Here is a 106,099-nt window from a genome sequence, read left to right on the forward strand (position 1 = left end):
AAAGGAAATCCTCCTTGAGTGGGCGTGTCCAATCATTTGACTGGTACTGTATATAAAACCTTATAAAATTCTTGTTTTTGGACTTTGTTAAACATGCATCAGAATGATTTAAAATAGTAATTAATGTAAAACAGTTATTAGATCAATTAAAAAATATGGAATCACTTAATGCTGAGGAAAACATTTTTAAATTATTAACAGAAACAACACACAATCAATACATTGTTGTTGCATGTGCTATTTGAGGCATGGACTTCACTAATGTAAAATGAGATTTTACATCAAGCTGGCTCCAACTTTCTCCAGCTTTGCAGGATGGGACATGCAACAGTGAACCAAGATATATATTTTTTATATTTTCCTTCCTCGGAGACACAGGGTAACATGATCCTTCATTCAGGCAAAACAAAATTCTGAGATTTTTGCAATACCTCTTTGAATGAGTTTTAAAACCCCCTCGGTTCTCTGTTGTTGGGGCCATGTTTTCTTTCATTTAGCTAAATCTGACAGCTTGTCTGTAACCTCTCCCTTTAACTGAAGGCTAATTTTCATTTTCGACTTGTGCTGGTATTTGTTTTATAACTGCAACATTCAGTGGGATTCTATTCATATTTCAATTACATCAAGTGAGTCCATATTTGTACTTTATTTGATTTTGGAAATAATGCAAATAATTCAAATCATTTAGTGTCTTTTTCTTGTGTTATGTCTTCCAAAACCAGATTGTTCAGATACAAAGTAAAAAAGCTCCACTCCAGGAACAAGGTTGGAAACCTCTACCAATACACAGCAAGAGTAAATATAGTAGTTTGACAGTGGTGTGAGAGAGTGTGCGCTTGTGTAGTGCTGGTGAGAATGACCTCAGGTCCACTGGGTTTTATGAAGCAGTTAAAAGGCTGTGCTCTCAGTCAGAGCCGTGACTTGATTCACCCATAATGAAGCACTTGCATGTGTCTGGACACGTGAGCTCGATTGATGCCAAAGAGTGAGAACAAGATGGAAGATGTTCAGAGAAAAAAAGATTATAAGTGCAGGTCATGATATTTATTCTTACTATGAAATTTGGCAAAAAAAAGACTAGCATCCACTTCCTGAATAAAAAGCTGCACAGGAACAGTGAATGTAGTTCGCTGGAACAAATCCACTAGTATCAATCTTATCTCTATCAGCCACATCTACATCAAGCATCACTTTACAAAGGAAAATTATTTTACACAGTACAAATACAGCAAAATGGCAAAACACAGTATATAATAAAAACATGGACAACATTTTTTTCTGAAATCAAGGATATTACTATGGTCTGGGTCCATTTCTGCAGAAACTACCTTTTATTTTCTCCGAAACCTTACACTAGATATTAGAACATTACTGTGGGAATGGGACTATATTCAGCCACAAGAGAACTAGGGATGTCAGATACTGATGTTTGATGAGTCCAATTCATCCCAAACATCCGCTCCAAATCCATCAGTCCACAAGAAGCAGTTCTCCACACTCCAATTCTTCTGAGTTTTTTATATCTCTAGCTGATGCTTGGCATTGTGCTTGTTTATCTCACAGCTCCTACAGAGCATCCAATTTTATTGGCAATGCTTTCTATCAGGAGTGTGAAGGTTGTGAATGAGCAGTTTAACAGTCAAACTCACAAATCAGAAAGACTGTACACAAATCTTCAGACATACAATATATATAATCATGATTCTGAAATACGAATGCAAAGCATGACTGGTGTAAAATTTAAGCAGCATATTTTAAAAAAAATTCAGACCAGAAAACATAAAAAAATTTCTAAATTATTTGCATTGGTAAAAAAATAGTCATATGTCCAGGTGCCTCTCTTAAGGAAAAAGACAGGAAAAGCCATTCACTCTTGCTTTTATATAAAAAAAAAAGCTAATGTGCAGATTGTTCAGGACCCACAGAAGTGATTGGAATCAGATGCAGAAGACAGAGATGACAGATGCTGGAATATTCTTTTAATAAAGCTCCTTCACCTCGTTTTACTTGCCATTAGCACATAAAACCTAAGGGTACAGCTCGAACATCCTCAGTACTGCACTGCCCATCCCCGCTGCAGCTCTGTGACGTAGCATAGCGTGCATGTGTGTGTGTGTGTGTTAGGGAAAGAGAGGGAGAAAGAGTAAGTGAGAGTGTTATGTAACACTGTGAGAGCGCCACGTGCTGTTTCACGCTTGCTGTTGAGAGCTGGTTGGCTCTGTGTCAGCTATGTACAGTATTTTGATTCAGGACCTACAGACAGATCCTTACACTATTAACATCAGGGCATAAAGAGCAAGGAAAACTAGGTATCTTGTCATCTTGTCAGGACTCACATCCAATCAACAGTGCAATTCCTCTTCAGCTTAATTTGCCCTGACATGTATCATTGCAGTATCAGTATGGGTACAGGGTACAATACATAGAAATAAAATATAATTAAAGGTTTAAGCTTTAAAATAAAACACTTAAAAATTCTGTATTGCATTTAAACTGAAGAAGTGTCAATAATAGGGGATTCCTTACATTTTCTGAATCAAATGTGATGCAAAAGTGCTGTTTGTCTGATGGCGAGACTTTTTGTGGTCTGCTAGAACTTGATAGTTGTTGGGATTCCCATTTTCTGTTTATTAATTATATTAAGATTTTTTGAAATCCAGCTCGGGGAGAAGACTGTTTTATCAGTCATTTTCCTTCGACTTGACTCTTCTTTATGTAAGTGGTTTAACTTAACTTTTTCATCAATATATCTTTCAAAAAATGTATATCATGCATTGTTTAGATTTGACATAAAATAAAAGGACAGTAAGGTATGCTGTAAAAACTAAAAAAAAAAGTTTTTGTTGACTGAATCTTATGTACATTTTTGCTCGTATTTCTAAATAACAGTATACAATAAAGTCTTCACACACAGCACTAAAAAGGTTAATGATGCAAAAAGTTGCAGCATGGATCATCTCTGCAAGAGTACGGAAAGAGGTTTAATCATAGGTTTGCTCAAATAGTCTTGAAGCCAATTGAAAAGCTCTTCATCCATTCTGAAGGTTTCTTCTGAGATATCCGTAGAACAGCTGTTGTGGGTGGGAGAGGTAAGCTCTAGTTGATGATGCAAAGCTATCATTAGTGTCACACTAAAATCACATGCTGATGGCACTGCAATGTCAAGTGGATCTCTGCCCACCTATTACTCACCAGAAACATCCCAGCAACTGCTGCAGAGAACCATTAATGATGTGCATATACATATACACCATGCTCATCCCGATCTATCTCACTGTTTTCTACCTACGTCTCAAAACAATTTTGCAGATGCTCATGCCTAAACAGCAAATTGCATCAGTGGAGAAATTAGGACATATGGATATGATGTTTGAATCAAATACTGTTGGCCATGTAGTATTGCACTGACAAGTTTCTGTACCTCCATGTTCACTTGGCATGCTTAATTGTATTTGCCGCTGCTTAGCCTATTTCTTGTGAATGCATATATTGAAAATTTGATGATAATAATGAGTATTAAACAGTGTAAATTGGCCTCTAGATTATGAAACATTAAATGTGACTTTCACGCACTCCATTAAAAACACTTTATACATTTCTGATTTCTAGTTCTCCAATTGGTTTGTGTGCTTGAAACTGGTATAATGTGTTTGCAAAGACATAGGTAAGAATATAGGTATATAGCTAAGAAAATAAAGAGTCTTGGTTTGGTATGCTAAAATGATGGTTCTACAAAGGTTCTTTAGTAAACAAAACGGTTCTATATAGAACCCTGAACACTTGAAGAGAACCTTTTGCATGATTAAAGGGTTCTTCGCATCATGAAAGGGTTCTATTATAACAAGCTTGATATTGTAACAATAGAGGAACTGTTTTTGGAGCCATACAGAACCCTTTTTCAAAATGATGCTATATAGAACCATCTATAGTACATTCTCCATAACAAACGAGCATAAACAAACCATGAAGAAGAGTGCTTCCCCACAATCGTAGACGTTCCTTTTAATGGGTAGTTTCCCAGACAGGGAAAGCTAATGTAAAAACTGAGCTGATTACTGAGCCATTATCCAGTTCCCTGACTGATAGGCCCATTCTCTTGGCCCGGGACGAGAAGAGGCATGATTTATTATTCAAGAAAATTGGGCTCTCATAAAAGGCGACACTGACCCGAATTCATTAGACTGCTTAAAAATTAAAGACCATCTACTGTTGCCTGCTCCACAGCAATGCACCTAGAACAGAAGAGAAAGCAGCCAGTTCATACCGAGACGGACCAGCCACAAACAATATGAAGTTGGTCTGATTGCAGAGTGCACTCACATTTTGATACCAACAAACTAAACGCACTGTACAAAGTGTACAGGGCTGTACAGATTCAGCCCTATGCTGTGTATTGCTTTATCGCCTCCATTTATTTTTTCTTACCCTGAGTTGCAAAACTGTTAACCTGCATAGCTCCAACAGTGCCTCCAAACTTCAATACTGCCTTTTAATTATCAATATCTGCCTCTAATTAAAAACACTACACTGACACACAGTGCAATTCTCTCCTCCAGTCTGGTGGTCAACCAGGGGTATGATGCTACAAATCATAGCAGCATCCAATCTATCTGCAGGAAGGCACAGCTAATGTCTGTCCCCACTGGATCCAAATCAAACACGCTGCTTAAGTGTGCAGACTTAATTGTCTGGTTGCTGGTTTTTGACAGATTTTAATGCCCATGAAACTACAGTTATCGAATTAGGGCTGTTTTAAGGCAGGTCAACCACAGAAAAGAAAAAAGCTTTAATCCACGTGGCAGAGCCTGCTCAGCTAGAAATAAGAAAACAACGGTAGCAGTTGAAAGTCCTTTATACATAACCTTCTGTGCTATGTCCCCTGCGTAGAAGAGCAACCTGGAAAGACTGGAAAGTGAAGCACACATCACCCAAACATTGCTCTCCTATAAATAGGTATAATTTTGTTTTGATGTTCTATAATTCTTGGCATGGATTGCCATTATTTTTTCATTATTCTTGGTCTGTTTAATTCCTTTTACACCTTTCTTTGTTCACCTTAATTGGAACATGTCTACAACACACATAATAAACCAGCCTAGTCAGATTTTTATGTGCTACCTAAGTCACCTAAGTATTAAAACAAGCCTTTTTGATTTTGCTTTCATTATTAGGTAGTAACTGGAATCATGTGGATTCATTAGAATTGTACTGTTCCCTTATCTGAGTATCTCAGAGTATCTGACTGTCTCAGATCAAAGCTTGTAACAGGCCTTTAATTAAGATCCCAGAGGACTGTGTTAACTTATAAAAAAATTAGTATAATATTCATTCATTCAGTCATTGTCTGTAACCGCTTATCAAGGGTCGCGTTGGGTACACACCTTGGAGGGGGTGCCAGTCCTTAACAGTCCAACACACTCTCACACATTCACAACTACGGACAATTCTGAGTCACCAATCCACCTACCCACGCAGACACAGGGAGAACACAAAAAACTCCCTAGAGCTGTGTGACTGCGACACGATGTGCTGCGCCACTGTGCTGCCCATGGGTATAAAAGGTCTCAGGAACTGTAAGGATCTTTAGTAAAATGTTTTCTTAATAAAGCTTGGCCCTAATAGCAAACAAGAGTTTATCACTGATATCGTGTTAATAGTATGGAGGGAGTGACGTTTCGTACAAAATAAAATTATAAACCTCAAAGAGCTATGATTCATTAAAAACATTATAGATGCCGTTAACCAAATAGTAGAGTGTATTTAAGCATCAAAAAATAATTAGTAAATAAATGTAAAGCTCTAAAGTAGAACTGAATTGAAAGCAGTTTACTCTCCCTATTAATATATTTGTGTTTAAACTGAAGCTTTGTGATTTAAAAATATCCAGTAAAGTACAATTCAATCAAAACTGTACCTTAATACATCTAAATTAATAATAAAATCTAAATAATCTTCATAATACTTAAGCTGACACTGCATACATTACATACAAAATGACATGTAAACATAATAAATAAAAATACATAAAATGTATAACAAAAAACATCCAAGATCAATCATTCATTGTAAGAAGGATTTTAGAATGAATATCCCATCACTATTGGACCGCCAGGGGTGCGGTTGCCATGGCGAATGCTGAGAGGATCACTCAGAGATAGCAGAGCTGTGTAATGACAGCTGGTGTGATAAAGCACTGTCAAACACCTGCTTCATTATCACCACTCACAACCACCTATCACATACGGTGATATCCCCCACACACACACTTTAATCAAGGTAATGCTATGGTTGCTATGACTCGAGCATGACTCGTCACACCAGATTGACTGCAGGTGGATCATGTGTTCAGTTCAGTCCATTGTTAGCCAGCAGAGCTGAGGTGGAAGAGAATTGCAGAGACACAAAAATCAGGGACACCAGGTTGACTCAGCCATATTGAATCTCAGGAGAAAGGACACACACACTGCTCATCAAAGGTTTGGGGGCACCCAGCCTGCTTAAATGTTCGTAAAGGGGCACTTCTGTAAAAAAATAAAATATATATATATATATTTATATATCTATTTCAAACATGCTTACTACTGCAGTGGTGTTACAGGAGTTACAGAGGCCAAAAGATGCCATACTGCATTAAATAATATTGTGTAAGATGCCAAAACACATGCTAGTTTAATATTTTCATTCAATTTCCATTAAATTGACAAAGGTGGTCCTGAAATCTTTGGACAGGCCAAATCTCCTTTGAAACCCGCAGACAAGGCACTGCAAAACCAATATAAAGCCTTGGTTGATCCTGTTTCCAGCATCTAATCAAAACCCCCTGTACCCTCTGCTGAGACAGAGCTGTGCATCACTGATCTGAAATGACAGCATGGTTGCAAGCAGTGTGCCATAGTCCAAACATAACCTACATACGCCAGAAGTGAGAGGTACAGTCATAATGATTTTATCTTGCTTTTAGAGTAGCAACAAGGGTCAGAGTGTTTTCAAGAGTGCCATTTCTCTAAACATGCAGTGCTTCCTTGTTTCTCTTGGCTTTCTAGCCAGTGTAATTACAGCTGATTTCACTTTTCATCAGGGACTTCTAATTACTGAAGAGGGGTGCACACCAAGGATTAAAACGATTACAAAAATGACATATAGCACACAATTAAGCATTTCAATATTCCATATAATAAAAATGTACTTGTCTATTTGCATTGAAAAACAGTACAAATATGTAAACAGCATCAAAGTTCCAAAACCTACCATTCACTTATTAATTTCTACCATCAAAAATATGTACTTGCGTGTATATTCTTAAAGTAATTGACCCTATCCATCCATCCATTATCTGTAACCGCTTATCCAATTTAGGGTCGCGGGGGGTCCAGAGCCTACCTGGAATCATCGGGCGCAAGGCGGGAATACACCCTGGAGGGGACGCCAGTCCTTCACAGGGCAACACAGACACACACACATTCACTCACACCTACGGACACTTTCGAGTCGCCAATCCACCTGCAACGTGTGTTTTTGGACTGTGGGAGGAAACCGGAGCACCCGGAGGAAACCCACACGGACACAGGGAGAACACACCAACTCCTCACAGACAGTCACCCGGAGCAGGAGCAATTGACCCTATATTTAAGTTAAAGTTAGTGTGTCAGGCCAGACTGCATGGCCCTCTAACATCAGAGACATTTAAAATGTACCCCAATACATAACACTTTTTACAGAGGTTAATAATTGTCCAGCTACACATTTTATGATGGGGTGGATTGTGTCTTAGTTTCTACATATTAGAAATGTCTATGTTTTTGTAACTGCAGCTATGTATACATGTAAATTATCAGATATTGGTAGTTCACGCATTATGTTTAAGCTGGAGAAAACATCAATGGAGACTTAAATACAACACTCTACAAAAATGAAACACCATCAGGATTTAAACAAGTCACTAAACCAGGAAGTTGGTAAATAACACTAAGGTTTTTGCTCAGGCAGAAGACTTGGGTTTTTAGAGCATAAAAAATCTCAGAAAATTCAGGTCCACATTATATCTAAAATGCTTTCTCACCAGTGATGACAACACAGTTAGGCAGGAAATGGGTTTTCCATAGAAGTGGTGGCAGCAGTGTCCTCCTCCTGCTGGAAAATGACAAAGGTATCCCAAACTGTGACTATGTGTTTATTCCCTCTTCCTAAATTAGGAGAGACATACACAACTGCCAGTATGATTTTATATGCTTTGACGATCCATATTTGTGCAAGTGTTATTGGGAAGGCCTTGTTTGGGAAAGATATATCACACATATCTTGTTGTTGTTGACTACATTAGTTATTCCTTTAGTGTGCATCTTCCTGTGCAAAACAAAAAAAGTCAAGGGCAGAGCATTCGCACAGAACCCCTCGCACACTCACACACTCGATTTTGCAACATACTCACAAAAATTGCATCAGCATTCAATCCACACTCACACTCTTCCTGTCACCTCAGTCAAATCTGAGCTGCGGCTGTCTGAGCTGCCCTTCCAGTCAGACGGAGAAACATTTAGTCAGCGATGTTACCATTACAAACTGTTGCCTAAGCACAAGAGCACAGTTCCTTGGGGGCTGCATTGTGGCTCTTCTTCTAAAACAACTATCTTGGTCCTTGGTCTAAAAAACAGTTATCATAAAAGTACATCTTAAGCCTGAGGATTCAGTGCTACTTGCAGTTGTTGAGGGAGTATGGTTCTTTGGCTCTGCCAGTGTTGCTCAAATATCTGCAGCACAGCATGCATGGGAAAAGGAGTGCAAAAAAAGGCCACAAGGTTTCAACGAAGACATATAAAACCTTTGTTTACATTTGAAAAAGCTTTTTTTACTACTGACATGCACTGTATACATACATCTTTGATGTAATTTGGCCGATGTTACATTAGTGGGGTTAAGTACTGATGTGATCAGTTTTGGATCAAACATCATCCCATCACCTCCGGGGTATGTGGCTCCAGTGCGGCTGGGCTTTATACCTCCCTGATGATTGCCTTTGGGCATGTGATATACAGGGGTTAGACAATGACACTGAAACACCTGTCATTTTAGTGTGGGAGGTTTCATGGCTAAATTGGAGCAGCCTGGTGGCCAATCTTCATTAATTGCACATTGCACCAGTAAGAGCATGCGCATCCAATGGTTCAAACATTGTATCCTGAAGGTGGTGCCGTGTATCAGGACGACAATGCACCAATACACACAGCAAGACTGGTGAAAGATTGGTTTGATGAACATGAAAGTGAAGTTGAACATCTCCCATGGCCTGCACAGTCACCAGATCTAAATATTATTGAGCCACTTTGGGGTGTTTTGGAGGAGCGAGTCAGGAAACGTTTCCCTCCACCAGCATCACGTAGTGACCTGGCCACTATCCTGCAAGAAGAATGGCTTAAAATCCCTCTGACCACTGTGCAGGACTTGTATATGTCATACCCAAGACGAACTGACGCTGTATTTGCCGCAAAAGGGGGCCCTACAACATACTAATAAATTATTGTGGTCTAAAACCAGGTGTTTCAGTTTCATTGTCCAACCCCTGTAAGTCTCACTCTAATACTAATGTATTTTTATTGAGGCTATATAAGCTGAAAGTGTGCAACTACGTTGGTGTCAGCAACAGACACACCCTAAATTTGCTCCCAAGCACATAAACATGGACAGTTTATGTTGGAACATACAGTACCAGTCAAAAGTTTGGACTTCTCATTCAAAGTTTTTTTTTGTTTGTTTGTTTTTTTACTTTTTAATAAAAATGTTTTTAATTACTTTCTACGTTGTAAATGAACATGGAAGACATTAAAGCTATGAAGGAACACATTTGGAATTATGTTGTAAACCAGAATATGTTTTATATTTTTGATTCTTCAAAGTAGCCACCTTTTGGTTTGATGACAGCTTTACACACTCTTGGCGCTCTCTCAATCAGCTTCATGAGGTCATCACCTGGAATAGTTTTCAGTGAACAGCTGTGGCCTGGTGAAGAGTTCATTTGTAGAACTGCTCGCATAATGTGTTTGAGACTGTAACTTGGGTTGTGCAAAGGTAGGGCTAGTACACAGTGAATAGCCACCAATTACTTATGAGAAGGAGTGTCCAAACTTTTGACTGGTACTGTATATTGGATGACATATCAAAACCTAATATCCATTCTTTGAAGAGAGACGCTAATTACTTCCTTTAAGTCAGTCATACACTGTGAGCTCATTATGTTCAACCACTTGACCAAAAAAAGCTGCATCTTGAGGGTAGCTAAGCAGAACTTCATCCTAAATGTGGGCCACTAACAAAAGCATGATTGTCTAAATTATGTCGTCATAGCAATGAACTCCCTCCGTACAAATATATACCAACACTTTAGTTTAGTTTTAGTCAAAAGCCTACTTTTCTGGATAGTACCAACCTACAAATTAATTTTAGAAATAACATGAAGTCTCTGGACTGATTGTCCATCAAAAATGCTACAAGGACATGGCTCTACAATATTGTTACAGATGTCTATTCTGCTGGCTGGCCTCATGTTCTGCACTTCTTCCACGTGCAATGACAAATCCACTTGTTTCTAGTTCACTAAATCTGTTTACACTGCACCAGTTCCTTCTTTAGCCTAAGCACTACCAGCCCATATTAGGAAGATAAAACTATCCTTCCCTTTTCCCACCAGGGTCAGCGTAAGTCTGAGGGTGTACCAGGTTTAATTGTACCGTGCCAGAGCATAGTTGTTCCCGCTCTCTACTCCCCTGCTGGCCTGCACTCACAGTTTTTAATGTTCAGGGCCCAAGCATGCTTTTATCAACAGGCTGTGGCTTTTATTTTGAATGGGATTATACTTTGTGACATATTTGGAGTGGAACAGTCACCAGTGACTCTCTGCACTTTCACATTCTTTATATATTTATTGATTATGTGGCACTGGGATTAATTAGGCAAATAGTCACAAATTTCATAAAATCTGTGTACCTAATCGATTCATTCATTCATTCATTATCTGTAACCACTTATCCAATTCAGGGTCGCGGTGGATCCAGAGCCTACCTGGAATCATTGGGCGCAAGGCAGGAATACACCCTGGAGGGGGCGCCAGTCCTTCACAGGGCAACACACACACACACACACACACACTCATACCTATGGGCACTTTTGAGTCGCCAATCCACCTACCAACGTGTGTTTTTGGACTGTGAGAGGAAACTGGAGCACCCGGAGGAAACCCACACGGACACGGGGAGAACACACCAACTCCTTACCTAATCAATGTGTGTGTTTATAGTATTGCAGCACTGACATCACCTGTATATGTCATGAAAATGTTACCCTCTGCCAAATCCCTTCCATCTTCTGAAGTATGAGCTATTGAATTTATTCTTCTTCTCAAGTCCTTGAACCACATTTTTTTTCATATACTTTCCAGTGGTGGGCAGAAGCAATGGCTCTGTCTGTGGCTTTGAGGTCCTCTGCTGTGCAGGTCTCATTGAGGAAAGGACAAATCAAGAAACTTTCCATGGTCTGTCTTTCTCTGCAGACACAAATGTAGCTGTCACCAGAGGACCTTACTCTGTTATGTTGGCTCTGGGACTGCCAGTCCTAATTTGCAAATGTTTGAGGCTTTTCCACCTTGTCCAGTCTAGGTCACTGCCCGAGGGAAGATCAGCTGTAGGTGTTGAATCGAGGGGTTTCTCAGATTTCAGGAGCTCTGGGGGTTAGTATGGCCATGTGTGTGGTCCTTTAGTTGTGTCAGTTTTTTCCTACTTACTTGCTATTTTTCTTATTGTGTCTGGTGGGGCATGTAGAGCCTGTTGATAGCTGTAGGCATCCCATGATGTTTGGGCAGCTCTCATTGAGAACTGGTTCAGGTATGCACTGGGCATGCATATTCTGCTGCAGAGGGTGAGTGCAGTGGAGGGTAGTGTTACTGGGTTGGCGTTTTTGCTATTTATCAAATATCAAAATTGGACCTAGAAATCAAGGTCTTCTTGTGGGTGACTTTGAGATACACAGGGTTCACAAGTGGTGTACTATTGTCATGCCATTCCAGACTATGCATTGTTCCCTTTTTGCTTCTTGGTGACATAGCTGCTGTAGCAAGTTGAAAGAGCTGATGTAATGTCTCTCACTGTAGTGGTAAAATCTTTCTTCTTTGCTGAGGCGGAGCTTGTCATTATAAGAAACTCCAGCATTTAGAGTGAATGGGCTGCTCGTTCATGCATTTGTTGAAATTGGTCAGTGCTAGCAAATGTCCCTGATGAAGGTCATTCCATTGCTGCCTTCAGTGGTAGTTGTGTGCCATATGGTAGGTTTTTAAAATGAGCGTCCTGTGATTCACAGAATCGTAAGTTGCTGAGAGGCCTACAAATAGCGCACTGTTTTTTAAAAGCACCTTCTCTGTATTGGGTGATATTAAGTATCTGTCCACTTTAACCATTCATTCATTCATTGTCTGTAATCGCGTATCCAGTCCAGGGTCATGGTAGGTCTGGAGCCTACCCGGAATCACTGGGCGCAAGGCAGGAACACACCCTAGAGGGGGAACCAATTCTTTGCAGGATGACACACACTCACACATTCACTCATACCTATGGACACCGGAGCACCCAGAGGAAACCCACACGAACACAGGGAGAACACATCAAACTCCTCGCAGACAGTCACCCGGAGCAGGACTTGAACCCACAACCTCCAGGTCCCTGGAGCTGTGTGACTGCGCCACCGCGCTTCCCCCACTTAAACCAAATAGCTATGAATTAATAAGACAATGCCTAAAGTCACCGAATGCCACCTTTATGTTAAGAACAAACACAAATCTTGCTGTGAACATAGCACTGTTAAGGGTTGCCTGAAGTGAATCTTGTTTACATGCAGAAGTGGCTGCTTTGTCAAAGTGTAAACGGCCTTCAGGGACACTCAAGGACTTTTAATTGTCAGCAAGGTCCTCTGAAGAATGCCCAGTAGTGTCATATAAATAAACAACAAGACCTAAAGCAAAGATCTTACCAAAACACTCATGGGAGTAACTTATCTGAGGAGCTAGAATATCAGAGCTAGTGGACATGCAATATATAACATGCATAAGGTCTTTGTTTTGAGCAAGACAGTCTGACTGCTCATTAATTCATTTGCAGATAATGACTGATGCATAATTAAAGGGATTAATGAATGAATGAAATCTGCTGAGGATACAATTTCTGTTCATTTTTAAAGTGTGATTAAGTAACAGAAAAATAGAAGACTTACACAAAGCCAAAATGCTAAAGGCACCATGTCCTGCACATTTTGGTGGTTTCCCTGCTGTAAACCACCCACTGCAACTCAGAAAACACATGTTTATTAACTGATTGGTTTTATCAGATGTGTTGGGAGAAGGGAAAGCAATACATGTTCAGGGCAGGGTGCCTCCAGGACCAGCGTTGAGAAACACTGCTCTAAGCCATAAAAACAAATACCTTTACTACCAATAATTTGTAGCATTATCGTTCTTTTTACTCTTAAAATGATCTTTTTATGTTCTGTGTACTATTGTATGTTAATATTTACCTTTGAGATATTTACATACGAATGACGAGGCTAGTGGCCATTGCCCGTTGTTCTCCAAACAACGAGTTTTATCACAGTGATCAGTTTGTGATCGAGAAACATAACGGTCCAGTCACCACAAAACAGAGACAGTTAAAATAATGTCAGTGCTCATTGTCTGTGTGTTGTGTAGCCGTTAGCCATGTCTCTCCATCACAGGGCTGTCAAGGATACAGTCACGTGACCCGCGCGCGCTCTCGCCGGTTGCAGCTGGCCGCGCGCATACACATATACACCCCCGGTCCAATAGAATGAATGGACTCAAATAGCAGCCAATCAGAAAGGAGCTCAAGAGGCGTATAAAAACAGCGCAAAGCGGCTTAGTGCCGGACACCATTATCAGAGGCGGTGTGTTCTCCAAGACTGAAGGAGGCAGAACTGTCATTCTCCCAAAGAAACTTCACTAAAGGTAGGACAGCTGCTCGCTCACTCCTCTGCGCCGCGATAAAGGATGAGCACATTTAACACGAGAATATACACATCCAAGTCTTGTTTCTGAAGGTTAATATCGCCATAAATCACATTTGAAATCTTTCTGGAGCAGGAAAAGCTGCAGTGGGCTCTGCTGGGAAACTGGAGACTGCATTGTTTTGTTTCTGTGTAATCTGTTGATGGCTGAATTAAACGCATCTAACCGGATTAAATCTTCTCAGTGGCTCCACAACAGACACTCACTCCTAAACTGGCGCAGACTGGCAGCTTTTCTCCCAAACCATCAGCAACGACCTTGCGGTGTCTTCCGTTTATCTGCAAGGTCTTCCAGGCGTTTTTTCAGGCGCTGCGCATTACGTGTGCGTGCGCGCGCGCCCGCGTCTGTGCGCGCTCAGGGGGCGTCCAACCCCATTTCTTTGTTTATATCCAGAATGACTTGATAAGCATTTGATTTGCAACTAATAGCTATGTTGCCTGTGAGCTGAAGTATTTTGCTGTAGACCTCGCGCCACGTTTGCGCCTCAGTCTTCGCCTATAATCCTCGTCAAAAGTGGTGCAAACTCCTAATTAAAGCCCCGATGTGTTTAATTGCAGCCTCATCACAAACACACATCCACTATACACAGCAAATCCACCAATGTTAAATACTAGTTAACTGGTGTTAATTTTTTTTAATTTGACAGTCATCAACACTTATTTAACACTAATGGTGTACTGGGGAATTTGTTGAATACCGTGACCATACGTTTAGTGCCCTTTCTTCTGGATTGTGACCCAGTCTGTCTTTACTGGGGTCTCTATCTGAAGGGTTCATTAGTATGCAGATCAGGCCAAGAGTTAGTGACGCAATGGAAAGGAAAAATGCTTTGTAATGGGGCCGCACAATGGAATCTGTACGGGCTGGATGACGTGTTCAATACTGATTATTGTCTCCAATGCAGGACCTAGGGTGTTAAGTGTGACTTGTAGTTAAGTCTGGCTTGTAGTCGTTGGTCCTCATGATTGAGTCTCGGCGGTTGACGCTGCGCTGGGGTCGATAGGGGAGAAATGAGCGGCGGATTCCGGCGTCGTTGGGTAAAATATGCGCTTTAATTCCGTTACGTCAGAGCTAATGCGGCTGAAGGGGCGGCTTTGTCCGTGTCTGAGAGACACTGTCTCAAAAGGAATAGGATTTTGATGTAGCCCTTTTTTTTTTTCGCGTTTTACCTCCAGACTCGACGCAACCATGCCTTTCGGCAACACCCACAACAAGCTGAAGATGAACTACACGGCGGAGGAAGAGTACCCCGACCTCAGCCAACATAACAACCACATGGCCAAGGTGCTCACTCCGGAGATGTACGCCAGCCTGCGGGACAAAGAGACCCCCAGCGGCTTCACATTGGACGACGTCATTCAGACTGGGGTTGACAACCCAGGTAAAAGCGCTCAGCTGCCCTTTAATCCTCTTGGGTCCATCTACTGGACACACAGGACCCCATCAATAAACCTCTCCCATATCAGGGCTCTAGTATCACTTTAAATCAGCTGGAGAAATCAATAGCTGTAGACACCAGTCCTGGTGTTGTGTAAAGATTTGCAGGGTGGCAGGCCATTGCATTTAAACATACCCTGAGCATGATTTGCATTGTTCCTCACTAAGTGAGGGGGATTTTGCAGAATACATTAAGCTTTCAAAGTCAGAATAAATATGGTAGAAAATGAGCACTCTTTAAAGTTGATACAATCACCATTCTCAATTCAGCCATACCTTCTGCTTGCTGATGGATGTTTACGTACATGTGTATATACATTTCTCTTGCAGTCTGTGCAGCAGCTATCATGGATTTTTTCTCATAATGTTATTTTTCTGAGCACTGAAGCAGAACAAGTGGCTTTACTCTGTTAACTGACAGGATTTCCTGCCTGTGAATGACTGATCTGTCCCTAGTCTGAACATAGCAAATTTAGTTGTGCAAGGCCCTGGCACTTATAACATGATTTCACTTGTTCTTTCTCATATCCCCTCCCCCATCAGGCCATCCTTTTATCATGACTGTGGGTTGTGTTGCTGGAGATGAGGAAACATACGAGGTGTTCAAGGATCTCTTGGACCCAGTCATTGAAGACCGCCATGGAGGCTACAAGCCCACAGATATACACAAGACTGACCTAAACCCAGACAACCTTCAGGTACAGATCAATAATCCTGTGTCCAGTCTGCTCTCAGTTTATTATTGGACTGTGAAGTCATTTAACCAATTTGCCTCAGGGTGGAGATGACCTTGACCCCAACTATGTTCTGAGCTCCAGAGTGCGAACTGGCAGGAGCATCCGCGGCTTCTGTCTGCCCCCCCACTGCAGCCGTGGAGAGAGACGTGCTGTTGAAAATCTTTCCTGCGAGGGTAGGCAAAACCACATCTAAGCCATGAAATCATTACCAAATGATAACATTTCATTGTGGTTAGGGAGACTGGGGTGAAGAGGTGAAGCAGATATTTGACTTCCAAAAAACACCTGGATGCACATGCATGTTGCTAATGGAATTTGGGCAATAATGCTCTTGCCTTACAGCTCTAGGTACTCTGGAGGGTGAACTTAAAGGAAAGTACTATGCTCTGAAGAACATGACAGAGGAGGAGCAGCAGCAGCTGATTGATGACCACTTCCTCTTTGACAAGCCTGTGTCCCCACTGCTGTTAGCCTCTGGGATGGCTCGTGATTGGCCTGATGCAAGGGGGATCTGGTGAGTTGGCTGTAGGTACCTTGGCATTGACTGGGTGGGAGTCATTTATCACTTGGATGTTAACTAAAGTTCTTACTACTTAATATTTCAATTCAAGGCACAATGACAATAAGACCTTCCTTGTCTGGGTCAATGAAGAGGACCACCTCCGTGTCATCTCCATGCAGAAAGGAGGAAACATGAGGGAAGTCTTCAGTCGCTTCTGCACAGGCCTCACAAAGGTTGGTGCCACTGCAGCTGTGTAACCTTGGAGGCACATAAAGCAGATTCTTAAATGTGAGAATAACAAATGCTCTTGAATTTGCCTTGCAGATTGAGGGACTCTTCAAAGAAAAGGGTCATGAATTCATGTGGAATGAGCACCTGGGCTACGTCCTCACTTGCCCCTCTAACCTGGGCACAGGGCTGCGTGCTGGTGTTCACGTAAAGTTGCCCAACCTCAGCAAAAATGAAAAGTTTGGGGAGATCCTCAAGAAACTGAGGCTTCAGAAGCGTGGAACAGGTAAATTTAAAACACCTCTGCATTTAGGTTTAAACAATGCAAACAGGCCATTATATAACCTGTCTATTCCCCTGTCCAGGTGGAGTAGACACTGCTGCAGTGGGAGGCGTCTTTGACATCTCCAACGCAGATCGACTGGGCTTCTCCGAGGTGGAGCTGGTGCAGATGGTGGTGGATGGAGTCAACCTACTTGTAGAAATGGAGAAGCGTCTAGAGAGTGGCCAGTCGATTGATGACATCATGCCTGAGCAGAAGTGAACACTTTCATGACCTAATACCAACTTGACTCCCTCCCTGCCTCCACCAGTTCTCCCTTTGGAAACCAATAACCACATCAAGGAGCACACTCCGCCCAAACATTAGTGGCACTAAAGTTAATGAGTCTTCCATCAGTCTGAAGGATTTTGTATCTGCAATGTCTTGAGGATGGCTCTATAACACCTGAAATAAAGTTTCTTTGGCCCATGGAATGTTGTGATGTCTCCCTGTTTCCCATTTGGGTTTCAATGGCACAAAACACCACATGAGTGCTGTCTCATCTAGAGGATTCAGTGAGCCTACGACAGGTTTGACTCTGGCACTTGCTTATGGTTTCCCACTCATTTACACAATAACCAGCTAATGGGTTTGTGGAACTAAAGACAACTGGAACTGTTATCAAGACATACGGGTCATTTTAGTCAGCAAATATGCAGTTTTTTATTGCCCATGATCTAATTAAATGTATAGGTAGCCATGAAAATACAGATGGTAAGTTCTGTTCCATTTGGTGCTATGCTAACCAGGTAGTGTGGTGTTAAGCTAAATCTCAGATGACTCATTAATTTCCCATAATGCACTACATTTCCAATAAGCAGATGTGTGAACAACAATCCCAAATGACAGTTGGTTAAATGTTTACTGTTTTGTTGGAGGAGCTATGGGATTGAACTGTTTAGTGGTTTGTGATTCCATTTGAGATTCAGCCTTATTCAAGTTATGTATGTTCCTGGGGCAAAAATCATCGTAATGTTAAGGAAATACATTTTGTTTTGACTGAGTTCCTGGATTGTGAGGACAAAATAGATCACCTTAGTTTGATCTTGCTCCTGGCTACATTTAATAATGAAACTAGGTCATAGACATAATTAGAACTGGACAGACGATGGGTCACTAACTTTCCACAGTTAAAGGTTTAATTTATTTCCTTCCCACACTCAATACGGACATGATCAAATACACTGGTCTACTGAAATATCCGTATTGTTGCTGAACAGTGCACTTTTTTTTCAAAGGTTCTACTCTTACGCTATACTGCACTCTGGTGGTTGTCTCAGCTTTTTCCATGGAGTTCAGATCAGAGCCCATAGACCACTATTTCAGAATTGTCCAGTGTTTTGTTTTGCCATTTTGAAGTGCTTTTTGGGGTCATTATCCTGTTGGAGGTCCCACGACTTGCGACTGAGACAACTTCGACTTGACAGTCTTGAGATTTCGTTGTGTTCTCAAATTCCAAACACAACCGAGCTTCCATGTTTCACAGTACGGTGTTGTATACAACATTGAAAGCGTATTTTTCCCCCCTGTGTGAACATAGAGATAAAATTGCTTTATCTCTTTAATCTTACTACAAAAAACTCAGAAGTGACGGTTGGCTTCAGAGATAGATCTTGACATTTGGGTTTGGCTTTCATTTTTTGAGGTTTTCCTTAGTCCGTTGTCTACCACTTACACTCTTCTTCTGTTCAATGTGGGGTCAGTTTTTCCATGTCCAGTAGGTTAGCTACAGTGCCATGGACCTTACAATTTCTACAAATACGTGTAACTGTATTGCTAGGTTAGAGTGGACTTGTAAAAAAAAAATATATATCCAGGAATGAGTAGATATTCAGTGATGAATCTGCATCACAGCCATCGTCTTGTCATTTTTTCAATAATAGCAGCTTCAGGGAAGTATTTCATCCGTTTTACAGTGTGACAAGGTAGCACAGTCTTAGACACGTTCACAGGGGAGGAATTGCAAGTTGTTGAAGGAGGTTTTGATTAGTGCTCACCTTGGCATGTAGCTGTATAAGAGTCCAAAGTCCTTCTAACTCTTCCTCAAACTTAACTTATTCATAATCTTTGGGTTCTGTATTCCTCTTGTTTGATGACACAATGTTTCCCATCCCACCCATGCTCCTCAGCAAAGGATAGTATAGCCGTTTGATTTATTCATTTCTAATGAGAGGTATGTGACTGAAGTGGGCAGGACCTTACTAATTTAGTGCTGAACTGGTGAGCAATTTCAGCTGTTGCATTGAAGCAGTTCCACATTGTTTCTGTGTCATCCCATTCTCTCAAAGTTGATCACTATTTTTTAGATCTTGGATAAATTAGTGTTATTGAAAAGTTTCATTCTTCTAGAAATCTCTCTCGGTATATCCAACTTCTCTTGCAGTGACTGAAAGGGTCATTCCTTCAGACTTCACCTGAACAACCAACTTGTTATATTAGGGTGACCAGATCTGAGATAGTGAAAAAGAGGGTGATGAGGTCACGCCTCTCGCTGCCGTTGTATGCTAAGGTTAACCTATGTGTGCTTTTTAGGTCCTTTACACCTTTATTTGCTACACAAACCATGGGAATTTCTTTTTTTAATTCATCCGAGAACTTACATTTACGTTTCGGCATAGCTGCTCGAGATGAGGGTAGGTACATGAGCTTTGCCTCTGACGTAAACAAGGACTACTGACGTGCAGACTGACCAATTAAAATGTTTACAGAGAAGGTTATCGACCAATAACGGTAGCTCTACAGTCAGACCGTCCAATCAGATGTTTTTAGGCTACTTAACTACTCCCCATTCTCACTCAAGCGAACCAATCGGAGTAGGGGAGGGCGGGACTAGTTTGTGAACGTAACTTCTCGAAATTCTATGTAAACTCTAGAAAAACAAATTTGTGAAATTCCGCCCGGACATTATTTTAAGTCTAAAAAAAAGAGCACATGTCCGGGTAAAAGAGGATAATTTAAAGGTCACCCTATAAATTATATTCACTAATTTTAATATCCTCCTCCTTGGATCACCACCTTAACGTGGTGGAGGGGTTTGCGTGCCTGCGTGAGCCTAGGAGCTATGTTGTCGGGGGCAATAGCCCCTGGTAGGGTCTCCCAAGGCAAATTGGTCCTAGGTGATGGGCCAGACAAAGAGTGATCCATAAAGACACAGATGAAAAAGACAACGAGGACACAGCCTCCCTTGCCCGGAGCAGGGTTACCGGGGCCTCACCCTGGAGCCAGGCCTGGGGGAGGGGCTCCTTGGCGAGCGCCTGGTGGCCGGACTTTCACCTATGGAGTCCGGCCGGGCTTAGCCCGAAGGGGATACATGGGTCCACTCTCCCATGGGCCCACCACCTGTGGGAGAGGTAGTAATCCGGGTCTGGTGCATTGTGGATCGGGTGGTGGTCGGGGTCGGGGGCCCTGGCATTCTGATCCTCGGTTACTGAAACTGGCTTTTGGAACATGGAACGTAACCTCTCTGGTGGGAAAAGAGCCTGAGCTGGTGCGCGAGGTTGAGAGGTACCGACTAGATATAGTTGGGCTCACCTCGACACACAGTATGGGCTCTGGAACCAATCTCCTCGAGAGGGGCTGGATGCTCTTTCACTCTGGAGTTGCCCAGGGTGAGAGGCGTAAGGCAGGTGTGGGCTTACTCATAGCCCCCCGGCTTAGCGCCTGTACGTTGGGGTTTACCCCAGTGGACGAGAGGGTAATTTCCCTGCGCCTTCGGGTTGGGGAAAGGGCTCTGACTGTTGTTTGTGCTTATGCACCGAACAGCAGTTCAGAGTACCATGTCTTCTTGGGGACCCTAGAGGGAGTGCTGGAGAACACTCATTCTGGGGACTCCATTGTTCTGCTGGGGGACTTCAATGCTCACGTGGGTAATGACAGTGAGACCTGGAGGGGCGTGATTGGGAGGAACGGCCCCGCTGATCTGAACCCGAGTGGTGTTCAGTTATTGGATTTCTGTGCTCGTCACAGTTTGTCCATTACGAACACCATGTTCGAACATAAGGGTGTCCACAAGTACACCTGGCATCAGGACACCCTAGGCCGCATTTCGATGATCGATTTTATAGTCGTATCATCTGACCTGCGGCCATATGTTCTGGACACTCGGGTGAAGAGAGGCGCTGAGCTGTCAACTGATCACTACCTTGTGGTGTGTTGGATCAGATGGCGGGGGAGGATGCCGGACAGACCTGGCAGGCCCAAACGTGTGTTGAGGGTTTGCTGGGAACGTTTGGCAGAGGAACCTGTCAGAAAGATCTTCAACTCCCACATCCGGCAGAGCTTCGACTGCATCCCGGGGGAGGCTGGTAACATTGAGTCTGAGTGGGCCATGTTCCGGACCTCCATTGTTGAGGCGGCTGAACGGAGCTGTGGCTGCAAGGTTGTCGGTGCCTGTCGGGGTGGCAATCCCCGCACTCGGTGGTGGACACCCCGGGTGAGGGGGGCTGTCAAGCTGAAGAAAGAGTCCTATCGAGCCTGGTTGGCTCAGGGGACTCCGGAGGCAGCCGACAGATACCGAGGAGCCAAGCGGCTTGCAGCCTCGGCGGTCGCTGAGGCAAAAACTCGGGTGTGGGAGGAGTTCGGTGAGAACATGGAAAAAGACTTTCGGTCGGCTCCGAGAAGTTTCTGGCAAACCGTCAGGCGACTCAGGAGGGGAAAGCAGTTTTCCACCAACACTGTATATGGTGGGGGTGGGGAACTGTTGACCTCGACTGGGGACGTCACCAGACGGTGGAAGGAATACTTCGAGGATCTTCTCAATCCCACCGGCACGTCTTCCGCAGAGGAAGCAGAGCTTGGGGACCCCGGGGGGGGCTCGTCTATCACTGGGGCTGAAGTGGCCAAGGTGGTAGGGAAACTCCTTGGCGGTAGGGCCCCGGGGGTGGATGAGGTTCACCCCGGGTTCCTCAAGGCTCTGGATGTTGTGGGGCTGTCCTGGTTGACACGTCTTTGCAACATCGCGTGGACATCGGGGGCAGTGCCTCTGGACTGGCAGACTGGGGTGGTGGTTCCCCTTTTTAAAAAGGGGGATCGGAGGGTGTGTTCCAACTATAGGGGGATCACACTCCTCAGCCTCCCCGGTAAGGTCTATGCGGGGGTACTGGAGAAGAGAGTCCGACCGATAGTTGAACCTCGGATCCAGGAGGATCAATGCGGATTCCGCCCCGGTCGTGGAACACAGGACCAGCTCTTTACCCTCGCTAGGATCCTGGAGGGTGCATGGGAGTTTGCTCAACCAGTCTACATGTGTTTTGTGGATCTGGAGAAGGCATTCGACCGTGTCCCTCGGGGTATTCTGTGGGGGGTGCTCAGGGAGTATGGGGTACTGGGCTCTTTGTTACAAGCTATCCAGTCCCTGTACAAACAGAGCAGGAGTCTGGTTCGTATGGCTGGCAGTAAGTTCGACTGGTTTCCAGTCGGAGTTGGACTCCGTCAGGGCTGCCCGTTGTCACCGGTTCTGTTCACAATTTTTATGGACAGAATTTCTCGGCGTAGCCAAGTGGCGGAGGGTGTCCGGTTTGGTGGTCTCAGGATCCCATGTCTGCTTTTTGCAGATGATGTGGTCTTGTTGGCTTCATCGAGCCGGGAACTCCAGCTCTTGCTGGACCAGTTTGCAGCCGAGTGTGAAGCGGTAGGGATGAGGATCAGTACCTCCAAGTCCGAGTCCATGGTACTCAGTCGGAAAAGGGTGGAGTGCTCTCTCCAGGTTGGAAGTGAGATCTTGCCTCAAGTGGAGGAGTTTAAATACCTCGGGGTCTTGTTCACGAGTGAGGGAAAGATGGAGCGTGAGATTGACAGGCGGATCGGTGCAGCGTCAGCAGTAATGCGGGCTTTGTACCGGTCCGTTGTGGTGAAGAAAGAGCTGAGCAGAAAAGCAAAGCTCTCGATTTACCGGTCAATCTACGTCCCAACCCTCACCTATGGTCACGAGCTTTGGGTAGTGACCGAAAGAACGAGATCGCGGGTACAAGCGGCTGAAATGAGTTTTCTCCGCAGGATGTCTGGACTCTTCCTTAGAGACAGGGTTAGGAGCTCGGACATCCGGGAGAGACTCGGAGTGGAGCCGCTGCTCCTCCACGTCGAGAGGAGCCAGTTGAGATGGTTCGGGCATCTGGTTCGGATGCCTCCTGGACGCCTTCCTGGAGAGGTGTTCCGGGCATGTCCAACGGGGAGGAGGCCCCGGGGCAGACCAAGAACACGCTGGAGAGACTATATGTCTCGACTGGCCTGGGAACGCCTCGGTATACCCCCGGAGGAGCTGGCGTCGGTGGCTGGGGAGAGGGAGGTCTGGGTTTCTTTGCTCCGACTGCTTCCCCCGCGACCCGGACCCGGATAAGCGGTGGATAATGGATGGATGGAATGGATGGAATTTTAATATCTACTGAAGCAGTTTCCAAAATTACAAACAGAATACGGCTCTGGATACTAAAATAATTAGGACTATTATCCTCCTGTTTTCCTCTTGGACACATACGAATTGAGGCTTACATTATCTGGCTAGAAACGAAATCCTGCTTTTGGGAACAACCCTGGCCTTACAATTGTCATACAACACGTGCCAGTGTTTTCCCAGCTCTTACCTGTTTTAACGTACGCAGGAGGCTCACAGGGACACCAGGAAATTTGAGAGAGAAAGCAACTACATTTTTGAAATATAACTTGTGTTTTGAAATTATGAACAAGTTTGGAACTAAAAGTCTAAAGAGTGAAAATTATTATATATTTTTTAATATGATAATTTTATGCCATTTTGAAACATTCCACTTTAAGCAGGTGAATTGGTAACAGGTGAATAATCATGATTGGCTACAAAACCAAATGCTCAAGCTTTGCAAGCAAAAACAGTTCAACTTTCTGGTAAATGTCCCCAAATCACAGATTCCTGTTTTATGGAATTTTACAAAAATCCCTTCTCTTGATTGAAACGTCAAATGATTCTAGTTATACAATGTTTGTATTTTCCCACAATAGTAATTTTAAAGCAATTCATGAGTGTCGGCGAGAGAAAATTAAGAGACTGCAACGTGTTCCAGATCTTGTATCACTTTATTTGTGCACAAGTAGGAAACAGGAGGTGCGAGTTTGTCATATCAGAATGCCATACAGATGTCTGCACAAGCAGCTAAGTCTTTCAGTATAGAAACCAACATGTCTCATCCTCTAAGCTTAATCATAGTATTTACAGGTGAGCTTCATGGTAAAGCTCATTACTGCTTCATAGGCAGGGCACAAAGATCAGCTCACAAGACTTTGAAATTGATTCGGAATGCGGGAAATGGACTAGGGAATGTAATGTAATGATTAAAAAAGTAGTGTAAAATAAACTATGTAAATAAGCATTTAGACCATACCTTTGTTCCACTAGTGTAGGAGGGCTTTCGGCCAGCAAGGCTTCAAACCAATGCAATGTATTTGGCAATGCTGTAGACCATCATCATCATCATCACAGCATGTATTGTTCACTTGGACCTCACACTGTCAGTTTTATTAATATTAAAACAGTACTGCAACACCTGTAGGGAGACCAGGCTTCTTGAACATATACATAGCCATTCTCACCACGCAATCGTTAAAATTTCTCTTGTATAATGTGATAAAAAAATCTCTCACCCTTTCACACATTTCATACTCCACTCACTTAATAGAGTATAGACCATTCACTCATAACACTGCGCATTTCTTCTTGCTTAAATGCACACTATGAGAACCACACTTTCTCTATAATAAAATGTTCCAGTTACTATGTGTGTATATATATATATATATATATATATACACACACACACACACACGCACACTAATATCTGTTCTTCTCATATATTTGTTCTTGCACACAAGCTCTCCTTGCATTTCATATTCATTCCTCATATTTTTGCACACCATAAAAAGCTTTCATAACTTATATCCAGTTTTCTCCCCACTCAGTTATAGACATAATAGATGGGAAATTTAATACAAATGCTTTCTATCCATAGCATAGAAGATTCCCCCCTTTGAACCAATGCTCACAAGAGGAAGAAAATGCAGCTGTGCTTCAGCTAAACCAGTCTGCACAGTACCAGCATCTATAAACAGCTAGAAATCTCCAGATAAAAATGCAAACAGAAACAATGATATAAAACAAAAGCTATAAAACCAAATAGGTAGTGCTTTGATCTCCATGGAGAAATGTGCAGCGGCTATGATACATGTCACATGAAACTCAGCAAAAGCCAAGTCTTGAGGAGTGGTAGCAGTAGGGGGATGAGGGGTGTCGGAGGGTAACAGGGACCAGATTTTAGGACCTGAGGCTTCTAGTTTGGCCTTTACTATTTTGTGTGTGTGTGTGTTTGTGTGTGTGTAGTAGTTGTAGTGTTGGTTGGGTCCCATAGTCTGGGAACATGGTTTAGCAGCTTCACTCCAGCAGCAGGAGCAGAAAGAGGGTACACGAGGGCCCCAAGACATCAGTCCCGTCACGCAGGAGAGAAACAGTCAGCTATGCCAGAGATCTTTGACGTGGCTTTATTCTTGGATACAGCTGCAGACACACACACGGAAACATGCTTCATATGTTAAATTGTATTATTCAAATTCACTTTCACACTTGCAATCATAAATTTAATTTACAAAGTTTTTTTTCTTTACCATAAATATAGCCAAGATGTGTTTTATGTCACAAGTTCCTTGTTTGTTTTGAACTGGAGCCAAAAATTTAAATGTAGCCGAGTAATGGAAACTTATAACTAACCAATAACCACAGTGCAAACTGCCTGCGTAAATCATCGCAGCATTTTCTCTTAAGCTATGATATTTTATTTGATACAGACTTGCTTATGTGACTAGACAGTTTAGGCATGTTTCAGAATGTTTGCCACCAAGTCGGTGTAGACTTACAAATAAGTATGTGACTGTACTTTATGAATGGAGAATGAATATGAATATAGAATTCAGCTCTACTGAAAAATGAAAGACACTAACTTCGGAGAACAAATTTAAGTTGTTTAAGTTGAATGACTTTAGTAGGGATATTAAAACCTCAGTGTAAGTTAGATATTGACATGACGTTTCCTTATTCAGAATGCAAGTAAATGAATTTTCAGTTCATAAACCTGAGGAGTTGAAAAACAAAAGAATTAGGCAGAGCTTTCATAGAAAATCTTAATTATTAAGTACTCACCCCAAGCAGGTTGCGAGGCACATAGCCTTCCTTGTCATTAAGCCTGGCCCACCACCAGTCGGTCTCAGTATCATCTTTTCTGCGCAGAATGGTGATGGCATCTCCCTCCTGGAAGGAAAGCTCATCTGCACTTTGAGCCTCATATTCCCATAGAGCATACACAACTCCCTTATTCATTACTCCCAGCTTCTCCTGCACACCTACAAACACATTAGTGCAAAAGCATTAGTATTTCATTTTTACATACAATTGGAAATGGCGGAAAATATATTCTAGTATGTTAAAAGACCAAGTAAGCAAACAAAAAAGAGACTGTTTTATTAAACAGATCAATTGTTATTCAGTACCTCACAGGTTCCTGAAATCTTACCATTACCCTACTAAGAAACTACTACTAAATACCACCACCACCAATAAAAACAATTGCATCTGTGCTCATGCTCAAAGCTTATGAACTGCTGACATTCTCACAGTAGAATGTTGAGGAAGGTTTCAAAATGTCCACATAAATCTGTAATGCAAATACAACTGATAAGTAACAAAGAGCCTGAGTTACACTATTTAAAATAGTGCTTTGTGTCGTCCCACAAAATATGTTTGGTTCCCTAGCCTCTTTAAACCAAATGATCTTGAATTGGTTCGGTTAAGAATTCTTAGTTTATTGGTGCCATCAACTGAACTACATAGTAATCTCTGGATCCAGGTGGGAAAATAATCATTTTCAGGTTCCACAACCAATTTATTATTTGTGTAAATGTGTCAAATTATTCAAAAGTATGTCAAAAATTTAATATTTTTTATATTATCAAAAATATAAAAAAAAGGTTCATTTTTGGTGTCATAAAATAATTTTTTTCACTCCTAAATAACATTTCAAAGACTTGTTCTTTAGAAAAATGTTTTGTAATAAATATTTGTAAAGATTGAAGTGCTACAAAAAAAGTAAAGGTTCTGTTGAGAACTCTTAAATTGGTAAAAATCCCTTTATTTTAAGAATATTGATTTTTTTTTTTGAAAGTCAGAAACTGTTACCATAGAGGAACTGAGAGCACTGGATGTAGCCTTCTTCCATCTCTTCACACTTGTCTGCTGCAGTCTCCACATCACTAATGGTGGTAGCAAAAATTGCTGCACCAGACTCTACCAACAGCTTGCAGAGGTGAACACTGTTACAGGAGGCAGCACAGTGCAGAGGTGTCCTGAAAACACACACCACATCTCCCATTACATTTCCATGTACCTTTCAGCAACCGCTTTGATATTCATCAATTTGGCATCATGTCTGTTAATAATGTCAAAAATTCCTAAAATTATGGTATTTTAAAATGTAGACTTTCAGTAAAGATGTGCTGTTCAGTAAAATACTTTCTGTCAGCAAATTTTTGTACTATACTTTTCAACTGCACTGGAAATATACACCATTTCAGTTTGGGCGTCGAACATTGAACACTCACAGCAATGAATGTTACATTCACACTGATCATGTTACTGGGAAGGCAAAACAGGGCAGCTCAGTTCTTTGGGAAGCCTTTAAATTAAAACCTATTTGGACAGTATTAAGTTTATATCGTCCAATTAAAAACATGTATGTCCCAAAATAGTAACTTCACAGGAGAAGGAAATAACTTAATTAAATTTAAATGGACATTAATGTAAAAAGATCTTATTTCAAATAATTCCGGAGCATTTCTCTTGGTCCATTCATCATAAAATTTTACCAAAATGTGAAAGATGCTGTGTTCAACTGATGTAATAACCTAAAAATAGTTAAAAACAGAGACATATGTTTGATTGGACAGCAACAAGTTTTTAAACACCATGCCCAAATCGTTGCTGTTAGTTCACCTTGTAGATGTAAAGTCAAACACAGTAGCTCATCTGTTGCTGCAGAGTGTAAATCATCCTCTAGTCCTTCAACAGTGGACACCAGACACTGCCCACAAGATGCTGTTGGCTGGTGGGCTATTCTCAATTCAGCAGTGACACTGAGGTGTATAAAATCTCCTGCAGCACTGCTGTGTCTGACCCAATTGTACCAGAACACCACACAGTGACACCACCACCACCCCACATCAGTGTCAGTGCACTGCTAAGAACCCAAATAATGCCTGCTTAACGGTGGCATTATAAAGGTTCTGATTGAAGACTTGGGTGAAATGGCGCTAAATGGGGCAAACAGTGGCTACCGATATTACTGTGTCCATCAAAGTGAGTGGATCAGATTAAATGCACAATGTATATAGAAACAAGGATTTTTTTAAAATCGTTTAATTGTGACTACTCATGTTTAATTAATTGACCCTCCTGTTTTTTTCTTTATTTATTTGCCCGTGTATAAAGTCATATTTCAATGACCTAACATCGGTGCAAACACCTAGGAACTAGTTGGAGTTGCAGAAGTTACTGTATTAAAATTGATGAATTCAGACAAAGTCTGAGAGTATGTAGTTATTGCTGTGCCCAAAACAAGGACACGTGATCACAGTGAAAGTATTTGTTTCACTAAGAATGGAATACATTTGTGAATATATGTAAATTAAGCTCTTCTGGTTATTTGTTAAAATCGAGGGGAAAAAACCCCAACAAACAAATGTACTCACCAGCCATCACTATCTGCTGCATTGACATTAACTCCAAAGTCCAGCAGAAACTTCACAATATGGTGATGTCCAGCACACACTGCATTGTGTAGGGGTGTGATCCCCTCATCATTAGGAGTGCTTGGATTGTCCACCTGTGAGCGGTCCATTTATTACAAGATTAACAATCAGTAACTGAGACTCTGTGGTAAGTTATAGCAATGAGAGTAATGATTAAGCTCTGTTTATTATTTGGGGAGGTATTAATGGCTATACAAGAGTAAACATTGCAGAAAACACACTTGATCTTACTGAATGATTATAAAAGAAATTATTGGGGTGGAAAAAATTAAATAAAACAATTAAATAAAAACAGTATTTAGCTACATATCGTTGATGCATGTGTACCTCGTAAATGATCCTCTGTACCAAGTCAAACTCGCCTTCCAGCGAGGCATCCAGGAGCAGAGCCAATGGATTAAACTTCACCCTGTATCCATGGCCTGTCCGCTCAGAGTTAGGTTTCTTCAAGTTAGTGCGCTTTTCCTATAAGCAAGAGATGCAACACTATAATCACACACCAATTTCAATGTCAGTATCAATAACTACCAGGGTACAAGAAAATTAGCAGACTTTTCTGCCAAATGTGACTGTCTCAATGTGCAAAGGGGGAGGGTGGGGTATAGCATATATGGTTATATATGGTTAACTATCAAATCAACTTTGTGTGTGTGAAATAATTGCTCACTGTGTGTATTAGCTACTACAGATGGATTAAATGCAAAGAGATAATATTCACTACTGAATACACACATATTCTACTACTGCTGCATAATGCTACTATTCGCACTTCTGGTAGATGCAAACAGCATTCATTGCCCCGTTGTACTAAGTAATGACAAAGCTGAATTTATCAATTTATCTGTCTATATCCATGTTGGCATAGACACATCAAAATGCAATTTAGACTGTGCACACCCCTCTATAACTGGATAAAGCTGATGAGAATAATTAAAAAATTGACACAACATATATTTGCTGGGGCAATACAAGTGATAAACATAAACATAGAAGTGATAATGCATCAGAGGAGAATATATATTGGTTTGTGTGTGTTTTATGATACTCACTGTAGGCTGAGAAGATGGTGAGGTTGTTGCTTCTTGTGGAGAGCTGGCCTCAGGCACAGGACTGGGCAGGGGAGCAGAAGACCCTGCAGGATTGTTGTTGTTGTCATCATCCTCTGATGTCTCCAGTGCTGGTGTGGCTAGTGTTTCAGTAGCTGGCTGCAGGGGCTGGTTATCGTTCGCATCGCCCTGAGGCAGAGCATCTGAGGGTGCCCCCTCTGTTCCAGTGAGGGGTGCAGCTGGTGTTTCTGAGGGAGGATTTCCATTATCAGCGTCGGATAGTGCCTCACCTGTTGCTCCTGTTGGCTGGAAAAATGGAGTCACTCCACCAACTCCTCCCTCAATTCCACCTGCCAGGGTGTTAAACCTCTGGTAAAGAAGCTTCTGGATGTTGGGTCCACTAGGACCCTCAGGCTCTGTGATAGAGCTGCGCTTTTTAAGTGGTCGTGGAGCATTGGCCAACTTCTTGCGTAGAACCTCCAGCTCGGCATCACTTTGGTAGCGCATGGGAGAGTGGACCATGGGAGTGAGCTTGGTTGGGCTAAGTGGTCGTGGGATATGGTCAACATTGGGTGGAGGTCCCTCTGGGAGGTCTACCATATGACTCTCAGGGTCAAAGTCACCATCTACCATGTCCCCTGCAGCACCCTGTAGCACTGGGAATGCCCCACAGCCTGTGAAAGGCAGGGGAGAGGGGGGAGTAGAACTGGGAGGCAAGACCGGTTTTCCATACACTGTAGACCAGAAGAAAGTACAAATCATTTACTCCTCGTTAGAAAAATGCCTATTCACCATCTGTTTGTCTGTACCCAACTTAGCAATGTAATTTTTAGTTATAACTTTATTTTATTTTCTGTACTTTTTGTTTAGCAATCCTGTAGCATGTCTTTTCCTGGACTCTACTTACCAGCTTTAACAGCAGGCTTGTTGCCAAAGGGGTAGTTCTTGGGCACCCCCTGTAGGTACATGTGATAAATGGAACTGGAGTTCATGGTGGCTGGACCTTTCCTAGGTGACTGTGGTCTTGAACCCTTGTCTGGGATAAAAGGGCGGACAGCTACAGCCAGAAGAGGATCAGGCCTTTCTCCTGGAGGGAAAAGGGGCGAGTTGGGCTGATAGGTGGGACTTGGGGGTACTGAAATGCGTTGCTGAATCTGTTGGGAGGAGGATCCAGTGGAGGGGCCCACACGAGGCCAAGCTGGTGGGGGTGGAGGATTAGTATTTGGCAGATTGTTTGAGTGGCCTGGTGCAGGGCGCAGAGGGATATCCTTGCGGCGATCCAAAGAGCTGGTGGAGCCAGAGTTAGCGGAAGAGAGTGGGTGGGAACTGGTGTGTGCTCCATAAGGAGGTGGTTGAGGCTTACAAGGAGGAGGAGCAGAGCCCAGTTTATTTGCCTCTGGAATCTATTAAAAATGGCAAATATTTCAATTAGGTTAGATTATGCTAAGCAAGACACAACATTCATACCAAGACTCTACAATAAGTAGAGTAAAAAAAGTATGGAAAAATAAAAATAAGTGTTTGTCCAACCTTATCAGCTGGGGTACCAGCAGGAGAGGCCGTTTTGCTGGATGGGTCTCCTATAGACTCTTTCCAGTCCGGGGGCTTGAGCGATGTATTGCCTTTGCTGAGGGTGGGCCAACCTGCATCATTAGCTGCACAGAGAAAGAGAAGGCATCAGCATCAGTCACATAATGTGACATGTCACAAAAACTCATTACTTATTAGGCTTGAGAATTAAACTATGTAGCTGCTGGTAAATTAGTTCAAGCGCACATCCAGTTATGTACTTCAGACTATTCCTGAAAACTGCAATCACATTTTAAGGGACATTAAGCATTTTGAGCATTCATTAGCAGGGTAGCGTACATGGCAGAAAAAACATTTTAATGAACTGTGTTCCAATAACTAATTGAGACCAGTATTTAGCCTAAACGGTGAGTAGATTTTTCTATAAAAAATCAAAGACACTTCTCTCCATGGGATGAAACCAAAACAAGTAGCAACATAACTGCATGGAGTAAGATGAATAACCAAGTTTGCAAAATCAATCGAATATAAATACAGTCCTTGGGTCTTGATTTTAGCATTTCCACCAAATGAACATCATCACAGATGTTGACAGTCAACCTACTGTGTGAGTGCTCTTTAAGTTGCAACATAGGATAAGGTCATAAACCGGATGAACCAAGGACCTTGTTAGGGCCGATGATGGAAATCTGATTCTGCCATGTATTTTATATATGTTATGAGTAGCTAGTTAAATTAACAAATCCTATATTATAATAAAATGGTATAAAATGAAAACAAAAGTTACAGAGATAACATTGCTGAGGTAAACTGAATGCTTTATTGATCTTTACTGATCAGGAGGCTGAGAGGACCTTGTGAACCTTATCAGGGTAGAGGTTCAAACATACAGCATGCAGATACACAACCAGGATAGATGATCTATCATTCTCATTCACGCAAACACATCCACACATTCACAATTACACACAGGATCAGCAGTGTACTGCTACTGAAAACCTTTCACCGAGGTCAGTATAATTTCAATGTGTGAAGAGTGAAGCATTCAGCACTTCAAAGAAAAAAATGTGAGTGCTGAGTGTTCGGATCTCATGAAAAAACATTCCAGCCTCTTGGAATTCACAAGCCTGGAATATTTTAAAGAATCTCAGAGAGTCCAAAATTTCTACTACCACCGCAGCTAAGGTTTATTGTTATAAGTACTTTTCCAACTGATAAATTCATATAATGATTATGTTCCTGTTCCGTTTTATCAGTATATTTTTGTTCAATTTATTTCTCAGTGGATATAAATTAGTTGTCTGAAATGGAAATGAGTTGTCTGAAGTATATGTAAGTTAAATTACAAAGTTGTAAATTAAAAAGGGGATTTTTTTTTGTCTCCACAATTTTTTTTTCATCTCCATGTTGAGTAATTGACATAGCCCTGGATTTTTTTTAGATCTGTTAAATCTATTAAAAATTTTATTGGTGCCAGTTAAGACCTGAATGAGGCTGAATGTAATGGGTGTAAAAAACACACGTTCGTCTTTCTATAATACACAATGTATTTGGACTTGTAAATTAAAAAAAGAAACACAGTTAATGTAGGACTGCTATGATCCTGTCCAATACTCTGAATAAGGTTCAGAGGCCGTCCTTCCAACTCTCCATTTGACACCTTCCCACTCACGAGAGGCTCCGTCAGGCCCCGCTGTGGATGAGGAGGAAGAGGTGGCAGGGGCCCCAGGGCCCGGGCCAGACTCTGGAGAAGACGGCAGGAGTGGATCCACTATGATGTCTAAATCAGAGACCTTCCAGGGGCCAGGGGGCTTTCTCACGCCTTCTGATCATTGCCCCCACCCCAACAGCCCATACAGAGGCACATGAGCACAGTACAGACAGATACAGTCAAGAGAAGAGAAAGAGAAACACAAAGGCACATAGTAAAGATCACAAGAGGTTAGAAAAGAAGAGAAAGAATTTAAAATTAAACTATATACAAAGAATGGAAAGACACAGATTTGGGAGTGAGGGGACACGTGCCAAGGTAAAAAAAAAAGAAAAAAAAAAAAAGACTGTTCTCTGTCTTTTTACTGAAGATTCATTGCACTAAGAAATATATTTAACAATTACTCAATGTCTCCCTCTTCTGGATTTTTAAACATACAGCTTGATTTAACAACTGTGGGTGGCTTGAGCAATTTGTACCTCATAAACCTGCTCTAACAACTAAGCCTCAAACAATTAAATGCTTTTACATTACTGTGTGATTTAGAAGTCTTGCATATACAGATGACCACATGAATGGGGAAAATAGGAACACTGTGCTAAAGACAAAGTAGTATTGCAGTTTCAAAGATGTAAGCTAATACCAACCTGATTTTGACCGAGCATGGTTGGCTGGTGTGTTCACGCCTAGGGTTTGAGGTTTGAGAGGGTCTGGGGGCACCATGTAGCCACTCTCTGGGCGCGATGGCACAGGCACCTGAATGTAGGGACCAACTGCTGCCACTCTGCCTGTACTTCCTGGAGCTGGCTGGGGAGAGGGAGGACCACTTGCTCGGTTTAGCTGTAAGAGAGAGAGAGAGAGAGAGAGAGAGAGAGAGAGAGAGGGAGAGGGAAAGAGAAAACAAGATTGAAAGGAATAACAGGAGAAATAAAAAAAAAAAAAGAAAAAGCCAAAGCAAAAAGGGGAAAGAGGGGAAGAAAGTTTATAAAGGAAAGAACAGAGTAAAAACAAAAAAGGAATATCAAACATTAACTTTTCACTGCGTTTATAAAAACAATGCAAAATAATGCATCTAAAACTGTCTTTTCAAGTCCTTCATTCAGATGTGTATTATTAAGTGTATTATTTTTAAGTTCTCAAACAAAAATGTGTGTGTGTATTCCTTTCCTGGCCTTACAGGTAGGTTCTCTTTTTGACGTGCCTCAGCTTTTTTCTTATAGAGGCGTTCCCGGAGCTCACTGATTCGTTTGTCCATCAGCGTCACCTCCATGTTGCGCTTGTTCAGCAGCTCCTTCTGTTGCTGCAGCTTACTGTTCTGCTCTTGGTTCAACTTGTTACGAATCTGACATAAACACAAAAAACACCAGAATCAGCAATAACAATGACATGCACATTAACAACAGTTATTATAAACAATAACCTTGGCTTGTGTTATCCTTCACAATATTTCTTTAAAAGGAAAACACTGACACCTTCAGATAATTTTTTTTATTTTCATGAGTGCATTAACAGACCTGCAGTTCCTGGTAGAGTTTGCGAAGCTCCAAGGCAGCAGTGCCAGTGACATGCCCCCCCAGTGTTTGAAGGCCATTCAGTTTGCCTCGCCGCAGGTCCTCCAACTGCTGGCTTAGCTGGTCCACCCTCAACACAGCTGCCTGCAGCTCTGCTTGCTTCTCCTGGAACAGCCCACTGATGTGCTCAATCTCTGCAGCTAGCGTCAAAACATAGAAAGCCATTTAAACACACTTACACCCAGAGATTATCTCTGCTCTAAACTCTCAACAGCTTGGAATTTCTTGAAAATGGCATGCACAACTTGCATACATGAAAAGACTACATTTTTTCTGCACTCAAATTTCTGCCTAAGTTCCAGATTATGAAGCGGAAGTTAACTAATGCTAATAATAATAATAATTTGATTATTCACCAAACCATTCCTTTAATTTAATGGTTAAATGCAGTTATGTAGGCAGATGCACTCTGGTGTAAACAACCCAAAGAGCAAGGGGAAAAAATCTGCATTGCTGATGACTTAAAATCATGACATTTGCTCATCTAGCTAAACGATAGTTAATCAAGGCTGCTGGTGACCTATTTTGCCATTGCTGTAAAGATGATTATGATTTAGAGCATTTCTTATGTCGACACGTTTCACCACTGAGCTTTGGCCTGAGCACTGAAGACCCATATGGAGCAGAGTGTGTGGGAGAGTCTCCCCATCTGTGACTGTTGTTATTCAGTAGACTAATCCTAACATTGAGATCATCCAGTAATCACTTAAAGAATATTTTGAGGATGTTGCTTATGTGTGCAATACATATGTAGGTGCATTAACAAAAGTTTCAATGTGTTTTTCAAAAAAAAAAAAAAAAATACTCTAATGCTACATACAGAGGTTGCCATTGATAACTTTGCTGTAGTCCACTTGGCCCCTCATGGCACGGATCTTTTTCAGTTTAGCTTCCTGATTCTCCACTCTCTCCTTTAGCCTCTGTAGCTTCTCTGTCTCAGAAACAGCTTGCTGCTGCCGTCTTTCCTGCTGCTTTAGGTAACGCAAGCGCTGTTCCTGCACATGCACACAGGGAAAGAAATCAAACAGTTACATGTCTAGCGCTCAGGGGACATTCTAAATTTTGCTTGTAACGTCTTCTACCCATTATGTTTTTAAGAACATGTGGTACATGTCCTAAACTTGTGTGTGTGTGTGTGTGTGTGTGTGTGTTTAAGTCTTAAAACATTTTTGTAATGTTTATGTAGTAAACCAAACCATTATTTAAAAAATTTAAAAATTAAAAAAGCAAGCTTAGTTTGATATGGGTCCTGATAAGTAGAGGTGGGTAATACCGGGAATTTTGCTATCGATCCGATACCACATGACGGTGCAACAACAAAAGATAGGGGGCGCTACTCTTCGCAACGTGACAGAGTAGAGTTTGATGAATCCGCATGCGTAGCAGCGGGAGAGATAAAAGCTTGAGTACCAATCTTTTTACACAAGTATTATTCAATACCAATACCAGCGTTGGTATCGATATTACCGATATTTGGATCAATCCACCCACCTCTACTGATAAGGGTCCTTTAACATAAGAACTTGTACGAGAACTTGTATATACACAAAGATACAACACAGCCTCCTAACATGCCCATCATTCTCCCAATCCATCCACCTACAATGAACATTTCTCATTTGGGGACATATAAAAGAGTGTTAAGCCTTCACTGGGCTCTTATCTGCATGATAAGCAAGTGGGGCACAGGATCTTTAAGCCTGAGGCAGCTTTAATGCTGTCACGGAACAGGGTGCACTCAGGACACAGCGTCATTGTCTCACATTGCATGTCAGCACAGTTACTACGAGAAGCAGCTTGATGACTTCTGCTGTGGAGCAAGGGAAACGTAAGCTATTCGATTGAGATATACAAAAATATCAATGAAGAAAAGTAATGTACTGAAAGATCACAGAAGCAAGAAGTTATGTCTTAGACATAAGATAAAAGCTTATATAGGCGTGTTAACACCTCCATATTCTAACTTCAACATGCATCCATACACACATACATTTTATACATAGACACATGAGATTCAGACCAGTGTGCTTGAAGTGAGTGCAAGTGGTGGAGCTAAATATAGCTCTGCAGCAGTGGCCTCTTAGCTCCGTGCCATCACAGCCCTTCAAACCACTGACTATATGCTCTCAGCTCTCTATTATCCCTTTTCTGCAAAACAGCCACTCTCCATCTGCAGCTGTTCCAACGACAGATCTCTTTCCTCTTCCTAATGCTCCAGCAGGGAATGAACTGATCCAGAATCAGAACCTGTGAGCAATCAGCATGGATTGAGTAGCACTGGATTCCTCAATACAGTCCTTGTTCTGAATGAGAAAACAAGTGCTTAGGAGCTGTTTGGCTTAAGCCAGTGAGAAATGCCTGTTGAGACATACTGGACATACTGATTGTGCTTGCTACATTACTGACATTGTATGGTCTCTCTGGCTTGGACTCCTGCGCTACACTGCAGTTCTCACCGCTAACATAACCACAGTAGTAAACAGATGAGCTCATCACCTCAGCACATACTGCTGTAAACACTCACTTAGGAGCAATAATGAAAGCCCATAGTTGACCTCATGCGCTTAAAATATATTCTGTACACATAAGCCCAATTGCCTGTTTTAAAGCTCTGCAGACACCTGTAATGTCTTTGCCTGTTGTAGAAATGAAACACTTGAAAACAACTTAAGTACAGTGAGGAGGCATGCAAACCCTGTAATGCTCAACCATAAACTAAAGTCAATATCAAGACTGGGGAAATTAAGACACACCTTTTAAAAAGAAAACATACTGAATTTAAACAAACTGACTATAGAAAAAATAGAAGCAAGGACTTCATAATATGAACATAAAATATTATTTACAAATTAAGCTGTTCACAATCACAATGAGAAAAGATATTTTAAAAAACAAAAAAAAAATTTAAAAATCATCATTCATTATGGTGCAAGATTAAATATATTTTTGTGCTTTTTAAGACAGACAAATTAAACACTGCATAAATTAGCTATGGGGTTAAAAATAAAATAAAATAAAAATTTTGTTATGTTAATGTTAATGCCTAAATATGAATAAATATATATAATTCTTTAAAATGTCCCTTGTAGTAATGCAGTTTTGCTGTGACAGCAGCAGCTTTGTAGCACATGAACATTCGTGAGGTCAGAAGTACTTTTACAGTTTAACAGAGCCCAATCCAGCATTTTGTTTTAATCTGTGCAGAAATCAATCTTGGTGTTTAGTAAAACTATTTTACTTTTAGTTTAGCTAACAATGCACTTTTTCCACAAGTAGGTTATAAGCCCAGCACAAAGCAGCTCTTATAGAATAACACTTTGAATGAATCATATAACACACAGGGTTGAGTGATTATGTGGCAAGAACGATGTTTAATTTCAGAAACAAATATCATAATAACCTTAAAAAATCGAATTAATCGTGCAGTCATAACAGAAACCTAAGCATGCAATATTTAATCCAGTCAAATGTTTGTTCTTAAATATTGTAAAAAAAAAAAAAATAGAAAATGGCAATAGTGAACAAGAAAATCTTGTTGATATTTGGGACTACTCTCAGAACAAGAACTTTATGCAGAAAAACCTTTTCTAAAATGTCTAAGCCTGTAGCTCTTTCCAATATCCACAAAGCATGCACTTGCTGCATTAGTGCCTAGTCTTTATAGCAAATAAAAGCATGCTGCCCAATACAATACAATACAAAAAAAAAAAAAAACCCACAGCAAGGCAAAAAAAAAGCAAAACACATCTCAGAGGGTTACCTTAGCCACAAGCATCTGTTGCTGAGCCTCGATTTGCTGCTGCTGCCGTGTTGCCATCTCCTGCAACTCTGAGAGAGTGAGCTCCACACGAGGGTTCCCCACCTGCAGAGAGGGTGGCATAACAGGCAGTGACAGAGGAGGAGGGATGGGTAATCAGGAAACCAGGAAAAGGGAAAAGAGGGTGAAAAGAGAGTTAATTTTAGAAACCAAAACAAAACAACCAATTAAGATGATTAGTACTATGGTCTAATCACAGATGCCTTGACACCACCTAATCCAGACCAACAGAAGTAACTGCAACAGCTCTGACTAGGCATGCCTTGCTTCGACATATTAGTGTTGACCCTGTGAGAAAGGGACAGATACTAGAAAAGTCTACAGAGGTTAAAAAGAAGGGGAAGACACACACAGGGAGACAGAAATAAGAGATGGTGAGAGAGTAGGAAAAAAAAACAGTAGTGAGAAAGAGAATAAAATAAAAAAGGGGATGAGAAAAAAATAGAAAAAAATTATTTGTATAAAAATTAGTGATCAAGGACAAGGGAAATAAAGTGAGGCTAGAAAGAGGGCAGGAAAAGAAGTAACAAAAAGGAGGGTGCCCTTGGAAGCGCTCGGTGTAGTGAGAACAGGGTGTGAAATGACCTGTGGCTGCGTAAACACTCACAGCTTAATTATAGGCAGAGTGCTAATGCTAGCATAGGCCTGCTCTGCTTTACTTCGCTCTGTGCTAAGCTCATCAGGGACAGGGAATGGCTCTTTCTTAGCTGAGAGTGTGTAAACAGGTCCGTGCAAGACACAGAGAGCAGGCCCACACACTGTCACTCTGCATTCTGCCCGATAAGAGCAAGCTGTCCATCACTGTGCCTATTGCTGCGCTGTCGTCATGGCAGCAGAGCAGAACTGTGCAGTGGAGAGAAAAAAAAAAACCCAAACACTAACAAGCTAATTCAGAGAGCACATGATTACTGCCATGGACTGCAATTTAGACTGAAGTAGCTGAAGCAGCATTTAAGACTCAGGAGCTGTAGAGCAGTTCAAGGCCAATGATAGTAGCAAAACAAGCTGGACTCTCAAAGTATGAGAAAAATGAAGCAGATCTTCCTTGGACATTGTCCATGTCTCTCCAGCAGCTTGGACACCCTTGGCACAGAAAGTAATTGATGAGCCAGGAGGTTCTGGAGGCTGACTAGTTGAAGTGCAATGGGCTGAGCTGATAGGTGATCAATTGTTTCTCTGCTTTTGGAAACCAGTAATGCTGCAAATTCACAGTGAAAGCATAGAAGTGAAAGGAAATTCTCCACCCCACTACATGCTAAGGGTTAGTCTGGATAACACTAAAAGTGCCATACACCGTGATTCTCTTACTATAAAATCCTGAAGCCACCAAGTTATTATCACCAAAATGTCCGTGAAGTGACAAAGTAATAATGGAAAAAGCCAACAATCAGCTGACTAGAGAGCTAATACAAATGGAACGTTTAAGTGCCTTCAGATAGTGAGAAAGGGAAGTTGGGCAAAGTGGGTTGTTTGCAGAAGGGTCAGTACACAGGTCAAACAAGTTTAGCCATAATGTCAATATGTTAACTATGCTGAAAGATGAGGTGAATGCACTGCATGTCCTCCAGCTTCAGCTATTAAAGAGTACTAGTGATGGCAGATGATATCAGTCATATTAGTATTAATAGGTAACAGGTATAAAAAAAATTACTTTAATCTCATATCACCAAAATTACAGGACAAACATTAAGCTCCTTTTCAGGAGCTAATCTAAATGTTTAATGTTTTTCATGCATCAGAAAATACAGTATTGTAAAAATGTGTCTTATGTTGATAACATTCCAGAATTTAATATCAGTGCATTCTTTCTGACTACTGTATCAGCAGTATATACTACTGCATGAGAAATAAAACTGCAGAAAGACCTCAGAGAGAAGAACAACAACTTATGCATAAAAACAGGAAGGAGATTTCTTTCCCCAGACACTCCAGTTCTCATGCTGTAATAAATACTGATATGGTCAAAGTCATCAGGTTATGCAACCCTATAGAATCTGCTCATTAATCATGCAATTGTTTGTATTGAAGTAACATAACACACAGTGTCAAGGTAGTAATCGATCAAAATGCAACTCTCACACAAATGTTGGCACAGTAGTTATGTTGGGTCACCTACAGCCTGTGGCTATATCTATTCTCTGCCAAACTGATAACCTAATCATCTTTGCAGATAATTCATTGATCTGATTATTTTCCAATATGTCATAATGAAACAGTCAGAATGTCAGTGTCCAATAATGTGGTGCTTATATCTTAAGTTCACTACATACTCCCTTTTGATTTCTCCATTTATAACACAGATGAACTCAAAGCCTAGCCAAGTTAAAGTTCAAATGTGTGTGCTGTGCATGCTGGCATAGCTGATCAACAGTAAATATAAATAAATAAAACTAATTATTAATAAATAAATAAATAAATAAATAAATAAATAAATAAATATTTCAGTGCAATTACTGGCTTGTGTGCAAAAAAACCCCAATATTAAGGCTAAAAAAATCTGTCCCTCATTAAATATTACAGAGCTGAAAGATAACATCACATTCACATCTACAATAAGTAACTGAATCTAGATAAAGCTAAATCCTTTATAAACCCTGGATATTTTAAGAATTTATCATAAATAAATAAATTTAAAAATCTGTTTTAAGTCCGTGCAGCACATGCACTGGACAGAAAAAAAGCTGTACCTGCTGAGCATTTCCCCATGTTATTCTGCAAGAGCGCACTTTTATTTTGCTGCATTGTCCTGCGGCTGTTAATTCTTGCACTGCCTCCACATGTTTCAATTCCATGTCGCTGCCGTACATCCTCAAATGTTAAGTCTTCCAAACGTGTTTTCAAACACACCGTAAATTAAGGCAGCAAAGCATGAGCGAGTCTCTGTGTGGTAAAGCGGCACCTCTCTCTCGCTCTCTCTCACATCGACTCGTACAGAATCTGTGACTACCCCCTCCCCTTGCTACTCTATTCTCAACAACACTAAACAGCCCTCACTAACGATAAGCATTCACTGGAAAAAAGTCAGTGGATTTGGCCACAGAGGCAAAAGTGACTTATGCCCAGATCCAACAGTGTGTCATTTTAAATCATGATGGATGGAACTTGTCACTTTCAGGGTGGCATTACCTGTAGATAGCATTTTGCCAGTGATTTTTTGCTTCATTAATGAAAAATGCTTCTACTAGACTTCTACTGTGAATGAGGCGTTCAAGAACAAATCTCAACCCACAAGCACTCTTAAGCTTGTAATCTGACTGTAAACCTAATCAGTGCCCCTGGCAACTGTCATCCATTATTCTCTCATATCGTATGGAAATGCTGTGAAGCACACTCCAAATAGCCCTTTAAGAAAGTTGTTCTTGTAATCAAAGAACAACTTTATATAAAATTCAGATGATGTTTCCTCACCATGTGCCAGCTCTCCAGTCTGTTTGTGTGCTGAAAAACAGTCTAATGTGTTCTTGAAGCCCAGTGTGTGTAAATTAACTAACCGTCTCTGTCCAGAATTCTAGGCTTTCTCTCTCTCTCTGCTCATGGGAGAGAAAAGGCATCTGTTTTTTTAAACAATGCAGAGAACTCCAAACCTTCAAGGGCACAAACCTAGATGAGGACATTGCTCTGCTACATAGGTGGGTAATACTGACTTATTTTTGCTGTTTCTGATCATTTACGGTGGAAATGTCTCCAAATTCAGAGACCGTTAACTGCACTGCAACATCACAAAACAAATCGAGTGTTTCTGTTGTAATTCAAAGAGTGAACACACACTTACAGTTGTTTTTCTTCTCAAACCTACTGTTCCAACTTAAAAGACGTGGAGATCCTGAACGTAAACAACCCAGAGAGAATTGCATTTCCCCACAATCGTAGAGGTCCTCTTTTAGCCAAGTACATATACAGGTCTAGTATTTAGATTTACCCAAGCTTTAAAATCTCCATAATAACCAAACAATAACCACAATTTGTATTGGCATATATTTCAATGGTCATTATATCCCAAGCCAATTCAAGTCTTTACATTGGTTTTAGGCTTACCCTTCATCTAAGTAACATAAATAGCTAATGAATAACATCTGCTTGAGCTGAATCAAAATTTCACATAATTGTCTTCCAAGGCCTATAGTTAAGATATACATTTACAGAATCAGAACTGTCCACAGGATGTTGATAAGAACCAGATATCTGAAGAGTGTAATGCCTCTGAAGATTACCTCACAAAATGTATGTTTGGTCATGAATATGCTGCTTAATGCCTGAGACTGTATTTTATATAAATACCATTCATGTAAGAGAGGTAATACGCAAAAAACAAATTTACCACTAATTTATCATCATCAGTCTTTCAAATCTCATAAGACACAAGTAGGCCAAGAGGGACTTCTGGATAGTAAGTTAACAACCATTTTTGAGCCATAGACATTGTGAGCACGGATTGGTATTCATTTAATTGTTTATTATACTCATCCTAATGCTGAAAATCCCACTGCTTTACCCAGTACACTGCTTTATCAAAGTTCATGCTTTGCATTATCTGTGTTCATAATCAATAATGACACACTGCATTCTCTGCAGTTCTCTTGATGATGAGCTCCATGGCAAGCTTCCAAATTTCATTACCACAAAAATGACTTGACTCAATATCCATGGGGAGTGCTTCGTAGCTTAAAGGGCAACTATGTCACTGCGTGTTTGCACACACAGCCGACTCTGTTGATTTCAGCGTCATGCGAGCTGCAAATATGAACGTCTCCATGGCAATGCTGCACAAGAAACAGCATACATACCAGGAGGGTTGAATTATCTGTATGTCCTGAGGCCGGCGCTGGAAGTAAAAATCCTCCAGGTTTTGTTTCTCAATAGACTCAGTGGAATCAGGCTGAGGTCTTGATCTGGCTTGACATTTTGCTCACTTTAGCTACTTTATTTGATGCAGTTGTGTAAATACTGCTGGGTATCTCTGAGGATTTGTAGCAGGTCATAAAATGCTTAGGACTGCAGGTGTGATTACAGGAATGAAACCCTATCTTTGTTTAAAAAATAATCAAATGGTAACTGAATACAGCTACAGCTGACATTCATTTAAAGAGCAAACAGCATCCACACCTGCAGCAGAGACAGAAGATCCTGAGTTTATAACTGAAAGGCACTGCCATTTAGTGCAGCTTGGGGGTGCTTTATATGGGCTTTTTATGAGGAAGAGGTCAAGCACATAAGCCTGAGGGATGCACTCTGCTCCTTCTCCACATAAGCAAATAGTAATAAAATGCCAAAAGAAGCAGGTCAGTGGGTAGAGCCTGTTAGAAGCATCTTGCTCTCTCTCTCTCCAGCTAATGGCCACATTCTGCAATAAATATGGCACTGGAATATTCACTTCATTAAGAGGAGCTGTCACATGCTTTCTTATTTGATAAATAGCTATGGTCATACAGACCTACAAAATGAAATTTAGAGTAAGCATTCCTTGCACTGAAAATACAGCAAAGCAAGACCACCTACACAAGTAAATGTTTTCCACCTAATAATCATAGTAAGATGCAAAACACTGCAAAGCTCTGCCATTAAAAGCAGTTTACACTGATGATTTTCAAATTAAAATAGAAAGGAATAGTATGAAATATAATTTATAGAGAAATGTCAGCAAGGCTATTTAGCTGACTGAGCAGAGGGCTGCTGACTAACCCACAAATCTGCTGTATTCTGTAAAAATTATACCCTACACACCAGTTCAGTGCATACCCAAAACTCAAGCAACCCACACCAAGCTGTAAATACTGCAGGACATCACTTTTAGATCAGCACAAAATAAAGTGGACATATTCCACTATATTCCTATATTCCATAGGCTACAACTGATGCAAACAAATGCTTTAAAACGTCATATTTTACAAATATACAAAGATATCTTGGGTATTGAAACCTTATAATCCAGTCTCTACAATCAGTGCAGTTTCTGGTAAAGCATCAAAAGATATACAGACATTCATAGAGTATAGGTAGTTTTCCCCCCATAAAGAGAATTTAACAACACAAGAACTGTGGACAAAATTAGTATTTCCAGAGAAATAATGGATTAGACAAATAAAACTGATAATATTCTAAAAAAAAAAGCCATAAACAAACACGCAATAAACAATATTATGATTAAATTATGTTTTTGCATAGTACGCTTTACAAGTTTGAACATGCTAAAAGAGATCTGCGGCATATTGTAGGAAAAATAAAAGAAAGCGAAGACTAGAAAATGTAATTCCTGCAGAGAAGCTGCCCACACAGACAGAACTACAGCTTCAACTCTGTCAAAGTTACACTGCCCACACAGTGCAGAGTTCTGCAGCTCCACAGTATCGCTTTTGATGGTTTGCATGTTTCACGTGAGCACCTGCCCTGGTTGGTACTTGCAAATCTAAAGCAACCCAATAGCACATGTCCACCTCCCACAGATCCAGAACAGCACCAATTTACACAATGTAAAACAAATGCAAACATTTATAACCTAACTGCAATTGTCCAAAGTTGGAAACTTCTATAGAGGAACACAGCCACATTCGTTTTCTGCAGATCCAAAGCAGCCTTACCTCACGGCATGCAAAAACAACAAATCCTGCCTGTGTGGGTGTCAGGTCTGGTGAGCCGACTCTGAAGATGGAGAGATAGATAAAGCAAGGAGTGACGGGAAGTGGGAAGAGGAGAGAAAAAATAAAAAGGAGGGGATGGGGGCTGACTCAAGCCGGGCTAGACAAGATCAACTCAGAGCCCCCGGCTCACACAACTATGCTCCAGTGCATCCAGGCCACTGACAAGGCCCATGGGGGTGGGGATAGTAACAGAGCAGGAGAATAAGAGTGGAATGCAATGAAAGAGACCACCCACAAGCACATGGTTACCAGAGGACAGGTAACTCCCTTACTCAAACAAAAATAACTGTTTTAAATCACATATAGAGACCTTGGGTCATAAGCAGATTGAAAAATAAAGTGCCTAAAATCCCCACTTTCAGAAAGAGTAGGAGTGTAGGAGTAGGGGTTCTGGCATCTTCATACAATGTTGTGTCTGGGCAAGGAGTGAGAGCAGAGAATAGACCTGCTCCAGCAAAGCTGTGGGGATAACAAGGACACTGATCCTCTTAAAGGTTGTTATGTCATGAAACTGTTGTAATCCCTGAAATTATAAAGGAGCAACAGGACAACAAAACAAAACAGGGTCTGTCTGTTATGAGGCTAACCTGCGCACAAAAAAAAAACCTGGCTGAACAAAATAACTTTTGAAACTTCACAGAGCCAACAGTGCTGTTTGGAAGGCAGTTAAATTTAGGCTTGAGTTTTGCATTAGGGAGGTATTACTTTAAGTATAGGTGTGTGCTAAACTGAGCTTAAATGGTGTTTACTGGAGGGGTAGAAAAACTACAGCAAGGCTCTGGGAGTTGACCAACAAGTAAATCGTCATCCAATTTAAAAGTCCAAACAAATATAGCAGCCTTGAAGAATAGACCACTGTCTCTGTCTGTGTGTAAGACTCAATCCTATAAGCCCATTTCAGACATGCATAGTAACTATTATGGAAATATTCCAGACATTACCCAGAAAAGCAATATATACTAGTCATAGCCCATGTGTGAACAGATTAGGTAGTTTACCAAAGAATTCAGTGAATACATGTCTATTTATCATATAAAGGGGTCAGAGGTGAACATAATTTTGTGCAAATGCTGCTGTATAAGAGATCCAACTCATCTGTCACATACTAATCTACATTAACTATAAATTATTTGCAAGGGACAAGGGTCCAACCAGTGGAACATTAGTGGAGGGGAACAGATGGAAAAAAAACATGGAGTCATCTGACAATTAATATGACCATTAATTCAGCTAACCAATAGGAACAGAGTATCAGATTCATATTTCTAAATATGCAGACGGTTTTTAAAAATTAGCAAGAATTTGTAAATTTCAGATTGTTGTGAAGATTTGATAAACAATTATATCACATTAGCTAATAGACATTCACTTTAGCTAGCAGCGACTGGCGGAGAGGACATGTGAATGAACAACACTAGAACGAAATCAGGCAATACAGAGTGAAAAACTCTGAGCAGGTAGGCAGGTAAATATATATAATCCTAAGTAGGCCTGTCTGAGACAACACTGCATACTAAAAAACAGCAAGGTGGGTGTCCAAGCCTGAATGGCTGCAGCATGTTTATTTTCACTAATCATTTCCCTTGCTTACCACCTCAAGCAGAGCTAGCAAAGTGTGTCTTCTGTGGTCTGTCATTCCTTTCCTAAAGACACTGTGATATCAGAGGTGCCCACAGAGGCAATAATGGAAAAAGGAGTGGGGGTGGTGGTGGTAACATTAGTGCATGCTGTATAAATTTCAGAGGCTTTTAAAGAGACTCATATCTCCTGCTATGCTTGTGTGTAACCCGGCACATCTGTCCCTTAAGGTAAAATTAGTTCCACTTCCTGGAGCATGGCTTTTCCCCTGCTGGAATCTGGGCCAGATGGTTGGAGGGAAAGTTTTGCTGAAGGATGCTCTTATAATCAAGTGGAGAATAAAAGAAAAACAGTTTCCATGAAAGAGAGCATATGCAGCTCTCCTGGAAAGCAGTATATAAAAGTGCAGTGCACTGAGGAAATTAATTGTACTGGCTATTGTTAGGAGACAACAGCATGGGCAACTGCAAATGACTTAAACTAAAAAACTCCAACAGTAAACAGGGCCATTTCCTCCATCGTTTACAGAGTGGAACTACATGAAAGAACATATATGGTGTCATGGTTTATATAAAAAACATTTGCATATACTTGGTTAATAATGTCTAAATTAGCACATAAACATTAAATTGTTCAAAGTCACATGCATTTAATGAACATTAACGATTCAAAGAGAAGAATTTTTTTTAGGTGTAGAGCAGTAGTTAAAGTCAGTTCATTATATACCAGTGAACCTGATTCAAATACACTGGGCATTGCTCCAAGAACTCATGGCCAAGTACACACGCGCACAGAGATATAAACTTACCCCATTTTCATTGTGCTTTTCCGAGCTGCTTCCAGTCCTTCTGTTAGACTGCTCCTGAGACTGTTGACTTCCTGTAAACACAAATAAATAAGTCATTCTAAGGTCTGTGCATCATTATTTATCCCCAGGACCTCCACAGAGCAGGTGTGATTTGGGTGGTGGAACCCTTAAAAATACATCATTGCCCATTTTATTAGCTCCACTCACCATATAGGTGCAATTTTTTGTTTTAAAACTGCAGACCATGTCTGCATATTTTGCTGTCCCTTTTCACCATGTTTGTCACTGGTCAAAATTTACAGGACCACCACATGTAATATTTAGGTGATGGATAATCAGCAGTGCAGTTACACAGATGTGATGGAGGTGGGATAGTGTGTGTTACCATGCTAGTTGTAGAACAGATCGCTGTCAGCTGAAGTTTTTAAACAACTCAGTGTCAATTTTGGGCTGATAACAGCCACTAACCAAAATTATCCAGCAAACAGTGCCCTTCGACAACTGATGAAGGGCTAGAGGATGACCAACACAAACTGTGCAACACATGAGATGCTGTCTGTGCTTTTACATCAACAAAAAGGTGGGCCAAAAAAGCATGTCTAACAGACTGGACAGTAAATAGGCAGGGTTTTAAAACTCCAGCAGCACTGCTATAATCTGATTCACTACACAATAACAAAACACCAAGTCAGAGCCCCTGCAGCACAGAGAGAAATTTAACACACAACTAATACTGGCTTTGTGGTAGTCTTGAGGGTGTCTTAACCACTGCAAAACAGGATGAAAGGGGGCTTTAACTGCAGAATTACCAAGTGCACCTAAACAGTAAGTGGAGTTGATTAAAAAAAAAAAAACTAAGCGTAAAAAAATGGATTGTAATTTTAAGGTTTTTGGCTGAAAAGTGTATATTGTATAAGATTTATTTTACACATTACTTTCCAACAGGCTCTGTTCAGTAATTTGCTGCAGATATTCATGTTACTAATGATGAAAGCATTACTGAAGAGTTTAGCATAGCATAGCAGCAGCTTGAAATGCCTTATAATGAGAGCTATCAGCGGAAATTGCCAAATCAAAATCTAATTTTGATTAAACCTGTATTTGAATTGGAAAACTTAGATCATGGAATCAAAGTAAGAGTGCGCTGGGTTTCAGGCTAAATGCTTTGAAGCTTTGTTAAATTTATTCTAATATTGCCATGATGTGGTATTGTTTTATTATCATGAAATTATTAATGTGTTAATTTTGACATCACAAATATTTACAAAGACAGAGAGCAAACCCATTACTGCACAAACCACTACACCTGGGTAGTCCATGGAAATTGTAACACTGTGAGAAAGAAATGTAATATGTAGACATAAGAAGCCAAAGAAAAAAGAAAGACAGTGTAGTGAATGGAGTGTGACAGCAGGCTGAGCAGTGGAGGGCAATGCCTGTTTTTCACTCTCCACTGGAGACAATGTCTTCCAGCCCAATGGAGCCAAACTCCAAAAACTTTGCTCCATTATGCACACAACCCATATATACAAATGGCAGCTAGAGGAGTAGTCACAGGGGAAGAAACCCCATGCCTCGTTTTGATCAATAAACATTTTTTTTTACACATGCTAATAACACAACGTAGAAGAATGTTCAGCTCAGTCAGACCCAGCATAGACATTACAATTAGTCTCTTTTGATTAATTTCATCTAGATGTCATATTTGTGCTGTCCAATGAAAAACATTTATCTCCATTTTTACTTTTACGACATCATTTGAACACAGCATCTCTCCTTGTTTTGTAAATATTTTAATGAATGAATGGACTAAGAGAAATGCTCAAATTACTTGGAATAATATCTTTTTACATTGACTTCCATTGATATTTAAGAAGGTTTTTTCCTTCTCCTATAAAGCTACTATTTTTTTTGGTTATTCATATTTTATATTATACTGTTTAGCATTTTACAAGTAATACATATGTGTATTTACCAAAGAACACCCATGCATGTGTAACACATGTTGTGAAGTTACTTGATTCTGATGCTGTAAATAGGCTGGACACCATCATGTGGTCATTAAGCACTGAGTGTGTAGACAACTTCACACATGCCTATAAAGCCTGTGTGTCTCAAGTGAGTCAGACCAATGTATCTGAGCTAGTGTAGGTGAACCTGCGTAGAAAGGACATGAGGGGTTACAGACACAGTCCAATTACATAGCAAGCTGCTTAGTTACGTAACCACCACTTAACCGGTTTTCTGTCCCCTGCAGTAGCAGCAGGGCTGGCAGTGACCTGCATTACACGCCATTAGGCTGGAAGCCCTGTACATTCACACTGGGTAAAGGTCTGTTTCATGATATCACAAAAAAGCTGGACCTGAACCCAGAGGTACCCCACATAATCTAAAAGAACTATACTCTATATAAAATGATGTAATATTTATGTGATCCTTAACATTCAAGGTGAAAACAGCAAAGCACTGAAAAACACTAATTCTGAAACGCAGGGATTTCTACCAGTGGAGCCAATTGAAGGAGAGGATTAGTTATCACACAACATGCACAAGCAGCACACTAGTGCCTTGCAGAATGGCATGACATTTATAGTAGAGCTACAGAGTAGCCAAAACTGATGAAAATCAGTGTGAGAGTGTAAGAGTGGGGGGAGGGGAAAAAAGAAAGAAAGAAAAAGGGGAGTTATTATTTTACTACACAAAAACGTATCAGAAAAAAACTTGCTTTGTGTACCATTTGACCGGGCAAACACTAGGTGTGGACAGGCAAAGTGCGTAAACTGTAGTAGTCATGCTGCTACATTACCCATATCAACCATTATGTGCTAAACCAGCCCTTAGGAGAAATGAGTGAGTGTATGGATACAGTCATTCAGCTTTTTCTATCCTAAGAACAGTAGTTTCATGTCTGGTCCTCCCACAAATTGTCCAAATCTTGCACTATGTATTTTGAACCAGTCTCCAAGATAAAATGACATGGTCAACATTCCTGAATGAATATGGCTAAGAAAACTTATCAAATGTGATCAGAGATCAATGTTAGCCCTGATACCAATATATTCAATATATATATGTCAATATATCATAGTGTCAGGGCCTGGAGAGAAACAGGACTCACCTTGGTCACTGCTTTCTGTGGGTGATTCCTCATGCCGCAAAAAGAACTTCACTTCTTGTTTCCTGGGGCCCCATTTTTGCAGGTGTTCATACATCATGTGGTCTAGGGGGATTGCCCTTTCTGTGAGGAAGACAGACTATACTGTTAGAAGACGCAGTCAGATATTATCAGGACAAAACTCCACCTAAAAACATCTCCAATATCCATAGAGATCAAAAGCAAACAGATGTGAGGGTGAGGCAAAAAAAATGGGGTTGAAGAACAGGACAGAGAGCTTTATATCAAAGACAGGCATCCTTCCATGACCTTCTGAAAAGAATTAAGGAGTGGAACAGAGCCACACCCAAGAGGGTAACAAGAATACACATGGATAAATGACTGGATCAAATTTGGCTTCCTACCAGGGGGGGTGTAGAGGGGCTCGTAAGTTAAAGGGAGAAAGGAAGGGAGAGAAGAAGACAGTTAAAACATGTTTTAGCCTCTGTGAGAAGGTGGATAACATCTGGAGTTAAACCAGCAACCCAGACAGAGGGAGGCCAGACAGACGGAAAAAAAGGAGTTATTAAATGGAAGGGGAAGAGATTCTAACAACATATAAATGGGACAATGTCAGCCATCTTAAGTATAGAGTATGTGCATTTTACACGGCACACTTAAAAAACAGTAGGCTACAGTATTGTAGAATTCACCAATGTTGCATAAAGGGCACCTATGTGTGATAATGCATAAATGTGAAGGTAGCAAGTCTAAATGATCAAATCAAAAGCTGATTTATGTACTAAAATAACAGTAAGCAAATGGTTTTGATTAAAAAAAAAGTTATATTATATGGCAATATTAATATAACAGGACTGGCGCCCCCTCCAGGGTGTGTTCCCGCCTTGGCCCAGTGATTCTGGGTAGGCTCTGGACCCACTGCGACCCTGAACTGGATAAGCGGTTACAGACAATGATGAATGAATGAGTTTCAAAGTAAATGCTTAGTTTCAGTATAAGCCCAGCTGGTGTTATTGACATGATTTTCCTTCAAGATTTCGCTCACGTACAACTATCTTGACTAACTAACTTGAGGATGCACAGGTATCACAAAATAACAAGAACAATTGTTTTGCAGTCCAGAAAATAAGGAAAAACACACTATTTGGAGTTGCAGCCATCAGCAAATATGTGCCAATGGAGGCTTAGCATACACCTGGATAGATTTTGATTTGACAGGTGACATGCTCCCAGAGCTTGTCTGCTGCCTAGGTTGGATTGGCTTATGGCAAATACATACTTAGATTGTGTGTGTTTTTGACCCCACATCTGCTTGCTATCAGCTTCTGTTAAAATCCACAGTATTCTTTAGTCAAGGATAAGGATGAATAGATCAAAATAAATTTTGGCTACTCCTCACCCATTGGAGCGGGGCAGATGTGATGCAGGAAGAGACAAGCACTTATCCACAAAAGGAGATCAGTGATAAACACAGTAATAAGATGGTAGACTGGGCACAGATGGACAGCACAAACAGAGAATAAAACTGACAGGACTACAAAGAAAAACTGGAAAAATCAAGACCAGATGGTTGACAGATGAAAACAAAAAGTAGACACATAATGCTTTAAGAAACCAGACACATTTAAGGGTTTTTGGTCTTCATTTGTCTAAATAATTTCTGCCAGTACAAGAACTAGGGATCACAAATGACTTAAAGAAGCAATCTGTAGGATATTTAATGTACTTAGTCATAAAATGTTGAGGGTGTGTGGTCATAGATTAAGGAAACATTCATTCATTCATTCATTATCTGTAACCGCTTATCCAGTTCAGGGTCACGCTCCTTGAAAGTGCATAGTCCGGAGTGGCGCTCCTATGATCCTGCCCTCCGAGGTCCTGCCTCTGTCCAATCATTTTACAGTCCACCGTGTGGCCAGGTCTACAAACAGTGGCTCACAGCCATGAAATGACCTAGTAAACATAGTTAATGTTATATTTTACTGGACCCAAAAAGCCCCACTGCCCTTCTAAAAATATCCATGACCAGAGACGATGTAAAATGAGAGGAAATATTGGCCCTGTGTTTGAAAAGTGGAGGCAGTTTACAAGTAACAACACTACAGAACAGAGCCAGAGCTGGCTAATTTCCTCCTGAACAGGTTACAGCAAATAATTTCTGAACAAATATAGAAGTACAAACACCTATGAATAGATTAAAAGGAGTAAATGCCATAGGTTGTGTGTTTTATATAAAAAAGTGAGACATAGCAACGTTTAAAAGGTTTCAGGACTGTGTTTTGAGAGTTTTATACGAAGTAGTTAAATAACATGATGGAAAAGAGTAAATACTATTGTTTGTTTTAAAGAACTTGATGCAGATTCATGTTTGCTTCTCAGTGGTGTTTGTGTTTTAAACAAATTAAGGAGCAAGATTTGTGTTTAAAAAAAAGCCTCAGTCACCTATTTAAGGCGGAACGGAGAAATCAAGCTTGGTAGTGCACAGCAAATAAGCGTTTTACTAGTAGGTAAATGTTTTAGTGATATGAGGTACACTTGGTTGTGTGTTTTAAATGGATAAAATAGGAAATAAGTGTTTCAAAATTTGTTTCAAAGTTTTTATTTTATAAATCCTAGGGCTAGCTTTAGCTTCACATTGTTTTGGTGGAAATGAGTATTCAATAAGAAGCTAGAGAACAAAGCAAATAAGACTCTTAAACACTAGTAAGACCCATAAGGTAGTACTAAATGCTTGAACTATGAAAATTGTGAATAATTGGTTTTTGTATGTAAAATGTATAAAGTGGAATAACAGCTGCTTCAAGAAGTTTCAAAAGCTATAGTGCTCTTAAGGTGGAACAGAGAATTCAAGAATCTGGAGCCAATAAGACTCGTATACGGACACATGTAATGGTGGAAAGAAATGTTTGACTGTGAAAATTGTGGATAAGATCCACCTCCTGAATGGCATTTCAGGTGGATTTGGACAGTAAAGGCTTGTAATTACAGAGAAATAGCAGCCAGATGTTCACTTTTTTGCGTAGATAGATGTTTCAGTGAAATGATGAACACCTTTCTGTGCAAATATTTTGATTATGGCACATTCTTCTTAGCTATTACGGCCCAAGTTCTTAAACTCGTCTTGTTCATTCGGTTTTCCTCAAACTGGCAACCAGCTCAAGCTTCACATCTGTCGGGGAGGGAGACTGCTCTCTCCACTGTTTTGAAACTGTATTATAGTTCCAATTTCAAACGTTGGTGTCAATATTACAGATTGCTCCATTAATTACGAAAATGAAAAATGAAATTAAAGGCATGGTGAGTTAGAACAGATTTATATAACTTTAATTGTGGCCATATATTTTGACAAGATGACTTTAAATGGAGACAAATGGTGTGATGCGTGCAATCACCATCACTCATGCTCCACTAATGAGAGTTATGGGCAATAGACTGCTTAGCTTAAAAAAATCTGTTGTGATAGACATTTTGGAAGACAAGTATTGATGTTTTGCTGACCAGGATGATGAGCCAGAGGAAGAACTGTGTGAGTTTTGGCCAGTGGCTTCATGTAAAGTCTACAAAAAAAAGTGTATTGTTTTGTCAGACAGTCCTAAGCAGAGTAGCACATGTCATTAAAGTATTTTGAAGCTGTAAAGGTAAAAATATTGTGTGTTCCTTCTATAACCCAACGTATAGATGGTGTAATTTCTACAACAATTCACCTAAAACGAAAAAAAACGAACTCATACCATTGCCACGCCAGACTTCAGCCAGGTGGCAGCCACTTTCCCCCGGCTCCTTGCAGAACTCCACCACATCACGACATGATGTCTCTGGAGTGATGGGCACCTCTGTCAGTGCCTGCTCACCATCACTCAGATACACTGTCAGAATCATCTGAGAGCAAGGGAAGAAGAAAAAGGGAGAGATATATCACATTAATAAAACAGAATTTACACCATGCTCAAATCCAGTTAGGACAATCTATTGGCCTGATGAGTTTGATGGCAACAAAGCAGGCTCTAAAATGCAGAAGCTTTAAAAGGTGTTGATCAGATAGAGAGTTTAGTTCAGATTGTAATGTAACAAGCTTGATCTACCACAGTAGCTCACTAGGCCCAGACCCAAAACAGGTCACCTGCATCAAGAGAGGGGGAGGGGGAGGAAGGGAAAAATCTGCTTCAGAATGCAGAAATTTTCCAATTGTAAAACTGCAGTTATTGCTAAAGTCAGCAATAACAGTTTTTTTTTAAAATTATTCAATAACACCTTTAAAAGAGGCAAAAAATACTATTGGTAAAACTCAAGGCCCATCCATGTTCTCACATTTAAAACATTAGAAGGAGTTTGAGGCTGTGGCCTGCAGATTTTCATGGTTACAATGCCTTGGCAGCATCACAGCTTACTACATATCACTGAAAGTTGCTGTTTTACTTTTGAAAGATAAAGTACCCTCGGAGAAGAGGACATTAAAGTCCAGTCTTTCCAAGGCCATAAGGAATTCTTATTAAAGTGGAAGAGCAGCCAAGGTGTGTCAGACTGAGTGACAGGTGGTTAGTGAAGTTTCAAGGGTAAGATTAACACAGGGGAGACAGATATGCTGCAGTACAGGAGAAGAGCTGGCAACACTTTTACTTATCAGACAACTCCAAGGGGACTCAAAGGTCTGGACCAAAGAATGCCTCTACAACTATCAATAGAAAAGGGCTAGTCTGTTTCCTTCAATGAAGTTAGTGCTGATCTACATTATAATGAAAGTGTATCTATTCCACAAGCACACAAAAATAAAAATATGCAGAAATATGTGCACAAAGACCCTTGATGTACTGAGCAGGGTGTCAGCACTTAGCAAGAGACAAATGAACACCAATGAGTTCCATTAACGGGTTGTTTAGCTTTGTTAAGTACAAAAGCTCAATAATGTGTCATTCCAAATTTTTTACATACAAAATAAACCACTAGAATGTTTTAGACATGAGGTGAATCCCATTTCACCCCTTGCCCTTACAACTTAGCCCTTTCCCTCTATTTTCTCTAGTTGCACGGTGTCTCAATTTTTGTTGTTATATAAAGATAGGGTGTAGTTTTAGGGATATACGGGTTTCCAGTTCCACCTTAAATTGTGAAGCAATTACTTTCTGGCACACACAGCTATTGCAACATTTAAGGCGGATGTTTTGAACAAAATAAATGCAGAATAAGAGAATTAGGCTTCAAATAAAAGAACAGTTAAGAATTATTGTTTACTATACAACTGTCGAATGCTTGTGAGGCTACTTGATGCTCCAAATTTAACTCAGCAAAAGTCCAGCACTATACACTGCTCTAATATTACTGCAGGCTGACAGTACCAGGCTCTTGAAAGACTGTCACATTACCCAGAAGGTTTAAATTATTACACCTTATAACTCAGTTCCAACTGGAAAGACAAAAAAATTAAGGGTAGATGTAAAAATAAGAAATGGGATTGGGGCTTAGGTTACCATATTCTAACAAAGGCATGAATTTTCAGCAATAATTTACAAAACAAACTAGGCTCAGTGTGTTTTTAAGAAAGATTGATCTGTACTGGATGAGAGTGAGAAAATTTGGACCTGCCCATACTGTCATGTGAAGAAATTAATAGCGCTCATTTGTGCAGAATGGTTAATTACTGCACATCCCAACCATATTATGCTAAGTCGACTTGACTTGTTTCCTTGACTGACAGGCATTAAGAAACCAATTCTACACAATAAATGCACAATAGGCTAAGAAAGATCACAACTCAAACCAAGGCAGACAAAGTCTGCTTTTAGAATTAAATATGCTAAATATTACAAAAGTACTGGAAGAGGTATTTATATATGAGAAACATAAAAGCTAAAGAAGTGACTGCCAAATCAATGAATAATACTTGAGCCCAGAGCTGTGTAGCAGAAGCAAAAGATGAATGAAAAGCGCACCTTGCACAATGACAACATAGTGGGCCTCAGTCATCTGCTGAAAAGCTGGATAATCTGAGAAAAGCCCCTCAGAGGAGATTTTGTGAGACTTTGGAGGGAATCAGAGGCTAACACACACACACACACGTGACAGCTATTAGCTCATACACAGCAGACTTACTATTAAAATCACATCATCTTTGAACTAAGACCAGAGCTTATCTGAATAGACCCAAGTAGAGGACTAAAATTAAATTAAATATATAAACAAAACTATTCATTAATACATAGTCCTAATCTCCTGATGCAGTTAGAAATGTCATGATTAATAAACATTCAGAAAATCACCACTTAGAACATTTAGTGTTCATCCAGGTCACAAATGTGTAGATTAGCCTACCTTTCCCTCTATTTAGTTTGATTAATATTAAAAAATTTTTGCATGCAATATAAAGCTCGTCAAAACTTCTCATAGAAAACACTGAAAATTAGTACCGATCATGTACATAACAAAACAAAACCCATTATATTGCTGGTGTCTTTTCCTGAATAATATTTCAGCTGAAAACCTTTCCCTCCAGAGAATTCACTTCAAATCATGAAAACTTTGTTCACTCAGGCCCTTTAGATCATTAGCATCAACTTGCAAATCAATCTATTACTCAATGACCTTGCTCCAGTTACAGTAATGCTTTGCATGATTTGTGACCGACTGTGAATGACTTGCAGCTCCTCAGACCCAATGACCACATCAGCAGGAATTGTTGTAGTAGTTATCATCTGATGAAAAAATCTGATTTCACCTTCATCTGTGCAAGTTTTTTGTCCTGTTCTGAATGATGCCAAATTACTCTGCTCATCAAGCTGGGTAAGTTATGCTTAAATAATACAATCAAACAGAAAAGTACCAGAAAGAAAGGGGGGAAAAACCCAACTAAATAATAAAAATCTATAACAATCTTTGAGAGTGACTTCTGTTTGAGCTGGACAGCTAAAAACTAATAATCCTATTTGAATATTTAGCTCCTTAAAAAGTATAAGCCACACCTTAATTATAGGACAGGACTTTGCCTCAGATCACTTAAGCTTCTTCCTAAAATGTACCCCAGGAGCACAGGCTCTGTCAACATTATCCAGGCAAAGAACATTCCATGACACAGCAAGCAAACAGACAGCACTGCACCACAGCAGCATCGTCCAAAATCTGAACACATCTTTCCCTCTGCCAGAAGTCTCTTCCATCCAAAGGACTAAATTAATATAAAATGTCAAATGCCAAAAACCTTTAAAAATATGCACTACTGTCATTTTCCTCTGCAGTGTGAGAAGCAGCATGCATAATTCAGACATCCAAGTGGTAAGGAAGCAGCGGCAGCCATCCATCTTTGATGAGATTAATCGGAACAATGGGGATAAAAAGATTACGACTGCCAACAAGGATAAGAGCACACGGTTCTTACTGAGTGCTCCCTTCACCATCCTCCTTCCAACTTTAATATATCAGATCTACACCATTATCAAAGTAACAAGCAAGACATGATGATAATCTTGCTGACTATAGTAATTTCCTCTTGAGCTGGGGGAACCCTTTTGTGTATAAAACACATGTTACTATTTGAGAAAACATTTATTTTAAAACATATAAACTTTCTGGCTCAGTGCCGATAGCTGACATTGCATACAAGGGCCTTTGATAAAATGTTATGTATGCTATGTATAAATGCCAGAAGCGTGGCACGTCAACTCACTAATAGGAAATAACCCATTATATTTTCATTAAATACCATACAAACTTGAACACATGACCAACATCAACTGATATGTTGACAGGACAATGTCTGTTTATACTAATGGCAACATTACTATGCATGTTAAATTAATCATCAAAAAGAAGGAGCTAAATAATGTCATTTGTTCTATTATCTGAAAGTTATTTAGTAACATCAAAATTGAAACCTCAAAAACGTATTCATGATTGATATAAAAGAATTGCTGGGTTAATAATTTGCATAATAATTTGTTATTATGCTTTTGCCTAATGGCATGATTCAGACCTACCCATACAGGTATGTAGCTTTACTAGGCCCCTCCCACCTTGTAGGCCAAGCAAGAGCATCACCTTACTCAACTTGGATGCAGTGCGTCCTCTCCTGTTCTCTCTCTTCAGATGTTGTGCATGTTCCTTTCCCCAGGGCACATCCTTAGACAGGCTGACCAGGCCACGTAGAAAAATGGTTACAAATTTCTTCATCCCTCAGGTATTAACTAAGACAGCAGGATTCTAGAAACACCCCTACAGACATAAACCTCTGTCTCTTGCTACCCACATCACCCAAACACCATCAAAGAAGTAAGCAAACAGCCTTGTGCAGGGAATCCCTGCAGAGAGGAGTCTTAAAGAGTCACACACACTGTGACTGCTGAGAGAGAGGGAGAGCGAGCGAGAGCGAGAGAGAGAAAATATAATAAAAACAGAAAAGATACTGAGGAAGGGGCACTTTGCATCAAGGGAGTATATTATTTTATATATATATTAATTGTTTGAGTATGAATTAGATGCGTGTGTATATTTTATATAAAAACATAAAATAATATTCAAACAATGAACACTGTAGAGAATGCCATTCCATTCAAAACTCAAATCAACACACACACACACACACACACACACACACAGACAGTGAGAAATGGTAGCCAAACTCGCACAGCATACTCTCAAGCTGAAATGACCGTATAACTGGAGGACTGCATCAAGCACTAGGGGGTTCATCCAGGATGGAGTGACCATCCATATCTGGGTACACTCACATACAGTTGACTAACCACAATTAATGCACTATTTTTGAAAAATCAATGGATTTGTTTGCCCATTATGTTTTTCCTGTAGTAAACATAAAAATGTAATCCATAATATGCAACTTAAAGTTGAGCTCATCAGCAAAATTGACCCTTACATTCTTAACACATTTTTTGGGCTTCTGTTGTTTAAATAAGTCTGAATATCATGTCTATGTGCTTCACCTCCAATAACAAGCACATGTCTTCCATTTATTCAATAACATCATAAAGGAAATGTGAATACTACAGTGGCTTGAAAGAGTATTCATACCCCTTTAAAGTTTTTCACATTTTGTCACCTTACAACCACAAACTTAAATGTAATCTGAGTTTTGTTTTTGATGATACATGGTTTTCAAAATTTTTATCAAATAAAAAAGTCTCAACCCTAATCATGTTTACTGATGTAATTCAGCAGACAATATTCATTTGTTTAATTTTACATAATTATATGAAATAAACTATATAATGTATGTCATTTATTAAAGAATAAACGTTTTCAGATATTTATAAAAAAGTATATTTAACTTTTATTGGGGTGAAATCTCTGAAGCAATTAGAGTCCTGAAAACCTGGACCAAGCAAAACATTTGCAGACACCATTTGCCCAAAACGTTTTATGCCTGGCTAGAAGCTTTGCAACCTGAAAAGAACTGAAAATTACTCACAGCAGTTAGACTGCAGTGCCAATGACTGGAGCTGTTTGGCCATACTAATGCTCTGAATTGGCACAGAGTCCCCATAATGTCCTGCCAAGAGTTATACCACAAGCTGCCATTGCTAGTAAGCCTTAGCTACTGTGACATAGTCTATGTTAAAGAAAGAGTCTATGCCCATTGCCCTACTTTTTTCTCTTATGTTCACCTTTGAGGTTATAAGGTTCACTTAAGTTTGTGGGTTTATGACCTAAAAGCAATAATATTGAATCATTTTCCAAGCTCTGAGTATCTCTTAGAACTAAACACATATTTCTTAAGAGCCTTATCTCTCAATTTTCCTAAAGAGGCTATGCATAACATTCTAAATTTTTTATTAGTGAAAATGAATTGAATAAACTTTGTCGTCTTTAAAGCATTGTGCCATGTAGCATTCTGTAAGCCATCAGTTTCAGAATGCTTCCTTGGTTTCATCATTCACAATACTGTATCTGTTTTGTTTAGCCTCCCATCACAGAGCCATCTTATTACCATTTCATTACAGCAATGAGTTCACAATATAAAATATATTTAAAATATATTTATATTTTTCAGTAGTTCATTGTATGTCAGAAATGGGAAAATGCTAATATCTATTTAACTGTAGCCAACAGGGAACTCCCAGAAACTACTGTAGCATTATTTTAGGAAGCAAGTAAGCATGTTAATAGATGTAGGAAATTAGGGATGCACAAAGTTTGGGCAATCAAAATGCACCTTTTTTCTAATTAAAAAGAAAAAAGGGGGGGTTTATGTTTTCTAATCATGGAATTACAGCAGAAAACCAATTATTAAATTGGCCTCGAAAAAGGAGATATTAATTCTGGTTTTACATACAGACTTTGTAAGCTTATTTAAATGTTGTTTTTGATCCAAGTGATAGTTCTTCATTGCAAAACATCCAAAAATAAACATCCAATCAACCATGAAACAATCTGCAGTACCATTTAATACAGAATTTTATTCAAAATATCGAAAGAAAAAAAAAAGGCCAGATGTAATTTGCTCCTTCCTTTAGGGTGGCAAGGAAAATTTTAAATATCTTAGTTTTGTAGGATAAACCCAAGGTCTACTAAATCAAAAACAAATAAAAAAGATAGCTTTTTATAGTACATTTGTCTAAGTACATACCCATTTATTTATTAACTTTTATTTAACTAAAAGCCAGCATTCATATTTGAAAAGCTCATGAATTCCAAAGTCGCCAATTCAGAGATATATTAAGAAATGTATTTGTAATAAGGCCTGCAAAGGGGAATGGAGATAAAAATAATTTTGAGTAATTGTTAAGACTATTAACATTAATTATTATTACTATAAGGCTGCATATCTGAGGCTGGAATCTGCACAAAATATTTTGTAAAAACTTTGATGCACCAAGTGCTCATCTCACTCAGCTCTTCACCTTAATGGAATCTCAGTTTGTGACAGAGACTTAATCCAGTGTGAAGTTCAAACAACTCTCTTTAAGGCCTGTTACATAATCAAATGAGTACCTTTCATGCACATATTAAGGTAATTCCAGTCGAAACCTTTTAATAAAACACAGTTTTTAATTACAAAATTAGTTTATGAGTTTTTTTAAATAAACATTACCAAGCTGATGGTTGTAATAGGCAACACAAACATACAATAAGTACAGCCTTAACGAAAGTATTTCAACATAAATTGTGTCTTGGCAAAGTCCTGATAAGTTATCTGCAAATGGTGAGCATGCTTTTGCCAAAGTCCCCCAACAACAGTGCATTAGCCAGCGCACTCTTTCCTCAGCTTTCTATTGGTTGGCTGAGTGACACGCGACCAGATGAGACGAACGGAAAGGGGCATGCTCTTCAGCTGACTGGCTGTGTGACACTGATGGCACTGTAGAGCTGCAGGGCATGAACCACAGCACCATACCATGCACTCTGAATATTCTGACAGCCCGGTCATGTGGCCTTAACTGAAGCTTATTGGTTGTTTAGTGTGTTTCTGCAAACTTCAGTGGCTGCTCAGAGGTCAAGAGAAAATATCATCAGATCGACACAGATAAGACAGGAAGGCAAAGCTTTCCAGACAGATAGTGCATCTGAACTCAAAAACAAAAATCAGACAGATCCATCATCTAAACAGACTCCAAGACATGACACAGCATAAGTATGCACACAACATACAATGTCAGAGTAAAGAGATTCTAGGGTGTCTCAGGCCTAAAATTGATATCACCAGTAAGGTGTACGCCTGTCACAAATCTTTAATCCTCAGGGACCAAAAATTAAATAAAATATAAATAAATCAATTTAAAAAATAGAAAAAGACTACCCTACCTCACAAAATGCACATACTCCTCAGATGATAATGTACAATAACAGATATATTTCTAATTTGAGACAATAACTGACCCATAACTGTAATTATTAACTGCAAGTGAGGGCACCAATGTGCCACAATATACTGAAAATGTTCAGGTTTTCTCTGGGGTGGACAGTGACTGAGCTGTGATTCATAAGATATCTATGCAGCATGGAGAATCACAGCCTCTATTACAATGACTGTTACATAAAACAGACACCTCCTGCAAGACACTGCCATCTCAGATGCGATAATCAACACACAGAAAATACAAATATGCAGTAAAAATATGTAAAAAGAGGCATAAACACAACACAAAACTTTAAAATCCTACTACAAAACAAAAGCATAGTTGAGTAAATGTAAGAAAGTGTATTCCGCTGTAGTAGGGGTTATTCCAAATTTTGGACTGCAAATTTTTTAAGATTTATGCTCCCTACCCTCCCTAGTGTGTGTGGCTACATGATTTGTGTGACCTGCCTGATATTTAGTAACTTTAGTCAAACTAAAAACTATCTAAACTGACCACACTTGAAAGGAACACTATGTAGTATTTTTACCTAAAATTGACAGCTTCAAAAAGATTACTCCTCCAAGGAACTTTGCATCAGTGGAATCCAAGTTTTGTTGACAACAAAGTGTTAGAATCTGGTTTTGGGAGTTTCTGATGAACGAGGGTCAGTGCTACCGCCTGCTATCTTTAGCCGGGTTAGCTCACTTTTTTAGCATTTTAGAGTCTGGTAATAAGTGCTTTTCTTTCGGTTGCTATGTGGTTAACAGGGCTAGAGTAATACCAAAGTTGCACTTTATGGGTTTTAATAACATGGTCCAGTGTATATTATGAGAGATATATGGGTTTTTTCATGCAGTCAATATTTTATTCGATTACACACATTCCCCCGGCTCAACTTTGAGGTAATGTGTGTGTATCACTAGAAGCCTCAATTGTGTTTATCAGCTGAAGCCTCGAGAGCTGTTCATGACCAATGTGTGGGAGAGAGAGGGGGGGGGGAGAGAGAGAGAGAGAGAGAGGGGGAGAGAGAGAGAGAGAGAGAGGGGGAGAATGTGCACGTGTTTGTCTGGGGGGGCTTGTTTGCACAACAGTACTGTAAACATAAATTACAGTGATGCGTGTGGGGGCGGGGGGCGCTCCTAATTCTGAACTTGCATTTAAACACTTAGACAACTCAGCGAGCTTTTGTTCTAGAAACATAATAAACATACTCCCAGTAACCTTGAAGGGTCTTCTTTTCAAATATATGAAGGTTGAAAAGAAATTTATTTTTACCTGGTTGTTAGAGAATGATAAGTTACACGTCTCTAGGCACGTCTCTCTCCGAGACTCATACCACGACCACCAGTTCTTATTAATATGATAATAGCATGCTAATTCGGCCACTCTTACTGGAGGATTACGACGTGTGAAATCGCTCATTTTAGTCACATAAACAAATGCACCTCTAAAATGGCACAGTCACTGAGGAGGAACAGCTTCATTTTGTGATGAGTATGTGAAATGTATTTGACTCATTTTTTGAAGCATGTTTGGTGCTGGCTAGCTTCGAAGCTATGCTATTACAGTGATGGAATTTGTTAAGCTGACGGTAGAGTTCAGCTGATAGGGAAAGAGAGAAAAAAAACAGCTTGTAATACAGTTTGGGTGCTCTCTGTTGCTTTCAGTTGGTCTCACTGATGTGGTGGAGATTTCTCACCTGTGTTTCACACTTATATGATGAATAGTCAACCTGTGAGCCACAGGTATAGAAAAATACAGTGTTACATCAGATTCATAGCAAAGTAGAAGAAAAAACTAAATAAAATATAGGAAAGCCGTAAACACCAGTGTGTAGGCAACACCCACGTCTCCACAGTTCAGAACTCTAAAGAAAACTTAAATGTTAAATGTTCACAATGTGTTTTTCACTAATATATATATATATATATATATATATATAAAATAGCACCTTTGAAAATAGGTGTTTTGGGAAGTCCATGTTTAGAGTTAATTTAAACAAAACAAACAACAGGTGGATGACATACGTACTTCTCTCACATAAATGTTGCTGGGTTTGTGCTGAATATTAACATGTGTAGCTTTTTGGGAAAAAACTTTTTAGGTGAAATTTGTTAAAATATCAAGGCATGTCAAATCACCTTGGACACCTTAATCCTTAAGGCTCATTCATACTTCCTCTGCGTATGGAAATGTATGTGTGCACTTCAAGCGATATAAGTGACACTGCCCACATACTTCCTTGCGTCAGCTCCAAAGACATGTTTGTTGAGCAACACACCCAGTAGAGAGCAGTTCTACTGGACGGAGAATTTTATTCACTTGATCTACCGAATGAGAGAAACTGATGACGAACATAATTTCCAATACTTTCAGATGTCCACAACGGCATTCGATAACTTGCTTTGCCAGGTAGCCACACACATCAGGCATAAGAACTCACACTGTGTCTCGACTGCTCCATCCCAGCTGCATCCATTAGCTTTCAGAAAACGTGCAGATTACGTACGAAATGAACGCAGAGTACGGACAGAAGGCTCTGTCCACAGCCGTATTTAACGTTGAGCATAAATGAGCTTTAAATAATCAAAAAAAGGTGTTCAGAGCATGGTGCTTCATTTTAGATCACCGTACTTCACATGACATAGAAGTCAAAAGTTTGGCATCATAAGAATTCTAGTTGGTCAGTGATTTGAGTGGCACCATCGGGACCCTTTACTGATCTACAAAATTAAAGCTTAAGTAACCACTGCTTCAGTTGGTCCTAGCAGCAATCTGTCAAAGATGTTCTGGGAAATTCCACAGCATCTGTGGGACAGATATCTCCCATGTTAGCTTTTTAGGGAATCACTGCAAGAATGTACACAGGTATGTGTGATAATTATCTGTAAAATTCTTTTAGGCCAAAAGTGAAAAACTTAAAAGTATATATTTAAAATAATTTACAAGTTGTATCTTGTATAGAAAGTGGCAGGAACATACCAGCAGATTGTGTGGTACAGTCAATGCATGCTTAATTCTCCTTTCACCCAGCCAACAGCTCTCAATGTTCCTGTCATTATTTTTCTGCCACAAACCGGGCTGCGTGTGATCACAGCTGATAAAACCAAACAGTTTATGCCATCTCTTCTGGGTCTTGAATGATAGAATATCAATGTCTTTTGCTGTCCACAAACTGATGAGGTTATAGCCCTGCTGTCAAATCCATAATGGGTCAGTAGAGTTGGTGTAACATGTATCAATTCACTTTTCTGACCTTTGAGGCTAAATTAAAAACAGAAAACTGGGGGTAAAACTTAAATTTCATCTGGTAAATGGTTTGGTCTCTATTATTTGTTTTTACTTGGTATTTTTGTAATTTCTGCTTCTCAATTCTAAATTTCAGAAAAGACACAGAGCAGCAATGTCAACATTTACACAGCCCCAGCGGTCATGCCATCTGAATGCCCCAAACATTTAGTCACCCCATCTACACTAAGATGTCTATGTGCATGTCTACATAGAGGTTTATGGTAGAACATGTATGAGTATATAGAGACACATGCTTCTCGCAGAAAAGTGCTGGTTTTTAAATCACAAAACAAACCTGACTGGAATGAAAGTTTTCTAACCCTTAAACAGAACAGCAAGGTCCATAACATGAAAAAAAAATTCATTTCTGTTTTCTTAAAAGTAGGTTAAACTGCTACAATAACACTCCAATACAGTCTTGAATGTGTAGTAGTAGAAACACAACAAAATGATCATTTATATGTTTTCTACTCTAGCAATGACAGGATTTAACTCCATAATAGTTTAAAATCAAAATGATCTCAAAATTCCAACACAATCTTAAATAACATGTCCCCAAGTACATAGTAAAAGATTTACACCCAATTTCCTGTTTTCGGATTAAGCCTCAAATTGTCAAACATTTGATCTGATACACGGTACAGGGATTCTAAGACAAGGTGCGGTAAATAAGTTTGTTGCCTGTGGTTTGAAAAGTTCTTCATTTTTTGACTTAACATTTAATATAGTGTGTTTAATTCTGCAGTTCAAATTAGTACACATGCATGCTAATACACTTTGAAACTTGTATGTATGCACTTTTTCCTAGAGAAATAGCTTCATACAGCCTGTAGGTATTTCCCATGATGCACGTCTGTGATCCCAGCACGAGACAGCAATGTAGGTCATGCTGGATGTCTGCTGTGATGAAGCCTTCTAGTCTGAACTAGAAAGTCCTATAATGTGTAGGGCACCTGATTGTGTGAAAGCAGCCACTGGGCTAAACACATTAGTTCATTAAGGCACTTGTCCATAATAAGTAGCGTCTTATCCAACAGCCTATAAAAAAACACCACAAGCGATATCACCTTCATCGCTTAAGCTGGAGTTACACTACACGACTTCTAACCTGATTTTAACACTGATCTCCAGTCGGGCCGAGTCTGTGCTAATTGGCTCTGTGCTAATTGGTCTGCAGATTCTGGTGCAGTCTTGCAGTGTGAAAGGGGCTCAGTCGAAGCATATCAAATGTTTGATTTTTTTCATCCTGACTTTGGATGTGGTTGCATAGTGTAAACTCTCCAACAATTCAATTCTGAAAGAGTTCCATCAACAGCCAGTGAGAACCAAGCACAGTCATTAAACACAGGCACATGAAGTAAAACTATGGAAAACTACAAGACATAGCATAGTGCTACATGCACATGTCCTTATATAATGAGTTTAAACGGTAATGGAAACACTGGACACAGCACTGTTGCGCTCACTACTGCTACCGCTAATTTTTCTGGACCATTTAAGAGGGAATATAGACTCAAGTATGTGCTATAAAGACCACACAGACAGAGTCTCCACATCCACCACCCAAGGACATTATTACATTTTTTTTATTTTGTGGATCTACACAAATAGCTGCACAAACAACAACAACAGTGAGTTGTACGTCCATGTTTATCTGTGTCTCCTATGAAACACATGTGTAGGGTTAAGTTTGGGAGTTTGGGGTTGTGTAGTCTATTATCCCTATTCATATAGTGTGTGCCAGACAGTTGTCAAGTCTCTGTAAAAATCAGCAAAAAACCAAATGTGTAGTATGAGATTCCCAGCACGTTTATAACTGCTCTGACTTTAAAAGTCATGTGGTGTCACCAAAATTACATGGTAACTGCATTGATTGCGAGAATTTCTGCAGGAAAGTAGGACTGTCACGATCATGAAATTTTAACTGACGTTTATTTGTCATACAAGTAATTGCAATTAACAATTTAATTGTCTGTTTTTACACCTCTAGTATTTTAATAGGCCTTTATGCTTAATGATAACATAATAATGTGCATACACTATTATGGTAAAGAGCGTCAGTTTACCGAACAGTTTATTCATAAATATCCATTCCATCCATCCATTATCTGTAACCGCTTATCCAATTTAGGGTCGCGGGGGATCCAGAGCCTACCTGGAATCATCGGGCGCAAGGCGGGAATACACCCTGGAGGGGACGCCAGTCCTTCACAGGGCAACACAGACACACACACACATTCACACCTACGGACACTTTCGAGTCGCCAATCCACCTACAATGTGTGTTTTTGGACTGTTTTTCTTTAGAGTGAAAGAAAAAACAGTTCATGTTTTAATATTCAATAGAGTCTTTAATTAATATTAATTTTTAACAAAGAACTCATTTGGAATAAAAAAGGGGAGGTTTTACACAGCGCTGCAGTCCAGTCCCATTCCTTCATTTAAAAAACGAAAGTGCTTTGTATGAAACAGACGGACATTTCCTTCTGGTCAGCAGATGAAGAATCGTTCTTTGTGCGTGCGACTCAGTTTAAAAAAATCTGATTAGGTCACAAAATAATTTTACCTGTTGTGTGAATGTAGCCTAATATACTCTCCTGAGAGCCTCCAGAATGGTCAACTGCCGGGAAGAATCTGTTGATGCCGTTGTCTTCCCAAGTTCAGCGAAATGCGGTGGTGTATCCACAGATGATTTTTCAGGTTTGTTTTATTGGCACTTTTTAGAGCCACCGTTTAATAGCACCATTTGTTTAGAAATACACGTAATTGATATTCAGTTTGTTGGGATTGAAATAAAATATAATATGATCGCAGTCAGCACAAATCTTCGCAGTTAGCTCAAATAATTGCGATCATGTGATTATGTAATAATTGTGAAAGGGTCTACAGTACAGTGGTTAAGAGTAGGGTTGTGCCATATCGTAATACGTGCATTAATATCGCAAAACGTTTTCAAACAATAAAATGTCAATATTGTGATATTTTGACATGAAGTTATATGTAACATGGCATACATTTATTACGTGAATCATTTAAGCAAAGCAACATGTACGGTGTAAATTTGCTCTGTGTTCAAAGAGTTTGCTCCAAAAGACTAGTGACTTCAGTCGTATGGAGGTGGTTTGGATATAAAATAGCAATATTCTATATAGATTTTATACAATGTCAGAATCTTGGTAGGTTACGGTTGTTTGCAAAATAAGCAAATGCTTACACATTTATTTGTTGCTACTTCTGAATGCTTGAACTTGTAAGATTCGTACAAAAATACAATGTTATATATAATAATTTAAATAAGATATTAAATATATTATTAATTGAATCTAATTCATAATATCATTTATCTTTATTGCAATAGCGTGTTCTGGAAGTTTAAAGTTTTTTTCAGTGTTTTTTTGCCAAGAATATTACCAAGAATATTACCATAAAAACCTGAAATATCATGATAATATTTTAGGGCCATATCATCCACACATAAGAGTACCCTACTCCACTGTCATGAGAATAGTACATTGTACCAAAAAAACATTTCCACATTAGTATTACATGGTTTGCATGGACCCACACTCATAAGTTTTCAGAGAGTGCCATTAAATAAGTGAAGGGATCATATGGCATGACAGTTGCAGTGAAAAAGAAGAACCTTAACCAGCTACACTCTGTTAATGTTATCAATCTCTCACCAGTTTTTTTGTTGTTGCTGTTGTTGTTTTAGAAAATTTTACCTTCATTAATTTACAACATATTTATAGAAATGAGTTATTTAGATATAAATTTAGATTATAACAATAATCATAAATCGCAACAATATGCAACTCCCAGCAATCATACCATAGATATGTTAGCTCGACATCATTTGCAGTAAGTGTTTGTTTGGTCCACGTCCGGTCAAACCCAATGTGTGGTACCGCTTCTGGTTCAGAATTTCCCCTATCGGTTTTCACCATACTCAACAACTCCACTTATATTTGCACTCCGTTTCATGCATGCTTAGCTTAGCAATGCAGCAATGAAAAACATCCCCTGTGAAACCAATGTACCACCGTGCTGCATTCTACACATGGTTAGGTTTTAAACCTGTGTGGCTAGTAAATTAAAAATTCATATCATAACAAAAATAAAAAAAACGGTTTTAGGTATATCGCCCAGCAGTAGTACACGGTTCAGGTTTTTTTAAAAAAAAATAATAATAATAAATAAATAAATAATTATGTAATATTTTTACTTTAAAATGAGAGCTTTGAATTCATTGTGATGCTCCTTTGACCTGTAATAGGAAGAACAGTTCCCCTCTCACTGCTCTGCTTCTCTTAAAAAATATTCTATACAATTTCAGAATCACAGGGTGAAGAAGACTTGAGAGGACCGTGTAACACTTTACGTCACATATCTCAAGGGTTTTTTGGGACGATAAAATAACCGATAATTAGCACCTTGGAGTAGCTGATACCGATGATTTTATATGTTTTTGTAATTAAAAAAATTCACATTGGATTAAAAAATTATTGTTGTCATGGGACAAGCCTTTGTATATTTCTGTACTTTTTATCCCTTACTAATGATTTGATCCTCTCCCAAAAAAAAAAAACCCAGATCAACGTCTGTCAACATCTTATTAACCTAGTGGTGCAGAAAGAGTTAAATCATGTTCTCTACTCAAGTCCTATCTCCCCAGTAACACACACAACCAATGTGACTGGCTGTGCCTTTCCCTGTTATCACAAGACTCTGTAGCTATGTTTGGTTGTTAGCAGCGAAAAGAAGGTGGTGGACATAAGGAGAAATGTGGACATTAACTGCACAAAAAACTCCCAATTGTCAGTTGTCTTACATTGTCATTTTATCACGTAGCCAAAAAGGCTCCTGCACTGTGGTTTGGTGTTTGAAAGTATCTTACTGTCATTTAACCTGCTGTGTGTGTGTGTGTGTGTGTGTGTCACTCATATTTTAAATTAGTTTTCACCACTGAGAAATTTAGTCTCTGCAGAAACTGAAAAACAACCACACGTCAGACAATTTACGTCCGTGCATATGCGCAAGCACAAAAAGTTGCCAATATCAGTTGTTAAATCGGCTAAAATTCCAATAAAAAAAATCCACATATTGGCAAATAATATATTGGCCACCGATATATCGTGCGTCACTATTCTTTAGCTTGCTACAATAACTTGTTTATTTCTCCCCTGGTACAGACATTATGGCAGAGGCTGTGACAAGACCAGGTTTTCAGAGGGAGAAAAACGAGAAAGGGGTGGGATTAAGAGCGACAGACTTTACTCAGTGGAGGAAGGTGAGAAAGACATGACGACACAACAGACAAATGCCTTTTTCTTGCTGGATTACTAAGTAATAACATGTAGTTGCACTTTGTTGCCCTGTTAACATATGTTAACATATAACATGTGTTGCCATGTTAGTGATAGGTTTTGTTGACAAAAGTGTTAGAATGTGGTTTTCCAGAGTTACTGAGCAGTGAGCCAAGGGCTTGCAGCTGCTAACTTTAGCCGGATTAGTGAACTTTTTAGTGTTTGACATCAATTCTGGTAATAAGTGTTTTTCTATAGTTGCTGTGTGGTTGTAGTGGCCAGATTTTCATGCTGTGTCGATGGAACTCAAGCTTTGTTGAAGACCATGTTATAATCAGGTTTTTGAGAGTTACTGATGAACAAGGTCTGGTGATATCACCTGCTAACCTTAGACAGATTAGCTCACTTTTTAAGCACTGGACATTGATTCTGGTACTAGAGTACTACCAAAGAAAACATGTGTAATAACATGATCCAGTGTATATTATGGCTGATATATAGCTTCTATCACGTAGTCAACATAATTTTATTCAATTACACACATTGCCCAGGCTCAACATTAAGTGCGTGTGCGAGAGTGTGTTTAGCGCTACAAGCCCTGAGAGCCCGTTTCGACTGATGTGAACATCCTTCGGCTCAGAAGGTGCACAGAATTTTCTCCTCACTCACTTTGGCTTTCCTGATTACTTGGTGGTGCAAACAAGTAAACAAGAGTGTCAGAAAGAGCTGATGTGTATGTGGCAGCACAGGACTGACTGTTAATTTACTGATGGAAACTTTATTTGGTTCAAATTTTGAAAGTTAAGTCATGTTTGCTGGGAACCTGGTTCCTGTCTCTGGCAACCTCAGGAATAAATAAATCTAAATTTAAATATCACATTTAAATTCTTTAATGGAAGTGTCTTGGAATAATGCCTACAATCATGAGCATTGCCATCAATGTTACACACTTAACCAAACTGTTTTACTAAATATACTGTATATAATGAACACAATTAATAACATGAGTAGATTAAAAAAAAGTCCAAAGAACAGTCCACAGCATAACCCTATTTGTTTTGTACACAATAAGTTAATTCAGTTGTCTTAGGGCATGTGGAATGTTTGTATGCACTCACATCTGTATGTTTTCCAGTCAGACCTGCTCTCACAGCAGGAGGTTGTAACACAAAAGCCTTTACTGACCTAAATTTGAACCTAGACACACTACAACTTTCTCCTTTCACCCAATGTGTGTCCCACCTAATGACAAGCCAGACTAAGAAAACGTTGTCACTGTAACTGGCCCTATTCACACTCCCATATTGCACACGGTGGTAGTCCTAGTGGGTAAGCCATTACAGCAATGTTTACAAATTAGAATGCAAAGGACCAAAAACTTTAACCACAGATTTTTTTTTCATTTTCAGAGAGCAAAAATTAAAAGGAGCGATGTGGTTTCATGGTTCTTTTTATACCTCTTTGGGTGAATTTAGGTAATTTATAGGTTCTCCAAGGAAGCCTTCCTGAAAATGATTGCTTTTGGCTACCATGCACTTTAGGCTAAATGCACTTTAAAGTAGCTTAAGTCTAAATAGAAAACATATCTGGACACCTTTGGACATGCAATGCACACTCTTAAAGCTAAAAGTAATGGCAGCCTTTTTTGGGGGTTGAACTAAATTTCCATGAATGGAGAGAGCAGCCTACCAATCAAACACCTCAAACTTTATTTAAGTGGGTAATGACCACTAAAGAAAACAGACTGAACTTTCTGCATTTATTGAATAAGAAATATTTTAAAAGGTATTGTGTCTCAAGATTTTTGTTTTATACCTTAAATTACTGTTTTCCCTTAATTAGGCAGACAGGAGACAAACCAAACATTTCATGGTGCCTCACTCGAGGCTATAAAGATTAGATTAGATAACCATTTCAGGACTAGGCACGGATTATTCTAGTCGGGTCAGTCCATGCCAATTAAGCCTACTCTACAGTGCTGGAGGTAAATCATCCCTTTCATTTATATCCTTTAAGCAGGTTATAAGAACGGATTTAAAGTCTAGATTAGGGTCACAAATCCACTCTCACTAAGAGCATAAAAGTGCTGAATGTTTTCACCAAGGTTAATGTTTAAAAGGAAAAAGGAATCTGATAGTATTAGAGTATATGTATGACCTCACACTAATTTACCTGCCTGCATTTCTATTAAGGCAGTATAATACTTTATGATTTGCTCATATAACACATTTCTGAAGTCTTTCCTGCATCACAATACAAATATATATGTTTTCATTAAAATATACAATATCATAAAAAAAGATCTGCACTGAATTTTCCTATCTGTCCATGTATCATATTAGTGGGACACAATCGTCTTTGAAAGACAAGATTTTCTTTCCCTTAATCTCTTTATGAAAGGAGAAACCAAAGAGGAGGATAATACACCTCTGAGCCCTGAAGCCAAGGCTCCCTTTGAGTCTCAGGTATGCATTAGCAAAAGCAAACGTATGAAACAATTTTATTTGAGCTATTCTGCATAAAAGTGAACAATGCTCTGAGTATTTAAAGAGATTATCCTACTGCATCCCAACCCAGTCTACCAGTTTAAGAAACAAATGTAGGTAAATAAGAGATTAGACTTACTGGCATCATTTTGTTCCAGGTGTCAGAGTAACATCAGGGCTTTTGATGGATTATAAAAATGCCTTGCTTTATTCTACTGTTCCTCTTTATGCTCTCTCAAACCACTGGCTGATAAGCACTCCAACCAGAGCTCAACAGCATTCCTCTGGAAAACAGGAAGAAACAAACTTCAGAATTCATGCATTTGTAATATTAAATTTAAAAAGGCTTATAACATATTAATGATTATATAATTAAACTATAGTCAAAACTCATTTTAATAAGACACCTTCCACATATATTTGTTAATTAAATGCATTGTTTTCATTACTGTACATTTTAGAAAGATATACACTAATCACCCATAACATTACTGGCATCTCCTATCTCCTACTATACTTAGCCAAATTCATTAAGCGTGTATCATGTAGTATGCCATTCCAAATACAGCCCTTGTTTCTATTTCACTGCTCATTTTACCAACTCCACTTCCTACACAGGTGCACACATACAATTAGAGATTGGGGTCCATCTGTGGTTCATCTTTTGAACCAAGAAGTCAACCAACCAAAAATATCCATAGCATCCCATGGGCAGCCTCCAGAGACCACTGATGAAGGATTAGAGACCAATACAAACTAACAATCAATGATCTGCTATCTCTGACTTGGAATCTAAAACATGGACCAACAAGGTAGGTGTGTCCAACAGATCAGACAGCGAGTGGTCACAGTGTTTCAAAACAGACTGATCCACTTGTACTAGCACAACACAATGTCAGTGTCACTACAGTGCTGAAAATGACCCTGCCCTGTGGTGGTGACCACTAAAGAGCAGGATAAAAGGAGGTTAACATAGTACGCATATCAGATGGACTGACTATATTACTACAAAGTGCTCCTGTATGGTCAGTACACATGATAAATCAGACAATGAATGTGGATACAATGAGGTCATTTTAATGCTATGTCAGTGTATAAAGAGAGCTAAACTGCTTTACACGTTTTAATTGTCAGATATATGCAGTGGTTTTGGGACATCACAAAAACAAACAGTACATTCAGAACGAGCAGTTTTGAAGCTTAATGCCAAGTACGGACTGTAAGGAATGTAAGGTAACCTGTGTATTTTAAAACTTTATCAATATATTCATATAAATATACACACATATATACATATCGAACAGCGAAGGAGGCTGTTACTATGCAAAGTGGGCCACTGGTTAATTTGGACATTAGGAGGTTTTCCAGCTCTCAAACCACACACACGCAGCTTACAAAAACAGTGTGTTGTCTTCAGAATGATCACAGTGAGTTAAAGATGATTTAAAACTACAAAAGGTTGTAAAGTAACTAACGTTTCTCGCTACATCACTAAGCGTTACCGATCTAGCGCTGTGTGGCCCTGTTCCCTATCGAGATATTAGCTTTCTGGTTCAGATTTGACAGGCAACATTGACTTATTAACAAAAACACTCACATTATAACAATGATTTTGGACCATTTAAAAACAAACTGCACGGTTTATATATTCGAGGTAGCTCAACAGACCACAAACCCGAGTTTGGCTTCTTTTCGAATTTTACGTTCCACCTTAAGTGGCACAGTAATAAAACTATCGTTCCTGAGTGTCAGTAGGTAACAGCTGCACAGTTTAAGGTGGAACGGGAAATTAGAACAGCAGCCAAACTCGGCATCGGCCGCGGAGCTTTTTAGCTAATGTTAGCTAGCGTAGAGGTTAGTGTATGTTACTATAACCTTAAACACAGCTAGCTGTGGATGTGTTAAAAACAAATTAACATAAAATATGTCAATTTACGTCTCTGGTAGTACTTACAAGTCACATGGAGACACCCGAGAACTCCTCTGAGCTGAAACACTCCTATCGTTGATTCGTTTAGCTGCAGAAACAGATTTATTTCTCAGATTGACAACAGGGTTAATGATAGCAGCACAGCGCGCTAGCCCGGAGCACCAAAACGGAATACTCTCTCGGTGCCTTCAGTTTGCTGAGAGAATTACCGCCTCAGAAACGGCGAAGCGACATAAACAAGCAAAATTTCCAGCACAATCTCGCGAAACAGCGCTTCAGAAGCAAACACAGTCCTCCGCTGTTTGTTAGTGTAGTAAATGATGTCACGACACGTCTGCCTGGAATGGCAGGAATGCGTGGAGCTCCGGATTAAAGGCTCCTAGGTATTAAAGGGCCCATATCATTGAATATGGACATTTCATTACTTTTTCTACATAAAAGATTTCGATGTGGTTTGTAAACAGTTAACATTTGTAAACATTCTCGTCAATTTCTTCGTACATGATGGAAACGCCAAAACTACATTTCCTTAGCTAATTTGTTTTTCTGACTCTCCAGTACCCAGCGTCTTATCTCCGCCCATCACACTTAATTTATAAGGTGTGGAGTCACCGACACAGGGCAGCCAATCAGGACAGAGATCAAGGATTGTAAATTTATGTAAATATGTATTATTTTATTATTGGAGTTGCCACGGGATATTCCACATTAGGTGAAATCAAGTGGCAAATGGAGGTTAGCCCATCAAAATGGAGTGAGGTTGAAGATGTGCGTCATGCAAAGGCAGGTTCTTTTCCAGGGCCTAATGGTGGGCCAAATCGGGTATACAAGTATCCTCCTGAGCAGTGGCGGATGCTGGTCTTTCAAGGAGGGGAAGCTCAATTTTGGCCTACATCATAAAATGTGTCTGTTTATTAATACGTAAATTCTACCCTCAGTTCCTTTTCAAGAAAATGATCTGTGACCCTGTCGTACCAACAAGGCGTCTTTACCAGGGACTTGACTAGTGTCCTTTCAATGGCCAGCAGAGCTAGGCTGCTTAAACGGCTTTGGCCCATGTGAAGAGTGTCCGCCTGTGAGTGTTTTGTGACAGTGGAGGGGCTCAGCAGCACCCGCTGGACAGAAACTGCGATAGAAGTCAGAAAGAGAGATAGAAGTCATTCTCCAAACACAAGCAGCTACAAAAAACCCACCAGAAATAGAAGCTCTATTTGTCGCTAGTCGTTTTTAACAAAGAAAATGCTGCTAAGGGGATTAATAACGTCTCCGGTTCAACTCAGAACAGAATGAAAATTTAATGCTCCCACGGATCTTTACACCAAAGGATCGCTGATTCGCTCATTTCGCTGTCAATCAAAAAGGGATTCAGCCTCAGACAGATCATCCAATCATCATGTAGAAGCTGCGCGTCCGGGCCAGCCGAGGCCAGCCCACTGCCCCATAGACCCCCAGAGACACTGAGCGTCCGATGGGGGGGACAAAGCCCAGCATTTATCCAATCGTCTCGTTTCGCTGCACTTCGCTATTGTACTCTGGACGCTCAGCGTCCACACTGTTTAAAGCACTGTAAAGCTGCGGGAATGATTGAGAGGAAAGCTGCGTCTTTACCAGTGATAAGAAGCTGATTCTGAACAAAAGTTGAGTGTGTTGTAGTGCATATTTATTCAATGACATGTACACACAACAGTATATATTTGATCACTTATTTTTTTTTTACATTTTAGGGGAAACTGAGCTTCCCTTGCAGTCTTAGAGCAATCGCCTCTGCTCCTGAGGTCCTGAAGTTTTTCTGGAGGTTGATGGTTTTTGTCTGAAAGAAAGTAATCATTCCAAAAGAGTGGAGAAAAGCAGGCGGCATTCTTATCCCTAAAGAGAAATATGCAGTGTCTTCTAAATGTAGAGGGTTAGATTGTCTTTAGTGTAACAGCACAGAGACTTGCTGCTTATTTGAAAGCAAACGAATTGATAAATCAGTACAAAAGGCAGTGGTTTCTGGTTTAACAAAATGTTTGGAACATAGCAGCAGGCTGAAAGCAGCTGTCGAGGATAAAAGTTAAACAAAGCAAGTCTAAAAGTCTGTCAATTGTCAAAGGAAAATATGTGCAAGAAAAAAAAATTTGAATGAAGGAGAAATGATCCCTACAGTACTGCAGAGACCAGTGAAGAATTTTGGTAGGTGGTATAGTGCAGCACTAAACAATACAGAACAAGTTGTGGGACCACTGACAGTTTATGATGTTTCAATCACAGAAGTAGAGAGGATGGAAAGGATTATTAACAAGGCCATAAGGAAGTTGCTAGGGGTGCAGCAGCATTTAAGTAGTGTGGCATGGTATGGGAGAGGGGTACTGGAGCTACCACTCACAAGTTTAGTTGAGGAATTTAAATGTGCAATGGTGAGTCATGAGATGATTTTGTCAGGATCAAAAGATACAGTGGTAAAGCAGCAGTACCAATCACAAAAACAGGAAGGAATTGAAATCCGAAAGTGGCCGTGCAGGTAGCCAGGAGCTCATTAGAAATGAGGGATGTGATTTGCCAAGTACACTGTGGAAGAGCAGGCCTTGGGTCAGGTGATTAGTGGAAAGCTTTTAGTCAGGCCACATCACCAGAGAGAAGGCAAACAATGACTAGTTTTATTCGGGAGCAGGAGGAGGAGGCATGGTGTGCAACAGCAGTGTCACAGGCAAAACGAGGCCAGAGGCTTCTATGGGAAAATCTAGAGAAGCAGAAGATTTTCTGGCAAGAGCTGTGGGCGATGGAGGCAAGTCGGTACAGCCTTAATCACCAGCGAGGCCCGTGTGAATTTACAGTTGTTGATACTTAAGAGTAAGTTAGGACTATAAAGCTAGCTTGGAGGGGGATGGGTCTGGGACGCCTGTTGACTGTTGAGCCTTCTGGGGATGTTATGGGCTTAATTCAGCAAAACACCAACGAGAGGAGGTGCCTGCCTGATGACCCTGTGAAGAGCTAGTGATACAGTGGCTGGTTTGTGTACTCATGGACTCGGAGTGGAGCCACTGCTCCTCCATGTGGAGAGGAGCCAGTTGAGGTGGTTCGGGCATCTGGTCCGGATGACTCCTGGACACCTTCCTGGTGTTCCGGGCATGTCCAATGGGAAGGAGGCACAGAGGACAACCCAGAACACACTGGAGAGACTACATGTCTCGACTGGCCTGGGAACCCCCCCTCGGTATACCCACAGAGGAGCTGGAAGCAGTGGCTGGGGAGAGGGAGATCTGAGTTTCTTTACTCTGACTGCTTCCCCCGCGACCCGTACTCGAATAAGCGTTGGATAATGGATGGACAGAAATGTTGGCCTACTGAAAAGTATGTACAGTATATGCCCTCCATACTTGATCAGGACTCTTTTTGCATGAATCACTGCATTAATATGGCATGGCATGGAGGCGATAAGCCTGTGGCACAGCTTACGTGTTATGGAAGCCCAGGTTGCTTTGACAGCGGCTTTAAGCTCATCTGCACTGTTGTATCTGGTGTCTTTCATCTTCCACTTAACAATAACAATAGATTCTCTATGGGGTTTAGGTCAGGCAAGTATACTGGCCAATCAAGCACAGTGATACTGTGGTTTTTAAACCAGGTATTGGTACTTTTGGCAGTGTGAATAGGTGCCAATTCCTACTGGAAAATGGAATCCACATCTCCATAAAGCTTATCAGCAGAAAGAAGCATGAAGTGCTCTAAAATTTCCTGGTAGATGGCTGTGCTGACTTTGGACTAGATATAACACAGTGGACCAACAGCAGCAGATGTCATCACTCCCCAAATCATCACTGAATGTGGAAACTTCACACTAGACTCGAGCAGCTTGGATTGTGTGCCTCTCCACTCTTCCTCCAGACTCTGGGACTTTGATTTCCAAATGAAATGCAAAATGTACTTTCATCTGACAACAAGACTTTGGACACTGAGCAACAGTCCAGTCCTTTTTCTCCTTGGCCCAGGTGAGACGCTTCTTGCGTTGTCTCTAGGTCATAACTGGCTTGACACAAGGAATGCGACAGTTGTAGTCCATGTCCTACAGTGGCTCTTGAAGCACTGACTCCAGCAGCAGTCCACTCCTTGTGAATCTCCCCCAAATGGCCTTTTCTTCAATCCTTTCAAGGCTGTGGTTATCCCTGTTGCTTGTGCACCTTTTTCTACTACACTTTTTCCTTCCACTCAACTTTCCATTAATATGCTTGGATACAGGAGGAGGGTGTCCATGACTGCCTTCTGGACATCTGCCAAGTCAGCAGTCTTCCCTGTGATTGTGTAGAGTTCTAAACCAGATTAAGGGATCGTTTTAAAGCCTTAGGAAACATTTGCAGGTGTTTTGTGTTGATTATTCTAGTTTTCTGAGATAATGACATTTGGGTTTTCATTGGCTGTAAGCCATAATCATCAACATTAAAAGAAATAAACACTTGAAATAGATCACTCTGTTTGTAATGAATCCTTATGAGTTTCACTTTTTGAGTTTAATTACTGAATACAATTTTGACAGACATATTTTCCTCAATTTTTTAAATTTTATTTTTCCACTGATGAGAGGGGCTAATTTGATAGACCAGAAACACTGGTACACTGTTCATACATTCATAGTCTGGTACTGCTTATCCAGTTCAGGGTCACTGTGGGTCCAGAGCCTACCTGGAATCACTGGGCACAAAGTGGTAACACATCCTGCTGGGTGTGCCTGTCCTTTGCATGGTGACACTTTTGAATCGCCAGTCCACCAACCAACATGTGTTTTTGGATTGTGGGAAGAAACCGGAGCAAGGGAACCCCAGGTCCCTGGAGCTGTATAACGGCGTCACTACCTGTTGCGACACCTGTTATAAATAAGTGCTTAACACAAGAACTTGCTTTAACCTAGTGAACGAAGAGCACCTGTTTTGCTGTTGTATCCACTTTGAGGCAGCGTTCCCTTATACATTGGAACATATATGTGGGATTTGGGACATTTCAGCACAAAGCCTGTCTATGCTTTCTCAAATAAACACACAGGCAGGGAGGATAACGTCTATGTTCTGAATCCAGGTTGCAGCACAAAATCAGGTTGAGGGTTGGTAGAAACTCCAGATCCATGTATTGAGCTAATGCGCTATTTTTCTTTCATACTATCCCCATTAAGATTTCTCACCACAGAAAACATCCCCAGACCTTTATTCATCAAATTGGTGGGCAGATATTCTTCTGGAATCTGTCAAAAACAATCTGTCCGTCATGCTCCCAGATGACGTGTGATCTCTCCACAGAATGTTTAGATGAATTTGGAGAAGCAAACTTTGACACCATAACCTCTGAGGTTTTTGTGTGCAAAACTAAAACCAATTCAATAGTTTTCAAATAATTTTAGTGTCTGTATTCTCTAGCGTCACTGGAACAGATATCTACAAATCTCAAATATTGTAACTTTACTCCAGGAAAATGTAAAATGAGATTTGCCAGTGGTGTATTACGAAGGCTTACCTCTAGTAGGTACTGAGTCAGTTAATCCTGACAGGTGAATTCACAATGAGCCATACATTATCCATGCAAACACAACTTAAATAAAAATCAGCATACTGGAAAGGTGTTCATCCGATATCTACAAAACATATATAATTTGTACTGTGTTACAGCTAATGAATTTCAGACTGCTTTTATAACAGTTCAGCAGGAATAATTCTCCAACACTCATGCAAGAACCCACATTTTATTTCCTGAACCAAAAAATGAACACTCCTTTGTTTCAAAAGATCACTGATCTAGACCCCACCAAAGCCTCTACCCCAAAAAAAGAACAATTATTACAGGAGTCTTTATGCTAAAATGAAGAGACCATGAACAGTGACTTGTCCATTAGATGATCCAAATTGAGTATTTTATTAATTTCACAGAAACATACACAAACATCCTGGTGCCAGTGAAGCTCCTCTGGGACAGATTTACACAGGGATGGGGCATTGGCGACATCTTGTGGTAGCCTGATCAATGTGCAGGTTCTGTGGGAATTACAGATTATTTTTATTTTCTTTAGCCTTTTCCTAAAATGTCCAGAGTCTAAACCATGCAGTGGCTTACAGTAAATGCAACATGCTGTTAAAATCTAATATGCCTGAGAGTATATTTAGGAATTTTTTACGTATCAGAATTGTTATGGGGAAAAATTTTCATGAATGACTGAAAATCATATCACACAAGCCACCTGTGAATCCTTTAATGAAACTTCTTATTGGTTGCTTTTTAGACATGTGCATTGCAATGAAAACTGTCAGACTCTAAAAGAACATTTTTTTTAAGGGCCTGGGGGGGGGGGCATATTACATAACTAAACAAGGCACTGAATTCACCCCAGTCTACAGAAAAGACAAAACTGGGAGTACCAGACCCTCATTCAGGATCTAAAAGTGGAATAAGGAGCTGTGCCCAAGGCATTTCTCTAGGTCAGGGAAGGATCTCTGCTCCTCTATCTTTTATAGATAGCAATTACAGGATATTGCTTATTCTATAAACTTTTGTGTTCTGCTATGAACTAGACGAGCTGTTCTGCTGCCGCCTTGATACTCATTTATTTGGTCTGCAATCATAACGAGGGCTTTGATTTGTCAGCATGATTTTAATGAATCTGTATAGCACAAACACCAGAACATGCTCTTATAGAAACACTGATGCAGCACTGTAGTCCATCAAGTTTTAACTCTAGTTTTAACATTAATACAATTGTGTTTGTTTTTAAAAGCTTTCCATCTGTACAAATTGGACTCAATGTGAATAAGCCTGTGTGAAGCATGCAACAATCAGCATTTAAAATGCTACAGATTTAATCTCAAAAGCATACATTTTAGAAGCCGATTTATTGCTTACTGCATTATGATAATGAAACAACGGCAGAGCGTAAGTGAAATTGTTTTATAATTACACACTTTGCCTCTTTTGTCCTTAAAATGTACATAAGCAATATGCAATCTTCAGTAAAATATTTGTTTAATAAATAAATATATAAACAATTCAAATGAATTAAAAGTGTGACAAACATAAAACCGAACCCCAAACATTACATTGTTTAATGGCTGATTGTTGTCTATATTCTATTGACCCGAGGAATGTTCTAAATATACTCTCATGTTCACACATGCTGAACTGTCTCATCACAATCCGTATGTATAGACTTTGGGTTCTGTAATATTTATGTCCAACAGGTAGTGGTGTACAAGTTTCACAGTTATTATCTATACAGAAAATTGTAATCTAAATTATTCATGACTTGCTAAAAGACAGTTAATAAGAAATGGAATATAATACTTACTAGATTTCACTGCTTTCTTTCCTAGACAAAAAAATATGGTAAGAAGTTTAGCCATTAAAGGCAGAAATAAAATAAAACAATTTACTCATAGCAAAATGCAACTTCTTTTAAAACAATTAGACATCTTACCTCCATAGGAGACTTTGTAGTAAAGGTAAGACATTATTCCAACACCAACCCACAGCTCCTGGTAGGCTTTTGAGTAGTAAGGGCCAATCTTTGACCACCAGCTTGCAAATGCAGCACCTGCCATCTAGTGGGATAGACATTAAAACAGGAGGGGAGGGGAAAAAAAAGAAAAAAGATTGAAATATTTTTAGAAACAGGGTTTTCAGTACAAATGTAGAGTTCAAAACTGATAAGGAGTCTTGGGTAGAGTTATTACACTTATTACTCTACAAATTATTTTGGAATGTCTAACATTGGATGAGAAACCCACTCCATTGAAAATACCCTTTAGTAAACATAATCCAAAGTAGCTTCTTCTGAGCTCGAATGACAAATGAAAAGGAGCTTAAGTTCAGTGTAGTGGGCTATAAGAATTCTCCTTAAATGTAGAGCCTTAAACAGGTTCTTTTCCAGCGGTAGTAATATCAATACAGCTTACAAAACAAAGAATTGTGTTAGAGGGGAATTCAGATTCTGTTTTTATTTTAATTTCCCACATACCTCGCTAATGAAGCTTTAAACATAGTTAAAAAGAATCAACTGTGTGATGTAATACTGTTTTAAGCTTGGAGGATGTAAAAATATCTTTTTCAGAGCTGATGACAGGAACGCCTAAAAATGCTAAATAACCACAGTCCTACGGATTTTTTTTACCTGTCCAAGGCAAATGTAAATATAGAATGTAGTGAGGCAAAAATAACATTCAAATATATTAGTTTACCATCTATATTACAAATCCAAAAGACTCTTCTAAGTGTATATATATATATATATATATATATTAACCTTGGTGAAGCTGAATGTCCGTCAAGGGGCCTGTCTCAAAACACTCCCTGCTCCCTACATAGTGCACCAATGTATCCTACGTAGTATGAACTCTGGGCTCTTCAGAAAAATAGCGCAAAAATGTGTTTAGCCTGAAGATTACGTATACATTCACACCAAAAGGTCTTTGTTAGACACGTTTTGCACCTGATGGGTTCTGGTGACATCACCTTAAGCACCAGGTAGTACACTAAGTAGTGCTCAGGAGGACATTTCATACTCCCCCTATACAACATTAGATCCTTTTAGGCGAACACGCTTAGTTTATATGTCGTGAAACGTCCTCGAAATCACGCTGCATATAGAAAGCGGCATTTTCAACCTCTAATGCGTCAGTTCTTAAACCTCTCCCTAACGATGAGCTCCAGTAAAGTTAACACACAGAGCTCACACTGAGCCGCTAGCGCAGTAAGGCCTCGACTGAATGAGATATCTTTAAGAAAACGTTTAGAAAAAACATAATCGACTCAATTCCTTTAAAGCATTCAGTGCATCTGCCACAAATTAAAGGCTTTGTAAATGTGTCTGGAGGTGGAACGCATGTAACTCACCTCTAAATAGTTATTCAGGCGCTGTGTCGGTCCCGAGAAGGTCACTGTTCACCGAGAGAGACAGATGAGAGCGCCCAACAGCACAGCGGCGTTCAGTTCACAAACAGACTCGTCAAAATAAAAGCTCTCAATGGAAAAATATGTTTAACATTTTTGTCTACAATGTATGCCAGGGAAGTACTAATTTTTCTGGCCTACATAGTTAATTATATATATATATATATATATATATATATATATATATATATATATATATATATATATATATATATATATGTGTGTGTGTGTGTGTGTGTTAAATAAGGGGATCATTTATTTTTCAATACTAAAAGCTCTTTTATTTCTCCAGTAAAGAAAAAAAAAACAAGATGCAATTTAGATTTTCCTCTTGTCCAATTCAACATTATCTTAAAACATAATTCTAACTAGATCTAACTATAGTCTAGTCTAATTAAATTCTAACTAAATCTAAACAAACAAACAAACAAACAAACAAACATTTTTATTTTATTTTATGTTGTTTATAACGTTTGTATATTGAATTTGTGATATCAATAAACTCTGTGTTAAATCTAATGTAGCATGACATGGGTCAGGGGTGGAACACTCACAGCCAGAGTCCAGCAGAGCTTGGTGTTTTCCTGCTCCTACACTCTAACTAAACCTGGCAGTTAACTGCTGAGATGAATCAGATGTGTTTAAGCAGGAAAACCACTAAACTGTGCAGGAATCAGACTCTACAATCAGAGTTCCACCCTGGATATAGCCTTGCTTTATACTTTTAGCAGATTTTCTCATTCTGCTCACCAACCCCAAAATGTTAAAAATGTTTCTGCTTTAACACACGTGATGACCCATTTCATGGAGATCTCGAGTTGTAGAGTTGGGTCAAGTGTGCTGGAGCAGGGCAGTGTTCCCAGGAAAGGGGACTGAGAAATATTTCAATATGCTAAAAATAAATAAATATAAAACAAATACTTTCTATTTTTCCATCACCTAATGGATCTGGCTTGAAATTCACTCATTCACATACACACTCACGATTGATCAAGAATTGCACAAAGGGCACTATGTCTGAAATACATACATTAAGAGACTGCTCCACAAGGGGTTGCTATTTTCCTTCACATCAATTACACTTTGTGACTGAGTTAGATAAACAACACACAGGAACGTCACTTGTAACTCACTCACTCACTCCCTCACTCTCTCATATACATACACACTCACTCTTTTAACAGAATATTCCACAAGGGGTGCTATTCAGATTTGTGATTCAAATGAACAGTGCTTTTTTCACTCGTCCAACAAGCAATGCTGCATAGCTTTATATTAATTGAGAATAACCAAGTGATTTGCAATTTTATTTAATTTATCCAGTGATGGTATATGTTATAGGTATTAAATATATAATTTACATATATGATAAACACAAGATCAAATAATTACAGAATGCATAGTAATTACTGTACTGTAGCTGTATTTGGTCCATGTGCTTGGATTAACAATAAAAGATAGAGTTATTAGACAAAGAATGAGCAGTGACTGAGGGTGGACTTTTGCTAACAAAAAGACAGGTAAGGTCCCATGACATTCTTATTCACATTTAAAGTTTCTCTACACAAAAGAGAAAGGCATAATCATTGAAGAACACACACACACTCACGCTCGCACACACGCATGCATGCACACATACACACACATGAATGGAATCTGTATACTAAAGAGCGTGTGAGATTATTCTGGGGCTGTATGAAGAGAGGGAGATCTACTGATGCATACAGGGTTGTGCTCTTCATTGTCCTCAGGCTAATCTCTACTCTCTAATCCAGAAATGTAACTGTGTCATTGATGTGTGAGTGTATATGTGTTGTTCATAGGTTTATCATGAGATTCACACCCCTCAAAATCTTCAAACAGCCCTTGCTTGGAGTATATGTGTAAATGTATGCTCAGATCATTGTTTCATTTTACAAGAAAAAAAAAACTGAGTACTGTGCAAAAGTCAAAATACTACCATTCATTTATTACATTTCCATTCAAAGCATCCAAAAATGTGATGGTATTCACAGGGTATTAGCAAGGTCATAAGATACAAGGAACTTAATCTCCATAAAGAACTGGAAGGTTAAAGTAAGTTGGGTGTTTCTAAAAGTGCATTTCAGACATTTATTCAAAGAGAGATGCTATTCCAAAACAACCATCAGCGAGGTCTGAAAGACCACCTAAAACACCATAGGTTTTTTGTCCATCTCACCGCTGCGTGAGAGGAACTCTGCTCTATGTCTGAAAGTATGTGTAGCTGTTACTGACATAAGGAAATTGCATATATTTGTTAATCAAAGAAAGTGGCACAGAAGGTTAGGAGGTGTGGAAAAACATCCTTGCAAATGAATTTTTCTGAAAACTAAAAGCATGTGAAGCTGAAACGCATATAAGTTATTATGAATGCAAAGGTTGGACTCTCTAAATGCTAAAACCAGTATATTATACTTAGTTAAATATACCACCGATGACACTACTGGCCTGTTCATAGTACTACAGTCCTGTGTGTGTGTGGTTGTGTGTGTATGCATATGTCCAAGAGGAGAGTCTACATGGAGGAAGGACACAGAAGTCACTAGTGTTTCTCTGAGCTATTTATGACCTTTACAGAGTGGTGCTGTAGGCTTCAGAGCAGTCGTAGGGCAGGGACTGGCTGTAGGGCAGGCAGTCTCTTTGGACAGCATATGGGCAGGTGCTGCACAAATGCCTGTCCACATAGCTGGATATGGTAGGGATCTCCTCTCTGTGCTTTTCCTGCCCTTCAGGTGAGGGTGAGGCAGCCGATGATTTCCTCTGTGGTCGAGGGCTGCATTTGCTTTGACCATGAACAGGCAAAACAGGAAGCAGTGTTGGTTGGGATGGACGGAAGGGAAGCCTGTAGCCCACCTCGTCCTGTCTCCTCAGGAATTCCTTCAGCACCTGCTTGAAAACGCACACCAGCTCCCAGGGAAGGATGTCATTTTGAGCCAAAATCTCATGAAACCTTCAAAAAGCATTATTAAAATGATTAGAAAATGTGGATTTGTGGTTTTCTGCTTATGTCTGTGTACCGACAGTGATAAATATTTATTCGACCTGTAATTCCTTAGAATAAGCAGCTGCCTTTGTTTTCTGAACATGTGATTATTAACCAACGCAAAAATAGCACAATATTTTTTTTCCCCACTTCTGATGTAATAACTGACTCAGAAATACTATTTCACTCTCAGTGAGTGACTAGAGCACTGTTGTCTAAATGGGTTATCATCTATAGAATTCTGACATCACAGCCACGATGAATTAAATAGGCGCTTTTTTAGCTTAGTTTCCACATTGGTAATGTTGGAACAAAATATTGTATCTTAAAAACAAAACCTTTATTAATATTTTACATACAAAGGGAAGACAAATGGTTATATGTCAACATAATTTGCACGAACAGTGTTTACATTAAACTCTTCTACTTCAAAAGCAAGGAAACTTATTTTTTTTTCTGAGACATGGGCTCTGATTCTGTGCACAACCACATTTAAATGTTTGTGTACCTGGAGAGGACAGTGGCGGTGTGTGAGGGTGGGATGCGAGCACAGAGACGCTCCAGTTGTCTGCACTCGGAGGCTGGCATCAGTGCGAGGACGCTGGGCCGGATGAGTGGGCGTCTGTGTCCCAGACTACTGCTGTGGGTATAACGATGTTGTAGCTCTTTGTCCAGAACCTGTCGCTCTCTTTGCTCCAGCTGCCAGAGCAGCTCCCTCAGCAGAACACGGCCAGGGCCGCCAGGGGCCATATAGTTTGGCTCCTGCTCCACTTCCACATGGGGTCCCTTCATCCATGCCAAGAAGGGCATGGCCAAACTTAGGAAAAACAGGGACAAAACAAAAAACATAAAATTTTAGAGAGATGTTTTATTTTTAATAATTCCTATTATTGGGCGGCATGGTGGTGCAGCAGGTAGTGTCGCAGTCACACAGCTCCAGGGGCCTGGAGGTTGTGGGTTCAATTCCCGCTCCGGGTGACTGTTTGTTAGGAGTTGGTGTGTTCTCCCTGTGTCTGCGTGGGTTTGCTCCGGTTTCCTCCCACAGTCCAAAAACACATGTTGGTAGGTGGATTGGCGACTCAAATGTGTGTGTGTGTGTGTTGCCCTCTGAAGGACTGGCGCCCCCTCCAGGGTGTATTCCCGCCTTGCGCCCAATGATTCCAGGTATGCTCTGGACCCACCATGACCCTGAACTGGATAAGAGGTTACTGATAATGAATGAATGAATGAATTCCTATTATTATGATACAAATTATCTTTAAATACATGGAATTAAACCAATAAGTTATATGCAAGTCTGGTAGGTTGCATATCATTTACACAAACTGATCAACAATTTGCCATGACAGGGTACAATGCTACAACAGTGAGTGACAAGGTAATAATATACATTTTGTCATACTTAGATATAATTTGTTACTTATCAAAAAGGGGTACAAATCCACCTCAAACTGCATTTTTACGGTATTCCAGTGCCTTTACAATCATATGTATGAAATAAGGTCTAATTATGAAAGTTCTGTGTACAAAATGAATTATGTATGTAACGAAACCATTGTTTCTCATCTGACTTTTGGAGAATGTAAATGGTGTCCATCCTTTTAAAGTGTCTTTCAAGTGATCGGCATCTTTACAGGCTAGTGGCCTTTACCCGTTAGTGCTCCTATGCTTATTCCTCCCCATTTAGAGAAATTGGTTTTACATCCTCGGGATAGGCTTCTGAAGCTCTTCCTCCCTAACTCAAATGGAGAAAATAACTTCAGGACCTTCCCATGATCTTATATAAGACTCTAGGAGTGCTGAAAAAGTACCTGTACAATTCAGAGGCTTTCTGTTTGACTGTGCAGTTTCAGTTTAAGTAACAAAGATGTTTTTTGAAGCATAATGTCAAAATGTCAATCTTCTGAATTGTGAACAAAAATGTCATCTTCTGAATAAAAATCTGGCTTGAAAAGAGGTCCTAATTACTTAGATGGGAGCTACTGGTAACTCCAGTAAAGAATAGGATAGGGAAAGGGTGATATGCCTGCAGTCAGAGAGAGCAGGGTGAGACATGGATTGAATGAGACAGCCACAGACATCGGAACACAACACAAAGAGAAAAGGTTATAGACAGGAAGAGACAAGGGGAAATGAATGGAGGTGGATGATGGATATGTGGGAACAAGAATGATGCATTGTTAAATAACACAAAATAAAGTACTCAAATTATAAGATGAGAAGTCACACATATCTAGGTTTATACAATGAAGAGATTATTATGTAAGTCCTAAGAGCAGGAAAAGGTATACTTACTTTGTTGAAGTGAGAGGATGATGGCCATGATACCGTGGCTCCATGTGGCAAGCCAAAGAAGTCTTTGATTGCTGTTTGATTGCTCCTGGTGGTCTCAGAATAAGGATTAAAGAAATATACAAATCATGTAGATGTATATATTATAAAAAAGTGAGATTGCTAGAAAATAAATCAAAAATAAGTGCTGAAAGATAGAGAGAGAGACAGAGAGCTCAAAGTGTAGATGACAGTGCTGAGTAAAGTTGAGAGAGCATGAGTGTAACTGCCTCTCCTGCCCAAAGCAAACTGCTTTCTGTTGCTCTGCTCTGATAACCAGCCCCCCTCACCCTGTTCCCACTGACACACACACACATACAAGCATGCTAGCATACATGAGCATGCACTCAAAAAAATTCACTCTAGCACTTTTTTTTTGCATTAGGTAATTAACCCACTGTAAAGCTGTGCACATTTCTCTAATTGTTTTTTTTTTTTCAATGTCAAGAGTCATTAGTGTCGTGAGCGTTACAGCCGTTTGTTTTTTCCACTCATCAGAGCTGTCCTCAGTTTCCATGCGGCTGAACCTGTGTCTGACTTGCAATACAACAGAGCTGGAGCGCCACACCAAAAGTCAATTGCATAAGGCAAAGCCACAGCAATTTTTTAGCCAGAGAGATTATGCTGAATTATGTAAAGAACTCAAACTGTGTAAGCCTGCAAGGTGACCTACAGCCAGGAGAGTTAATGCTAACAAGAAAGAGAGAGAGGAGAAAAAAGACAAAGAGAAACAGACTGGTGTTCCAGGATAAACAAAAGCAAAATAGAACAACACTCAGCAGCAGGCTGACTAGCAGCCTATGACTGAGCATGTCTGAATAAATGTAGCAGAATCGGGCTGGACAGAGAAAGAAAATGAGAAATGAAAGAAATAGAAAATGGGGGTGGAAGTTTTTATGATTTTCCATGACACATAAAATGTGTCTTCATGTGTCTTCAAAGGTCTTCATTAGTAGGCAGCAGCAAACATGCTAAAGGCCGATATATTGCATTTTTCTTATATCTTTCCCCCCTCAGAACTATTTGTGTATTTTTGTAATAGCGTAGGTAACAAACGTTGTGCTAACTTATTTTTACATCAGTAATTTTAATTTCTATATATTACACATAATTAAGTACCATGTTGTTGTTACGGTGCTTTAGAGACTGACACCATCTGAATGGCTTCTCTGTATTGTGCCATATTCATTTATTACTTTATCATGAAAGAAAGAGTCTGAAGAGATGGAAAAGGTAATTTTGGTACTATGGTGAATAAAAAAGGCTAATTCCAAAAAAAAAATTAATGCCTTCGACCTATGTGCAGCATAGTATCTAAGGCAATTTATTAACTTACCTGAACCCAATAAAGCAAATGTATGGGCTCATGACATTACAACCATCATGACTTAACAAATGTATTTTGTAATTTATTTGTTCAGAATCAAATTAATTGGCTGTGCACTGTTTCCTCCTTAAAAAAATTGTTGAATTAGTCTTTTGTAATGGACTCTTTGTTGCTGAAGACATCACTCCAGGCTACATCAGTGCTCATACAAAAAACATTCTGAAACAGAAAAGCTCTCCTTGCACAGAACAGTTGGTGGCCATATGGAGGCCCTTGGGTGGCCTGCTGGCCTCTCTGTCCCCAGAGACCCATAATCAGTGTATTGCACCTGGTACTGGTTCTATTAGTGATTGGGTCAATCTTCGAATCTCTGTCAGCTCCATATGAACCAGAGCAGTCTCTGTCCATCTGTACACACATTGTAAATGATTAGTGTCTATAGATTATATAGCAGATAAACTGGTGATACAAAGTGCACTTGTAGGTATTTGACAAGGTCTATTCAGAGAACTATGTTTATATAGTGAATCCAAGCTCTTGTCTGTGAGACATGAATTTAAGTCATACAAAATCTAACAGAGTTGTGATTAGAATAAGAACATGGTTCTGAAGAGAATGTATGTAGAGAATATGAAGCGATATGTAGCTGACCTACTTAATCATGACTTTTAGCACTGTAGCATTTGTCCTCCATGTACTACATAAGCAAGCAGGCTAGTGATGTGTCACCTGTCCATTTCTATCCATCTATGGTCCAATCTCGTAATGAGAGAGAGAGAAAGAGAGAGAGAGAGAGAGAGAGAGAGTTCGAGAGTTCCTGTTTATTTACTTGTCCTACTTAAGCCTCTTTCACAGTTAGCAAGTGGAGCATGTTGATGATAATCAAAGTATAAGCAATCAGATAATTTAATGTTGCTCTAATTAAGACAAATGGGGGTCAGTGAGTGTGTGTGTGGGTCGATTGTGGACATCTTGGACATCTAACGCCTTACCTGAGAAGTATCCTCTATATTTTATGCTTCCTTCCATCCACTTAACATCTTAAAATTAGCACTCATCCAATCAGTCTGGTAGATTTAGGACAATCAGCACTTTTGGGATATATTCTGAGCTGATAATGGCCTAGTCCTGGACTAGTTAACATTTTCATTGAAGATGTGCTATTACCAGGATAATTTTTTTGTTCCCAAAGCTGTGCTTAAATAGTGCTTATTTTAATCGCAATAAGTCCAGATTGATTCAAAGTGAAAATTAAATTACAGATTAATTTTGACGACTTGAGTAAATGTTTAACACCATGAAGGAATGAAAAATTCAAGTCAAGCAACATCTATATATATGGTGCTCAGACTTGTAGATGCCACTTATAATTGTGAATTCATCTAATCGTAAGTGTGCTCACTGTGGACACAGACCTTCTCAATAGAAACACAAGAAATGTAGTTTCTATAGTACATAGTTACCGTGTTCACTGCCAAACACGGGCTAGATAAGTTAAGGTCCCTCAGGACTGGGCTGTGGAGCAGCGTAAACGTGTTCTCTGGAGTACTGGTGCTCCATCCAACATATCTGGGGAGATCTGGAGTGAACTGTCTGATCAAAACTGACAATCCAACATCGGTACTTGACCTCACTAACAATCTCATGTCACCAAATATTACTAAAACAGACGTATAGTCACACAGTCCTTGATGCTCATTTAAAAAGAATTATAATTGACTGTTATAGATAAGACAAGTCCTCAAGCTCTAGTGGATAATAGGCTTAGGTTGTTATTCACTGAAGGTCTTTTCAGATTTGACTGTTTCTTTTACATGAAAAGATTCTGACAGTGCCATTTCTTCGCAGATAAGTCTGCATTGTTCCTTGCAGGCAGCGGTGCTCTGCTGATATTTCCTCCTCTCTTCGTTACACCCAGAGTGTCAGTCTTTGCGTGTGTGAGATACATGTCTCACTTCTCAGGGACTGGTGGATATTCTGGCTTGGCTTTGTAGGGCTGTGTCATATTGTGGAGGTCATAGTCTTACATATCCTCAGGCCTAAACTTGTAAAACCTCACCTTGACCTTCCCTTCCAGACTCACCACACATTGACCTCAGAAGTCAGGGCTAAGTGACAGTTTTATGTCAGAAGGTTGACGGATGGTGATTTGGTTTCATTGGGCTGCATTTTACCTGCCCATTTTTTACCTACACACTCAAAAAGGTGCTGCATTAGCTGCTTAATAATCACAAATCTCCTTAAAATATCTTAAGCTTTTTCTCCTAGAAAACATGGCAACAAAATTTTGCTGCTCAGATATTTCTCCTGAGAGAGACCAGAGTCCTTAAATTTCCTCCTGAGGTTTAATGGACAAAAGCATAATCACAATAGCATTCGTTACTGAGTCCTAAATCTTATAATGTCTGTTTCCATAAATGTTGGGAAATATTGTAAAATGCAATTAAAACAAGAATCTGTGATTTGTACATTCTCCCGAGGCTTTGTGCAACTGAACATTTCCAGTTTTTTCACTGACCAAACTGATTGTTCTTTAATTAAAAACATTTTTTATATTTTAATAAATAAATACTTTCAACACACACAAAACTATTGGAACAGTGGTATGTTTACCCTTAGGTTATATATGTTTTCCATGTAATACATTTTTAATGCTCAAGTGGAATTTTTGCCCATTTTGGCTTTATATAAGACATCAGCTGCTCAAAAGCTGTTTTCTGATTCAGGCCTGATTCACACTGTGTCTATGAAGTCACACAGTTCAGGTCCGGCAATGTCAAGCTGAAACTCACATGGGTTTCCTGGGAAAACAATAAAAAAGATTAAATAAATAAATAAAAATATTATTATTATTATAATAATAATTATAATAATTAATAATTAATGGGCGGCACGGTGGCGCAGCAGGTAGTGTCGCAGTCACATAGCTCCAGGGACCTGGAGGTTGTGGGTTCGATTCCCGCTCCTGGTGACTGTGTGTGAGGAGTTGGTGTGTTCTCCCCGTGTCCGTGTGGGTTTCCTCCGGGTGCTCCGGTTTCCTCCCACAGTCCAAAAAACACACGTTGGTAGGTGGATTGGCGACTCAAAAGTGTCCGTGTGTGTGTCTGTGTTGCCCTGTGAAGGACTGGCGCCCCCTCCAGTGTGTATTCCTGCCTTGCGCCCAATGATTCCAGGTAGGCTCTGGACCCACCGCAACCCTGAACTGGATAGGGGTTACAGATAATGAATGAACGAATGAATAATAATTAATAGTTCCTTCACAAATATGATTCACTGATGCACAGCCAGTACCATGAAGACATGTTGGTTTTGCACCAATATTCTTCACTGAAAAGAAACCCATTTTTCTTCGACTCGAGCTCAATATCCATTTTTTATGGAGTGAATTTTGTGTCAAAAATCAGCATCAATTTCAAAACATGCTTAGATTTAGTAAATAAAATCAGGTAGGATAAGGAGTAATGTGTACAATTTTTCTTTGTAGTTTGTTAGTTAAGGTTCATGAAAATGAACAAATACGGCCAGTACGGTAAAGATACAATTTGTGGATTTGTGGTGACACAAATAATTTTGAATATATTTTTAAATATATTTTTTTACTTAATATATTACTGATATGTATATAGACATACCACAATGAACACAGCACTTCTGGATGAAAATGATGCAGTTCTGTCACTGAAATAATAATTTATCTTTTCAAGAATGTCCCTCTTTGTATGATGCTCTTTGCAGAAGAATCTGCAGTCAGTCTAAAGTCAGCAGACAGTGGTGGAATCTGTGACTCACTCACACTTACTCTTGCTCTCTGTCACACACACACACACACACACACACACACAGTCACTCTAATTATGGCTGTCAGTGTGTTTGCTAGGGAAGATGATGTCATTGCCAGTGGCAGGACAGAGGAGCTGGGACAGTTATGATTTTGGACAGTTGTAGCCCGAGTCAAACACTAGGAGGCAGTGTTCACATTTATACAAACAGTAGCCGCTCAATTATTGCTACATCATCTCACTGTCCTTGGGGACTACAGCCCTCACAGCCCTGCCTAAATAAACTGAGTAAAACAGTGGCTCCCAAAGTGTGTGTATGTTGGGATGGGAGGCACAGCTATTGCTGAGGGGATGCAGCAGGCTAATATATATATATAATGTGTGTCACTTGTAATGATAAAACTGTAAATGTGAGTTGTCACTTTAAATTGTTTTGTTGAATTAGAATTTGCAGTGTGGTATGAATTACAATGTTTTAAAAAAAAGGCCAATGAAGTTAAGAAGCTAAAGACATACAGATATTTGTCAGAGTGGTGTGGGCCTCAAAAATATACTTCTATATTCTATACTACTATAAAAGTGGGACACTACAGATGTTTGTAACAATAAACTGTTGTTACAAAATGTTTGGGACCCACTGGACTAGAAGGTTACAGTAAATGTTTTTGATCGAAAACAGGTTTTGCGAATGATGCTAATAAATGATGCTTAGTGGTTGTATCAACCTTTTTAATTCATCGGGACCCAAGGATTTTGCAGGAAAAAATGTTTGAAATGTATATGTCTCTATATATTTTTGTCTCTCTATATTTTTGCCCTCCCTGAAAGCTGATTAGGCAGATTTTTTGTGCCTGAGTAGCGAGAGGGTTTACTATCTGTTGACCAAGTATCAAGTCTATAGGCCTTACAGTTTGAGCTGTGCGATTCGTTTAAACACATATTTTTTTTTCCAAAGAATAATAAAAATCTAAAAAATTACAATAGGGTTCCTTGCAGTTCCTGCTCTGAACCCTAATAATAATAATAATAATAATAATAATAATAATAATAATAAATAATAATAATATAACTTAATGTACACTTAGAATATAAATATTGGAACTGAACAACCCCCTGACAAATATGGTATGTCTTCATTAATGAGCGATAACATCCTCCTATTACTGAATTTAATTTTATTTACCAGTCCAACATTATCAGAAAAATCTAAATCAATAACACTTAATAAAAAACAACTTAAGGCCCTTATGAACTGTACAATGCTGAGTGCTTTTAAAACTGAAGAATAAATTAAAATAAACAAAACAATGTAAAACTGCACTAACAAAAACACACATACTACAAAACAAGTTCCATGTTTTGTGTTTGTCGCCCTCTACAGCACCACAGTGGTAGAGCATGGGAACAGATTGTACAGCTGTAGTCCAGACTCTCTGGGAGGAGGCAGGACACACAGTGACCCACAATGACCGTCTGCTCATAAGGACATTCCTCTGCTTCCCTCCGAAACATTCCGAAATGGGAAGATGACTTCTGAATATGGAGGCATCAGCATGGGATAAGGTTCTGAAAGTGGCACTAATGCTGTGAATCTCGACAGCCAGATAAGAAAGGGGAGAAAGTGTATGAGCGTGGGTGACTTGAACATCCTTTATTAATTATGTTAACACCAGCAGTGTTATGTGAATGGATGATGATTCATGTCTCCAAAGAATGTCAGTGAAGGGTTATAGCTCGTGTGACGCAACTATTTGTGTGAGTAACTGGAATTGATTGAGAGGGAGGAGAGTTCTGGATCCAATAAGATGTCAACCAGTGACCATCATAATCATGAAAAACAGTAGAAGAAGCAGCATCTGTAAAGATGGAGGGGTCCTATGGATTGGGGAATGCATTATCAGAAGAATGAGATGTCATTCCAACTGGAAACTCAGCTTGTGTTTACAAGCAGGGTCTAGGTTGGAAGCAAGGTTTGAAACAAAGGCACGGCCCTGGGGGGGTGATTTGCATGGCGAAGTTGAAGTGACCCAGGAGAGAGAGGAGCTGATGCGCATGCAACTGGCTTGAGTAGGGAACTGTGAGAGGAATTGGATGAAAGTAGAATGCGAGCAGAAAGGGAGGAGTCAGGGAGGATGGCCAGGCCAGGAGAGAAGACCATTGAGCTGAAAGAAGTTGAAAGCAGACTCAACATGACAGGAGAGGCAGGTGCAGAAATTGGGCACTTTGATGGGAGTGGAAAGGAACTGGAGCAGTCAGCTGCTCCCAAATCTAGGTGGTCTGAGCGACAGCTTGATTGGGCATGGGCCTTAACACAGTAAATACAGATATGCAGGAATCTGCACGAGGAGGTGAAACACCCGCCTGTGTTGAAATTGTTACAGATCATCTGGCTGTTGAAGTACAATATGGGTTGCTGCATAAATCTCATGAAAGGGCGGTACAACCAACAAAAACCCAGCAATAGAGCTCTAAATCCAGGAGGAAGAGGTAGAGCCAACTGAGCTGAAGCCAAAGAGAAGGGAGCTTTGTGAGGCTAGTGCACTGTGGGCCGACTCAGGTCGGTGGCAATACCTGTGGGCTGAGAGAAAATCGGAAGTTGAGGGGCCTGAGAAAGTGCGGCCTGAAATGGGAAAGATTGAAAATAGGGGTGGGAGGGATGAACAGAGAACAGGGGATTGATGATGTTAAGGGCAGGGTGGGATGAAGGTGGAGGGGGATGAGAGAACAGGGAAGCAGGAAGGATGGAAGTAGAGGGCAATGAAAGAGGAAGAAAAGAGACAGGGTCTGTAGAGTAGAAGGAGGGAGAGAGAGAAAATAAGAAGCAAAGGTAGCAGGGAGGTCGAGAAAACACGGAAGCCCCAGTAGAAGTTGGCCCATTAGGGAGAGGCAGGGCCTGGACCTGGGCAATGGCCGGAGCCAATACTGGGAGGGTTGTGGCAGCAGTTGCTGTCTGGCTTGAGGCGGGAATAGCAGCGGGCGAGCTTGAACCTGACATAGAGACTGAAGGGCCAGAGAGTGTGGAGGCGGCTGCAAGGTCTGAGGCTGGGATCGCAGCATCAGAAGGTATTTTGGAATCTCTGGAGGGTGAGGAGGTGGATCTGGGGCATTGTGATGGAGTGCGGCAGGCCTGGGAGCAGTGTTCTGAAGAGTTGTGCTACCTTGTCAAAATGTGCTGCCATAGTGTACTTTTACATGTACAGTTGGTAAAAAAAAGGAGAGATAAATGCAGTGTATCAGAAAATGCTGCCTGCAGAAATATAAGCAGGAGATATGCACAACCCACATCCCCTTATTAAAGAAATTATAAGATTTTTACTGGGATAAGTTCTTTTTTTATATATAAAATTCAGCATGTACAGTTTTAAAACACTCAAGCAAATAATAACAGTATACTACAATTGTATAATGCTGTTGCTGTGCCTTTCCTGGGGTGTGGTGGGTGATGAAGAAGAATCTCTGCCAGACACTGTCTAGAGTTTTAAATACATTATTATTTCTCCAAAGAAGGGCTAGGAGATAATCAGCCAATTCCATTAATCTCTAATCATCTCTCTCCCTATATCTCTATGCCTTTCTAGTCCTCTCTCTATATGTCTAGTGATCTCTCCCTGTCTCTCTCTCCCTCTCCAGTCTATAAGGTCCTTTACCCTTCCAAATATGGTCAGTTTGTTACTGAAGAAGTCTGGTTTACATTTTCACATTTAAAGCAGAGAGAGAAAGATTTATAGTTTCATGTCCACGCAGGAAACTTACCCTAAACATTTACTTCTTTGGGACACAGCCATAGACCATATGTATAAACTCAGAACATATAAACATTTCTTAATGCTGCTCTAAAAATACACATCATCATTTTGTCCCTTCCAGACTGTTAGAGTCTCATAAAATTAAAAGTAACACATACATGTTTATGGTTATAACAAATGAATGATATACCCTACATAATTCTAGTAATACATGCATTACAATATAGTACATTTTTAAGGAGTGCAAGAGCAAAAAAAACCTGCCAGACAGCCATATTTTTTAAATATCCTGCAAACATTTTAGATAGGAGAATCATTTTAGATTCTCTCATGATCCCTCTGCCCAAGGCACTCCTACATAAAGTACTCCTGTCCAATTTAAATTACACTATATGTATAGGAAGTTGACTGAAGTAAATGTATATAAAAACCTCAGAAAATAAATCAAACCATTGTCCAGATTCAGGCTGGTCGACCCATCCAATCGACCGGTCCCTACCTGACACACCCCTAGCCCTACGGAGAAACAAACAAAACTGAGATCCAAATACAGATTAAATTAAACATAATAAACTGTTGTTACATTTTTAAGTATCGCTCATATAAGGTCCTATCAATACCAAATATTACAAATAATAAACAATTCAATATTAAGAAACACATGACATAAATTGTATCACACTACAGCTCTTCAGCGGTATCTCCTTCTGATGTGATGATGATATTTTGAATCTGAGCAAGTTTTCACAGTTCTGGTTCAAAGTCCTTCAGTTTTATTGTCCTCCTTTGAATGTTTGGATCCCTGTAGTACTTCAGAAACCTCAAACAACCACCCACACTTACAGTGATCTTTCCCCCTTTTTATACAGGAAGAAAGAAACAACAACCAGTATCCTTTGCAAAAATAAGAGATGCACATAGAAACATCAAATACAGATTAACACATTAGTACAAACTATAAGCTACAGTTTATACTTCACCCTACAATCATTATATCCATCCATCCATAATAATAGCATAATGACATAACTGAATATTAAATGTATAAAGACAAATATTCAAAATGGATATTTCTCCACCAGGTCAACTTTCCAAAATTTCTTCCTCATAATTCTCCAACCCATTTCAATATCCTAGCCTTTGCTCAGGTTAGCAACAGTGTACAAAAACAAACATTATACACAATGCTAAAAGATTTGACTTGAGCAAACAAGTCTCTAAGTTTGACCCTTTGTTCTAATTTCTCACAATGACCAAGCATTCACAGACCATCTAACTCCTTTCGATGGACCAAACACCTCCCTTATATGGTTCAATGCTTCTATAACACTAGCAATATTATCAGAATTATCAGGAATCAAGGTATAACAGGCATCCTCTGTTAGGTTGAACGCCACACATAAGCCACCTTGTTTAGCTAAAATGTAATTCAGAGCCATATCATGTTTTAATACTTTTAATCTATGACTTTTTTGTGTATTTGACAAGTACTCAAACCCTCTTATAGTCTCATTAACAAACCCTTGTAAAGTGTATGTAATATTATCTATATGATCTGCTAAAATGTCACACCATATCATGGAAATAATCCTATATCCCATTTTTCTCATATACTGATTCTCCAATGGTAGGCTTACAATTTAAGAAACTGAGCCACTTTCCTTTTTTTTTCTTTTCCCAGAAATATCATTAGGATTAACTTCATCAAGCGTTTTAGACTGTCCACCCATATGGTAAAAATTATATGCTTTATCTCCACAAACCCACCAAATATCTATGAAATTTCCTATAGTCACATTTACCAGCAAATTTTGATGCTGCACCATTAATGTTCTACTCTGTTTGCTATATGGTATATGGAAAATCATTTTAAACAAAGTATTTTAGGTTTAGGTTTAGGTTTAGGTTTTTTAAAATTCATCATATAATGAACACAATCAGATATTCTCATAAACATCACAGGTCCATTGTGTGTATCATTGGAAAAAAAACAGTCTTTAGTCCCCACAGATTTTACTTACATCACATCAGGCTGTGTTGTCAATACATTTTCATGCTGATCAAGGGAATTCACATATGGCAGCCCCCTCAACCAAGTACAATTTAGTCTAGGTCTAAACAAATGCACTGATAAATCCATTATTCTTCTGCTGAGTTTTGCTGATATAACAAACATGATAAAGCATAAGATTGACATATAACATGTAGTGGTTTGGCTACTGTCTCTAAAATTGATGGCCATGTGCCTGGTGTTGGAACTTTTATCACACATGGATCAATCAGCTTCTTACTCGTTCTTACGGAATGAATTATCTGCTGAAACCATAAATTTCTAGCTGCCCATCGGTCTGTGATTTGTAACACTGAAGTATCAAATCCATATGCTTTCCATTTTGCTTGTCTTTTCTATAATGCATGGTAATGGTCAGTCATTTCTTCGGATGTCCATTCAAAATCAAAAAACTCATTCTGCCCCTCTAAAGTAATTTTCTGAGTTGTTACCAAACAGTTTGCATCAATTCCTTCCATTGATTTTTTATCTTCAGAAATTACTTTACTAGTATTCACATCATGATGTATATTTAACACAGGCTTCTGAGTTATGTTTAATTCCTTTTGGAATTGAAAAGATATTACTTCAGGAGTTTGGATTACTTTTATAACATTCATAGGTGATGTTGTTTTTATTGTGTCATTTACAAAGGTTGTAATAGATTCAGATGTACTAGAAACAGAAGTTATCATCGGCAGTGTAGTAGCATTCATCTCCTTTACATAGGTAAAGTAGTAACCTGATTTGTTGCATTATGTCCTTTAATTATTTCTGGAGCTAAAATAATCAGCTTCATTGGTGTTTTATTAACCTTCAGAGTAGTTGATATAGTAGTTTGGCCCTAAACTCCTTTAGCACATGTAAAAACTACAATAGGGTCCTTTATCCTAACTATCATAACTATCTAACTACACTTTTTGAAATGGCACAAATTTAAATACAAGTGTATTCCCATGTAACATTACTCAAAAAGAGTTGAACAATAATCTGTATCTTTGAACCACCTAAAGGCATTAAACAAATAATAATCATACACAAGATAAGATGTAAAATGTCCTATGCTAATCCATTAGAGCTTTGCATAGGGCCCACCCCACTCTCTTCCTACCGGCATCCACACAATTTCCATTGTTTCATGATAGGCGTCAGTGTTTCACTGAATTAAGCCCACAACACCTCCAGAAGTCTCAGCAGTGAAGTCTGGCGTCTTCACCTACCCACTGTCCAAGATTTTGTAAAGTTGGAAGGATGTCATAACTTGCTCCAAGCAAAAACTTTATATGACTTGCTTTCATTGCCCACAGTTTTGCCAAGTGATCTTCCGCTTCTCTAAATTCTCCCAGTGAAGCCATGGGCCTTGTTTTGCCTGTGAAGCTGCTGTTGCACACCTCCTCTTCCTGATCGCGAATAAATCTAGTCATCATTTGCCTTCTCTCTGGTGATGCCTTACTAAAAGATCTCCATGTATCACCTGACCCAAGGCCCGCTCTTCCACATTGCACTTGACCAATCACATCCCTTAGCTCTAATGAGCTCCTGGCTACCTGCACCTGCATTGGGTTCCACTTCTTTCCTGCTTTTGTAACTGGCGCTGCTGCTTTAACCACTGCAACATAAAAGATACTTTCTCTGGTCACAAGGCAAATGATCAATGATTTAGGCTTTTTAAAATTACAGGCAAAAACACATTTCTGCCCATTAGCTTTTAATTAGTTAATTTATTTACTTAGCTTCAATTTTGCTTAATAGGTTTCCTCTACTGTCAAGCTTGTAACAACAGAAAAAAAAAAACATTTTTGGTGCCATATATAACCCTTTTCTAAAAGTTGCTGTATAGAACCATCTATAGCACATTCTCCAGCCATCTAAAGAACCCCTTCATGATGCCCCTTTAATTATGCAAAAGGTTCTTCCAGTGTTCAGGGTTCTATAATTTCCTTTAATAAAAAACCCTTGTAGAACCATCTTTTTTCAGTGTGTACTTAAAACACTATTTGATTATATTTATATAATTTAATTAAAAACATATTTACAAACAAAACTAGATTTGCATTTCCTGAAAGTGTGTGAGTATATATATGTTATTGTGGGTGTGAATGTGTATAACTGTAAATGTGTGTGATTCTGTGAGTGTGCATGTGATTTTGTGTGGGTGCTTGTCTACATTCATGTGTGTGATTGTGCCAAATAAATGTGAAGGAATATACACCAATCAGCCATCACTGATCACAACAAACACTAACACAGCACTACCACGTCAGTGTGAATGCAGCGCTGAGAATTATCCACCACCCAAAACATACCTGCTCTGTGGGTAATAACATATGCAGGGCAACAGATGGGCTACACTTTGTAATTGTAGAGTTACAAAGTGCTCCTATGTGGTCAGTGAAGCTGATGGACAGTGAGTGTAGAAACAAGGTGGTCATAATATTATGGCTTATCAGTGTATGTGTGTGTGTGTGTCTGTGACTGTGTGTGGAGTATGAGTGTATGTGTGTGACTGTTTATGCTGCAGTGACACTGATGTGGTGGCTGCATTTGTTTGCTGATATGAGTGGATCAGACACAGCAGTGCACCTAGAGTTATTATATTCTATGTCCTGACACTCCTACCTTGTTGGTCCACCTTGTAAATGTAGAGTCAGAGACAGTAGCTCATCTGTCGCTGAACAGTGTGTGTTGGTCGTCCTCTAGTCCTTCATCAGTGAACACAGGATGCTGTGGGCTGGATGTTTTTGGTTGGTGGACTAATCTCAGTCCAGCAGTGACACTGTAGCAGCATTGCTGTGTCTGATCCACATATACCAATACAACACACACTACCACAACACCACCACGTCAGTGCCACTGTAGGGCTGAGAATATTCCACCATCCAAATCATACCTGCTGTGTGGGGGTCTTGACCATTGAAGAACAAGGGGAAAGGGGGCTAACAACGTATGCAGAGCAACAGATGGACTACAGCTTTGAATTGCAGAACTACAAAGTTCTCCTGTCTAGTCAGTGAAGCTGAGAGAATGGACAGTGAGTGTAGAAACAAGGAGGTGGTCATAATATCATGGCTGATTGGTGTATGTGTGTGTGAGTTTTTCTGCTTGTGTGTGTGTTGGTGTGGCAATTTTTCAGGGGTGCAACCCACATACTCAGCTCTACTGCTCATTCCACAAATGCATGTTCCTTTCAAATGTGGAACCATTTAAAAGAGAAATTAACAGGCTTTTCAATGTTATAAGATTTATTGCCAAGAAGCATTGTTACAAATAAATAATCTACTTATTTTTGTGCTAAGTTCATCTGCAGTCATGAAATTGCCTATTCTGGTAAGTGCAGTTTCTGTACCTGAATTCCTATTTGTTGCCTTTTTCATTTAGGAGTAGCCTACAATATATCAGATAATTTATAAATATGAGCTACATGGCAAAAAATTAGTAGAGACTTAAGGCTAAATGATATATGAATGAACTGATTAAAAGCTAGAGGTTGAAAACATCAACATTTTCATTACTGCTCTTCATTCTCTTCTCCATTTCGGCTTTAGAATTGTCTTTTTTTCCTGCGGTCACCTACAGTATTCATTAGGTCCTGTGTAGCTTTCCATTTTGCTGCAATTATTGACCTCCTACAGCTACGCCACACTCTTCTCTGTTTCATATCAGGGCGCCATTTTTGTCCTTTTTGTCTGATATTCTCTTCTCCACCAACAGGGGGAAACAGCAGCTCAACACTCTGCTCTGAACACAAAGGTTTTCCTAAAGATTTAATTTCCCTACTGTGTAAAATGTCTGCAAATACAATACTGATGATAAGGGAATTGATTTATTATAATGTAATTTTAGTTTTGTGTTCCTCAAACCTTAGAGGCCATTTTTTGAACAATTACTTAGGTTGGATTAGGGCCTGGGCACAAAACCTTTTCTTTTTGGACCGCTATATCTCTCTCTTCATTTGGCCTTCCTTCCAAGACGATACACTCTTCAGTGTATTCACAACTCTGCTGCTAGAGTTCTCTACTATTAAAAAAAATCAGCTCATATCACCCCGGTTCTTCATCAGCTCCACAGCCTACCTTGCTGAACTTTTACACTCCTACTGTCCTACAAGATCACTGAGGTCCTCTGAGAGTGGTCTTTTGCCAGTACCCAAATTCAAATTAGTTACCGCTGGTGGTAGATCATTCAGTGTGATGGCACCTAAGCGCTGGAATTCTTTACCACAAAGTCTTCGTCTCTGCTCTACATTTTCTGCCTTTAAATCCCAACTAAAGACCTACCTTTTCTCTCAGTACTTCTGCACTTTGCAAGTGTCTTCTGTTTTCCTATTTTTTTTTATTTTTTTCTCCTCTTATGTGTAAAGCAACCTTGGGTATTAGAAAGGCGCTATATGTAACTTATTATTATTATTATTATTATACACAATGAGTGCAACTTAAGATAGTTGAATCCAGCAATTGTAAGTGATCACAAAAAAACAAACAAACAAAAAAATGTGACTGCAAACCATTTAAATAACATTCAATAGCTTAGTATTCAGCTTTTATAAAACAGTAGAATCACCATTTAACTGCATTATGCCCTGCATCTTTATTTATTACTGTTGAATGGATTCTCTTTCTTGTTTGGTCTTAAAAGTATTTTGAGGATTTTGAAAAACTTCAAGGACAAAATCAGATCTGCTGCTGTGTCTGGCAGCTCTCAGAACTACCCAGCATCTGCATCCATGCCACCTGTTCATGGCAAACAGGAGTGTAGTGTATGTGTGGCATTGCAAGCTGAAAAGTGTGCATTACTCTCAAATTCTAGGTGATGGTGGTGGCCCAGAGGGTTCCATGGAAGGCCCTCTGGTCTACTGACAGTAAATTGTTTACGTGACTTAAAGGCAATGTTCATTATTTAAATAAAACAAACAAACAAAAAATATTTTTAAAATTCATAGAATGTCACCATTTGCTAGCTCTCCAGTCCTGTTACGTGCTTGAAACCAGTCTAATGTGTTTACACTGCCCCAGTGTCTGTAATTGGGTAACAAACCATGAACTAGTCTAAACTAAACATGTCTAGTATGCTAGGCTTCCTCTCTGCTCCGGGAAAAAACAAATTGAAAGTTTTTAGACAACAAAGACAAATTTGATGTAAATTGAACTCTCCATTTGGAAGAGCGCTAACTGCATGAAAGTAAAAACACAGACCAAAAATTTGTCTCAGACATTGCTCTTTTGTACGCTAGTGAATTCTAACAAAAATAGATTGGATAATCT

The 106,099-nt window shown here is 39.6% G+C and overlaps 4 protein-coding genes and 1 long non-coding RNA gene across 8 annotated transcripts; 1 reads left to right on the forward strand and 4 right to left on the reverse strand.

Annotated features, from left to right (window-relative positions):
• Positions 1-4,966: 4,966 nt before the first annotated feature.
• LOC136702669 (uncharacterized) lies at positions 4,967-8,981 on the reverse strand. Its single transcript, XR_010803948.1, has 3 exons — positions 8,874-8,981; positions 8,060-8,130; positions 4,967-6,521 (listed from the first exon to the last, which is right to left on the reverse strand). It is a non-coding gene; the product is annotated as an uncharacterized lncRNA (long non-coding RNA).
• Positions 8,982-13,862: 4,881 nt separating this feature from the next.
• On the forward strand, positions 13,863-17,726 carry ckbb (creatine kinase, brain b). The gene is made up of 8 exons (XM_066676562.1): positions 13,863-13,996; positions 15,232-15,437; positions 16,037-16,191; positions 16,271-16,403; positions 16,573-16,744; positions 16,842-16,965; positions 17,057-17,246; positions 17,326-17,726. Exons 2-8 carry the CDS (start codon positions 15,245-15,247, stop codon positions 17,502-17,504), a joined length of 1,146 nt encoding a protein of 381 aa, XP_066532659.1. The 5' UTR covers positions 13,863-13,996; positions 15,232-15,244; the 3' UTR covers positions 17,505-17,726.
• Positions 17,727-24,314: 6,588 nt separating this feature from the next.
• On the reverse strand, positions 24,315-76,252 carry ppp1r13bb (protein phosphatase 1, regulatory subunit 13Bb). 4 transcript variants are annotated; one of them, XM_066677051.1, is made up of 19 exons: positions 75,728-76,252; positions 73,913-74,057; positions 54,639-54,786; positions 50,911-51,030; positions 47,793-47,863; positions 38,715-38,816; positions 35,775-35,949; positions 34,898-35,094; positions 34,585-34,725; positions 34,031-34,223; positions 33,345-33,497; positions 31,673-31,797; positions 31,050-31,545; positions 30,146-30,876; positions 29,424-29,561; positions 29,037-29,170; positions 27,469-27,635; positions 26,437-26,636; positions 24,315-25,797 (listed from the first exon to the last, which is right to left on the reverse strand). In XM_066677051.1, the coding sequence occupies exons 2-19, from the start codon at positions 73,919-73,921 to the stop codon at positions 25,756-25,758; spliced, it is 3,342 nt and encodes a 1,113-aa protein (XP_066533148.1). In that variant the 5' UTR covers positions 73,922-74,057; positions 75,728-76,252; the 3' UTR covers positions 24,315-25,755. The 4 variants fall into 4 exon arrangements, with proteins under 4 accessions (XP_066533148.1, XP_066533147.1, XP_066533146.1 ...); XM_066677050.1 differs by having other exon boundaries at positions 33,345-33,494; positions 34,561-34,725; XM_066677049.1 differs by having other exon boundaries at positions 34,561-34,725.
• A 5,172-nt stretch (positions 76,253-81,424) lies between these two features.
• atp5mj (ATP synthase membrane subunit j) lies at positions 81,425-84,668 on the reverse strand. The gene is made up of 4 exons (XM_066677637.1): positions 84,545-84,668; positions 83,130-83,253; positions 83,001-83,021; positions 81,425-81,696 (listed from the first exon to the last, which is right to left on the reverse strand). The coding sequence occupies exons 2-4, from the start codon at positions 83,251-83,253 to the stop codon at positions 81,683-81,685; spliced, it is 159 nt and encodes a 52-aa protein (XP_066533734.1). The 5' UTR covers positions 84,545-84,668; the 3' UTR covers positions 81,425-81,682.
• A 1,644-nt stretch (positions 84,669-86,312) lies between these two features.
• On the reverse strand, positions 86,313-90,444 carry rd3l (RD3 like). Its single transcript, XM_066677960.1, has 4 exons — positions 90,335-90,444; positions 89,901-89,985; positions 88,114-88,422; positions 86,313-87,572 (listed from the first exon to the last, which is right to left on the reverse strand). The coding sequence occupies exons 2-4, from the start codon at positions 89,942-89,944 to the stop codon at positions 87,194-87,196; spliced, it is 732 nt and encodes a 243-aa protein (XP_066534057.1). The 5' UTR covers positions 89,945-89,985; positions 90,335-90,444; the 3' UTR covers positions 86,313-87,193.
• Positions 90,445-106,099: the final 15,655 nt, after the last annotated feature.

The sequence above is a fragment of the Hoplias malabaricus genome, chromosome 7 (assembly GCF_029633855.1).
Source record: "Hoplias malabaricus isolate fHopMal1 chromosome 7, fHopMal1.hap1, whole genome shotgun sequence".
Classification (NCBI taxonomy): domain Eukaryota; kingdom Metazoa; phylum Chordata; class Actinopteri; order Characiformes; family Erythrinidae; genus Hoplias; species Hoplias malabaricus.

Excerpts from the sequence above, each read along its gene's own strand:
- ckbb (XM_066676562.1), top strand. The coding sequence starts at position 15,245 with ATGCCTTTCGGCAACACCCACAACAAGCTGAAGATGAACTACACGGCG. Across the intron at positions 16,404-16,572 it reads TGAAAATCTTTCCTGCGAGG|CTCTAGGTACTCTGGAGGGT; the intron begins GTAGGCAAAACC and ends CTTGCCTTACAG. Across the intron at positions 17,247-17,325 it reads GCTTCAGAAGCGTGGAACAG|GTGGAGTAGACACTGCTGCA; the intron begins GTAAATTTAAAA and ends TCCCCTGTCCAG.
- ppp1r13bb (XM_066677049.1), bottom strand. Across the intron at positions 34,224-34,560 it reads GTCAAAAAGAGAACCTACCT|CTAAACCGAGCAAGTGGTCC; the intron begins GTAAGGCCAGGA and ends TCTCTCTTACAG. Across the intron at positions 25,798-26,436 it reads TGCCTCGCAACCTGCTTGGG|CTGTATCCAAGAATAAAGCC; the intron begins GTGAGTACTTAA and ends GTGTGTCTGCAG.
- atp5mj (XM_066677637.1), bottom strand. The coding sequence starts at position 83,253 with ATGGCAGGTGCTGCATTTGCAAGCTGGTGGTCAAAGATTGGCCCTTAC. Across the intron at positions 83,022-83,129 it reads CTACAAAGTCTCCTATGGAG|GAAAGAAAGCAGTGAAATCT; the intron begins GTAAGATGTCTA and ends TTTTTTGTCTAG.
- rd3l (XM_066677960.1), bottom strand. The coding sequence starts at position 89,944 with ATGGAGCCACGGTATCATGGCCATCATCCTCTCACTTCAACAAA. Across the intron at positions 88,423-89,900 it reads CATCCTCTCACTTCAACAAA|TTTGGCCATGCCCTTCTTGG; the intron begins GTAAGTATACCT and ends GTTTTTCCTAAG. Across the intron at positions 87,573-88,113 it reads ACCGCCACTGTCCTCTCCAG|GTTTCATGAGATTTTGGCTC; the intron begins GTACACAAACAT and ends TGCTTTTTGAAG.